A 144,179-nucleotide genomic window follows, 5' to 3' on the forward strand; every position below is an offset into this window, starting at 1 on the left:
AAAAGTATCTGTGATTTTTAAAGATGGGCAAAAAGTGGGTTGTTTGGCTCTGCTAAATATCCAACCACTTGAGAATTTAACTTTTTGTACTCCCCCTAATTTTTGGGCCACTAGGCTAATTGCATCCTCAACATGCTTGTGGCATGCACACCCCCACCACACTTAAAGCATGTTGGGATCAGTTAGAAGTCTCTTTCCTATAAAATTCCACCAAGCTATTATTAGGGGGTTGTACGTGTGGAATTTCCCAAACATGGATTTTGGGGTTCATTTTTTGGTGCGTGAAATAATTTTCTATTTATTATATAGTTTTCAAAATCGTTTTGCACACATGAACTCTAAAATTTTCGTTTTGTTGTGATCTTATATCTTTTTTGTTTACGAGGAAAAATGGGAGAGCGGAAACTCAAGTTTGGATCTGAAGAAAGAAAAAATTTTGAACATCCAAAATGGGAATGCACAAATGCTGAGAGAGATGATTCCAAAAAGTATCTGTGATTTTTAAGGACGGGCAAAAAGTGGGTTGTTTGGCTCTGGTAAATAAATATCCAACCACTTGAGAATTTAACTTTTTCTACTCCCCCAAATTTTTGGGCCACTAGGCCACTTGCATCCTCAACATGCTGCACACCCCCACCACACTTAAAGCATGTTGGGATCAGTTAGAAGTCTCTTTCCTATAAAATTCCACCAAGCTATTATTAGGGGGTTGTACTTGTGGAATTTCCCAAACATGGATTTTGGGGTTCATTTTTTGGTGCGTGAAATAATTTTCTATTTATTATATAGTTTTCAAATTCCTTTTGCACACATGAACTCTAAAATTATCGTTTTGTTGCGATCTTATATCTTTTTTGTTTACGAGGAAAAGTGGGAGAGTGGAAACTCAAGTTTGGATGTGAAGAAAAAAAAAAAATTGAACATCCAAAATGGGAATACACAAATGCTGAGAGAGATAATTCCAAAGAGTATCTGTGATTTTTAAGGATAGGCAAAAAGTGGGTTGTTTTGCTTTGGTAAATATCCAACCACTTGAGAACTTAACTTTTTCTACTCCCCCTAATTTTTGGGCCACTAGGCCAATTGCATGCTCAACATGCTTGTGGCATGCACACCCCCACCACACTTAAAGCATGTTGGGATCAGTTAGAAGTCTCTTTCCTATAAAATTCCACCAAGCTATTATTAGGGGGTTGTACATGTGGAATTTCCCAAACACGGATTTTGGGGTTCATTTTTTGGTGCGTGAAATAATTTTCTATTTATTATATAGTTTTCAAATTCTTTTTGCACACATGAACTCTAAAATTTTCGTTTTCTTGCGATCTTATATCTTTTTTGTTTACGAGGAAAAAAGGGAGAGTGGAAACTCAAGTTTGGATCTGAAGCAAAAAAAAATTTGAACATCCAAAATGACTTCGCACAAATGCTGAGAGAGATAATTCCAAAAAGTATCTTTGATTTTTAAGGATAGGCGAAAAGTGGGTTGTTTGGCTCTGGTAAATATCCAACCACTTGAGAATTTAACTTTTTCTACTCCCCCTAATTTTTGGGCCACTAGGCCACTTGCATCCTCAACATGCTTGTGGCATGCACACCCCCACCACACTTAAAGCATGTTGGGATCAGTTAGAAGTCTCTTTCCTATAAAATTCCACCAAGCTATTATTAGGAGGTTGTACATGTGGAATTTCCCAAACATGAATTTTGGGGTTCATTTTTTGGTGCGTGAAATAATTTTCTATTTATTATATAGTTTTCAAATTCTTTTTGCACACATGAACTCTAAAATTTTCGTTTTCTTGCGATCTTATATCTTTTTTGTTTACGAGGAAAAAAGGGTGAGTGGAAACTCAAGTTTGGATCTGAAGAAAAAAAAAATTTGAACATCCAAAATGGATTCGCACAAATGCTGAGAGAGATAATTCCAATGTATCTGTGATTTTTAAGGATAGGCGAAAAGTGGGTTGTTTTGCTCTGGTAAATATCCAACCACTTGAGAAATTAACTTTTTCTACTCCCCCTAACTTTTGGGCCACTAGGCCACTTGCATCCTCAACATGCTTGTTGCATTCACACCCCCACCACACTTAAAGCATGTTGGGATCAGTTAGAAGTCTCTTTCCTATAAAATTCCACCAAGCTATTATTAGGGGGTTGTATATGTGGAATTTCCAAAACATGGATTTCGGGGGTCATTTTTTGGTGCGTGAAATAATTTTCTATTTATTATATAGTTTTCAAATTCTTTTTGCACACATGAACTCTAAAATTTTCGTTTTGTTGCGATCTTATATCTTTTTTGTTTACGAGGAAAAATGGGAGAGTGGAAACTCAAGTTTGGATCTGAAGAAAAAAAAAATTTGAACACCCAAAATGGGAATGCACAAATCCTGAGAGAGATAATTCCAAAAAGTATCTGTGATTTTTAAGGATAGGCAAAAAGTGGGTTGTTTGGCTCTGGTAAATATCTAACCACTAGAGAATTTAACTTTTTCTACTCCCCCTAATTTTTGGGCCACTAGGCCACTTGCATCCTCAACATGCTTGTGGGATGCACACCCCCACCACACTTAAAGCATGTTGGGATCAGTTAGAAGTCTCTTTCTTATAAAATTCCACCAAGCTATTATTAGGGGGTTGTACATGTGGAATTTCCCAAACATGGATTTTGGGGGGTTCATTTTCTGGTGCGTGAAATAATTTTCTATTTATTATATAGTTTTCAAATTCTTTTTGCACACATGAACTCTAAAATTTTCGTTTTCTTGCGATCTTATATCGTTTTTGTTTACGAGGAAAAGTGGGAGAGTGGAAACTCAAGTTCGGATGTGAAGAAAAAAAAAATTTTGAACACCCAAAATGGGAATGCACAAATGCTGAGAGAGATAATTCCAAAAAGTATCTGTGATTTTTAAGGATAGGCAAAAAGTGGGTTGTTTTGCTTTGGTAAATATCCAACCACTTGAGAATTTAACTTTTTCTACTCCCCCTAATTTTTGGGCCACTAGGCCACTTGCATCCTCAACATGCTTGTGGCATGCACACCCCCACCACACTTAAAGCATGTTGGGATCAGTTAGAAGTCTCTTTCCTATAAAATTCCACCAAGCTATTATTAGGGGGTTGTACGTGTGGAATTTCCCAAACATGGATTTTGGGGTTCATTTTTTGGTGCGTGAAATAATTTTCTATTCATTATATAGTTTTCAAAATCCTTTTGCACACATGAACTCTAAAATTTTTGCTTTGTTGTGATCTTATATCTTTTTTGTTTACGAGGAAAAATGGGAGAGTGGAAACTCAAGTTTGGATCTGAAGAAAAAAAAAATTGAACATAAAAAATGGGAATGCACAAATGCTGAGAGAGATAATTCCAAAAAGTATCTGTGATTTTTAAAGATGGGCAAAAAGTGGGTTGTTTGGCTCTGCTAAATATCCAACCACTTGAGAATTTAACTTTTTGTACTCCCCCTAATTTTTGGGCCACTAGGCTAATTGCATCCTCAACATGCTTGTGGCATGCACACCCCCACCACACTTAAAGCATGTTGGGATCAGTTAGAAGTCTCTTTCCTATAAAATTCCACCAAGCTATTATTAGGGGGTTGTACGTGTGGAATTTCCCAAACATGGATTTTGGGGTTCATTTTTTGGTGCGTGAAATAATTTTCTATTTATTATATAGTTTTCAAAATCGTTTTGCACACATGAACTCTAAAATTTTCGTTTTGTTGTGATCTTATATCTTTTTTGTTTACGAGGAAAAATGGGAGAGCGGAAACTCAAGTTTGGATCTGAAGAAAGAAAAAATTTTGAACATCCAAAATGGGAATGCACAAATGCTGAGAGAGATGATTCCAAAAAGTATCTGTGATTTTTAAGGACGGGCAAAAAGTGGGTTGTTTGGCTCTGGTAAATAAATATCCAACCACTTGAGAATTTAACTTTTTCTACTCCCCCAAATTTTTGGGCCACTAGGCCACTTGCATCCTCAACATGCTGCACACCCCCACCACACTTAAAGCATGTTGGGATCAGTTAGAAGTCTCTTTCCTATAAAATTCCACCAAGCTATTATTAGGGGGTTGTACTTGTGGAATTTCCCAAACATGGATTTTGGGGTTCATTTTTTGGTGCGTGAAATAATTTTCTATTTATTATATAGTTTTCAAATTCCTTTTGCACACATGAACTCTAAAATTATCGTTTTGTTGCGATCTTATATCTTTTTTGTTTACGAGGAAAAGTGGGAGAGTGGAAACTCAAGTTTGGATGTGAAGAAAAAAAAAAAATTGAACATCCAAAATGGGAATACACAAATGCTGAGAGAGATAATTCCAAAGAGTATCTGTGATTTTTAAGGATAGGCAAAAAGTGGGTTGTTTTGCTTTGGTAAATATCCAACCACTTGAGAACTTAACTTTTTCTACTCCCCCTAATTTTTGGGCCACTAGGCCAATTGCATGCTCAACATGCTTGTGGCATGCACACCCCCACCACACTTAAAGCATGTTGGGATCAGTTAGAAGTCTCTTTCCTATAAAATTCCACCAAGCTATTATTAGGGGGTTGTACATGTGGAATTTCCCAAACACGGATTTTGGGGTTCATTTTTTGGTGCGTGAAATAATTTTCTATTTATTATATAGTTTTCAAATTCTTTTTGCACACATGAACTCTAAAATTTTCGTTTTCTTGCGATCTTATATCTTTTTTGTTTACGAGGAAAAAAGGGAGAGTGGAAACTCAAGTTTGGATCTGAAGCAAAAAAAAATTTGAACATCCAAAATGACTTCGCACAAATGCTGAGAGAGATAATTCCAAAAAGTATCTTTGATTTTTAAGGATAGGCGAAAAGTGGGTTGTTTGGCTCTGGTAAATATCCAACCACTTGAGAATTTAACTTTTTCTACTCCCCCTAATTTTTGGGCCACTAGGCCACTTGCATCCTCAACATGCTTGTGGCATGCACACCCCCACCACACTTAAAGCATGTTGGGATCAGTTAGAAGTCTCTTTCCTATAAAATTCCACCAAGCTATTATTAGGAGGTTGTACATGTGGAATTTCCCAAACATGAATTTTGGGGTTCATTTTTTGGTGCGTGAAATAATTTTCTATTTATTATATAGTTTTCAAATTCTTTTTGCACACATGAACTCTAAAATTTTCGTTTTCTTGCGATCTTATATCTTTTTTGTTTACGAGGAAAAAAGGGTGAGTGGAAACTCAAGTTTGGATCTGAAGAAAAAAAAAATTTGAACATCCAAAATGGATTCGCACAAATGCTGAGAGAGATAATTCCAATGTATCTGTGATTTTTAAGGATAGGCGAAAAGTGGGTTGTTTTGCTCTGGTAAATATCCAACCACTTGAGAAATTAACTTTTTCTACTCCCCCTAACTTTTGGGCCACTAGGCCACTTGCATCCTCAACATGCTTGTTGCATTCACACCCCCACCACACTTAAAGCATGTTGGGATCAGTTAGAAGTCTCTTTCCTATAAAATTCCACCAAGCTATTATTAGGGGGTTGTATATGTGGAATTTCCAAAACATGGATTTCGGGGGTCATTTTTTGGTGCGTGAAATAATTTTCTATTTATTATATAGTTTTCAAATTCTTTTTGCACACATGAACTCTAAAATTTTCGTTTTCTTGCGATCTTATATCTTTTTTGTTTACGAGGAAAAATGGGAGAGTGGAAACTCAAGTTTGGATCTGAAGAAAAAAAAAATTTGAACACCCAAAATGGGAATGCACAAATCCTGAGAGAGATAATTCCAAAAAGTATCTGTGATTTTTAAGGATAGGCAAAAAGTGGGTTGTTTGGCTCTGGTAAATATCTAACCACTAGAGAATTTAACTTTTCTACTCCCCCTAATTTTTGGGCCACTAGGCCACTTGCATCCTCAACATGCTTGTGGGATGCACACCCCCACCACACTTAAAGCATGTTGGGATCAGTTAGAAGTCTCTTTCTTATAAAATTCCACCAAGCTATTATTAGGGGGTTGTACATGTGGAATTTCCCAAACATGGATTTTGGGGGGTTCATTTTCTGGTGCGTGAAATAATTTTCTATTTATTATATAGTTTTCAAATTCTTTTTGCACACATGAACTCTAAAATTTTCGTTTTCTTGCGATCTTATATCGTTTTTGTTTACGAGGAAAAGTGGGAGAGTGGAAACTCAAGTTCGGATGTGAAGAAAAAAAAAATTTTGAACACCCAAAATGGGAATGCACAAATGCTGAGAGAGATAATTCCAAAAAGTATCTGTGATTTTTAAGGATAGGCAAAAAGTGGGTTGTTTTGCTTTGGTAAATATCCAACCACTTGAGAATTTAACTTTTTCTACTCCCCCTAATTTTTGGGCCACTAGGCCACTTGCATCCTCAACATGCTTGTGGCATGCACACCCCCACCACACTTAAAGCATGTTGGGATCAGTTAGAAGTCTCTTTCCTATAAAATTCCACCAAGCTATTATTAGGGGGTTGTACGTGTGGAATTTCCCAAACATGGATTTTGGGGTTCATTTTTTGGTGCGTGAAATAATTTTCTATTCATTATATAGTTTTCAAAATCCTTTTGCACACATGAACTCTAAAATTTTCGTTTTGTTGTGATCTTATATCTTTTTTGTTTACGAGGAAAAATGGGAGAGTGGAAACTCAAGTTTGGATCTGAAGAAAAAAAAAAATTGAACATAAAAAATGGGAATGCACAAATGCTGAGAGAGATAATTCCAAAAAGTATCTGTGATTTTTAAAGATGGGCAAAAAGTGGGTTGTTTGGCTCTGCTAAATATCCAACCACTTGAGAATTTAACTTTTTGTACTCCCCCTAATTTTTGGGCCACTAGGCTAATTGCATCCTCAACATGCTTGTGGCATGCACACCCCCACCACACTTAAAGCATGTTGGGATCAGTTAGAAGTCTCTTTCCTATAAAATTCCACCAAGCTATTATTAGGGGGTTGTACGTGTGGAATTTCCCAAACATGGATTTTGGGGTTCATTTTTTGGTGCGTGAAATAATTTTCTATTTATTATATAGTTTTCAAAATCGTTTTGCACACATGAACTCTAAAATTTTCGTTTTGTTGTGATCTTATATCTTTTTTGTTTACGAGGAAAAATGGGAGAGCGGAAACTCAAGTTTGGATCTGAAGAAAGAAAAAATTTTGAACATCCAAAATGGGAATGCACAAATGCTGAGAGAGATGATTCCAAAAAGTATCTGTGATTTTTAAGGACGGGCAAAAAGTGGGTTGTTTGGCTCTGGTAAATAAATATCCAACCACTTGAGAATTTAACTTTTTCTACTCCCCCAAATTTTTGGGCCACTAGGCCACTTGCATCCTCAACATGCTGCACACCCCCACCACACTTAAAGCATGTTGGGATCAGTTAGAAGTCTCTTTCCTATAAAATTCCACCAAGCTATTATTAGGGGGTTGTACTTGTGGAATTTCCCAAACATGGATTTTGGGGTTCATTTTTTGGTGCGTGAAATAATTTTCTATTTATTATATAGTTTTCAAATTCCTTTTGCACACATGAACTCTAAAATTATCGTTTTGTTGCGATCTTATATCTTTTTTGTTTACGAGGAAAAGTGGGAGAGTGGAAACTCAAGTTTGGATGTGAAGAAAAAAAAAAAATTGAACATCCAAAATGGGAATACACAAATGCTGAGAGAGATAATTCCAAAGAGTATCTGTGATTTTTAAGGATAGGCAAAAAGTGGGTTGTTTTGCTTTGGTAAATATCCAACCACTTGAGAACTTAACTTTTTCTACTCCCCCTAATTTTTGGGCCACTAGGCCAATTGCATGCTCAACATGCTTGTGGCATGCACACCCCCACCACACTTAAAGCATGTTGGGATCAGTTAGAAGTCTCTTTCCTATAAAATTCCACCAAGCTATTATTAGGGGGTTGTACATCTGGAATTTCCCAAACACGGATTTTGGGGTTCATTTTTTGGTGCGTGAAATAATTTTCTATTTATTATATAGTTTTCAAATTCTTTTTGCACACATGAACTCTAAAATTTTCGTTTTCTTGCGATCTTATATCTTTTTTGTTTACGAGGAAAAAAGGGAGAGTGGAAACTCAAGTTTGGATCTGAAGAAAAAAAAAATTTGAACATCCAAAATGACTTCGCACAAATGCTGAGAGAGATAATTCCAAAAAGTATCTTTGATTTTTAAGGATAGGCGAAAAGTGGGTTGTTTGGCTCTGGTAAATATCCAACCACTTGAGAATTTAACTTTTTCTACTCCCCCTAATTTTTGGGCCACTAGGCCACTTGCATCCTCAACATGCTTGTGGCATGCACACCCCCACCACACTTAAAGCATGTTGGGATCAGTTAGAAGTCTCTTTCCTATAAAATTCCACCAAGCTATTATTAGGAGGTTGTACATGTGGAATTTCCCAAACATGAATTTTGGGGTTCATTTTTTGGTGCGTGAAATAATTTTCTATTTATTATATAGTTTTCAAATTCTTTTTGCACACATGAACTCTAAAATTTTCGTTTTCTTGCGATCTTATATCTTTTTTGTTTACGAGGAAAAAAGGGTGAGTGGAAACTCAAGTTTGGATCTGAAGAAAAAAAAAATTTGAACATCCAAAATGGATTCGCACAAATGCTGAGAGAGATAATTCCAATGTATCTGTGATTTTTAAGGATAGGCGAAAAGTGGGTTGTTTTGCTCTGGTAAATATCCAACCACTTGAGAAATTAACTTTTTCTACTCCCCCTAACTTTTGGGCCACTAGGCCACTTGCATCCTCAACATGCTTGTTGCATTCACACCCCCACCACACTTAAAGCATGTTGGGATCAGTTAGAAGTCTCTTTCCTATAAAATTCCACCAAGCTATTATTAGGGGGTTGTATATGTGGAATTTCCAAAACATGGATTTCGGGGGTCATTTTTTGGTGCGTGAAATAATTTTCTATTTATTATATAGTTTTCAAATTCTTTTTGCACACATGAACTCTAAAATTTTCGTTTTGTTGCGATCTTATATCTTTTTTGTTTACGAGGAAAAATGGGAGAGTGGAAACTCAAGTTTGGATCTGAAGAAAAAAAAAATTTGAACACCCAAAATGGGAATGCACAAATCCTGAGAGAGATAATTCCAAAAAGTATCTGTGATTTTTAAGGATAGGCAAAAAGTGGGTTGTTTGGCTCTGGTAAATATCTAACCACTAGAGAATTTAACTTTTTCTACTCCCCCTAATTTTTGGGCCACTAGGCCACTTGCATCCTCAACATGCTTGTGGGATGCACACCCCCACCACACTTAAAGCATGTTGGGATCAGTTAGAAGTCTCTTTCTTATAAAATTCCACCAAGCTATTATTAGGGGGTTGTACATGTGGAATTTCCCAAACATGGATTTTGGGGGGTTCATTTTTTGGTGCGTGAAATAATTTTCTATTTATTATATAGTTTTCAAATTCTTTTTGCACACATGAACTCTAAAATTTTCGTTTTCTTGCGATCTTATATCGTTTTTGTTTACGAGGAAAAGTGGGAGAGTGGAAACTCAAGTTCGGATGTGAAGAAAAAAAAAATTTTGAACACCCAAAATGGGAATGCACAAATGCTGAGAGAGATAATTCCAAAAAGTATCTGTGATTTTTAAGGATAGGCAAAAAGTGGGTTGTTTTGCTTTGGTAAATATCCAACCACTTGAGAATTTAACTTTTTCTACTCCCCCTAATTTTTGGGCCACTAGGCCACTTGCATCCTCAACATGCTTGTGGCATGCACACCCCCACCACACTTAAAGCATGTTGGGATCAGTTAGAAGTCTCTTTCCTATAAAATTCCACCAAGCTATTATTAGGGGGTTGTACGTGTGGAATTTCCCAAACATGGATTTTGGGGTTCATTTTTTGGTGCGTGAAATAATTTTCTATTCATTATATAGTTTTCAAAATCCTTTTGCACACATGAACTCTAAAATTTTTGCTTTGTTGTGATCTTATATCTTTTTTGTTTACGAGGAAAAATGGGAGAGTGGAAACTCAAGTTTGGATCTGAAGAAAAAAAAAATTGAACATAAAAAATGGGAATGCACAAATGCTGAGAGAGATAATTCCAAAAAGTATCTGTGATTTTTAAAGATGGGCAAAAAGTGGGTTGTTTGGCTCTGCTAAATATCCAACCACTTGAGAATTTAACTTTTTGTACTCCCCCTAATTTTTGGGCCACTAGGCTAATTGCATCCTCAACATGCTTGTGGCATGCACACCCCCACCACACTTAAAGCATGTTGGGATCAGTTAGAAGTCTCTTTCCTATAAAATTCCACCAAGCTATTATTAGGGGGTTGTACGTGTGGAATTTCCCAAACATGGATTTTGGGGTTCATTTTTTGGTGCGTGAAATAATTTTCTATTTATTATATAGTTTTCAAAATCGTTTTGCACACATGAACTCTAAAATTTTCGTTTTGTTGTGATCTTATATCTTTTTTGTTTACGAGGAAAAATGGGAGAGCGGAAACTCAAGTTTGGATCTGAAGAAAGAAAAAATTTTGAACATCCAAAATGGGAATGCACAAATGCTGAGAGAGATGATTCCAAAAAGTATCTGTGATTTTTAAGGACGGGCAAAAAGTGGGTTGTTTGGCTCTGGTAAATAAATATCCAACCACTTGAGAATTTAACTTTTTCTACTCCCCCAAATTTTTGGGCCACTAGGCCACTTGCATCCTCAACATGCTGCACACCCCCACCACACTTAAAGCATGTTGGGATCAGTTAGAAGTCTCTTTCCTATAAAATTCCACCAAGCTATTATTAGGGGGTTGTACTTGTGGAATTTCCCAAACATGGATTTTGGGGTTCATTTTTTGGTGCGTGAAATAATTTTCTATTTATTATATAGTTTTCAAATTCCTTTTGCACACATGAACTCTAAAATTATCGTTTTGTTGCGATCTTATATCTTTTTTGTTTACGAGGAAAAGTGGGAGAGTGGAAACTCAAGTTTGGATGTGAAGAAAAAAAAAAAATTGAACATCCAAAATGGGAATACACAAATGCTGAGAGAGATAATTCCAAAGAGTATCTGTGATTTTTAAGGATAGGCAAAAAGTGGGTTGTTTTGCTTTGGTAAATATCCAACCACTTGAGAACTTAACTTTTTCTACTCCCCCTAATTTTTGGGCCACTAGGCCAATTGCATGCTCAACATGCTTGTGGCATGCACACCCCCACCACACTTAAAGCATGTTGGGATCAGTTAGAAGTCTCTTTCCTATAAAATTCCACCAAGCTATTATTAGGGGGTTGTACATGTGGAATTTCCCAAACACGGATTTTGGGGTTCATTTTTTGGTGCGTGAAATAATTTTCTATTTATTATATAGTTTTCAAATTCTTTTTGCACACATGAACTCTAAAATTTTCGTTTTCTTGCGATCTTATATCTTTTTTGTTTACGAGGAAAAAAGGGAGAGTGGAAACTCAAGTTTGGATCTGAAGCAAAAAAAAATTTGAACATCCAAAATGACTTCGCACAAATGCTGAGAGAGATAATTCCAAAAAGTATCTTTGATTTTTAAGGATAGGCGAAAAGTGGGTTGTTTGGCTCTGGTAAATATCCAACCACTTGAGAATTTAACTTTTTCTACTCCCCCTAATTTTTGGGCCACTAGGCCACTTGCATCCTCAACATGCTTGTGGCATGCACACCCCCACCACACTTAAAGCATGTTGGGATCAGTTAGAAGTCTCTTTCCTATAAAATTCCACCAAGCTATTATTAGGAGGTTGTACATGTGGAATTTCCCAAACATGAATTTTGGGGTTCATTTTTTGGTGCGTGAAATAATTTTCTATTTATTATATAGTTTTCAAATTCTTTTTGCACACATGAACTCTAAAATTTTCGTTTTCTTGCGATCTTATATCTTTTTTGTTTACGAGGAAAAAAGGGTGAGTGGAAACTCAAGTTTGGATCTGAAGAAAAAAAAAATTTGAACATCCAAAATGGATTCGCACAAATGCTGAGAGAGATAATTCCAATGTATCTGTGATTTTTAAGGATAGGCGAAAAGTGGGTTGTTTTGCTCTGGTAAATATCCAACCACTTGAGAAATTAACTTTTTCTACTCCCCCTAACTTTTGGGCCACTAGGCCACTTGCATCCTCAACATGCTTGTTGCATTCACACCCCCACCACACTTAAAGCATGTTGGGATCAGTTAGAAGTCTCTTTCCTATAAAATTCCACCAAGCTATTATTAGGGGGTTGTATATGTGGAATTTCCAAAACATGGATTTCGGGGGTCATTTTTTGGTGCGTGAAATAATTTTCTATTTATTATATAGTTTTCAAATTCTTTTTGCACACATGAACTCTAAAATTTTCGTTTTCTTGCGATCTTATATCTTTTTTGTTTACGAGGAAAAATGGGAGAGTGGAAACTCAAGTTTGGATCTGAAGAAAAAAAAAATTTGAACACCCAAAATGGGAATGCACAAATCCTGAGAGAGATAATTCCAAAAAGTATCTGTGATTTTTAAGGATAGGCAAAAAGTGGGTTGTTTGGCTCTGGTAAATATCTAACCACTAGAGAATTTAACTTTTCTACTCCCCCTAATTTTTGGGCCACTAGGCCACTTGCATCCTCAACATGCTTGTGGGATGCACACCCCCACCACACTTAAAGCATGTTGGGATCAGTTAGAAGTCTCTTTCTTATAAAATTCCACCAAGCTATTATTAGGGGGTTGTACATGTGGAATTTCCCAAACATGGATTTTGGGGGGTTCATTTTCTGGTGCGTGAAATAATTTTCTATTTATTATATAGTTTTCAAATTCTTTTTGCACACATGAACTCTAAAATTTTCGTTTTCTTGCGATCTTATATCGTTTTTGTTTACGAGGAAAAGTGGGAGAGTGGAAACTCAAGTTCGGATGTGAAGAAAAAAAAAATTTTGAACACCCAAAATGGGAATGCACAAATGCTGAGAGAGATAATTCCAAAAAGTATCTGTGATTTTTAAGGATAGGCAAAAAGTGGGTTGTTTTGCTTTGGTAAATATCCAACCACTTGAGAATTTAACTTTTTCTACTCCCCCTAATTTTTGGGCCACTAGGCCACTTGCATCCTCAACATGCTTGTGGCATGCACACCCCCACCACACTTAAAGCATGTTGGGATCAGTTAGAAGTCTCTTTCCTATAAAATTCCACCAAGCTATTATTAGGGGGTTGTACGTGTGGAATTTCCCAAACATGGATTTTGGGGTTCATTTTTTGGTGCGTGAAATAATTTTCTATTCATTATATAGTTTTCAAAATCCTTTTGCACACATGAACTCTAAAATTTTCGTTTTGTTGTGATCTTATATCTTTTTTGTTTACGAGGAAAAATGGGAGAGTGGAAACTCAAGTTTGGATCTGAAGAAAAAAAAAAATTGAACATAAAAAATGGGAATGCACAAATGCTGAGAGAGATAATTCCAAAAAGTATCTGTGATTTTTAAAGATGGGCAAAAAGTGGGTTGTTTGGCTCTGCTAAATATCCAACCACTTGAGAATTTAACTTTTTGTACTCCCCCTAATTTTTGGGCCACTAGGCTAATTGCATCCTCAACATGCTTGTGGCATGCACACCCCCACCACACTTAAAGCATGTTGGGATCAGTTAGAAGTCTCTTTCCTATAAAATTCCACCAAGCTATTATTAGGGGGTTGTACGTGTGGAATTTCCCAAACATGGATTTTGGGGTTCATTTTTTGGTGCGTGAAATAATTTTCTATTTATTATATAGTTTTCAAAATCGTTTTGCACACATGAACTCTAAAATTTTCGTTTTGTTGTGATCTTATATCTTTTTTGTTTACGAGGAAAAATGGGAGAGCGGAAACTCAAGTTTGGATCTGAAGAAAGAAAAAATTTTGAACATCCAAAATGGGAATGCACAAATGCTGAGAGAGATGATTCCAAAAAGTATCTGTGATTTTTAAGGACGGGCAAAAAGTGGGTTGTTTGGCTCTGGTAAATAAATATCCAACCACTTGAGAATTTAACTTTTTCTACTCCCCCAAATTTTTGGGCCACTAGGCCACTTGCATCCTCAACATGCTGCACACCCCCACCACACTTAAAGCATGTTGGGATCAGTTAGAAGTCTCTTTCCTATAAAATTCCACCAAGCTATTATTAGGGGGTTGTACTTGTGGAATTTCCCAAACATGGATTTTGGGGTTCATTTTTTGGTGCGTGAAATAATTTTCTATTTATTATATAGTTTTCAAATTCCTTTTGCACACATGAACTCTAAAATTATCGTTTTGTTGCGATCTTATATCTTTTTTGTTTACGAGGAAAAGTGGGAGAGTGGAAACTCAAGTTTGGATGTGAAGAAAAAAAAAAAATTGAACATCCAAAATGGGAATACACAAATGCTGAGAGAGATAATTCCAAAGAGTATCTGTGATTTTTAAGGATAGGCAAAAAGTGGGTTGTTTTGCTTTGGTAAATATCCAACCACTTGAGAACTTAACTTTTTCTACTCCCCCTAATTTTTGGGCCACTAGGCCAATTGCATGCTCAACATGCTTGTGGCATGCACACCCCCACCACACTTAAAGCATGTTGGGATCAGTTAGAAGTCTCTTTCCTATAAAATTCCACCAAGCTATTATTAGGGGGTTGTACATCTGGAATTTCCCAAACACGGATTTTGGGGTTCATTTTTTGGTGCGTGAAATAATTTTCTATTTATTATATAGTTTTCAAATTCTTTTTGCACACATGAACTCTAAAATTTTCGTTTTCTTGCGATCTTATATCTTTTTTGTTTACGAGGAAAAAAGGGAGAGTGGAAACTCAAGTTTGGATCTGAAGAAAAAAAAAATTTGAACATCCAAAATGACTTCGCACAAATGCTGAGAGAGATAATTCCAAAAAGTATCTTTGATTTTTAAGGATAGGCGAAAAGTGGGTTGTTTGGCTCTGGTAAATATCCAACCACTTGAGAATTTAACTTTTTCTACTCCCCCTAATTTTTGGGCCACTAGGCCACTTGCATCCTCAACATGCTTGTGGCATGCACACCCCCACCACACTTAAAGCATGTTGGGATCAGTTAGAAGTCTCTTTCCTATAAAATTCCACCAAGCTATTATTAGGAGGTTGTACATGTGGAATTTCCCAAACATGAATTTTGGGGTTCATTTTTTGGTGCGTGAAATAATTTTCTATTTATTATATAGTTTTCAAATTCTTTTTGCACACATGAACTCTAAAATTTTCGTTTTCTTGCGATCTTATATCTTTTTTGTTTACGAGGAAAAAAAGGGAGAGTGGAAACTCAAGTTTGGATCTGAAGAAAAAAAAAATTTGAACATCCAAAATGGATTCGCACAAATGCTGAGAGAGATAATTCCAATGTATCTGTGATTTTTAAGGATAGGCGAAAAGTGGGTTGTTTTGCTCTGGTAAATATCCAACCACTTGAGAAATTAACTTTTTCTACTCCCCCTAACTTTTGGGCCACTAGGCCACTTGCTCCTCAACATGCTTGTTGCATTCACTCCCCCACCACACTTAAAGCATGTTGGGATCAGTTAGAAGTCTCTTTCCTATAAAATTCCACCAAGCTATTATTAGGGGTTTGTATATGTGGAATTTCCAAAACATGGATTTCGGGGGTCATTTTTTGGTGCGTGAAATAATTTTCTATTTATTATATAGTTTTCAAATTCTTTTTGCACACATGAACTCTAAAATTTTCGTTTTGTTGCGATCTTATATCTTTTTTTGTTTACGAGGAAAAATGGGAGAGTGGAAACTCAAGTTTGGATCTGAAGAAAAAAAAAATTTGAACACCCAAAATGGGAATGCACAAATGCTGAGAGAGATAATTCCAAAAAGTATCTGTGATTTTTAAGGATAGGCAAAAAGTGGGTTGTTTGGCTCTGGTAAATATCTAACCACTTGAGAATTTAACTTTTTCTACTCCCCCTAATTTTTGGGCCACTAGGCCACTTGCATCCTCAACATGCTTGTGGGATGCACACCCCCACCACTCTTAAAGCATGTTGGGATCAGTTAGAAGTCTCTTTCTTATAAAATTCCACCAAGCTATTATTAGGGGGTTGTACATGTGGAATTTCCCAAACATGGATTTTGGGGGGTTCATTTTTTGGTGCGTGAAATAATTTTCTATTTATTATATAGTTTTCAAATTCTTTTTGCACACATGAACTCTAAAATTTTCGTTTTCTTGCGATCTTATATCGTTTTTGTTTACGAGGAAAAGTGGGAGAGTGGAAACTCAAGTTCGGATGTGAAGAAAAAAAAAATTTTGAACACCCAAAATGGGAATGCACAAATGCTGAGAGAGATAATTCCAAAAAGTATCTGTGATTTTTAAGGATAGGCGAAAAGTGGGTTGTTTTGCTTTGGTAAATATCCAACCACTTGAGAATTTAACTTTTTCTACTCCCCTAATTTTTGGGCCACTAGGCCACTTGCATCCTCAACATGCTTGTGGCATGCACACCCCCACCACACTTAAAGCATGTTGGGATCAGTTAGAAGTCTCTTTCCTATAAAATTCCACCAAGCTATTATTAGGGGGTTGTACGTGTGGAATTTCCCAAACATGGATTTTGGGGTTCATTTTTTGGTGCGTGAAATAATTTTCTATTCATTATATAGTTTTCAAAATCCTTTTGCACACATGAACTCTAAAATTTTCGTTTTGTTGTGATCTTATATCTTTTTTGTTTACGAGGAAAAATGGGAGAGTGGAAACTCAAGTATGGATCTGAAGAAAAAAAAAAATTGAACATAAAAAATGGGAATGCACAAATGCTGAGAGAGATAATTCCAAAAAGTATCTGTGATTTTTAAAGATGGGCAAAAAGTGGGTTGTTTGGCTCTGCTAAATATCCAACCACTTGAGAATTTAACTTTTTGTACTCCCCCTAATTTTTGGGCCACTAGGCTAATTGCATCCTCAACATGCTTGTGGCATGCACACCCCCACCACACTTAAAGCATGTTGGGATCAGTTAGAAGTCTCTTTCCTATAAAATTCCACCAAGCTATTATTAGGGGGTTGTACGTGTGGAATTTCCCAAACATGGATTTTGGGGTTCATTTTTTGGTGCGTGAAATAATTTTCTATTTATTATATAGTTTTCAAAATCGTTTTGCACACATGAACTCTAAAATTTTCGTTTTGTTGTGATCTTATATCTTTTTTGTTTACGAGGAAAAATGGGAGAGCGGAAACTCAAGTTTGGATCTGAAGAAAGAAAAAATTTTGAACATCCAAAATGGGAATGCACAAATGCTGAGAGAGATGATTCCAAAAAGTATCTGTGATTTTTAAGGACGGGCAAAAAGTGGGTTGTTTGGCTCTGGTAAATAAATATCCAACCACTTGAGAATTTAACTTTTTCTACTCCCCCAAATTTTTGGGCCACTAGGCCACTTGCATCCTCAACATGCTGCACACCCCCACCACACTTAAAGCATGTTGGGATCAGTTAGAAGTCTCTTTCGTATAAAATTCCACCCAGCTATTATTAGGGGGTTGTACTTGTGGAATTTCCCAAACATGGATTTTGGGGTTCATTTTTTGGTGCGTGAAATAATTTTCTATTTATTATATAGTTTTCAAATTCCTTTTGCACACGTGAACTCTAAAAATATCGTTTTGTTGCGATCTTATATCTTTTTTGTTTACGAGGAAAAGTGGGAGAGTGGAAACTCAAGTTTGGATGTGAAGAAAAAAAAAAAATTGAACATCCAAAATGGGAATACACAAATGCTGAGAGAGATAATTCCAAAGAGTATCTGTGATTTTTAAGGATAGGCAAAAAGTGGGTTGTTTTGCTTTGGTAAATATCCAACCACTTGAGAACTTAACTTTTTCTACTCCCCCTAATTTTTGGGCCACTAGGCCAATTGCATGCTCAACATGCTTGTGGCATGCACACCCCCACCACACTTAAAGCATGTTGGGATCAGTTAGAAGTCTCTTTCCTATAAAATTCCACCAAGCTATTATTAGGGGGTTGTACATGTGGAATTTCCCAAACACGGATTTTGGGGTTCATTTTTTGGTGCGTGAAATAATTTTCTATTTATTATATAGTTTTCAAATTCTTTTTGCACACATGAACTCTAAAATTTTCGTTTTCTTGCGATCTTATATCTTTTTTGTTTACGAGGAAAAAAGGGAGAGTGGAAACTCAAGTTTGGATCTGAAGAAAAAAAAAATTTGAACATCCAAAATGGATTGGCACAAATGCTGAGAGAGATAATTCCAATGTATCTGTGATTTTTAAGGATAGGCGAAAAGTGGGTTGTTTTGCTCTGGTAAATATCCAACCACTTGAGAAATTAACTTTTTCTACTCCCCCTAACTTTTGGGCCACTAGGCCACTTGCATCCTCAACATGCTTGTTGCATTCACACCCCCACCACACTTAAAGCATGTTGGGATCAGTTAGAAGTCTCTTTCCTATAAAATTCCACCAAGCTATTATTAGGGGGTTGTATATGTGGAATTTCCAAAACATGGATTTCGGGGGTCATTTTTTGGTGCGTGAAATAATTTTCTATTTATTATATAGTTTTCAAATTCTTTTTGCACACATGAACTCTAAAATTTTCGTTTTGTTGCGATCTTATATCTTTTTTGTTTACGAGGAAAAATGGGAGAGTGGAAACTCAAGTTTGGATCTGAAGAAAAAAAAAATTTGAACATCCAAAATGGGAATGCACAAATCCTGAGAGAGATAATTCCAAAAAGTATCTGTGATTTTTAAGGATAGGCAAAAAGTGGGTTGTTTGGCTCTGGTAAATATCTAACCACTAGAGAATTTAACTTTTTCTACTCCCCCTAATTTTTGGGCCACTAGGCCACTTGCATCCTCAACATGCTTGTGGGATGCACACCCCCACCACACTTAAAGCATGTTGGGATCAGTTAGAAGTCTCTTTCTTATAAAATTCCACCAAGCTATTATTAGGGGGTTGTACATGTGGAATTTCCCAAACATGGATTTTGGGGGGTTCATTTTTTGGTGCGTGAAATAATTTTCTATTTATTATATAGTTTTCAAATTCTTTTTGCACACATGAACTCTAAAATTTTCGTTTTCTTGCGATCTTATATCGTTTTTGTTTACGAGGAAAAGTGGGAGAGTGGAAACTCAAGTTCGGATGTGAAGAAAAAAAAAATTTTGAACACCCAAAATGGGAATGCACAAATGCTGAGAGAGATAATTCCAAAAAGTATCTGTGATTTTTAAGGATAGGCAAAAAGTGGGTTGTTTTGCTTTGGTAAATATCCAAGCACTTGAGAATTTAACTTTTTCTACTCCCCCTAATTTTTGGGCCACTAGGCCACTTGCATCCTCAACATGCTTGTGGCATGGACACCCCCACCACACTTAAAGCATGTTGGGATCAGTTAGAAGTCTCTTTCCTATAAAATTCCACCAAGCTATTATTAGGGGGTTGTACGTGTGGAATTTCCCAAACATGGATTTTGGGGTTCATTTTTTGGTGCGTGAAATAATTTTCTATTCATTATATAGTTTTCAAAATCCTTTTGCACACATGAACTCTAAAATTTTCGTTTTGTTGTGATCTTATATCTTTTTTGTTTACGAGGAAAAATGGGAGAGTGGAAACTCAAGTTTGGATCTGAAGAAAAAAAAAAATTGAACATAAAAAATGGGAATGCACAAATGCTGAGAGAGATAATTCCAAAAAGTATCTGTGATTTTTAAAGATGGGCAAAAAGTGGGTTGTTTGGCTCTGCTAAATATCCAACCACTTGAGAATTTAACTTTTTGTACTCCCCCTAATTTTTGGGCCACTAGGCTAATTGCATCCTCAACATGCTTGTGGCATGCACACCCCCACCACACTTAAAGCATGTTGGGATCAGTTAGAAGTCTCTTTCCTATAAAATTCCACCAAGCTATTATTAGGGGGTTGTACGTGTGGAATTTCCCAAACATGGATTTTGGGGTTCATTTTTTGGTGCGTGAAATAATTTTCTATTTATTATATAGTTTTCAAAATCGTTTTGCACACATGAACTCTAAAATTTTCGTTTTGTTGTGATCTTATATCTTTTTTGTTTACGAGGAAAAATGGGAGAGCGGAAACTCAAGTTTGGATCTGAAGAAAGAAAAAATTTTGAACATCCAAAATGGGAATGCACAAATGCTGAGAGAGATGACTCCAAAAAGTATCTGTGATTTTTAAGGACGGGCAAAAAGTGGGTTGTTTGGCTCTGGTAAATAAATATCCAACCACTTGAGAATTTAACTTTTTCTACTCCCCCAAATTTTTGGGCCACTAGGCCACTTGCATCCTCAACATGCTGCACACCCCCACCACACTTAAAGCATGTTGGGATCAGTTAGAAGTCTCTTTCGTATAAAATTCCACCAAGCTATTATTAGGGGGTTGTACTTGTGGAATTTCCCAAACATGGATTTTGGGGTTCATTTTTTGGTGCGTGAAATAATTTTCTATTTATTATATAGTTTTCAAATTTCTTTTGCACACATGAACTCTAAAATTATCGTTTTGTTGCGATCTTATATCTTTTTTGTTTACGAGGAAAAGTGGGAGAGTGGAAACTCAAGTTTGGATGTGAAGAAAAAAAAAAAATTGAACATCCAAAATGGGAATACACAAATGCTGAGAGAGATAATTCCAAAGAGTATCTGTGATTTTTAAGGATAGGCAAAAAGTGGGTTGTTTTGCTTTGGTAAATATCCAACCACTTGAGAACTTAACTTTTTCTACTCCCCCTAATTTTTGGGCCACTAGGCCAATTGCATGCTCAACATGCTTGTGGCATGCACACCCCCACCACACTTAAAGCATGTTGGGATCAGTTAGAAGTCTCTTTCCTATAAAATTCCACCAAGCTATTATTAGGGGGTTGTACATGTGGAATTTCCCAAACACGGATTTTGGGGTTCATTTTTTGGTGCGTGAAATAATTTTCTATTTATTATATAGTTTTCAAATTCTTTTTGCACACATGAACTCTAAAATTTTCGTTTTCTTGCGATCTTATATCTTTTTTGTTTACGAGGAAAAAAGGGAGAGTGGAAACTCAAGTTTGGATCTGAAGAAAAAAAAAATTTGAACATCCAAAATGGATTGGCACAAATGCTGAGAGAGATAATTCCAATGTATCTGTGATTTTTAAGGATAGGCGAAAAGTGGGTTGTTTTGCTCTGGTAAATATCCAACCACTTGAGAAATTAACTTTTTCTACTCCCCCTAACTTTTGGGCCACTAGGCCACTTGCATCCTCAACATGCTTGTTGCATTCACACCCCCACCACACTTAAAGCATGTTGGGATCAGTTAGAAGTCTCTTTCCTATAAAATTCCACCAAGCTATTATTAGGGGGTTGTATATGTGGAATTTCCAAAACATGGATTTCGGGGGTCATTTTTTGGTGCGTGAAATAATTTTCTATTTATTATATAGTTTTCAAATTCTTTTTGCACACATGAACTCTAAAATTTTCGTTTTGTTGCGATCTTATATCTTTTTTGTTTACGAGGAAAAATGGGAGAGTGGAAACTCAAGTTTGGATCTGAAGAAAAAAAAAATTTGAACATCCAAAATGGGAATGCACAAATCCTGAGAGAGATAATTCCAAAAAGTATCTGTGATTTTTAAGGATAGGCAAAAAGTGGGTTGTTTGGCTCTGGTAAATATCTAACCACTAGAGAATTTAACTTTTTCTACTCCCCCTAATTTTTGGGCCACTAGGCCACTTGCATCCTCAACATGCTTGTGGGATGCACACCCCCACCACACTTAAAGCATGTTGGGATCAGTTAGAAGTCTCTTTCTTATAAAATTCCACCAAGCTATTATTAGGGGGTTGTACATGTGGAATTTCCCAAACATGGATTTTGGGGGGTTCATTTTTTGGTGCGTGAAATAATTTTCTATTTATTATATAGTTTTCAAATTCTTTTTGCACACATGAACTCTAAAATTTTCGTTTTCTTGCGATCTTATATCGTTTTTGTTTACGAGGAAAAGTGGGAGAGTGGAAACTCAAGTTCGGATGTGAAGAAAAAAAAAATTTTGAACACCCAAAATGGGAATGCACAAATGCTGAGAGAGATAATTCCAAAAAGTATCTGTGATTTTTAAGGATAGGCAAAAAGTGGGTTGTTTTGCTTTGGTAAATATCCAAGCACTTGAGAATTTAACTTTTTCTACTCCCCCTAATTTTTGGGCCACTAGGCCACTTGCATCCTCAACATGCTTGTGGCATGGACACCCCCACCACACTTAAAGCATGTTGGGATCAGTTAGAAGTCTCTTTCCTATAAAATTCCACCAAGCTATTATTAGGGGGTTGTACGTGTGGAATTTCCCAAACATGGATTTTGGGGTTCATTTTTTGGTGCGTGAAATAATTTTCTATTCATTATATAGTTTTCAAAATCCTTTTGCACACATGAACTCTAAAATTTTCGTTTTGTTGTGATCTTATATCTTTTTTGTTTACGAGGAAAAATGGGAGAGTGGAAACTCAAGTTTGGATCTGAAGAAAAAAAAAAATTGAACATAAAAAATGGGAATGCACAAATGCTGAGAGAGATAATTCCAAAAAGTATCTGTGATTTTTAAAGATGGGCAAAAAGTGGGTTGTTTGGCTCTGCTAAATATCCAACCACTTGAGAATTTAACTTTTTGTACTCCCCCTAATTTTTGGGCCACTAGGCTAATTGCATCCTCAACATGCTTGTGGCATGCACACCCCCACCACACTTAAAGCATGTTGGGATCAGTTAGAAGTCTCTTTCCTATAAAATTCCACCAAGCTATTATTAGGGGGTTGTACGTGTGGAATTTCCCAAACATGGATTTTGGGGTTCATTTTTTGGTGCGTGAAATAATTTTCTATTTATTATATAGTTTTCAAAATCGTTTTGCACACATGAACTCTAAAATTTTCGTTTTGTTGTGATCTTATATCTTTTTTGTTTACGAGGAAAAATGGGAGAGCGGAAACTCAAGTTTGGATCTGAAGAAAGAAAAAATTTTGAACATCCAAAATGGGAATGCACAAATGCTGAGAGAGATGACTCCAAAAAGTATCTGTGATTTTTAAGGACGGGCAAAAAGTGGGTTGTTTGGCTCTGGTAAATAAATATCCAACCACTTGAGAATTTAACTTTTTCTACTCCCCCAAATTTTTGGGCCACTAGGCCACTTGCATCCTCAACATGCTGCACACCCCCACCACACTTAAAGCATGTTGGGATCAGTTAGAAGTCTCTTTCGTATAAAATTCCACCAAGCTATTATTAGGGGGTTGTACTTGTGGAATTTCCCAAACATGGATTTTGGGGTTCATTTTTTGGTGCGTGAAATAATTTTCTATTTATTATATAGTTTTCAAATTTCTTTTGCACACATGAACTCTAAAATTATCGTTTTGTTGCGATCTTATATCTTTTTTGTTTACGAGGAAAAGTGGGAGAGTGGAAACTCAAGTTTGGATGTGAAGAAAAAAAAAAAATTGAACATCCAAAATGGGAATACACAAATGCTGAGAGAGATAATTCCAAAGAGTATCTGTGATTTTTAAGGATAGGCAAAAAGTGGGTTGTTTTGCTTTGGTAAATATCCAACCACTTGAGAACTTAACTTTTTCTACTCCCCCTAATTTTTGGGCCACTAGGCCAATTGCATGCTCAACATGCTTGTGGCATGCACACCCCCACCACACTTAAAGCATGTTGGGATCAGTTAGAAGTCTCTTTCCTATAAAATTCCACCAAGCTATTATTAGGGGGTTGTACATGTGGAATTTCCCAAACACGGATTTTGGGGTTCATTTTTTGGTGCGTGAAATAATTTTCTATTTATTATATAGTTTTCAAATTCTTTTTGCACACATGAACTCTAAAATTTTCGTTTTCTTGCGATCTTATATCTTTTTTGTTTACGAGGAAAAAAGGGAGAGTGGAAACTCAAGTTTGGATCTGAAGAAAAAAAAAATTTGAACATCCAAAATAACTTCGCACAAATGCTGAGAGAGATAATTCCAAAAAGTATCTTTGATTTTTAAGGATAGGCGAAAAGTGGGTTGTTTGGCTCTGGTAAATATCCAACCACTTGAGAATTTAACTTTTTCTACTCCCCCTAATTTTTGGGCCACTAGGCCACTTGCATCCTCAACATGCTTGTGGCATGCACACCCCCACCACACTTAAAGCATGTTGGGATCAGTTAGAAGTCTTTTTCCTATAAAATTCCACCAAGCTATTATTAGGAGGTTGTACATGTGGAATTTCCCAAACATGAATTTTGGGGTTCATTTTTTGGTGCGTGAAATAATTTTCTATTTATTATATAGTTTTCAAATTCTTTTTGCACACATGAACTATAAAATTTTCGTTTTCTTGCGATCTAGTATCTTTTTTGTTTACGAGGAAAAAAGGGAGAGTGGAAACTCAAGTTTGGATCTGAAGAAAAAAAAAATTTGAACATCCAAAATGGATTCGCACAAATGCTGAGAGAGATAATTCCAATGTATCTGTGATTTTTAAGGATAGGCGAAAAGTGGGTTGTTTTGCTCTGGTAAATATCCAACCACTTGAGAAATTAACTTTTTCTACTCCCCCTAACTTTTGGGCCACTAGGCCACTTGCATCCTCAACATGCTTGTTGCATTCACACCCCCACCACACTTAAAGCATGTTGGGATCAGTTAGAAGTCTCTTTCCTATAAAATTCCACCAAGCTATTATTAGGGGGTTGTATATGTGGAATTTCCAAAACATGGATTTCGGGGGTCATTTTTTGGTGCGTGAAATAATTTTCTATTTATTATATAGTTTTCAAATTCTTTTTGCACACATGAACTCTAAAATTTTCGTTTTGTTGCGATCTTATATCTTTTTTGTTTACGAGGAAAAATGGGAGAGTGGAAACTCAAGTTTGGATCTGAAGAAAAAAAAAATTTGAACATCCAAAATGGGAATGCACAAATCCTGAGAGAGATAATTCCAAAAAGTATCTGTGATTTTTAAGGATAGGCAAAAAGTGGGTTGTTTGGCTCTGGTAAATATCTAACCACTAGAGAATTTAACTTTTTCTACTCCCCCTAATTTTTGGGCCACTAGGCCACTTGCATCCTCAACATGCTTGTGGGATGCACACCCCCACCACACTTAAAGCATGTTGGGATCAGTTAGAAGTCTCTTTCTTATAAAATTCCACCAAGCTATTATTAGGGGGTTGTACATGTGGAATTTCCCAAACATGGATTTTGGGGGGTTCATTTTTTGGTGCGTGAAATAATTTTCTATTTATTATATAGTTTTCAAATTCTTTTTGCACACATGAACTCTAAAATTTTCGTTTTCTTGCGATCTTATATCGTTTTTGTTTACGAGGAAAAGTGGGAGAGTGGAAACTCAAGTTCGGATGTGAAGAAAAAAAAAATTTTGAACACCCAAAATGGGAATGCACAAATGCTGAGAGAGATAATTCCAAAAAGTATCTGTGATTTTTAAGGATAGGCAAAAAGTGGGTTGTTTTGCTTTGGTAAATATCCAACCACTTGAGAATTTAACTTTTTCTACTCCCCCTAATTTTTGGGCCACTAGGCCACTTGCATCCTCAACATGCTTGTGGCATGCACACCCCCACCACACTTAAAGCATGTTGGGATCAGTTAGAAGTCTCTTTCCTATAAAATTCCACCAAGCTATTATTAGGGGGTTGTACGTGTGGAATTTCCCAAACATGGATTTTGGGGTTCATTTTTTGGTGCGTGAAATAATTTTCTATTCATTATATAGTTTTCAAAATCCTTTTGCACACATGAACTCTAAAATTTTCGTTTTGTTGTGATCTTATATCTTTTTTGTTTACGAGGAAAAATGGGAGAGTGGAAACTCAAGTTTGGATCTGAAGAAAAAAAAAAATTGAACATAAAAAATGGGAATGCACAAATGCTGAGAGAGATAATTCCAAAAAGTATCTGTGATTTTTAAAGATGGGCAAAAAGTGGGTTGTTTGGCTCTGCTAAATATCCAACCACTTGAGAATTTAACTTTTTGTACTCCCCCTAATTTTTGGGCCACTAGGCTAATTGCATCCTCAACATGCTTGTGGCATGCACACCCCCACCACACTTAAAGCATGTTGGGATCAGTTAGAAGTCTCTTTCCTATAAAATTCCACCAAGCTATTATTAGGGGGTTGTACGTGTGGAATTTCCCAAACATGGATTTTGGGGTTCATTTTTTGGTGCGTGAAATAATTTTCTATTTATTATATAGTTTTCAAAATCGTTTTGCACACATGAACTCTAAAATTTTCGTTTTGTTGTGATCTTATATCTTTTTTGTTTACGAGGAAAAATGGGAGAGCGGAAACTCAAGTTTGGATCTGAAGAAAGAAAAAATTTTGAACATCCAAAATGGGAATGCACAAATGCTGAGAGAGATGATTCCAAAAAGTATCTGTGATTTTTAAGGACGGGCAAAAAGTGGGTTGTTTGGCTCTGGTAAATAAATATCCAACCACTTGAGAATTTAACTTTTTCTACTCCCCCAAATTTTTGGGCCACTAGGCCACTTGCATCCTCAACATGCTGCACACCCCCACCACACTTAAAGCATGTTGGGATCAGTTAGAAGTCTCTTTCGTATAAAATTCCACCAAGCTATTATTAGGGGGTTGTACTTGTGGAATTTCCCAAACATGGATTTTGGGGTTCATTTTTTGGTGCGTGAAATAATTTTCTATTTATTATATAGTTTTCAAATTCCTTTTGCACACATGAACTCTAAAATTATCGTTTTGTTGCGATCTTATATCTTTTTTGTTTACGAGGAAAAGTGGGAGAGTGGAAACTCAAGTTTGGATGTGAAGAAAAAAAAAAAATTGAACATCCAAAATGGGAATACACAAATGCTGAGAGAGATAATTCCAAAGAGTATCTGTGATTTTTAAGGATAGGCAAAAAGTGGGTTGTTTTGCTTTGGTAAATATCCAACCACTTGAGAACTTAACTTTTTCTACTCCCCCTAATTTTTGGGCCACTAGGCCAATTGCATGCTCAACATGCTTGTGGCATGCACACCCCCACCACACTTAAAGCATGTTGGGATCAGTTAGAAGTCTCTTTCCTATAAAATTCCACCAAGCTATTATTAGGGGGTTGTACATGTGGAATTTCCCAAACACGGATTTTGGGGTTCATTTTTTGGTGCGTGAAATAATTTTCTATTTATTATATAGTTTTCAAATTCTTTTTGCACACATGAACTCTAAAATTTTCGTTTTCTTGCGATCTTATATCTTTTTTGTTTACGAGGAAAAAAGGGAGAGTGGAAACTCAAGTTTGGATCTGAAGAAAAAAAAAATTTGAACATCCAAAATGACTTCGCACAAATGCTGAGAGAGATAATTCCAAAAAGTATCTTTGATTTTTAAGGATAGGCGAAAAGTGGGTTGTTTGGCTCTGGTAAATATCCAACCACTTGAGAATTTAACTTTTTCTACTCCCCCTAATTTTTGGGCCACTAGGCCACTTGCATCCTCAACATGCTTGTGGCATGCACACCCCCACCACACTTAAAGCATGTTGGGATCAGTTAGAAGTCTTTTTCCTATAAAATTCCACCAAGCTATTATTAGGAGGTTGTACATGTGGAATTTCCCAAACATGAATTTTGGGGTTCATTTTTTGGTGCGTGAAATAATTTTCTATTTATTATATAGTTTTCAAATTCTTTTTGCACACATGAACTATAAAATTTTCGTTTTCTTGCGATCTAGTATCTTTTTTGTTTACGAGGAAAAAAGGGAGAGTGGAAACTCAAGTTTGGATCTGAAGAAAAAAAAAATTTGAACATCCAAAATGGATTCGCACAAATGCTGAGAGAGATAATTCCAATGTATCTGTGATTTTTAAGGATAGGCGAAAAGTGGGTTGTTTTGCTCTGGTAAATATCCAACCACTTGAGAAATTAACTTTTTCTACTCCCCCTAACTTTTGGGCCACTAGGCCACTTGCATCCTCAACATGCTTGTTGCATTCACACCCCCACCACACTTAAAGCATGTTGGGATCAGTTAGAAGTCTCTTTCCTATAAAATTCCACCAAGCTATTATTAGGGGGTTGTATATGTGGAATTTCCAAAACATGGATTTCGGGGGTCATTTTTTGGTGCGTGAAATAATTTTCTATTTATTATATAGTTTTCAAATTCTTTTTGCACACATGAACTCTAAAATTTTCGTTTTGTTGCGATCTTATATCTTTTTTGTTTACGAGGAAAAATGGGAGAGTGGAAACTCAAGTTTGGATCTGAAGAAAAAAAAAATTTGAACATCCAAAATGGGAATGCACAAATCCTGAGAGAGATAATTCCAAAAAGTATCTGTGATTTTTAAGGATAGGCAAAAAGTGGGTTGTTTGGCTCTGGTAAATATCTAACCACTAGAGAATTTAACTTTTTCTACTCCCCCTAATTTTTGGGCCACTAGGCCACTTGCATCCTCAACATGCTTGTGGGATGCACACCCCCACCACACTTAAAGCATGTTGGGATCAGTTAGAAGTCTCTTTCTTATAAAATTCCACCAAGCTATTATTAGGGGGTTGTACATGTGGAATTTCCCAAACATGGATTTTGGGGGGTTCATTTTTTGGTGCGTGAAATAATTTTCTATTTATTATATAGTTTTCAAATTCTTTTTGCACACATGAACTCTAAAATTTTCGTTTTCTTGCGATCTTATATCGTTTTTGTTTACGAGGAAAAGTGGGAGAGTGGAAACTCAAGTTCGGATGTGAAGAAAAAAAAAATTTTGAACACCCAAAATGGGAATGCACAAATGCTGAGAGAGATAATTCCAAAAAGTATCTGTGATTTTTAAGGATAGGCAAAAAGTGGGTTGTTTTGCTTTGGTAAATATCCAACCACTTGAGAATTTAACTTTTTCTACTCCCCCTAATTTTTGGGCCACTAGGCCACTTGCATCCTCAACATGCTTGTGGCATGCACACCCCCACCACACTTAAAGCATGTTGGGATCAGTTAGAAGTCTCTCTCCTATAAAATTCCACCAAGCTATTATTAGGGGGTTGTACGTGTGGAATTTCCCAAACATGGATTTTGGGGTTCATTTTTTGGTGCGTGAAATAATTTTCTATTTATTATATAGTTTTCAAAATCGTTTTGCACACATGAACTCTAAAATTTTCGTTTTGTTGTGATCTTATATCTTTTTTGTTTACGAGGAAAAATGGGAGAGCGGAAACTCAAGTTTGGATCTGAAGAAAGAAAAAATTTTGAACATCCAAAATGGGAATGCACAAATGCTGAGAGAGATGATTCCAAAAAGTATCTGTGATTTTTAAGGACGGGCAAAAAGTGGGTTGTTTGGCTCTGGTAAATAAATATCCAACCACTTGAGAATTTAACTTTTTCTACTCCCCCAAATTTTTGGGCCACTAGGCCACTTGCATCCTCAACATGCTTGTGGCATGCACACCCCCACCACACTTAAAGCATGTTGGGATCAGTTAGAAGTCTCTTTCCTATAAAATTCCACCAAGCTATTATTAGGGGGTTGTACGTGTGGAATTTCCCAAACATGGATTTTGGGGTTCATTTTTTGGTGCGTGAAATAATTTTCTATTCATTATATAGTTTTCAAAATCCTTTTGCACACATGAACTCTAAAATTTTCGTTTTGTTGTGATCTTATATCTTTTTTGTTTACGAGGAAAAATGGGAGAGTGGAAACTCAAGTTTGGATCTGAAGAAAAAAAAAAATTGAACATAAAAAATGGGAATGCACAAATGCTGAGAGAGATAATTCCAAAAAGTATCTGTGATTTTTAAAGATGGGCAAAAAGTGGGTTGTTTGGCTCTGCTAAATATCCAACCACTTGAGAATTTAACTTTTTGTACTCCCCCTAATTTTTGGGCCACTAGGCTAATTGCATCCTCAACATGCTTGTGGCATGCACACCCCCACCACACTTAAAGCATGTTGGGATCAGTTAGAAGTCTCTTTCCTATAAAATTCCACCAAGCTATTATTAGGGGGTTGTACGTGTGGAATTTCCCAAACATGGATTTTGGGGTTCATTTTTTGGTGCGTGAAATAATTTTCTATTTATTATATAGTTTTCAAAATCGTTTTGCACACATGAACTCTAAAATTTTCGTTTTGTTGTGATCTTATATCTTTTTTGTTTACGAGGAAAAATGGGAGAGCGGAAACTCAAGTTTGGATCTGAAGAAAGAAAAAATTTTGAACATCCAAAATGGGAATGCACAAATGCTGAGAGAGATGATTCCAAAAAGTATCTGTGATTTTTAAGGACGGGCAAAAAGTGGGTTGTTTGGCTCTGGTAAATAAATATCCAACCACTTGAGAATTTAACTTTTTCTACTCCCCCAAATTTTTGGGCCACTAGGCCACTTGCATCCTCAACATGCTGCACACCCCCACCACACTTAAAGCATGTTGGGATCAGTTAGAAGTCTCTTTCCTATAAAATTCCACCAAGCTATTATTAGGGGGTTGTACTTGTGGAATTTCCCAAACATGGATTTTGGGGTTCATTTTTTGGTGCGTGAAATAATTTTCTATTTATTATGTAGTTTTCAAATTCCTTTTGCACACATGAACTCTAAAATTATCGTTTTGTTGCGATCTTATATCTTTTTTGTTTACGAGGAAAAGTGGGAGAGTGGAAACTCAAGTTTGGATGTGAAGAAAAAAAAAAAATTGAACATCCAAAATGGGAATACACAAATGCTGAGAGAGATAATTCCAAAGAGTATCTGTGATTTTTAAGGATAGGCAAAAAGTGGGTTGTTTTGCTTTGGTAAATATCCAACCACTTGAGAATTTAACTTTTTCTACTCCCCCTAATTTTTGGGCCACTAGGCCAATTGCATGCTCAACATGCTTGTGGCATGCACACCCCCACCACACTTAAAGCATGTTGGGATCAGTTAGAAGTCTCTTTCCTATAAAATTCCACCAAGCTATTATTAGGGGGTTGTACATGTGGAATTTCCCAAACACGGATTTTGGGGTTCATTTTTTGGTGCGTGAAATAATTTTCTATTTATTATATAGTTTTCAAATTCTTTTTGCACACATGAACTCTAAAATTTTCGTTTTCTTGCGATCTTATATCTTTTTTGTTTACGAGGAAAAAAGGGAGAGTGGAAACTCAAGTTTGGATCTGAAGAAAAAAAAAATTTGAACATCCAAAATGACTTCGCACAAATGCTGAGAGAGATAATTCCAAAAAGTATCTTTGATTTTTAAGGATAGGCGAAAAGTGGGTTGTTTGGCTCTGGTAAATATCCAACCACTTGAGAATTTAACTTTTTCTACTCCCCCTAATTTTTGGGCCACTAGGCCACTTGCATCCTCAACATGCTTGTGGCATGCACACTCCCACCACACTTAAAGCATGTTGGGATCAGTTAGAAGTCTCTTTCCTATAAAATTACACCAAGCTATTATTAGGAGGTTGTACATGTGGAATTTCCCAAACATGAATTTTGGGGTTCATTTTTTGGTGCGTGAAATAATTTTCTATTTATTATATAGTTTTCAAATTCTTTTTGCACACATGAACTCTAAAATTTTCGTTTTCTTGCGATCTTATATCTTTTTTGTTTACGAGGAAAAAAGGGAGAGTGGAAACTCAAGTTTGGATCTGAAGAAAAAAAAAATTTGAACATCCAAAATGGATTCGCACAAATGCTGAGAGAGATAATTCCAATGTATCTGTGATTTTTAAGGATAGGCGAAAAGTGGGTTGTTTTGCTCTGGTAAATATCCAACCACTTGAGAAATTAACTTTTTCTACTCCCCCTAACTTTTGGGCCACTAGGCCACTTGCATCCTCAACATGCTTGTTGCATTCACACCCCCACCACACTTAAAGCATGTTGGGATCAGTTAGAAGTCTCTTTCCTATAAAATTCCACCAAGCTATTATTAGGGGGTTGTATATGTGGAATTTCCAAAACATGGATTTCGGGGGTCATTTTTTGGTGCGTGAAATAATTCTCTATTTATGATATAGTTTTCAAATTCTTTTTGCACACATGAACTCTAAAATTTTCGTTTTGTTGCGATCTTATATCTTTTTTGTTTACGAGGAAAAATGGGAGAGTGGAAACTCAAGTTTGGATCTGAAGAAAAAAAAAATTTGAACATCCAAAATGGGAATGCACAAATCCTGAGAGAGATAATTCCAAAAAGTATCTGTGATTTTTAAGGATAGGCAAAAAGTGGGTTGTTTGGCTCTGGTAAATATCTAACCACTAGAGAATTTAACTTTTTCTACTCCCCCTAATTTTTGGGCCACTAGGCCACTTGCATCCTCAACATGCTTGTGGGATGCACACCCCCACCACACTTAAAGCATGTTGGGATCAGTTAGAAGTCTCTTTCTTATAAAATTCCACCAAGCTATTATTAGGGGGTTGTACATGTGGAATTTCCAAAACATGGATTTTGGGGGGTTCATTTTTTGGTGCGTGAAATAATTTTCTATTTATTATATAGTTTTCAAATTCTTTTTGCACACATGAACTCTAAAATTTTCGTTTTCTTGCGATCTTATATCGTTTTTGTTTACGAGGAAAAGTGGGAGAGTGGAAACTCAAGTTCGGATGTGAAGAAAAAAAAAATTTTGAACACCCAAAATGGGAATGCACAAATGCTGAGAGAGATAATTCCAAAAAGTATCTGTGATTTTTAAGGATAGGCAAAAAGTGGGTTGTTTTGCTTTGGTAAATATCCAACCACTTGAGAATTTAACTTTTTCTACTCCCCCTAATTTTTGGGCCACTAGGCTACTTGCATCCTCAACATGCTTGTGGCATGCACACCCCCACCACACTTAAAGCATGTTGGGATCAGTTAGAAGTCTCTTTCCTATAAAATTCCACCAAGCTATTATTAGGGGGTTGTACGTGTGGAATTTCCCAAACATGGATTTTGGGGTTCATTTTTTGGTGCGTGAAATAATTTTCTATTCATTATATAGTTTTCAAAATCCTTTTGCACACATGAACTCTAAAATTTTCGTTTTGTTGTGATCTTATATCTTTTTTGTTTACGAGGAAAAATGGGAGAGTGGAAACTCAAGTTTGGATCTGAAGAAAAAAAAAAATTGAACATAAAAAATGGGAATGCACAAATGCTGAGAGAGATAATTCCAAAAAGTATCTGTGATTTTTAAAGATGGGAAAAAAGTGGGTTGTTTGGCTCTGCTAAATATCCAACCACTTGAGAATTTAACTTTTTGTACTCCCCCTAATTTTTGGGCCACTAGGCTAATTGCATCCTCAACATGCTTGTGGCATGCACACCCCCACCACACTTAAAGCATGTTGGGATCAGTTAGAAGTCTCTTTCCTATAAAATTCCACCAAGCTATTATTAGGGGGTTGTACGTGTGGAATTTCCCAAACATGGATTTTGGGGTTCATTTTTTGGTGCGTGAAATAATTTTCTATTTATTATACAGTTTTCAAAATCGTTTTGCACACATGAACTCTAAAATTTTCGTTTTGTTGTGATCTTATATCTTTTTTGTTTACGAGGAAAAATGGGAGAGCGGAAACTCAAGTTTGGATCTGAAGAAAGAAAAAATTTTGAACATCCAAAATGGGAATGCACAAATGCTGAGAGAGATGATTCCAAAAAGTATCTGTGATTTTTAAGGACGGGCAAAAAGTGGGTTGTTTGGCTCTGGTAAATAAATATCCAACCACTTGAGAATTTAACTTTTTCTACTCCCCCAAATTTTTGGGCCACTAGGCCACTTGCATCCTCAACATGCTGCACACCCCCACCACACTTAAAGCATGTTGGGATCAGTTAGAAGTCTCTTTCCTATAAAATTCCACCAAGCTATTATTAGGGGGTTGTACTTGTGGAATTTCCCAAACATGGATTTTGGGGTTCATTTTTTGGTGCGTGAAATAATTTTCTATTTATTATGTAGTTTTCAAATTCCTTTTGCACACATGAACTCTAAAATTATCGTTTTGTTGCGATCTTATATCTTTTTTGTTTACGAGGAAAAGTGGGAGAGTGGAAACTCAAGTTTGGATGTGAAGAAAAAAAAAAAATTGAACATCCAAAATGGGAATACACAAATGCTGAGAGAGATAATTCCAAAGAGTATCTGTGATTTTTAAGGATAGGCAAAAAGTGGGTTGTTTTGCTTTGGTAAATATCCAACCACTTGAGAATTTAACTTTTTCTACTCCCCCTAATTTTTGGGCCACTAGGCCAATTGCATGCTCAACATGCTTGTGGCATGCACACCCCCACCACACTTAAAGCATGTTGGGATCAGTTAGAAGTCTCTTTCCTATAAAATTCCACCAAGCTATTATTAGGGGGTTGTACATGTGGAATTTCCCAAACACGGATTTTGGGGTTCATTTTTTGGTGCGTGAAATAATTTTCTATTTATTATATAGTTTTCAAATTCTTTTTGCACACATGAACTCTAAAATTTTCGTTTTCTTGCGATCTTATATCTTTTTTGTTTACGAGAAAAAAAGGGAGAGTGGAAACTCAAGTTTGGATCTGAAGAAAAAAAAAATTTGAACATCCAAAATGACTTCGCACAAATGCTGAGAGAGATAATTCCAAAAAGTATCTTTGATTTTTAAGGATAGGCGAAAAGTGGGTTGTTTGGCTCTGGTAAATATCCAACCACTTGAGAATTTAACTTTTTCTACTCCCCCTAATTTTTGGGCCACTAGGCCACTTGCATCCTCAACATGCTTGTGGCATGCACACCCCCACCACACTTAAAGCATGTTGGGATCAGTTAGAAGTCTCTTTCCTATAAAATTACACCAAGCTATTATTAGGAGGTTGTACATGTGGAATTTCCCAAACATGAATTTTGGGGTTCATTTTTTGGTGCGTGAAATAATTTTCTATTTATTATATAGTTTTCAAATTCTTTTTGCACACATGAACTCTAAAATTTTCGTTTTCTTGCGATCTTATATCTTTTTTGTTTACGAGGAAAAAAGGGAGAGTGGAAACTCAAGTTTGGATCTGAAGAAAAAAAAAATTTGAACATCCAAAATGGATTCGCACAAATGCTGAGAGAGATAATTCCAACGTATCTGTGATTTTTAAGGATAGGCGAAAAGTGGGTTGTTTTGCTCTGGTAAATATCCAACCACTTGAGAAATTAACTTTTTCTACTCCCCCTAACTTTTGGGCCACTAGGCCACTTGCATCCTCAACATGCTTGTTGCATTCACACCCCCACCACACTTAAAGCATGTTGGGATCAGTTAGAAGTCTGTTTCCTATAAAATTCCACCAAGCTATTATTAGGGGGTTGTATATGTGGAATTTCCAAAACATGGATTTCGGGGGTCATTTTTTGGTGCGTGAAATAATTTTCTATTTATTATATAGTTTTCAAATTCTTTTTGCACACATGAACTCTAAAATTTTCGTTTTGTTGCGATCTTATATCTTTTTTGTTTACGAGGAAAAATGGGAGAGTGGAAACTCAAGTTTGGATCTGAAGAAAAAAAAAATTTGAACATCCAAAATGGGAATGCACAAATCCTGAGAGAGATAATTCCAAAAAGTATCTGTGATTTTTAAGGATAGGCAAAAAGTGGGTTGTTTGGCTCTGGTAAATATCTAACCACTAGAGAATTTAACTTTTTCTACTCCCCCTAATTTTTGGGCCACTAGGGCACTTGCATCCTCAACATGCTTGTGGGATGCACACCCCCACCACACTTAAAGCATGTTGGGATCAGTTAGAAGTCTCTTTCTTATAAAATTCCACCAAGCTATTATTAGGGGGTTGTACATGTGGAATTTCCCAAACATGGATTTTGGGGGGTTCATTTTTTGGTGCGTGAAATAATTTTCTATTTATTATATAGTTTTCAAATTCTTTTTGCACACATGAACTCTAAAATTTTCGTTTTCTTGCGATCTTATATCGTTTTTGTTTACGAGGAAAAGTGGGCGAGTGGAAACTCAAGTTCGGATGTGAAGAAAAAAAAAATTTTGAACACCCAAAATGGGAATGCACAAATGCTGAGAGAGATAATTCCAAAAAGTATCTGTGATTTTTAAGGATAGGCAAAAAGTGGGTTGTTTTGCTTTGGTAAATATCCAACCACTTGAGAATTTAACTTTTTCTACTCCCCCTAATTTTTGGGCCACTAGGCCACTTGCATCCTCAACATGCTTGTGGCATGCACACCCCCACCACACTTAAAGCATGTTGGGATCAGTTAGAAGTCTCTTTCCTATAAAATTCCACCAAGCTATTATTAGGGGGTTGTACGTGTGGAATTTCCCAAACATGGATTTTGGGGTTCATTTTTTGGTGCGTGAAATAATTTTCTATTCATTATATAGTTTTCAAAATCCTTTTGCACACATGAACTCTAAAATTTTCGTTTTCTTGTGATCTTATATCTTTTTTGTTTACGAGGAAAAATGGGAGAGTGGAAACTCAAGTTTGGATCTGAAGAAAAAAAAAAATTGAACATAAAAAATGGGAATGCACAAATGCTGAGAGAGATAATTCCAAAAAGTATCTGTGATTTTTAAAGATGGGCAAAAAGTGGGTTGTTTGGCTCTGCTAAATATCCAACCACTTGAGAATTTAACTTTTTGTACTCCCCCTAATTTTTGGGCCACTAGGCTAATTGCATCCTCAACATGCTTGTGGCATGCACACCCCCACCACACTTAAAGCATGTTGGGATCAGTTAGAAGTCTCTTTCCTCTAAAATTCCACCAAGCTATTATTAGGGGGTTGTACGTGTGGAATTTCCCAAACATGGATTTTGGGGTTCATTTTTTGGTGCGTGAAATAATTTTCTATTTATTATATAGTTTTCAAAATCGTTTTGCACACATGAACTCTAAAATTTTCGTTTTGTTGTGATCTTATATCTTTTTTGTTTACGAGGAAAAATGGGAGAGCGGAAACTCAAGTTTGGATCTGAAGAAAGAAAAAATTTTGAACATCCAAAATGGGAATGCACAAATGCTGAGAGAGATGATTCCAAAAAGTATCTGTGATTTTTAAGGACGGGCAAAAAGTGGGTTGTTTGGCTCTGGTAAATAAATATCCAACCACTTGAGAATTTAACTTTTTCTACTCCCCCAAATTTTTGGGCCACTAGGCCACTTGCATCCTCAACATGCTGCACACCCCCACCACACTTAAAGCATGTTGGGATCAGTTAGAAGTCTCTTTCCTATAAAATTCCACCAAGCTATTATTAGGGGGTTGTACTTGTGGAATTTCCCAAACATGGATTTTGGGGTTCATTTTTTGGTGCGTGAAATAATTTTCTATTTATTATGTAGTTTTCAAATTCCTTTTGCACACATGAACTCTAAAATTATCGTTTTGTTGCGATCTTATATCTTTTTTGTTTACGAGGAAAAGTGGGAGAGTGGAAACTCAAGATTGGATGTGAAGAAAAAAAAAAAATTGAACATCCAAAATGGGAATACACAAATGCTGAGAGAGATAATTCCAAAGAGTATCTGTGATTTTTAAGGATAGGCAAAAAGTGGGTTGTTTTGCTTTGGTAAATATCCAACCACTTGAGAATTTAACTTTTTCTACTCCCCCTAATTTTTGGGCCACTAGGCCACTTGCATCCTCAACATGCTTGTGGCATGCACACCCCCACCACACTTAAAGCATGTTGGGATCAGTTAGAAGTCTCTTTCCTATAAAATTCCCCCAAGCTATTATTAGGGGGTTGTACGTGTGGAATTTCCCAAACATGGATTTCGGGGGTCATTTTTTGGTGCGTCAAATAATTTTCTATTTATTATATAGTTTTCAAAATCTTTTTGCACACATGAACTCTAAAATTTTCGTTTTGTTGCGATCTTATATCTTTTTTGTTTACGAGGAAAAATGGGAGAGTGGAAACTCAAGTTTGGATCTGAAGAAAAAAAAAATTTGAACATCCAAAATGGGAATGCACAAATCCTGAGAGAGATAATTCCAAAAAGTATCTGTGATTTTTAAAGATGGGCAAAAAGTGGGTTGTTTGGCTCTGGTAAATATCCAACCACTTGAGAATTTAACTTTTTCTACTCCCCCTAATTTTTGGGCCACTAGGCCACTTGCATCCTCAACATGCTTGTGGGATGCACACCCCACCACACTTAAAGCATGTTGGGATCAGTTAGAAGTCTCATTCTTATAAAATTCCACCAAGCTATTATTAGGGGGTTGTACGTGTGGAATTTCCCAAACATGGATTTTGGGGTTCATTTTTTGGTGCGTGAAATAATTTTCTATTTATTATATAGTTTTCAAAATCCTTTTGCATACATGAACTCTAAAATTTTCGTTTTGTTGTGATCTTATATCTTTTTTGTTTACGAGGAAAAATGGGAGAGCGGAAACTCAAGTTTGGATCTGAAGAAAGAAAAAATTTTGAACATCCAAAATGGGAATGCACAAATGCTGAGAGAGATGATTCCAAAAAGTATCTGTGATTTTTAAGGACGGGCAAAAAGTGGGTTGTTTGGCTCTGGTAAATAAATATCCAACCACTTGAGAATTTAACTTTTTCTACTCCCCCAAATTTTTGGGCCACTAGGCCACTTGCATCCTCAACATGCTGCACACCCCCACCACACTTAAAGCACGTTGGGATCAGTTAGAAGTCTCTTTCCTATAAAATTCCACCAAGCTATTATTAGGGGGTTGTACTTGTGGAATTTCCCAAACATGGATTTTGGGGTTCATTTTTTGGTGCGTGAAATAATTTTCTATTTATTATATAGTTTTCAAATTCCTTTTGCACACATGAACTCTAAAATTATCGTTTTGTTGCGATCTTATATCTTTTTTGTTTACGAGGAAAAGTGGGAGAGTGGAAACTCAAGTTTGGATGTGAAGAAAAAAAAAAATTGAACATCCAAAATGGGAATACACAAATGCAGAGAGAGATAATTCCAAAGAGTATCTGTGATTTTTAAGGATAGGCAAAAAGTGGGTTGTTTTGCTTTGGTAAATATCCAACCACTTGAGAATTTAACTTTTTCTACTCCCCCTAATTTTTGGGCCACTAGGCCAATTGCATGCTCAACATGCTTGTGGCATGCACACCCCCACCACACTTAAAGCATGTTGGGATCAGTTAGAAGTCTCTTTCCTATAAAATTCCACCAAGCTATTATTAGGGGGTTGTACATGTGGAATTTCCCAAACATGGATTTTGGGGTTCATTTTTTGGTGCGTGAAATAATTTTCTATTTATTATATAGTTTTCAAATTCTTTTTGCACACATGAACTCTAAAATTTTCGTTTTCTTGCGATCTTTTATCTTTTTTGTTTACGAGGAAAAAAGGGAGAGTGGAAACTCAAGTTTGGATCTGAAGAAAAAAAAAATTTGAACATCCAAAATGACTTCGCACAAATGCTGAGAGAGATAATTCCAAAAAGTATCTTTGATTTTTAAGGATAGGCGAAAAGTGGGTTGTTTGGCTCTGGTAAATATCCAACCACTTGAGAATTTAACTTTTTCTACTCCCCCTAATTTTTGGGCCACTAGGCCACTTGCATCCTCAACATGCTTGTGGCATGCACACCCCCACCACACTTAAAGCATGTTGGGATCAGTTAGAAGTCTCTTTCCTATAAAATTCCACCAAGCTATTATTAGGAGGTTGTACATGTGGAATTTCCCAAACATGAATTTTGGGGTTCATTTTTTGGTGCGTGAAATAATTTTCTATTTATTATATAGTTTTCAAATTCTTTTTGCACACATGAACTCTAAAATTTTCGTTTTCTTGCGATCTTATATCTTTTTTGTTTACGAGGAAAAAAGGGAGAGTGGAAACTCAAGTTTGGATCTGAAGAAAAAAAAAATTTGAACATCCAAAATGGATTCGCACAAATGCTGAGAGAGATAATTCCAATGTATCTGTGATTTTTAAGGATAGGCGAAAAGTGGGTTGTTTTGCTCTGGTAAATATCCAACCACTTGAGAAATTAACTTTTTCTACTCCCCCTAACTTTTGGGCCACTAGGCCACTTGCATCCTCAACATGCTTGTTGCATTCACACCCCCACCACACTTAAAGCATGTTGGGATCAGTTAGAAGTCTCTTTCCTATAAAATTCCACCAAGCTATTATTAGGGGGTTGTATACGTGGAATTTCCAAAACATGGATTTCGGGGGTCATTTTTTGGTGCGTGAAATAATTTTCTATTTATTATATAGTTTTCAAAATCTTTTTGCACACATGAACTCTAAAATTTTCGTTTTGTTGCGATCTTATATCTTTTTTGTTTACGAGGAAAAATGGGAGAGTTGAAACTCAAGTTTGGATCTGAAGAAAAAAAAAATTTGAACATCCAAAATGGGAATGCACAAATCCTGAGAGAGATAATTCCAAAAAGTATCTGTGATTTTTAAGGATAGGCAAAAAGTGGGTTGTTTGGCTCTGGTAAATATCTAACCACTAGAGAATTTAACTTTTTCTACTCCCCCTAATTTTTGGGCCACTAGGCCACTTGCATCCTCAACATGCTTGTGGGATGCACACCCCCACCACACTTAAAGCATGTTGGGATCAGTTAGAAGTCTCTTTCTTATAAAATTCCACCAAGCTATTATTAGGGGGTTGTACATGTGGAATTTCCCAAACATGGATTTTGGGGGGTTCATTTTTTGGTGCGTGAAATAATTTTCTATTTATTATATAGTTTTCAAATTCTTTTTGCACACATGAACTCTAAAATTTTCGTTTTCTTGCGATCTTATATCGTTTTTGTTTACGAGGAAAAGTGGGCGAGTGGAAACTCAAGTTCGGATGTGAAGAAAAAAAAAATTTTGAACACCCAAAATGGGAATGCACAAATGCTGAGAGAGATAATTCCAAAAAGTATCTGTGATTTTTAAGGATAGGAAAAAAGTGGGTTGTTTTGCTTTGGTAAATATCCAACCACTTGAGAATTTAACTTTTTCTACTCCCCGTAATTTTTGGGCCGCTAGGCCAATTGCATGCTCAACATGCTTGTGGCATGCACACCCCCACCACACTTAAAGCATGTTGGGATCAGTTAGAAGTCTCTTTCCTATAAAATTCCACCAAGCTATTATTAGGGGGTTGTACATGTGGAATTTCCCAAACACGGATTTTGGGGTTCATTTTTTGGTGCGTGAAATAATTTTCTATTTATTATATAGTTTTCAAATTCTTTTTGCACACATGAACTCTAAAATTTTCGTTTTCTTGCGATCTTATATCTTTTTTGTTTACGAGGAAAAAAGGGAGAGTGGAAACTCAAGTTTGGATCTGAAGAAAAAAAAAATTTGAACATCCAAAATGACTTCGCACAAATGCTGAGAGAGATAATTCCAAAAAGTATCTTTGATTTTTAAGGATAGGCGAAAAGTGGGTTGTTTGGCTCTGGTAAATATCCAACCACTTGAGAATTTAACTTTTTCTACTCCCCCTAATTTTTGGGCCACTAGGCCACTTGCATCCTCAACATGCTTGTGGCATGCACACCCCCACCACACTTAAAGCATGTTGGGATCAGTTAGAAGTCTCTTTCCTATAAAATTCCACCAAGCTATTATTAGGAGGTTGTACATGTGGAATTTCCCAAACATGAATTTTGGGGTTCATTTTTTGGTGCGTGAAAAAATTTTCTATTTATTATATAGTTTTCAAATTCTTTTTGCACACATGAACTCTAAAATTTTCGTTTTCTTGCGATCTTATATCTTTTTTGTTTACGAGGAAAAAAGGGAGAGTGGAAACTCAAGTTTGGATCTGAAGAAAAAAAAAATTTGAACATCCAAAATGGATTCGCACAAATGCTGAGAGAGATAATTCCAATGTATCTGTGATTTTTAAGGATAGGCGAAAAGTGGGTTGTTTTGCTCTGGTAAATATCCAACCACTTGAGAAATTAACTTTTTCTACTCCCCCTAACTTTTGGGCCACTAGGCCACTTGCATCCTCAACATGCTTGTTGCATTCACACCCCCACCACACTTAAAGCATGTTGGGATCAGTTAGAAGTCTCTTTCCTATAAAATTCCACCAAGCTATTATTAGGGGGTTGTATATGTGGAATTTCCAAAACATGGATTTCGGGGGTCATTTTTTGGTGCGTGAAATAATTTTCTATTTATTATATAGTTTTCAAATTCTTTTTGCACACATGAACTCTAAAATTTTCGTTTCGTTGCGATCTTATATCTTTTTTGTTTACGAGGAAAAATGGGAGAGTGGAAACTCAAGTTTGGATCTGAAGAAAAAAAAAATTTGAACATCCAAAATGGGAATGCACAAATCCTGAGAGAGATAATTCCAAAAAGTATCTGTGATTTTTAAGGATAGGCAAAAAGTGGGTTGTTTGGCTCTGGTAAATATCTAACCACTAGAGAATTTAACTTTTTCTACTCCCCCTAATTTTTGGGCCACTAGGCCACTTGCATCCTCAACATGCTTGTGGGATGCACACCCCCACCACACTTAAAGCATGTTGGGATCAGTTAGAAGTCTCTTTCTTATAAAATTCCACCAAGCTATTATTAGGGGGTTGTACATGTGGAATTTCCCAAACATGGATTTTGGGGGGTTCATTTTTTGGTGCGTGAAATAATTTTCTATTTATTATATAGTTTTCAAATTCTTTTTGCACACATGAACTCTAAAATTTTCGTTTTCTTGCGATCTTATATCGTTTTTGTTTACGAGGAAAAGTGGGAGAGTGGAAACTCAAGTTCGGATGTGAAGAAAAAAAAAATTTTGAACACCCAAAATGGGAATGCACAAATGCTGAGAGAGATAATTCTAAAAAGTATCCGTGATTTTTAAGGATAGGCAAAAAGTGGGTTGTTTTGCTTTGGTAAATATCCAACCACTTGAGAATTTAACTTTTTCTACTCCCCCTAATTTTTGGGCCACTAGGCCACTTGCATCCTCAACATGCTTGTGGCATGCACACCCCCACCACACTTAAAGCATGTTGGGATCAGTTAGAAGTCTCTTTCCTATAAAATTCCACCAAGCTATTATTAGGGGGTTGTACGTGTGGAATTTCCCAAACATGGATTTTGGGGTTCATTTTTTGGTGCGTGAAATAATTTTCTATTCATTATATAGTTTTCAAAAACCTTTTGCACACATGAACTCTAAAATTTTCGTTTTGTTGTGATCTTATATCTTTTTTGTTTACGAGGAAAAATGGGAGAGTGGAAACTCAAGTTTGGATCTGAAGAAAAAAAAAAATTGAACATAAAAAATGGGAATGCACAAATGCTGAGAGAGATAATTCCAAAAAGTATCTGTGATTTTTAAAGATGGGCAAAAAGTGGGTTGTTTGGCTCTGCTAAATATCCAACCACTTGAGAATTTAACTTTTTGTACTCCCCCTAATTTTTGGGCCACTAGGCTAATTGCATCCTCAACATGCTTGTGGCATGCACACCCCCACCACACTTAAAGCATGTTGGGATCAGTTAGAAGTCTCTTTCCTATAAAATTCCACCAAGCTATTATTAGGGAGTTGTACGTGTGGAATTTCCCAAACATGGATTTTGGGGTTCATTTTTTGGTGCGTGAAATAATTTTCTATTTATTATATAGTTTTCAAAATCGTTTTGCACACATGAACTCTAAAATTTTCGTTTTGTTGTGATCTTATATCTTTTTTGTTTACGAGGAAAAATGGGAGAGCGGAAACTCAAGTTTGGATCTGAAGAAAGAAAAAATTTTGAACATCCAAAATGGGAATGCACAAATGCTGAGAGAGATGATTCCAAAAAGTATCTGTGATTTTTAAGGACGGGCAAAAAGTGGGTTGTTTGGCTCTGGTAAATAAATATCCAACCACTTGAGAATTTAACTTTTTCTACTCCCCCAAATTTTTGGGCCACTAGGCCACTTGCATCCTCAACATGCTGCACACCCCCACCACACTTAAAGCATGTTGGGATCAGTTAGAAGTCTCTTTCCTATAAAATTCCACCAAGCTATTATTAGGGGGTTGTACTTGTGGAATTTCCCAAACATGGATTTTGGGGTTCATTTTTTGGTGCGTGAAATAATTTTCTATTTATTATATAGTTTTCAAATTCCTTTTGCACACATGAACTCTAAAATTATCGTTTTGTTGCGATCTTATATCTTTTTTGTTTACGAGGAAAAGTGGGAGAGTGGAAACTCAAGTTTGGATGTGAAGAAAAAAAAAAAATTGAACATCCAAAATGGGAATACACAAATGCTGAGAGAGATAATTCCAAAGAGTATCTGTGATTTTTAAGGATAGGCAAAAAGTGGGTTGTTTTGCTTTGGTAAATATCCAACCACTTGAGAATTTAACTTTTTCTACTCCCCCTAATTTTTGGGCCACTAGGCCAATTGCATGCTCAACATGCTTGTGGCATGCACACCCCCACCACACTTAAAGCATGTTGGGATCAGTTAGAAGTCTCTTTCCTATAAAATTCCACCAAGCTATTATTAGGGGGTTGTACATGTGGAATTTCCCAAACACGGATTTTGGGGTTCATTTTTTGGTGCGTGAAATAATTTTCTATTTATTATATAGTTTTCAAATTCTTTTTGCACACATGAACTCTAAAATTTTCGTTTTCTTGCGATCTTATATCTTTTTTGTTTACGAGGAAAAAAGGGAGAGTGGAAACTCAAGTTTGGATCTGAAGAAAAAAAAAATTTGAACATCCAAAATGACTTCGCACAAATGCTGAGAGAGATAATTCCAAAAAGTATCTTTGATTTTTAAGGATAGGCGAAAAGTGGGTTGTTTGGCTCTGGTAAATATCCAACCACTTGAGAATTTAACTTTTTCTACTCCCCCTAATTTTTGGGCCACTAGGCCACTTGCATCCTCAACATGCTTGTGGCATGCACACCCCCACCACACTTAAAGCATGTTGGGATCAGTTAGAAGTCTCTTTCCTATAAAATTCCACCAAGCTATTATTAGGAGGTTGTACATGTGGAATTTCCCAAACATGAATTTTGGGGTTCATTTTTTGGTGCGTGAAATAATTTTCTATTTATTATATAGTTTTCAAATTCTTTTTGCACACATGAACTCTAAAATTTTCGTTTTCTTGCGATCTTATATCTTTTTTGTTTACGAGGAAAAAAGGGAGAGTGGAAACTCAAGTTTGGATCTGAAGAAAAAAAAAATTTGAACATCCAAAATGGATTCGCACAAATGCTGAGAGAGATAATTCCAATGTATCTGTGATTTTTAAGGATAGGCGAAAAGTGGGTTGTTTTGCTCTGGTAAATATCCAACCACTTGAGAAATTAACTTTTTCTACTCCCCCTAACTTTTGGGCCACTAGGCCACTTGCATCCTCAACATGCTTGTTGCATTCACACCCCCACCACACTTAAAGCATGTTGGGATCAGTTAGAAGTCTCTTTCCTATAAAATTCCACCAAGCTATTATTAGGGGGTTGTATATGTGGAATTTCCAAAACATGGATTTCGGGGGTCATTTTTTGGTGCGTGAAATAATTTTCTATTTATTATATAGTTTTCAAATTCTTTTTGCACACATGAACTCTAAAATTTTCGTTTCGTTGCGATCTTATATCTTTTTTGTTTACGAGGAAAAATGGGAGAGTGGAAACTCAAGTTTGGATCTGAAGAAAAAAAAAATTTGAACATCCAAAATGGGAATGCACAAATCCTGAGAGAGATAATTCCAAAAAGTATCTGTGATTTTTAAGGATAGGCAAAAAGTGGGTTGTTTGGCTCTGGTAAATATCTAACCACTAGAGAATTTAACTTTTTCTACTCCCCCTAATTTTTGGGCCACTAGGCCACTTGCATCCTCAACATGCTTGTGGGATGCACACCCCCACCACACTTAAAGCATGTTGGGATCAGTTAGAAGTCTCTTTCTTATAAAATTCCACCAAGCTATTATTAGGGGGTTGTACATGTGGAATTTCCCAAACATGGATTTTGGGGGGTTCATTTTTTGGTGCGTGAAATAATTTTCTATTTATTATATAGTTTTCAAATTCTTTTTGCACACATGAACTCTAAAATTTTCGTTTTCTTGCGATCTTATATCGTTTTTGTTTACGAGGAAAAGTGGGAGAGTGGAAACTCAAGTTCGGATGTGAAGAAAAAAAAAATTTTGAACACCCAAAATGGGAATGCACAAATGCTGAGAGAGATAATTCTAAAAAGTATCCGTGATTTTTAAGGATAGGCAAAAAGTGGGTTGTTTTGCTTTGGTAAATATCCAACAACTTGAGAATTTAACTTTTTCTACTCCCCCTAATTTTTGGGCCACTAGGCCACTTGCATCCTCAACATGCTTGTGGCATGCACACCCCCACCACACTTAAAGCATGTTGGGATCAGTTAGAAGTCTCTTTCCTATAAAATTCCACCAAGCTATTATTAGGGGGTTGTACGTGTGGAATTTCCCAAACATGGATTTTGGGGTTCATTTTTTGGTGCGTGAAATAATTTTCTATTCATTATATAGTTTTCAAAAACCTTTTGCACACATGAACTCTAAAATTTTCGTTTTGTTGTGATCTTATATCTTTTTTGTTTACGAGGAAAAATGGGAGAGTGGAAACTCAAGTTTGGATCTGAAGAAAAAAAAAAATTGAACATAAAAAATGGGAATGCACAAATGCTGAGAGAGATAATTCCAAAAAGTATCTGTGATTTTTAAAGATGGGCAAAAAGTGGGTTGTTTGGCTCTGCTAAATATCCAACCACTTGAGAATTTAACTTTTTGTACTCCCCCTAATTTTTGGGCCACTAGGCTAATTGCATCCTCAACATGCTTGTGGCATGCACACCCCCACCACACTTAAAGCATGTTGGGATCAGTTAGAAGTCTCTTTCCTATAAAATTCCACCAAGCTATTATTAGGGAGTTGTACGTGTGGAATTTCCCAAACATGGATTTTGGGGTTCATTTTTTGGTGCGTGAAATAATTTTCTATTTATTATATAGTTTTCAAAATCGTTTTGCACACATGAACTCTAAAATTTTCGTTTTGTTGTGATCTTATATCTTTTTTGTTTACGAGGAAAAATGGGAGAGCGGAAACTCAAGTTTGGATCTGAAGAAAGAAAAAATTTTGAACATCCAAAATGGGAATGCACAAATGCTGAGAGAGATGATTCCAAAAAGTATCTGTGATTTTTAAGGACGGGCAAAAAGTGGGTTGTTTGGCTCTGGTAAATAAATATCCAACCACTTGAGAATTTAACTTTTTCTACTCCCCCAAATTTTTGGGCCACTAGGCCACTTGCATCCTCAACATGCTGCACACCCCCACCACACTTAAAGCATGTTGGGATCAGTTAGAAGTCTCTTTCCTATAAAATTCCACCAAGCTATTATTAGGGGGTTGTACTTGTGGAATTTCCCAAACATGGATTTTGGGGTTCATTTTTTGGTGCGTGAAATAATTTTCTATTTATTATATAGTTTTCAAATTCCTTTTGCACACATGAACTCTAAAATTATCGTTTTGTTGCGATCTTATATCTTTTTTGTTTACGAGGAAAAGTGGGAGAGTGGAAACTCAAGTTTGGATGTGAAGAAAAAAAAAAAATTGAACATCCAAAATGGGAATACACAAATGCTGAGAGAGATAATTCCAAAGAGTATCTGTGATTTTTAAGGATAGGCAAAAAGTGGGTTGTTTTGCTTTGGTAAATATCCAACCACTAGAGAATTTAACTTTTTCTACTCCCCCTAATTTTTGGGCCACTAGGCCAATTGCATGCTCAACATGCTTGTGGCATGCACACCCCCACCACACTTAAAGCATGTTGGGATCAGTTAGAAGTCTCTTTCCTATAAAATTCCACCAAGCTATTATTAGGGGGTTGTACATGTGGAATTTCCCAAACACGGATTTTGGGGTTCATTTTTTGGTGCGTGAAATAATTTTCTATTTATTATATAGTTTTCAAAATCTTTTTGCACACATGAACTCTAAAATTTTCGTTTTCTTGCGATCTTATATCTTTTTTGTTTACGAGGAAAAAAGGGAGAGTGGAAACTCAAGTTTGGATCTGAAGAAAAAAAAAATTTGAACATCCAAAATGACTTCGCACAAATGCTGAGAGAGATAATTCCAAAAAGTATCTTTGATTTTTAAGGATAGGCGAAAAGTGGGTTGTTTGGCTCTGGTAAAGATCCAACCACTTGAGAATTTAACTTTTTCTACTCCCCCTAATTTTTGGGCCACTAGGCCACTTGCATCCTCAACATGCTTGTGGCATGCACACCCCCACCACACTTAAAGCATGTTGGGATCAGTTAGAAGTCTCTTTCCTATAAAATTCCACCAAGCTATTATTAGGAGGTTGTACATGTGGAATTTCCCAAACATGAATTTTGGGGTTCATTTTTTGGTGCGTGAAATAATTTTCTATTTATTATATAGTTTTCAAATTCTTTTTGCACACATGAACTCTAAAATTTTCGTTTTCTTGCGATCTTATATCTTTTTTGTTTACGAGGAAAAAAGGGAGAGTGGAAACTCAAGTTTGGATCTGAAGAAAAAAAAAATTTGAACATCCAAAATGGATTCGCACAAATGCTGAGAGAGATAATTCCAATGTATCTGTGATTTTTAAGGATAGGCGAAAAGTGGGTTGTTTTGCTCTGGTAAATATCCAACCACTTGAGAAATTAACTTTTTCTACTCCCCCTAACTTTTGGGCCACTAGGCCACTTGCATCCTCAACATGCTTGTTGCATTCACACCCCCACCACACTTAAAGCATGTTGGGATCAGTTAGAAGTCTCTTTCCTATAAAATTCCACCAAGCTATTATTAGGGGGTTGTATATGTGGAATTTCCAAAACATGGATTTCGGGGGTCATTTTTTGGTGCGTGAAATAATTTTCTATTTATTATATAGTTTTCAAATTCTTTTTGCACACATGAACTCTAAAATTTTCGTTTTCTTGCGATCTTATATCTTTTTTGTTTACGAGGAAAAATGGGAGAGTGGAAACTCAAGTTTGGATCTGAAGAAAAAAAAAATTTGAACATCCAAAATGGGAATGCACAAATCCTGAGAGAGATAATTCCAAAAAGTATCTGTGATTTTTAAGGATAGGCAAAAAGTGGGTTGTTTGGCTCTGGTAAATATCTAACCACTAGAGAATTTAACTTTTTCTACTCCCCCTAATTTTTGGGCCACTAGGCCACTTGCATCCTCAACATGCTTGTGGGATGCACACCCCCACCACACTTAAAGCATGTTGGGATCAGTTAGAAGTCTCTTTCTTATAAAATTCCACCAAGCTATTATTAGGGGGTTGTACATGTGGAATTTCCCAAACATGGATTTTGGGGGGTTCATTTTTTGGTGCGTGAAATAATTTTCTATTTATTATATAGTTTTCAAATTCTTTTTGCACACATGAACTCTAAAATTTTCGTTTTCTTGCGATCTTATATCGTTTTTGTTTACGAGGAAAAGTGGGAGAGTGGAAACTCAAGTTCGGATGTGAAGAAAAAAAAAATTTTGAACACCCAAAATGGGAATGCACAAATGCTGAGAGAGATAATTCCAAAAAGTATCTGTGATTTTTAAGGATAGGCAAAAAGTGGGTTGTTTTGCTTTGGTAAATATCCAACCACTTGAGAATTTAACTTTTTCTACTCCCCCTAATTTTTGGGCCACTAGGCCACTTGCATCCTCAACATGCTTGTGGCATGCACACCCCCACCACACTTAAAGCATGTTGGGATCAGTTAGAAGTCTCTTTCCTATAAAATTCCACCAAGCTATTATTAGGGGGTTGTACGTGTGGAATTTCCCAAACATGGATTTTGGGGTTCATTTTTTGGTGCGTGAAATAATTTTCTATTCATTATATAGTTTTCAAAATCCTTTTGCACACATGAACTCTAAAATTTTCGTTTTGTTGTGATCTTATATCTTTTTTGTTTACGAGGAAAAATGGGAGAGTGGAAACTCAAGTTTGGATCTGAAGAAAAAAAAAAATTGAACATAAAAAATGGGAATGCACAAATGCTGAGAGAGATAATTCCAAAAAGTATCTGTGATTTTTAAAGATGGGCAAAAAGTGGGTTGTTTGGCTCTGGTAAATATCCAACCACTTGAGAATTTAACTTTTTCTACTCCCCCTAATTTTTGGGCCACTAGGCCACTTGCATGCTCAACATGCTTGTGGCATTCACACCCGCACCACACTTAAAGCATGTTGGTATCAGTTAGAAGTCTCTTTCCTTTAAAATTCCACCAAGCTATTATTAGGGGGTTGTACATGTGGAATTTCCCAAACATGGATTTTGGGATTCATTTTTTGGTGCGTGAAATAATTTTCTATTTATTATATAGTTTTCAAATTCTTTTTGCACCCATGAACTCTCAAATTTTCGTTTTCTTGCGATCTGATATCTTTTTTGTTTACGAGGAAAAATGGGAGAGTGGAAACTCAAGTTTGGATCTGAAGAAAAAAAAAAATTTGAACATCCATAATGGGAATGCACAAATGCTGAGAGAGATAATTCCAAAAAGTATCTGTGATTTTTAAGGATAGGCGAAAAGTGGCTTGTTTGGCTCTGGTAAATATCCAACCACTTGAGAATTTAACTTTTTCTACTCCCGCTAATATTTGGGCCACTAGGCCACTTGCATCCTCAACATGCTTGTGGCATGCACACCCCCACCACTCTTAAAGCATGTTGGGATCAGTTAGAAGTCTCTTTCCAGTAAAATTCCACCAAGCTATTAATAGGGGGTTTTATATGTGGAATTTCCAAAACATGGATTTTGGGGTTCATTTTTTGGTGGGTGAAATAATTTTCTATTTATTATATAGTTTTCAAATTCTTTTGCGACACATGAACTCTAAAATTTTCGTTTAGTTGCGATCTTATATCTTTTTTTGTTTACGAGGAAAAATGGCAGAGTGGAAACTCAGGTTTGGATCTGAAGAAAAAAAATAAATTTGAACATCCAAAAAGGGAATGCACAAATGCTGAGAGAGATAATTCCAAAAAGTATCTGTGATTTTTAAGGTTAGGCAAAAAGCTGTCTGTTTGGCTCTGGTAAATATCCAACCACTTGAGAATTTAACTTTTTCTACTCCCGCTAATATTTGGGCCACTAGGCCACTTGCATCCTCAACATGCTTGTGGCATGCACACCCCCACCACACTTAAAGCATGTTGGGATCAGTTAGAAGTCTCTTTCCAGTAAAATTCCACCAAGCTATTAATAGGGGGTTTTATATGTGGAATTTCCAAAACATGGATTTTGGGGGTCATTTTTTGGTGAAATAATTTTCTATTTATTATATAGTTTTCAAATTCTTTTTGTACACATGAACTCTAAAATTTTCGTTTTGTTGCGATCTTATATCTTTTTTGTTTACGAGGAAAAATGGGAGAGTGGAAACTCAAGTTTATCTCTGAAGAAAAAAAAAATTTTGAACATCCAAAATGGGAATGCACAAATGCTGAGAGAGATAATTCCAAAAAGTATCTGTGATTTTTAAGGATAGGCAAAAAGTGGGTTGTTTGGCTCTGGTAAATATCCAACCACTTGAGAATTTAAATTTTTCTACTCCCCCTAATTTTTGGGCCACTAGGCCACTTGCATCCTCAACATGTTTGTGGCATGCACACCCCCACCACACTTAAAGCATGTTGGGATCAGTTAGAAGTCTCTTTCCTATAAAATTCCACCAAGCTATTATTAGGGGGTTGTACATGTGGAATTTCCCAAACATGGATTTTGGGGTTCATTTTTTGGTGCGTGAAATAATTTTCTATTTATTATAAAGTTTTCAAATTCTTTTTGCACACATGAACTCTAAAATTTTCGTTTTGTTGCGATCTTATATCTTTTTTGTTTACGAGGAAAAATGGGAGAGTGGAAACTCAAGTTCGGATCAGAAGAAAAAAAAATTTGAACATCCAAAATGGGAATGCACAAATGTTGAGAGAGAATTCCAAAAAGTATCTGTGACTTTTAAGGATAGGCAAAAAGTGGGTTGTTTTGCTCTTGTAAATATCCAACCACTTGAGAATTTAACTTGTTCTACTCCCCTAATTTTTGGGCCACTAGGCCACTTGCATCCTCAACATGCTTGTGGCATGCACACCCCCACCACTCTTAAAGCATGTTGGTATCAGTTAGAAGTCTCTTTCCTATAAAATTCCACCAAGCTATTATTAGGGGGTTGTACATGTGGAATTTCCCAAACATGGATTTTGGGGTTCATTTTTTGGTGCGTGAAATAATTTTCTATTTATTATAAAGTTTTCAAATTCTTTTTGCACACATGAACTCTAAAATTTTCGTTTTGTTGCGATCTTATATCTTTTTTGTTTACGAGGAAAAATGGGAGAGTGGAAACTCAAGTTCGGATCAGAGGAAAAAAAAAATTTGAACATCCAAAATGGGAATGCACAAATGTTGAGAGAGAATTCCAAAAAGTATCTGTGACTTTGAAGGATAGGCAAAAAGTGGGTTGTTTTGCTCTAGTAAATATCCAACCACTTGAGAATTTAACTTGTTCTACTCCCCCTAATTTTTGGGCCACTAGGCCACTTGCATCCTCAACATGCTTGTGGCATGCACACCCCCACCACTCTTAAAGCATGTTGGTATCAGTTAGAAGTCTCTTTCCTATAAAATTCCACCAAGCTATTATTAGGGGGTTGTACATGTGGAATTTCCCAAACATGGATTTTGGGGTTCATTTTTTGGTGGGTGAAATAATTTTCTATTTATTATATAGTTTTCAAATTCTTTTGCGACACATGAACTCTAAAATTTTCGTTTAGTTGCGATCTTATATCTTTTTTTGTTTACGAGGAAAAATGGCAGAGAGGAAACTCAGGTTTGGATCTGAAGAAAAAAAATAAATTTGAACATCCAAAAAGGGAATGCACAAATGCTGAGAGAGATAATTCCAAAAAGTATCTGTGATTTTTAAGGTTAGGCAAAAAGCTGTCTGTTTGGCTCTGGTAAATATCCAACCACTTGAGAATTTAACTTTTTCTACCCCCGCTAATATTTGGGCCACTAGGCCACTTGCATCCTCAACATGCTTGTGGCATGCACACCCCCACCACACTTAAAGCATGTTGGTATCAGTTAGAAGTCTCTTTCCAGTAAAATTCCACCAAGCTATTAATAGGGGGTTTTATATGTGGAATTTCCAAAACATGGATTTTGGGGGTCATTTTTTGGTGCGTGAAATAATTTTCTATTTATTATATAGTTTTCGAATTCTTTTTGTACACATGAACTCTAAAATTTTCGTTTTGTTGCGATCTTATATCTTTTTTGTTTACGAGGAAAAATGGGAGAGTGGAAACTCAAGTTTATCTCTGAAGAAAAAAAAAAAATTTGAACATCCAAAATGGGAATGCACAAATGCTGAGAGAGATATTTCCAAAAAGTATCTGTGATTTTTAAGGATAGGCAAAAAGTGGGTTGTTTGGCTCTGGTAAATATCAAACACTTGAGAATTTAATTTTTTCTACTCCCCCTAATTTTTGGGCCACTAGGCCACTTGCATCCTCAACATGTTTGTGGCATGCACACCCCCACCACACTTAAAGCATGTTGGGATCAGTTAGAAGTCTCTTTCCTATAAAATTCCACCAAGCTATTATTAAGGGGTTGTACATGTGGAATTTCCCAAACATGGATTTTGGGGTTCATTTTTTGGTGCGTGAAATAATTTTCTATTTATTATAAAGTTTTCAAAGTCTTTTTGCACACATGAACTCTAAAATTTTCGTTTTGTTGCGATCTTATATCTTTTTTGTTTACGAGGAAAAATGGGAGAGTGGAAACTCAAGTTCGGATCCGAAGAAAAAAAAAATTTGAACATCCAAAATGGGAATGCACAAATGTTGAGAGAGAATTCCAAAAAGTATCTGTGACTTTTAAGGATAGGCAAAAAGTGGGTTGTTTTGCTCTGGTAAATATCCAACCACTTGAGAATTTAACTTGTTCTACTCCCCCTAATTTTTGGGCCACTAGGCCACTTGCATCCTCAACATGCTTGTGGCATGCACACCCCCACCACTCTTAAAGCATGTTGGTATCAGTTAGAAGTCTCTTTCCTATAAAATTCCACCAAGCTATTATTAGGGGGTTGTACATGTGGAATTTCCCAAACATGGATTTTGGGATTCATTTTTTGGTGCGTGAAATAATTTTCTATTTATTATATAGTTTTCAAATTCTTTTTGCACCCATGAACTCTCAAATTTTCGTTTTCTTGCGATCTGATATCTTTTTTGTTTACGAGGAAAAATGGGAGAGTGGAAACTCAAGTTTGGATCTGAAGAAAAAAAAAAATTTGAACATCCATAATGGGAATGCACAAATGCTGAGAGAGATAATTCCAAAAAGTATCTGTGATTTTTAAGGATAGGCGAAAAGTGGCTTGTTTGGCTCTGGTAAATATCCAACCACTTGAGAATTTAACTTTTTCTACTCCCGCTAATATTTGGGCCACTAGGCCACTTGCATCCTCAACATGCTTGTGGCATGCACACCCCCACCACTCTTAAAGCATGTTGGGATCAGTTAGAAGTCTCTTTCCAGTAAAATTCCACCAAGCTATTAATAGGGGGTTTTATATGTGGAATTTCCAAAACATGGATTTTGGGGGTCATTTTTTGGTGCGTGAAATAATTTTCTATTTATTATATAGTTTTCGAATTCTTTTTGTATACATGAACTCTAAAATTTTCGTTTTGTTGCGATGTTATATCTTTTTTGTTTACGAGGAAAAATGGGAGAGTGGAAACTCAAGTTTGGATCTGAAGAAAAAAAAAAATTTGAACATCCAAAATGGGAATGCACAAATGCTGAGAGAGATAATTCCAAAAAGTATCTGTGATTTTTAAGGATAGGCAAAAAGTGGGTTGTTTGGCTCTGGTAAATATCCAACCACTTGAGAATTTAAATTTTTCTACTCTCCCTAATTTTTGGGCCACTAGGCCACTTGCATCCTCAACATGTTTGTGGCATGCACACCCCCACCACACTTAAAGCATGTTGGGATCAGTTAGAAGTCTTTTTCCTATAAAATTCCACCAAGCTATTATTAGGGGGTTGTACATGTGGAATTTCCCAAACATGGATTTTGGGGTTCATTTTTTGGTGCGTGAAATAATTTTCTATTTATTATAAAGTTTTCAAATTCTTTTTGCACACATGAACTCTAAAATTTTCGTTTTGTTGCGATCTTATATCTTTTTTGTTTACGAGGAAAAATGGGAGAGTGGAAACTCAAGTTCGGATCAGAAGAAAAAAAAAATTTGAACATCCAAAATGGGAATGCACAAATGTTGAGAGAGAATTCCAAAAAGTATCTGTGACTTTTAAGGATAGGCAAAAAGTGGGTTGTTTTGCTCTGGTAAATATCCAACCACTTGAGAATTTAAATTTTTCTACTCCCCCTAATTTTTGGGCCACTAGGCCACTTGCATCCTCAACATGTTTGTGGCATGCACACCCCCACCACACTTAAAGCATGTTGGGATCAGTTAGAAGTCTCTTTCCTATAAAATTCCACCAAACTATTATTAGGGGGTTGTACATGTGGAATTTCCCAAACATGGATTTTGGGGTTCATTTTTTGGTGCGTGAAATAATTTTCTATTTATTATAAAGTTTTCAAATTCTTTTAGCACACATGAACTCTAAAATTTTCGTTTTGTTGCGATCTTATATCTTTTTTGTTTACGAGGAAAAATGGGAGAGTGGAAACTCAAGTTCGGATCAGAAGAAAAAAAAAATTTGAACATCCAAAATGGGAATGCACAAATGTTGAGAGAGAATTCCAAAAAGTATCTGTGACTTTTAAGGATAGGCAAAAAGTGGGTTGTTTTGCTCTGGTAAATATCCAACCACTTGAGAATTTAACTTGTTCTACTCCCCTAATTTTTGGGCCACTAGGCCACTTGCATCCTCAACATGCTTGTGGCATGCACACCCCCACCACTCTTAAAGCATGTTGGTATCAGTTAGAAGTCTCTTTCCTATAAAATTCCACCAAGCTATTATTAGGGGGTTGTACATGTGGAATTTCCCAAACATGGATTTTGGGGTTCATTTTTTGGTGCGTGAAATAATTTTCTATTTATTATATAGTTTTCAAATTCTTTTTGCACACATGAACTCTAAAATTTTCGTTTTGTTGCGATCTTATATCTTTTTTGTTTACGAGGAAAAATGGGAGAGTGGAAACTCAAGTTCGGATCAGAAGAAAAAAAAAATTTGAACATCCAAAATGGGAATGCACAAATGTTGAGAGAGAATTCCAAAAAGTATCTGTGACTTTTAAGGATAGGCAAAAAGTGGGTTGTTTTGCTCTGGTAAATATCCAACCACTTGAGAATTTAACTTGTTCTACTCCCCCTAATTTTTGGGCCACTAGGCCACTTGCATCCTCAACATGCTTGTGGCATGCACACCCCCACCACTCTTAAAGCATGTTGGTATCAGTTAGAAGTCTCTTTCCTATAAAAATCCACCAAGCTATTATTAGGGGGTTGTACATGTGGAATTTCCCAAACATGGATTTTGGGGTTCATTTTTTGGTGGGTGAAATAATTTTCTATTTATTATATAGTTTTCAAATTCTTTTGCGACACATGAACTCTAAAATTTTCGTTTAGTTGCGATCTTATATCTTTTTTTGTTTACGAGGAAAAATGGCAGAGAGGAAACTCAGGTTTGGATCTGAAGAAAAAAAATAAATTTGAACATCCAAAAAGGGAATGCACAAATGCTGAGAGAGATAATTCCAAAAAGTATCTGTGATTTTTAAGGTTAGGCAAAAAGCTGTCTGTTTGGCTCTGGTAAATATCCAACCACTTGAGAATTTAACTTTTTCTACTCCCGCTAATATTTGGGCCACTAGGCCACTTGCATCCTCAACATGCTTGTGGCATGCACACCCCCACCACACTTAAAGCATGTTGGGATCAGTTAGAAGTCTCTTTCCAGTAAAATTCCACCAAGCTATTAATAGGGGGTTTTATATGTGGAATTTCCAAAACATGGATTTTGGGGGTCATTTTTTGGTGAAATAATTTTCTATTTATTATATAGTTTTCAAATTCTTTTTGTACACATGAACTCTAAAATTTTCGTTTTGTTGCGATCTTATATCTTTTTTGTTTACGAGGAAAAATGGGAGAGTGGAAACTCAAGTTTATCTCTGAAGAAAAAAAAAATTTTGAACATCCAAAATGGGAATGCACAAATGCTGACAGAGATAATTCCAAAAAGTATCTGTGATTTTTAAGGATAGGCAAAAAGTGGGTTGTTTGGCTCTGGTAAATATCCAACCACTTGAGAATTTAAATTTTTCTACTCCCCCTAATTTTTGGGCCACTAGGCCACTTGCATCCTCAACATGTTTGTGGCATGCACACCCCCACCACACTTAAAGCATGTTGGGATCAGTTAGAAGTCTCTTTCCTATAAAATTCCACCAAGCTATTATTAGGGGGTTGTACATGTGGAATTTCCCAAACATGGATTTTGGGGTTCATTTTTTGGTGCGTGAAATAATTTTCTATTTATTATAAAGTTTTCAAATTCTTTTTGCACACATGAACTCTAAAATTTTCGTTTTGTTGCGATCTTATATCTTTTTTGTTTACGAGGAAAAATGGGAGAGTGGAAACTCAAGTTCGGATCAGAAGAAAAAAAAATTTGAACATCCAAAATGGGAATGCACAAATGTTGAGAGAGAATTCCAAAAAGTATCTGTGACTTTTAAGGATAGGCAAAAAGTGGGTTGTTTTGCTCTTGTAAATATCCAACCACTTGAGAATTTAACTTGTTCTACTCCCCTAATTTTTGGGCCACTAGGCCACTTGCATCCTCAACATGCTTGTGGCATGCACACCCCCACCACTCTTAAAGCATGTTGGTATCAGTTAGAAGTCTCTTTCCTATAAAATTCCACCAAGCTATTATTAGGGGGTTGTACATGTGGAATTTCCCAAACATGGATTTTGGGGTTCATTTTTTGGTGCGTGAAATAATTTTCTATTTATTATAAAGTTTTCAAATTCTTTTTGCACACATGAACTATAAAATTTTCGTTTTGTTGCGATCTTATATCTTTTTTGTTTACGAGGAAAAATGGGAGAGTGGAAACTCAAGTTCGGATCAGAGGAAAAAAAAAATTTGAACATCCAAAATGGGAATGCACAAATGTTGAGAGAGAATTCCAAAAAGTATCTGTGACTTTGAAGGATAGGCAAAAAGTGGGTTGTTTTGCTCTAGTAAATATCCAACCACTTGAGAATTTAACTTGTTCTACTCCCCCTAATTTTTGGGCCACTAGGCCACTTGCATCCTCAACATGCTTGTGGCATGCACACCCCCACCACTCTTAAAGCATGTTGGTATCAGTTAGAAGTCTCTTTCCTATAAAATTCCACCAAGCTATTATTAGGGGGTTGTACATGTGGAATTTCCCAAACATGGATTTTGGGGTTCATTTTTTGGTGGGTGAAATAATTTTCTATTTATTATATAGTTTTCAAATTCTTTTGCGACACATGAACTCTAAAATTTTCGTTTAGTTGCGATCTTATATCTTTTTTTGTTTACGAGGAAAAATGGCAGAGAGGAAACTCAGGTTTGGATCTGAAGAAAAAAAATAAATTTGAACATCCAAAAAGGGAATGCACAAATGCTGAGAGAGATAATTCCAAAAAGTATCTGTGATTTTTAAGGTTAGGCAAAAAGCTGTCTGTTTGGCTCTGGTAAATATCCAACCACTTGAGAATTTAACTTTTTCTACCCCCGCTAATATTTGGGCCACTAGGCCACTTGCATCCTCAACATGCTTGTGGCATGCACACCCCCACCACACTTAAAGCATGTTGGTATCAGTTAGAAGTCTCTTTCCAGTAAAATTCCACCAAGCTATTAATAGGGGGTTTTATATGTGGAATTTCCAAAACATGGATTTTGGGGGTCATTTTTTGGTGCGTGAAATAATTTTCTATTTATTATATAGTTTTCGAATTCTTTTTGTACACATGAACTCTAAAATTTTCGTTTTGTTGCGATCTTATATCTTTTTTGTTTACGAGGAAAAATGGGAGAGTGGAAACTCAAGTTTATCTCTGAAGAAAAAAAAAAAATTTGAACATCCAAAATGGGAATGCACAAATGCTGAGAGAGATATTTCCAAAAAGTATCTGTGATTTTTAAGGATAGGCAAAAAGTGGGTTGTTTGGCTCTGGTAAATATCAAACACTTGAGAATTTAATTTTTTCTACTCCCCCTAATTTTTGGGCCACTAGGCCACTTGCATCCTCAACATGTTTGTGGCATGCACACCCCCACCACACTTAAAGCATGTTGGGATCAGTTAGAAGTCTCTTTCCTATAAAATTCCACCAAGCTATTATTAAGGGGTTGTACATGTGGAATTTCCCAAACATGGATTTTGGGGTTCATTTTTTGGTGCGTGAAATAATTTTCTATTTATTATAAAGTTTTCAAAGTCTTTTTGCACACATGAACTCTAAAATTTTCGTTTTGTTGCGATCTTATATCTTTTTTGTTTACGAGGAAAAATGGGAGAGTGGAAACTCAAGTTCGGATCCGAAGAAAAAAAAAATTTGAACATCCAAAATGGGAATGCACAAATGTTGAGAGAGAATTCCAAAAAGTATCTGTGACTTTTAAGGATAGGCAAAAAGTGGGTTGTTTTGCTCTGGTAAATATCCAACCACTTGAGAATTTAACTTGTTCTACTCCCCCTAATTTTTGGGCCACTAGGCCACTTGCATCCTCAACATGCTTGTGGCATGCACACCCCCACCACTCTTAAAGCATGTTGGTATCAGTTAGAAGTCTCTTTCCTATAAAATTCCACCAAGCTATTATTAGGGGGTTGTACATGTGGAATTTCCCAAACATGGATTTTGGGGTTCATTTTTTGGTGCGTGAAATAATTTTTTATTTATTATAAAGTTTTCAAATTCTTTTTGCACACATGAACTCTAAAATTTTCGTTTTGTTGCGATCTTATATCTTTTTTGTTTACGAGGAAAAATGGGAGAGTGGAAACTCAAGTTCGGATCAGAAGAAAAAAAAAATTTGAACATCCAAAATGGGAATGCACAAATGTTGAGAGAGAATTCCAAAAAGTATCTGTGACTTTTAAGGATAGGCAAAAAGTGGGTTGTTTTGCTCTGGTAAATATCCAACCACTTGAGAATTTAACTTGTTCTACTCCCCCTAATTTTTGGGCCACTAGGCCACTTGCATCCTCAACATGCTTGTGGCATGCACACCCCCACAACTCTTAAAGCATGTTGGTATCAGTTAGAAGTCTCTTTCCTATAAAATTCCACCAAGCTATTATTAGGGGGTTGTACATGTGGAATTTCCCAAACATGGATTTTGGGGTTCATTTTTTGGTGGGTGAAATAATTTTCTATTTATTATATAGTTTTCAAATTCCTTTGAACACATGAACTCTAAAATTTTCGTTTAGTTGCGATCTTATATCTTTTTTTGTTTACGAGGAAAAATGGCAGAGAGGAAACTCAGGTTTGGATCTGAAGAAAAAAAATAAATTTGAACATCCAAAAAGGGAATGCACAAATGCTGAGAGAGATAATTCCAAAAAGTATCTGTGATTTTTAAGGTTAGGCAAAAAGTTGTCTGTTTGGCTCTGGTAAATATCCAACCACTTGAGAATTTAACTTTTTCTACTCCCCCTAATTTTTGGGCCACTAGGCCACTTGCATGCTCAACATGCTTGTGGCATGCACACCCGCACCACACTTAAAGCATGTTGGTATCAGTTAGAAGTCTCTTTCCTATAAAATTCCACCAAGCTATTATTAGGGGGTTGTACATGTGGAATTTCCCAAACATGGATTTTGGGATTCATTTTTTGGTGCGTGAAATAATTTCCTATTTATTATATAGTTTCCAAATTCTTTTTGCACCCATGAACTCTCAAATTTTCGTTTTCTTGCGATCTGATATCTTTTTTGTTTACGAGGAAAAATGGGAGAGTGGATACTCAAGTTTGGATCTGAAGAAAAAAAAAAATTTGAACATCCAAAATGGGAATGCACAAATGCTGAGAGAGATAATTCCAAAAAGTATCTGTGATTTTTAAGGATAGGCGAAAAGTGGCTTGTTTGGCTCTGGTAAATATCCAACCACTTGAGAATTTAACTTTTTCCACTCCCGCTAATATTTGGGCCACTAGGCCACTTGCATCCTCAACATGCTTGTGGCATGCACACCCCCACCACACTTAAAGCATGTTGGGATCAGTTAGAAGTCTCTTTCCAGTAAAATTCCACCAAGCTATTGATAGGAGGTTTTATATGTGGAATTTCCAAAACATGGATTTTGGGGGTCATTTTTTGGTGCGTGAAATAATTTTCTATTTATTATATAGTTTTCGAATTCTTTTTGTACACATGAACTCTAAAATTTTCGTTTTGTTGCGATCTTATATCTTTTTTGTTTACGAGGAAAAATGGGAGAGTGGAAACTCAAGTTTGGATCTGAAGAAAAAAAAAAAATTTGAACATCCAAAATGGGAATGCACAAATGCTGAGAGAGATAATTCCAAAAAGTATCTGTGATTTTTAAGGATAGGCAAAAAGTGGGTTGTTTGGCTCTGGTAAATATCCAACCACTTGAGAATTCAAATTTTTCTACTCCCCCTAATTTTTGGGCCACTAGGCCACTTGCATCCTCAACATGTTTGTGGCATGCACACCCCCACCACACTTAAAGCATGTTGGGATCAGTTAGAAGTCTCTTTCCTATAAAATTCCACCAAGCTATTATTAGGGGGTTGTACATGTGGAATTTCCCAAACATGGATTTTGGGGTTCATTTTTTGGTGCGTGAAATAATTTTCTATTTATTATAAAGTTTTCAAATTCTTTTTGCACACATGAACTCTAAAATTTTCGTTTTGTTGCGATCTTATATCTTTTTTGTTTACGAGGAAAAATGGGAGAGTGGAAACTCAAGTTCGGATCAGAAGAAAAAAAAAATTTGAACATCCAAAATGGGAATGCACAAATGTTGAGAGGGAATTCCAAAAAGTATCTGTGACTTTTAAGGATAGGCAAAAAGTGGGTTGTTTTGCTCTGGTAAATATCCAACCACTTGAGAATTTAACTTGTTCTACTCCCCCTAATTTTTGGGCCACTAGGCCACTTGCATCCTCAACATGCTTGTGGCATGCACACCCCCACCACTCTTAAAGCATGTTGGTATCAGTTAGAAGTCTCTTTCCTATAAAATTCCACCAAGCTATTATTAGGGGGTTGTACATGTGGAATTTCCCAAACATTGATTTTGGGGTTCATTTTTTGGTGGGTGAAATAATTTTCTATTTATTATATAGTTTTCAAATTCTTTTGCGACACATGAACTCTAAAATTTTCGTTTAGTTGCGATCTTATATCTTTTTTTGTTTATGAGGAAAAATGGCAGAGAGGAAACTCAGGTTTGGATCTGAAGAAAAAAAATAAATTTGAACATCCAAAAAGGGAATGCACAAATGCTGAGAGAGATAATTCCAAAAAGTATCTGTGATTTTTAAGGTTAGGCAAAAAGCTGTCTGTTTGGCTCTGGTAAATATCCAACCACTTGAGAATTTAACTTTTTCTACTCCCCCTAATTTTTGGGCCACTAGGCCACTTGCATGCTCAACATGCTTGTGGCATGCACACCCGCACCACACTTAAAGCATGTTGGTATCAGTTAGAAGTCTCTTTCCTATAAAATTCCACCAAGCTATTATTAGGGGGTTGTACATGTGGAATTTCCCAAACATGGATTTTGGGATTCATTTTTTGGTGCGTGAAATAATTTTCTATTTATTATATAGTTTTCAAATTCTTTTTGCACCCATGAACTCTCAAATTTTCGTTTTCTTGCGATCTGATATCTTTTTTGTTTACGAGGAAAAATGGGAGAGTGGAAACTCAAGTTTGGATCTGAAGAAAAAAAAAAATTTGAACATCCAAAATGGGAATGCACAAATGCTGAGAGAGATAATTCCAAAAAGTATCTGTGATTTTTAAGGATAGGCGAAAAGTGGCTTGTTTGGCTCTGGTAAATATCCAACCACTTGAGAATTTAACTTTTTCTACTCCCGCTAATATTTGGGCCACTAGGCCACTTGCATCCTCAACATGCTTGTGGCATGCACACCCCCACCACACTTAAAGCATGTTGGGATCAGTTAGAAGTCTCTTTCCTATAAAATTCCACCAAGCTATTAATAGGGGGTTTTATATGTGGAATTTCCAAAACATGGATTTTGGGGGTCATTTTTTGGTGCGTGAAATAATTTTCTATTTATTATATAGTTTTCGAATTCTTTTTGTACACATGAACTCTAAAATTTTCGTTTTGTTGCGATCTTATATCTTTTTTGTTTACGAGGAAAAATGGGAGAGTGGAAACTCAAGTTAGGATCTGAAGAAAAAAAAAAAAATTTGAACATCCAAAATGGGAATGCACAAATGCTGAGAGAGATAATTCCAAAAAGTATCTGTGATTTTTTAGGATAGGCAAAAAGTGGGTTGTTTGGCTCTGGTAAATATCCAACCACTTGAGAATTCAAATTTTTCTACTCCCCCTAATTTTTGGGCCACTAGGCCACTTGCATCCTCAACATGTTTGTGGCATGCACACCCCCACCACACTTAAAGCATGTTGGGATCAGTTAGAAGTCCCTTTCCTATAAAATTCCACCAAGCTATTATTAGGGGGTTGTACATGTGGAATTTCCCAAACATGGATTTTGGGGTTCATTTTTTGGTGCGTGAAATAATTTTCTATTTATTATAAAGTTTTCAAATTCTTTTTGCACACATGAACTCTAAAATTTTCGTTTTGTTGCGATCTTATATCTTTTTTGTTTACGAGGAAAAATGGGAGAGTGGAAACTCAAGTTCGGATCAGAAGAAAAAAAAAATTTGAACATCCAAAATGGGAATGCACAAATGTTGAGAGAGAATTCCAAAAAGTATCTGTGACTTTTAAGGATAGGCAAAAAGTGGGTTGTTTTGCTCTGGTAAATATCCAACCACTTGAGAATTTAACTTGTTCTACTCCCCCTAATTTTTGGGCCACTAGGCCACTTGCATTCTCAACATGCTTGTGGCATGCACACCCCCACCACTCTTAAAGCATGTTGGTATCAGTTAGAAGTCTCTTTCCTATAAAATTCCACCAAGCTATTATTAGGGGGTTGTACATGTGGAATTTCCCAAACATGGATTTAGGGGTTCATTTTTTGGTGGGTGAAATAATTTTCTATTTATTATATAGTTTTCAAATTCTTTTGAGACACATGAACTCTAAAATTTTCGTTTAGTTGCGATCTTATATCTTTTTTTGTTTACGAGGAAAAATGGCAGAGAGGAAACTCAGGTTTGGATCTGAAGAAAAAAAATAAATTTGAACATCCAAAAAGGGAATGCACAAATGCTGAGAGAGATAATTCCAAAAAGTATCTGTGATTTTTAAGGTTAGGCAAAAAGCTGTCTGTTTGGCTCTGGTAAATATCCAACCACTTGAGAATTTAACTTTTTCTACTCCCCCTAATTTTTGGGCCACTAGGCCACTTGCATGCTCAACATGCTTGTGGCATGCACACCCACACCACACTTAAAGCATGTTGGTATCAGTTAGAAGTCTCTTTCCTATAAAATTCAACGAAGCTATTATTAGGGGGTTGTACATGTGGAATTTCCCAAACATGGATTTTGGGATTCATTTTTTGGTGCGTGAAATAATTTTCTATTTATTATATAGTTTTCAAATTCTTTTTGCACCCATGAATTCTCAAATTTTCGTTTTCTTGCGATCTGATATCTTTTTTGTTTACGAGGAAAAATGGGAGAGTGGATACTCAAGTTTGGATCTGAAGAAAAAAAAAAATTTGAACATCCAAAATGGGAATGCACAAATGCTGAGAGAGATAATTCCAAAAAGTATCTGTGATTTTTAAGGATAGGCGAAAAGTGGCTTGTTTGGCTCTGGTAAATATCCAACCACTTGAGAATTTAACTTTTTCTACTCCCGCTAATATTTGGGCCACTAGGCCACTTGCATCCTCAACATGCTTGTGGCATGCACACCCCCACCACACTTAAAGCATGTTGGGATCAGTTAGAAGTCTCTTTCCAGTAAAATTCCACCAAGCTATTGATAGGGGGTTTTATATGTGGAATTTCCAAAACATGGATTTTGGGGGTCATTTTTTGGTGCGTGAAATAATTTTCTATTTATTATATAGTTTTCGAATTCTTTTTGTACACATGAACTCTAAAATTTTCGTTTTGTTGCGATCTTATATCTTTTTTGTTTACGAGGAAAAATGGGAGAATGGAAACTCAAGTTTGGATCTGAAGAAAAAAAAAAATTTGAACATCCAAAATGGGAATGCACAAATGCTGAGAGAGATAATTCCAAAAAGTATCTGTGATTTTGTTGTTTGGCTCTGGTAAATATCCAACCACTTGAGAATTCAAATTTTTCTACTCCCCCTAATTTTTGGGCCACTAGGCCACTTGCATCCTCAACATGTTTGTGGCATGCACACCCCCACCACACTTAAAGCATGTTGGGATCAGTTAGAAGTCTCTTTCCTATAAAATTCCACCAAGCTATTATTAGGGGGTTGTACATGTGGAATTTCCCAAACATGGATTTTGGGGTTCATTTTTTGGTGCGTGAAATAATTTTCTATTTATTATAAAGTTTTCAAATTCTTTTTGCACACATGAACTCTAAAATTTTCGTTTTGTTGCGATCTTATATCTTTTTTGTTTACGAGGAAAAATGGGAGAGTGGAAACTCAAGTTCGGATCAGAAGAAAAAAAAAATTTGAACATCCAAAATGGGAATGCACAAATGTTGAGAGAGAATTCCAAAAAGTATCTGTGACTTTTAAGGATAGGCAAAAAGTGGGTTGTTTTGCTCTGGTAAATATCCAACCACTTGAGAATTTAACTTGTTCTACTCCCCCTAATTTTTGGGCCACTAGGCCACTTGCATCCTCAACATGCTTGTGGCATGCACACCCCCACCACTCTTAAAGCATGTTGGTATCAGTTAGAAGTCTCTTTCCTATAAAATTCCACCAAGCTATTATTAGGGGGTTGTACATGTGGAATTTCCCAAACATGGATTTTGGGGTTCATTTTTTGGTGGGTGAAATAATTTTCTATTTATTATATAGTTTTCAAATTCTTTTGCGACACATGAACTCTAAAATTTTCGTTTAGTTGCGATCTTATATCTTTTTTTGTTTACGAGGAAAAATGGCAGAGAGGAAACTCAGGTTTGGATCTGAAGAAAAAAAATAAATTTGAACATCCATAAAGGGAATGCACAAATGCTGAGAGAGATAATTCCAAAAAGTATCTGTGATTTTTAAGGTTAGGCAAAAAGCTGTCTATTTGGCTCTGGTAAATATCCAACCACTTGAGAATTTAACTTTTTCTACTCCCCCTAATTTTTGGGCCACTAGGCCACTTGCATGCTCAACATGCTTGTGGCATGCACACCCGCACCACACTTAAAGCATGTTGGTATAAGTTAGAAGTCTCTTTCCCATAAAATTCCACCAAGCTATTATTAGGGGGTTGTACATGTAGAATTTCCCAAACATGGATTTTGGGATTCATTTTTTGGTGCGTGAAATAATTTTCTATTTATTATATAGTTTTCGAATTCTTTTTGTACACATGAACTCTAAAATTTTCGTTTTGTTGCGATCTTATATCTTTTTTGTTTATGAGGAAAAATGGGAGAGTGGAAACTCAAGTTTGGATCTGAAGAAAAAAAAAAAATTTGAACATCCAAAATGGGAATGCACAAATGCTGAGAGAGATAATTCCAAAAAGTATCTGTGATTTTTAAGGATAGGCGAAAAGTGGGTTGTTTGGCTCTGGTAAATATCCAACCACTTGAGAATTTAAATTTTTCTACTCCCGCTAATATTTGGGCCACTAGGCCACTTGCATCCTCAACATGTTTGTGGCATGCACACCCCCACCACACTTAAAGCATGTTGGGATCAGTTAGAAGTCTCTTTCCTATAAAATTCCACCAAGCTATTATTAGGGGGTTGTACATGTGGAATTTCCCAAACATGGATTTTGGGGTTCATTTTTTGGTGCGTGAAATAATTTTCTATTTATTATAAAGTTTTCAAATTCTTTTTGCACACATGAACTCTAAAATTTTCGTTTTGTTGCGATCTTATATCTTTTTTGTTTACGAGGAAAAATGGGAGAGTGGAAACTCAAGTTCGGATCAGAAGAAAGAAAAAAATTTGAACATCCAAAATAGGAATGCACAAATGTTGAGAGAGAATTCCAAAAAGTATCTGTGACTTTTAAGGATAGGCAAAAAGTGGGTTGTTTTGCTCTGGTAAATATCCAACCACTTGAGAATTTAACTTTTTCGACTCCCCCTAATTTTTGGGCCACTAGGCCACTTGCATCCTCAACATGCTTGTGGCATGCACACCCCCACCACTCTTAAAGCATGTTGGTATCAGTTAGAAGTCTCTTTCCTATAAAATTCTACCAAGCTATTATTAGGGGGTTGTACATGTGGAATTTCCCAAACATGGATTTTGGGGTTCATTTTTTGGTGGGTGAAATAATTTTCTATTTATTATATAGTTTTCAAATTCTTTTGCGACACATGAACTCTAAAATTTTCGTTCAGTTGCGATCTTATATCTTTTTTTGTTTACGAGGAAAAATGGCAGAGAGGAAACTCAGGTTTGGATCTGAAGAAAAAAAATAAATTTGAACATCCAAAAAGGGAATGCACAAATGCTGAGAGAGATAATTCCAAAAAGTATCTGTGATTTTTAAGGTTAGGCAAAAAGCTGTCTGTTTGGCTCTGGTAAATATCCAACCACTTGAGAATTTAACTTTTTCTACTCCCCCTAATTTTTGGGCCACTAGGCCACTTGCATGCTCAACATGCTTGTGGCATGCACACCCGCACCACACGTAAAGCATGTTGGTATCAGTTAGAAGTCTCTTTCCTATAAAATTCCACCAAGCTATTATTAGGGGGTTGTACATGTGGAATTTCCCAAACATGGATTTTGGGATTCATTTTTTGGTGCGTGAAATAATTTTCTAATTATTATATAGTTTTCAAATTCTTTTTGCACCCATGAACTCTCAAATTTTCGTTTTCTTGCGATCTGATATCTTTTTTGTTTACGAGGAAAAATGGGAGAGTGGAAACTCAAGTTTGGATCTGAAGAAAAAAAAAATATTTGAACATCCAAAATGGGAATGCACAAATGCTGAGAGAGATAATTCCAAAAAGTATCTGTGATTTTTAAGGATAGGCGAAAAGTGGCTTGTTTGGCTCTGGTAAATATCCAACCACTTGAGAATTTAACTTTTTCTACTCCCGCTAATATTTGGGCCACTAGGCCACTTGCATCCTCAACATGCTTGTGGCATGCACACCCCCACCACACTTAAAGCATGTTGGGATCAGTTAGAAGTCTCTTTCCAGTAAAATTCCACCAAGCTATTAATAGGGGGTTTTATATGTGGAATTTCCAAAACATGGATTTTGGGGGTCATTTTTTGGTGCGTGAAATAATTTTCTATTTATTATATAGTTTTCGAATTCTTTTTGTACACATGAACTCTAAAATTTTCGTTTTGTTGCGATCTTATATCTTTTTTGTTTACGAGGAAAAATGGGAGAGTGGAAACTCAAGTTTTGGATCTGAAGAAAAAAAAAAAATTTGAACATCCAAAATGGGAATGCACAAATGCTGAGAGAGATAATTCCAAAAAGTATCTGTGATTTTTAAGGATAGGCAAAAAGTGGGTTGTTTGGCTCTGGTAAATATCCAACCACTTGAGAATTTAAATTTTTCTACTCCCCCTAATTTTTGGGCCACTAGGCCACTTGCATCCTCAACATGTTTGTGGCATGCACACCCCCACCACACTTAAAGCATGTTGGGATCAGTTAGAAGTCTCTTTCCTATAAAATTCCACCAAGCTATTATTAGGGGGTTGTACATGTGGAATTTCCCAAACATGGATTTTGGGGTTCATTTTTTGGTGCGTGAAATAATTTTCTATTTATTATAAAGTTTTCAAATTCTTTTTGCACACATGAACTCTAAAATTTTCGTTTTGTTGCGATCTTATATCTTTTTTGTTTACGAGGAAAACAGGGAGAGTGGAAACTCAAGTTCGGATCAGAAGAAAAAAAAAATTTGAACATCCAAAATGGGAATGCACAAATGTTGAGAGAGAATTCCAAAAAGTATCTGTGACTTTTAAGGATAGGCGAAAAGTGGGTTGTTTTGCTCTGGTAAATATCCAACCACTTGAGAATTTAACTTTTTCTACTCTTCCTAATTTTTGGGCCACTAGGCCACATGCATCGTCAACATGCTTGTGGCATGCACACCCCCACCACTCGTAAATCATGTTGGGATCAGTTAGAAGTCTCTTTCCTATAAAATTCCACCAAGCTATTATTAGGGGGTTGTACATGTGGAATTTCCCAAACATGGATTTTGGGGTTCATTTTTTGGTGGGTGAAATAATTTTCTATTTATTATATAGTTTTCAAATTCTTTTGCGACACATGAACTCTAAAATTTTCGTTCTGTTGCGATCTTATATCTTTTTTTGTTTACGAGGAAAAATGGCAGAGAGGAAACTCAGGTTTGGATCTGAAGAAAAAAAATAAATTTGAACATCCAAAAAGGGAATGCACAAATGCTGAGAGAGATAATTCCAAAAAGTATCTGTGATTTTTAAGGTTAGGCAAAAAGCTGTCTGTTTGGCTCTGGTAAATATCCAACCACTTGAGAATTTAACTTTTTCTACTCCCCCTAATTTTTGGGCCACTAGGCCACTTGCATGCTCAACATGCTTGTGGCATGCACACCCGCACCACACGTAAAGCATGTTGGTATCAGTTAGAAGTCTCTTTCCTATAAAATTCCACCAAGCTATTATTAGGGGGTTGTACATGTGGAATTTCCCAAACATGGATTTTGGGATTCATTTTTTGGTGCGTGAAAAATTTTCTATTTATTATATAGTTTTCAAATTCTTTTTGCACCCATGAACTCTCAAATTTTCGTTTTCTTGCGATCTGATATCTTTTTTGTTTACGAGGAAAAATGGGAGAGTGGAAACTCAAGTTTGGATCTGAAGAAAAAAAAAAATTTGAACATCCAAAATGGGAATGCACAAATGCTGAGAGAGATAATTCCAAAAAGTATCTGTGATTTTTAAGGATAGGCGAAAAGTGGCTTGTTTGGCTCTGGTAAATATCCAACCACTTGAGAATTTAACTTTTTCTACTCCCGCTAATATTTGGGCCACTAGGCCACTTGCATCCTCAACATGCTTGTGGCATGCACACCCCCACCACACTTAAAGCATGTTGGGATCAGTTAGAAGTCTCTTTCCAGTAAAATTCCACCAAGCTATTAATAGGGGGTTTTATATGTGGAATTTCCAAAACATGGATTTTGGGGGTCATTTTTTGGTGCGTGAAATAATTTTCTATTTATTATATAGTTTTCGAATTCTTTTTGTACACATGAACTCTAAAATTTTCGTTTTGTTGCGATCTTATATCTTTTTTGTTTACGAGGAAAAATGGGAGAGTGGAAACTCAAGTTTGGATCTGAAGAAAAAAAAAATTTTGAACATCCAAAATGGGAATGCACAAATGCTGAGAGAGATAATTCCAAAAAGTATCTGTGATTTTTAAGGATAGGCAAAAAGTGGGTTGTTTGGCTCTGGTAAATATCCAACCACTTGAGAATTTAAATTTTTCTACTCCCCCTAATTTTTGGGCCACTAGGCCACTTGCATCCTCAACATGTTTGTGGCATGCACACCCCCACCACACTTAAAGCATGTTGGGATCAGTTAGAAGTCTCTTTCCTATAAAATTCCACCAAGCTATTATTAGGGGGTTGTACATGTGGAATTTCCCAAACATGGATTTTGGGGTTCATTTTTTGGTGCGTGAAATAATTTTCTATTTATTATAAAGTTTTCAAATTCTTTTTGCACACATGAACTCTAAAATTTTCGTTTTGTTGCGATCTTATATCTTTTTTGTTTACGAGGAAAAATGGGAGAGTGGAAACTCAAGTTCGGATCAGAAGAAAAAAAAAATTTGAACATCCAAAATGGGAATACACAAATGTTGAGAGAGAATTCCAAAAAGTATCTGTGACTTTTAAGGATAGGCGAAAAGTGGGTTGTTTTGCTCTGGTAAATATCCAACCACTTGAGAATTTAACTTTTTCTACTCTTCCTAATTTTTGGGCCACTAGGCCACATGCATCGTCAACATGCTTGTGGCATGCACACCCCCACCACTCTTAAATCATGTTGGGATCAGTTAGAAGTCTCTTTCCTATAAAATTCCACCAAGCTATTATTAGGGGGTTGTACATGTGGAATTTCCCAAACATGGATTTTGGGGTTCATTTTTTGGTGGGTGAAATAATTTTCTATTTATTATATAGTTTTCAAATTCTTTTGCGACACATGAACTCTAAAATTTTCGTTCTGTTGCGATCTTATATCTTTTTTTGTTTACGAGGAAAAATGGCAGAGAGGAAACTCAGGTTTGGATCTGAAGAAAAAAAATAAATTTGAACATCCAAAAAGGGAATGCACAAATGCTGAGAGAGATAATTCCAAAAAGTATCTGTGATTTTTAAGGTTAGGCAAAAAGCTGTCTGTTTGGCTCTGGTAAATATCCAACCACTTGAGAATTTAACTTTTTCTACTCCCCCTAATTTTTGGGCCACTAGGCCACTTGCATGCTCAACATGCTTGTGGCATGCACACCCGCACCACACGTAAAGCATGTTGGTATCAGTTAGAAGTCTCTTTCCTATAAAATTCCACCAAGCTATTATTAGGGGGTTGTACATGTGGAATTTCCCAAACATGGATTTTGGGATTCATTTTTTGGTGCGTGAAAAATTTTCTATTTATTATATAGTTTTCAAATTCTTTTTGCACCCATGAACTCTCAAATTTTCGTTTTCTTGCGATCTGATATCTTTTTTGTTTACGAGGAAAAATGGGAGAGTGGAAACTCAAGTTTGGATCTGAAGAAAAAAAAAAATTTGAACATCCAAAATGGGAATGCACAAATGCTGAGAGAGATAATTCCAAAAAGTATCTGTGATTTTTAAGGATAGGCGAAAAGTGGCTTGTTTGGCTCTGGTAAATATCCAACCACTTGAGAATTTAACTTTTTCTACTCCCGCTAATATTTGGGCCACTAGGCCACTTGCATCCTCAACATGCTTGTGGCATGCACACCCCCACCACACTTAAAGCATGTTGGGATCAGTTAGAAGTCTCTTTCCAGTAAAATTCCACCAAGCTATTAATAGGGGGTTTTATATGTGGAATTTCCAAAACATGGATTTTGGGGGTCATTTTTTGGTGCGTGAAATAATTTTCTATTTATTATATAGTTTTCGAATTCTTTTTGTACACATGAACTCTAAAATTTTCGTTTTGTTGCGATCTTATATCTTTCTTGTTTACGAGGAAAAATGGGAGAGTGGAAACTCAAGTTTGGATCTGAAGAAAAAAAAAATTTTGAACATCCAAAATGGGAATGCACAAATGCTGAGAGAGATAATTCCAAAAAGTATCTGTGATTTTTAAGGATAGGCAAAAAGTGGGTTGTTTGGCTCTGGTAAATATCCAACCACTTGAGAATTTAAATTTTTCTACTCCCCCTAATTTTTGGGCCACTAGGCCACTTGCATCCTCAACATGTTTGTGGCATGCACACCCCCACCACACTTAAAGCATGTTGGGATCAGTTAGAAGTCTCTTTCCTATAAAATTCCACCAAGCTATTATTAGGGGGTTGTACATGTGGAATTTCCCAAACATGGATTTTGGGGTTCATTTTTTGGTGCGTGAAATAATTTTCTATTTATTATAAAGTTTTCAAATTCTTTTTGCACACATGAACTCTAAAATTTTCGTTTTGTTGCGATCTTATATCTTTTTTGTTTACGAGGAAAAATGGGAGAGTGGAAACTCAAGTTCGGATCAGAAGAAAAAAAAAATTTGAACATCCAAAATGGGAATACACAAATGTTGAGAGAGAATTCCAAAAAGTATCTGTGACTTTTAAGGATAGGCGAAAAGTGGGTTGTTTTGCTCTGGTAAATATCCAACCACTTGAGAATTTAACTTTTTCTACTCTTCCTAATTTTTGGGCCACTAGGCCACATGCATCGTCAACATGCTTGTGGCATGCACACCCCCACCACTCTTAAATCATGTTGGGATCAGTTAGAAGTCTCTTTCCTATAAAATTCCACCAAGCTATTATTAGGGGGTTGTACATGTGGAATTTCCCAAACATGGATTTTGGGGTTCATTTTTTGGTGGGTGAAATAATTTTCTATTTATTATATAGTTTTCAAATTCTTTTGCGACACATGAACTCTAAAATTTTCGTTCTGTTGCGATCTTATATCTTTTTTTGTTTACGAGGAAAAATGGCAGAGAGGAAACTCAGGTTTGGATCTGAAGAAAAAAAATAAATTTGAACATCCAAAAAGGGAATGCACAAATGCTGAGAGAGATAATTCCAAAAAGTATCTGTGATTTTTAAGGTTAGGCAAAAAGCTGTCTGTTTGGCTCTGGTAAATATCCAACCACTTGAGAATTTAACTTTTTCTACTCCCCCTAATTTTTGGGCCACTAGGCCACTTGCATGCTCAACATGCTTGTGGCATGCACACCCGCACCACACGTAAAGCATGTTGGTATCAGTTAGAAGTCTCTTTCCTATAAAATTCCACCAAGCTATTATTAGGGGGTTGTACATGTGGAATTTCCCAAACATGGATTTTGGGATTCATTTTTTGGTGCGTGAAAAATTTTCTATTTATTATATAGTTTTCAAATTCTTTTTGCACCCATGAACTCTCAAATTTTCGTTTTCTTGCGATCTGATATCTTTTTTGTTTACGAGGAAAAATGGGAGAGTGGAAACTCAAGTTTGGATCTGAAGAAAAAAAAAAATTTGAACATCCAAAATGGGAATGCACAAATGCTGAGAGAGATAATTCCAAAAAGTATCTGTGATTTTTAAGGATAGGCGAAAAGTGGCTTGTTTGGCTCTGGTAAATATCCAACCACTTGAGAATTTAACTTTTTCTACTCCCGCTAATATTTGGGCCACTAGGCCACTTGCATCCTCAACATGCTTGTGGCATGCACACCCCCACCACACTTAAAGCATGTTGGGATCAGTTAGAAGTCTCTTTCCAGTAAAATTCCACCAAGCTATTAATAGGGGGTTTTATATGTGGAATTTCCAAAACATGGATTTTGGGGGTCATTTTTTGGTGCGTGAAATAATTTTCTATTTATTATATAGTTTTCGAATTCTTTTTGTACACATGAACTCTAAAATTTTCGTTTTGTTGCGATCTTATATCTTTTTTGTTTACGAGGAAAAATGGGAGAGTGGAAACTCAAGTTTGGATCTGAAGAAAAAAAAAATTTTGAACATCCAAAATGGGAATGCACAAATGCTGAGAGAGATAATTCCAAAAAGTATCTGTGATTTTTAAGGATAGGCAAAAAGTGGGTTGTTTGGCTCTGGTAAATATCCAACCACTTGAGAATTTAAATTTTTCTACTCCCCCTAATTTTTGGGCCACTAGGACACTTGCATCCTCAACATGTTTGTGGCATGCACACCCCCACCACACTTAAAGCATGTTGGGATCAGTTAGAAGTCTCTTTCCTATAAAATTCCACCAAGCTATTATTAGGGGGTTGTACATGTGGAATTTCCCAAACATGGATTTTGGGGTTCATTTTTTGGTGCGTGAAATAATTTTCTATTTATTATAAAGTTTTCAAATTCTTTTTGCACACATGAACTCTAAAATTTTCGTTTTGTTGCGATCTTATATCTTTTTTGTTTACGAGGAAAAATGGGAGAGTGGAAACTCAAGTTCGGATCAGAAGAAAAAAAAAATTTGAACATCCAAAATGGGAATACACAAATGTTGAGAGAGAATTCCAAAAAGTATCTGTGACTTTTAAGGATAGGCGAAAAGTGGGTTGTTTTGCTCTGGTAAATATCCAACCACTTGAGAATTTAACTTTTTCTACTCTTCCTAATTTTTGGGCCACTAGGCCACATGCATCGTCAACATGCTTGTGGCATGCACACCCCCACCACTCTTAAATCATGTTGGGATCAGTTAGAAGTCTCTTTCCTATAAAATTCCACCAAGCTATTATTAGGGGGTTGTACATGTGGAATTTCCCAAACATGGATTTTGGGGTTCATTTTTTGGTGGGTGAAATAATTTTCTATTTATTATATAGTTTTCAAATTCTTTTGCGACACATGAACTCTAAAATTTTCGTTCAGTTGCGATCTTATATCTTTTTTTGTTTACGAGGAAAAATGGCAGAGAGGAAACTCAGGTTTGGATCTGAAGAAAAAAAATAAATTTGAACATCCAAAAAGGGAATGCACAAATGCTGAGAGAGATAATTCCAAAAAGTATCTGTGATTTTTAAGGTTAGGCAAAAAGCTGTCTGTTTGGCTCTGGTAAATATCCAACCACTTGAGAATTTAACTTTTTCTACTCCCCCTAATTTTTGGGCCACTAGGCCACTTGCATGCTCAACATGCTTGTGGCATGCACACCCGCACCACACGTAAAGCATGTTGGTATCAGTTAGAAGTCTCTTTCCTATAAAATTCCACCAAGCTATTATTAGGGGGTTGTACATGTGGAATTTCCCAAACATGGATTTTGGGATTCATTTTTTGGTGCGTGAAATAATTTTCTATTTATTATATAGTTTTCAAATTATTTTTGCACCCATGAACTCTCAAATTTTCGTTTTCTTGCGATCTGATATCTTTTTTGTTTACGAGGAAAAATGGGAGAGTGGAAACTCAAGTTTGGATCTGAAGAAAAAAAAAAATTTGAACATCCAAAATGGGAATGCACAAATGCTGAGAGAGATAATTCCAAAAAGTATCTGTGATTTTTAAGGATAGGCGAAAAGTGGCTTGTTTGGCTCTGGTAAATATCCAACCACTTGAGAATTTAACTTTTTCTACTCCCGCTAATATTTGGGCCACTAGGCCACTTGCATCCTCAACATGCTTGTGGCATGCACACCCCCACCACACTTAAAGCATGTTGGGATCAGTTAGAAGTCTCTTTCCAGTAAAATTCCACCAAGCTATTAATAGGGGGTTTTATATGTGGAATTTCCAAAACATGGATTTTGGGGGTCATTTTTTGGTGCGTGAAATAATTTTCTATTTATTATATAGTTTTCGAATTCTTTTTGTACACATGAACACTAAAATTTTCGTTTTGTTGCGATCTTATATCTTTTTTGTTTACGAGGAAAAATGGGAGAGTGGAAACTCAAGTTTGGATCTGAAGAAAAAAAAAATTTTGAACATCCAAAATGGGAATGCACAAATGCTGAGAGAGATAATTCCAAAAAGTATCTGTGATTTTTAAGGATAGGCAAAAAGTGGGTTGTTTGGCTCTGGCAAATATCCAACCACTTGAGAATTTAAATTTTTCTACTCCCCCTAATTTTTGGGCCACTAGGACACTTGCATCCTCAACATGTTTGTGGCATGCACACCCCCACCACACTTAAAGCATGTTGGGATCAGTTAGAAGTCTCTTTCCTATAAAATTCCACCAAGCTATTATTAGGGGGTTGTACATGTGGAATTTCCCAAACATGGATTTTGGGGTTCATTTTTTGGTGCGTGAAATAATTTTCTATTTATTATAAAGTTTTCAAATTCTTTTTGCACACATGAACTCTAAAATTTTCGTTTTGTTGCGATCTTATATCTTTTTTGTTTACGAGGAAAAATGGGAGAGTGGAAACTCAAGTTCGGATCAGAAGAAAAAAAAAATTTGAACATCCAAAATGGGAATACACAAATGTTGAGAGAGAATTCCAAAAAGTATCTGTGACTTTTAAGGATAGGCGAAAAGTGGGTTGTTTTGCTCTGGTAAATATCCAACCACTTGAGAATTTAACTTTTTCTACTCTTCCTAATTTTTGGGCCACTAGGCCACATGCATCGTCAACATGCTTGTGGCATGCACACCCCCACCACTCTTAAATCATGTTGGGATCAGTTAGAAGTCTCTTTCCTATAAAATTCCACCAAGCTATTATTAGGGGGTTGTACATGTGGAATTTCCCAAACATGGATTTTGGGGTTCATTTTTTGGTGGGTGAAATAATTTTCTATTTATTATATAGTTTTCAAATTCTTTTGCGACACATGAACTCTAAAATTTTCGTTCAGTTGCGATCTTATATCTTTTTTTGTTTACGAGGAAAAATGGCAGAGAGGAAACTCAGGTTTGGATCTGAAGAAAAAAAATAAATTTGAACATCCAAAAAGGGAATGCACAAATGCTGAGAGAGATAATTCCAAAAAGTATCTGTGATTTTTAAGGTTAGGCAAAAAGCTGTCTGTTTGGCTCTGGTAAATATCCAACCACTTGAGAATTTAACTTTTTCTACTCCCCCTAATTTTTGGGCCACTAGGCCACTTGCATGCTCAACATGCTTGTGGCATGCACACCCGCACCACACGTAAAGCATGTTGGTATCAGTTAGAAGTCTCTTTCCTATAAAATTCCACCAAGCTATTATTAGGGGGTTGTACATGTGGAATTTCCCAAACATGGATTTTGGGATTCATTTTTTGGTGCGTGAAATAATTTTCTATTTATTATATAGTTTTCAAATTATTTTTGCACCCATGAACTCTCAAATTTTCGTTTTCTTGCGATCTGATATCTTTTTTGTTTACGAGGAAAAATGGGAGAGTGGAAACTCAAGTTTGGATCTGAAGAAAAAAAAAAATTTGAACATCCAAAATGGGAATGCACAAATGCTGAGAGAGATAATTCCAAAAAGTATCTGTGATTTTTAAGGATAGGCGAAAAGTGGCTTGTTTGGCTCTGGTAAATATCCAACCACTTGAGAATTTAACTTTTTCTACTCCCGCTAATATTTGGGCCACTAGGCCACTTGCATCCTCAACATGCTTGTGGCATGCACACCCCCACCACACTTAAAGCATGTTGGGATCAGTTAGAAGTCTCTTTCCAGTAAAATTCCACCAAGCTATTAATAGGGGGTTTTATATGTGGAATTTCCAAAACATGGATTTTGGGGGTCATTTTTTGGTGCGTGAAATAATTTTCTATTTATTATATAGTTTTCGAATTCTTTTTGTACACATGAACACTAAAATTTTCGTTTTGTTGCGATCTTATATCTTTTTTGTTTACGAGGAAAAATGGGAGAGTGGAAACTCAAGTTTGGATCTGAAGAAAAAAAAAATTTTGAACATCCAAAATGGGAATGCACAAATGCTGAGAGAGATAATTCCAAAAAGTATCTGTGATTTTTAAGGATAGGCAAAAAGTGGGTTGTTTGGCTCTGGCAAATATCCAACCACTTGAGAATTTAAATTTTTCTACTCCCCCTAATTTTTGGGCCACTAGGACACTTGCATCCTCAACATGTTTGTGGCATGCACACCCCCACCACACTTAAAGCATGTTGGGATCAGTTAGAAGTCTCTTTCCTATAAAATTCCACCAAGCTATTATTAGGGGGTTGTACATGTGGAATTTCCCAAACATGGATTTTGGGGTTCATTTTTTGGTGCGTGAAATAATTTTCTATTTATTATAAAGTTTTCAAATTCTTTTTGCACACATGAACTCTAAAATTTTCGTTTTGTTGCGATCTTATATCTTTTTTGTTTACGAGGAAAAATGGGAGAGTGGAAACTCAAGTTCGGATCAGAAGAAAAAAAAAATTTGAACATCCAAAATGGGAATACACAAATGTTGAGAGAGAATTCCAAAAAGTATCTGTGACTTTTAAGGATAGGCGAAAAGTGGGTTGTTTTGCTCTGGTAAATATCCAACCACTTGAGAATTTAACTTTTTCTACTCTTCCTAATTTTTGGGCCACTAGGCCACATGCATCGTCAACATGCTTGTGGCATGCACACCCCCACCACTCTTAAATCATGTTGGGATCAGTTAGAAGTCTCTTTCCTATAAAATTCCACCAAGCTATTATTAGGGGGTTGTACATGTGGAATTTCCCAAACATGGATTTTGGGGTTCATTTTTTGGTGGGTGAAATAATTTTCTATTTATTATATAGTTTTCAAATTCTTTTGTGACACATGAACTCTAAAATTTTCGTTCAGTTGCGATCTTATATCTTTTTTTGTTTACGAGGAAAAATGGCAGAGAGGAAACTCAGGTTTGGATCTGAAGAAAAAAAATAAATTTGAACATCCAAAAAGGGAATGCACAAATGCTGAGAGAGATAATTCCAAAAAGTATCTGTGATTTTTAAGGTTAGGCAAAAAGCTGTCTGTTTGGCTCTGGTAAATATCCAACCACTTGAGAATTTAACTTTTTCTACTCCCCCTAATTTTTGGGCCACTAGGCCACTTGCATGCTCAACATGCTTGTGGCATGCACACCCGCACCACACGTAAAGCATGTTGGCATCAGTTAGAAGTCTCTTTCCTATAAAATTCCACCAAGCTATTATTAGGGGGTTGTACATGTGGAATTTCCCAAACATGGATTTTGGGATTCATTTTTTGGTGCGTGAAATAATTTTCTATTTATTATATAGTTTTCAAATTCTTTTTGCACCCATGAACTCTCAAATTTTCGTTTTCTTGCGATCTGATATCTTTTTTGTTTACGAGGAAAAATGGGAGAGTGGAAACTCAAGTTTGGATCTGAAGAAAAAAAAAAATTTGAACATCCAAAATGGGAATGCACAAATGCTGAGAGAGATAATTCCAAAAAGTATCTGTGATTTTTAAGGATAGGCGAAAAGTGGCTTGTTTGGCTCTGGTAAATATCCAACCACTTGAGAATTTAACTTTTTCTACTCCCGCTAATATTTGGGCCACTAGGCCACTTGCATCCTCAACATGCTTGTGGCATGCACACCCCCACCACACTTAAAGCATGTTGGGATCAGTTAGAAGTCTCTTTCCAGTAAAATTCCACCAAGCTATTAATAGGGGGTTTTATATGTGGAATTTCCAGAACATGGATTTTGGGGGTCATTTTTTGGTGCGTGAAATAATTTTCTATTTATTATATAGTTTTCGAATTCTTTTTGTACACATGAACTCTAAAATTTTCGTTTTGTTGCGATCTTATATCTTTTTTGTTTACGAGGAAAAATGGGAGAGTGGAAACTCAAGTTTGGATCTGAAGAAAAAAAAAATTTTGAACATCCAAAATGGGAATGCACAAATGCTGAGAGAGATAATTCCAAAAAGTATCTGTGATTTTTAAGGATAGGCAAAAAGTGGGTTGTTTGGCTCTGGTAAATATCCAACCACTTGAGAATTTAAATTTTTCTACTCCCCCTAATTTTTGGGCCACTAGGACACTTGCATCCTCAACATGTTTGTGGCATGCACACCCCCACCACACTTAAAGCATGTTGTGATCAGTTAGAAGTCTCTTTCCTATAAAATTCCACCAAGCTATTATTAGGGGGTTGTACATGTGGAATTTCCCAAACATGGATTTTGGGGTTCATTTTTTGGTGCGTGAAATAATTTTCTATTTATTATAAAGTTTTCAAATTCTTTTTGCACACATGAACTCTAAAATTTTCGTTTTGTTGCGATCTTATATCTTTTTTGTTTACGAGGAAAAATGGAAGAGTGGAAACTCAAGTTCGGATCAGAAGAAAAAAAAAATTTGAACATCCAAAATGGGAATACACAAATGTTGAGAGAGAATTCCAAAAAGTATCTGTGACTTTTAAGGATAGGCGAAAAGTGGGTTGTTTTGCTCTGGTAAATATCCAACCACTTGAGAATTTAACTTTTTCTACTCTTCCTAATTTTTGGGCCACTAGGCCACATGCATCGTCAACATGCTTGTGGCATGCACACCCCCACCACTCTTAAATCATGTTGGGATCAGTTAGAAGTCTCTTTCCTATAAAATTCCACCAAGCTATTATTAGGGGGTTGTACATGTGGAATTTCCCAAACATGGATTTTGGGGTTCATTTTTTGGTGGGTGAAATAATTTTCTATTTATTATATAGTTTTCAAATTCTTTTAAGACACATGAACTCTAAAATTTTCGTTTAGTTGCGATCTTATATCTTTTTTTGTTTACGAGGAAAAATGGCAGAGAGGAAACTCAGGTTTGGATCTGAAGAAAATAAATAAATTTGAACATCCAAAAAGGGAATGCACAAATGCTGAGAGAGATAATTTCAAAAAGTATCTGTGATTTTTAAGGATAGGCAAAAAGTGGGTTGTTTGGATCTGGTAAATATCCAACCACTTGAGAATTTAACTTTTTCTACTCCCCCTAATTTTTGGCCTACAAGGCCACTTGCATGCTCAACATGCTTGTGGCATGCACACCCCCACCACACTTAAAGCATGTTGGTATCAGTTAAAAGTCTCTTTCCTATAAAATTCCACCAAACTATTGTTAGGGGGTTGTACATGTGGAATTTCCCAAACATGGATTTTGGGTTTCATTTTTTGGTGCTTGAAATAATTTTTTATTTATTATATAGTTTTCAAATTCTTTTGCCACACATGCACTCTAAAATTTTCGTTTTGTCGCGATCTTATATCTTTTTTGTTTACGGGGAAAAAATGGGAGAGTGGAAACTCATGTTTGGATCTGAAGAAAAAAAAAAATTTGACATCCAAGATGGGAATGCGCAAATGTTGAGAGAGAAAATTCCAAAAAGTATCTGTGATTTTTAAGGATAGGCAAAAAGTGGGTTTTTTGGCCCTGGTAAATATCCAACCACTTGAGAATTTAACTTTTTCTACTCCCTCTAATTTTTGAGCCACTAGGCCACTTGCATCCTCAACATGCTTGTGGCATGCACACCCCCACTACACTTAAAGCATGTTGGGATCAGTTAGAAGTCTCTTTCCTATAAAATTCCACCAAGCTATTATTAGGGGGTTGTACATGTGGAATTTCCCACACATGGATTTTGGGGTTCATTTTATGGTGCATGAAATAATTTTCTATTTATTATATAGTTTTCAAATTCTTTTTGCACACTTGAACTCTAAAATTTTCGTTTTGTTGCGATCTTATATCTTTTTTGTTTACGAGGAAAGATGGGAAAGTGGAAACTCAAGTTTGGATCTGAAGAAAAAAAAAATTTGAACATCCAAAATGGGAATGCAAAAATGCTGAGAGAGAAAATTCCAAAAAGTATCTGTGATTTTTAAGGACAGGCGAAATGTGGGTTGTTTGGCTCTGGTAAATATCCAACCACTTGAGAATTTAACTTTTTCTACTCCCGCTAATTTTTGGGCCACTAGGCCAGTTGCATCCTCAACATGCTTGTGGCATGCACACCCCCACCACACTTAAAGCATGTTGGGATCAGTTAGAAGTCTCTTTCCAGTAAAATTCCACCAAGCTATTAATAGGGGGTTTTATATGTGGAATTTCCAAAACATGGATTTTGGGGGTCATTTTTTGGTGCGTGAAATAATTTTCTATTTATTATATAGTTTTCGAATTCTTTTTGTACACATGAACTCTAAAATTTTCGTTTTGTTGCGATCTTATATCTTTTTTGTTTACGAGGAAAAATGGGAGAGTGGAAACTCAAGTTTCGATCTGAAGAAAAAAAAAATTTGAAAATCCAAAATGGGAATGCACAAATGCTGAGAGAGATAATTCCAAAAAGTATCTGTGATTTTTAAGGATAGGCAAAAAGTGGGTTGTTTTGCTCTGGTAAATATCCAACAACTAGAGAATTTAACTTTTTCTACTCCCCCTAATTTTTGGGCCACTAGGCCACTTGCATCCTCAACATGCTTGTGGCATGCACATCCCCACCACACTTAAAGCATGTTGGGATTAGTTTGAAGTCTCTTTCCTATAAAATTCCACCAAGCTCTTATTAGGGGGTTGTACATGTGGAATTTCCCAAACATGGATTTTGGGGGATTCATTTTTTGGTGCGTAAAATAATTTTCTATTTATTATATAGTTTTCAAATTCTTTTTGAACACATGAACTCTAAAATTTTCGTTTTGTTGCGATCTTATATCTTTTTTGTTTACGAGGAAAAAATGGGAGAGTGGAAACTCAAGTTTGGATCTGAAGAAAAAAAAAATTTGACATCCAAAATGGGAATGCACAAATGCTGAGAGAGAAAATTCCAAAAAGTATCTGTGATTTTTAAGGATAGGCAAAAAGTGGGTTGTTTGGCCCTGGTAAATATCCAACCACTTGAGAATTTAACTTTTTCTACTCCCCCTAATTTTTGGGCCACTAGGCCACTTGCATCCTCAACATGCTTGTGGCATGCACACCCTCACCACACTTAAAGCATGTTGGGATCAGTTAGAAGTATCTTTCCTATAAAATTCCACCAAACTATTATTAGGGGGTTGTACATGTGGAATTTCCCAAACATGGATTTTGGGGTTCATTTTATGGTGCGTGAAATAATTTTCTATTTATTATATAGTTTTCAAATTCTTTTTGCACACTTGAACTCTAAAATTTTCATTTTGTTGCGATCTTATATCTTTTTTGTTTACGAGGAAAGATGGGAGAGTGGAAACTCAAGTTTGGATCTGAAGAAAAAAAAAATTTTGAACTTCCAAAATGGGAATGCACAAATGCTGAGAGAGATAATTCCAAAAAGTATCTGTGATTTTTAAGGATAGGCAAAAAGTGGGTTGTTTGGCTCTGGTAAATATCCAACCACTTGAGAATTTAACTTTTTCTACTCCACCTAATTTTTGGGCCACTAGGCCACTTGCATCCTCAACATGCTTGTGGCATGCACACCCCCACCACACTTAAAGCATGTTGGGATCAGTTAGAAGTCTCTTTCCTATAAAATTCCACCAAGCTATTATTAGGGGGTTGTACATGTGGAATTTCCCAAACATGGATTTTGGGGTTCATTTTTTGGTGCGTGAAATAATTTTTTATTTATTATATAGTTTTGAAATTCTTTTTGCACACATGAACTCCAAAATTTTCGTTTTGTTGCGATCTTATATCTTTTTTGTTTACGAGGAAAAATGGGAGAGTGGAAACTCAAGTTCGGATCTGAAGAAAAAAAAAATTTGAACATCCAAAATGGTAATTCACAAATGCTGAGAGAGATAATTCCAAAAAGTATCTGTGATTTTTAATGATAGGCAAAAAGTGGGTTGTTTTGCTCTGGTTACTTGAGAATTTATCTTTTTCTACTCCCTAATTTTTGGGCCACTAGGCCACTTGCATCCTCAACATGCTTGTGGCATGCACACCCCACCACACTTAAAGCATGTTGGGATCAGTTAGAAGTCTCTTTCCTATAAAATTCCACCAAGCTATTATTAGGGGGTTGTACATGTGGAATTTCCCAAACATGGATTTTGGGGGGTTCATTTTTTGGTGCGTGAAATAATTTTCTATTTATTATATAGTTTTCAAATTCTTTTTGCACACATGAACTCTAAAATTTTTGTTTTGTTGCGATCTTATATCTTTTTTGTTTACGAGGAAAAATTGGGAGAGTGGAAACTGAAGTTTGGATCTGAAGAAAAAAAAAAAATTTCAACATCCAAAATGGGAATGCAAAAATGCTGAGAGAGATAATTCCAAAAAGTATCTGTGATTTTTAAGGATAGGCGAAAAGTGGATTGTTTGGCTCTGGTAAATATCCAACCACTTGAGAATTTAACTTTTTCCACTCCCGCTAATTTTTGGGCAACTAGGCCAGTTGCATCCTCAACATGCTTGTGGCATGCACACCCCCACCACACTTAAAGCATATTGGGATCAGTTAGAAGTCTCTTTCCAGTAAAATTCCACCAAGCTATTAATAGGGGGTTTTATATGTTGAATTTCCTAAACATGGATTTTGGGGGTCATTTTTTGGTGCGTGAAATAATTTTCTTTTTATTATATAGTTTTCAATTTTTTCTTGCACACATGTACTCTAAAATTTTCGTTTTGTTGCGATATTAAATCTTTTTTGTTTCCGAGGAAAAATAGGAGTGTGGAAACTCAAGTTTGGATCTGAAGAAAAAAAAAATTCGAAGATCCAAAATGGGAATGCACAAATGCTGAGAGAGATAATTCCAAAAAGTATCTGTAATTTTTAAGGATAGGCAAAAAGTGGGTTGTTTGGCTCTGGTAAATATCCAACCACTTGAGAATTTAACTTTTTCTACTCCCCCTAATTTTTGGGCCACTAGGCTACTTGCATCCTCAAAATGCTTGTGGCATGCACACCACCACCACACTTAAAGCATGTTGGGATCATTTAGAAGTCTCTTTCCTATAAAATTCCACCAAGCTATTATTAGGGGGTTGTACATGTGGAATTTCCCAAACATGGATTTTGGGGGGTTCATTTTTTGGTGCGTAAAATAATTTTCTATTTATTATATAGTTTTCAAATTCTTTTTGCACACATGAACTCTAAAATTTTCGTTTTGTTGCGATCTTATTTCTTTTTTGTTTACGAGGAAAAAATGGGAGAGTGGAAACTCAAGTTTGGATCTGAAGAAAAAAAAAATTTGGACATCCAAAATGGGAATGCACAAATGCTAAGAGAGAAAATTCCAAAAAGTACCTGTGATTTTTAAGGATAGGCAAAAAGTGGGCTGTTTAGCCCTGGTAAATATCCAACCACTTGAGAATTTAACTTTTTGTACTCCCCCTAATTTTTGGGCCACTAGGCCACTTGCATCCTCAACATGCTTGTGGCATGCACACCCCCACCACACTTAAAGCATGTTGGGATCAGTTAGAAGTCTCTTTCCTATAAAATTCCACCAAGCTATTATTAGGGGGTTGTACATGTGGAATTTCCCACACATGGATTTTGGGGTTCATTTTTTGGTGCGTGAAATAATTTTCTATTTATTATATAGTTTTCAAATTCTTTTTGCACACTTGAACTCTAAAATTTTCATTTTGTTGCGATCTTATATCTTTTTTGTTTACGAGGAAAGATGGGAGAGTCGAAACTCAAGTTTGGATCTGAAGAAAAAAAATATTTTGAACATCCAAAATGGGAATGCACAAATGCTGAGAGTGATAATTTCAAAAAGTATCTGTGATTTTTAAGGATAGGCAAAAAGTGGGTTGTTTGGCTCTGGTAAATATCTAACCACTTGAGAATTTAACTTTTTCTACTCCACCTAATTTTTGGGCCACTAGGCCACTTGCATCCTCAACATGCTTGTGGCATGCACACCCCCACCACACTTAAATCATGTTGGGATCACTTAGAAGTCTCTTTCCTATAAAATTCCACCAAGCTATTATTAGGGGGTTGTACATGTGGAATTTCCCAAACTTGGATTTTGGGGTTCATTTTTTGGTGCGTGAAATAATTTTCTATTTATTATATAGTTTTCAAATTCTTTTTGCACACATGAACTCTAAAATTTTCGTTTTGTTTCGATCTGATATCTTTTTTGTTTACGAGGAAAAATGGGAGAGTGGAAACTCAAGTTTGGATCTGAAGAAAAAACAAATTTGAACATCCAAAATGGGAATGCACAAATGCTGAGAGAGATAATTCCAAAAAGTATCTGTGATTTTTAATGATAGGCAAAAAGTGGGTTGTTTTGCTCTGGTAAATATCCAACCACTTGAGATTTAACTTTTTCTACTCCCTAATTTTTGGGCCACTAGGCCACTTGCATCCTTAACATGCTTGTGGCCTGCACACCCCACCACACTTAAAGCATGTTGGGATCAGTTTGAAGTCTCTTTCCTACAAAATTCCACAAAGCTATTATTAGGGGGTTGTACATGTGGAATTTCCCAAACATGGATTTGGGGGGTTCATTTTTTGGTTCGTGAAATAATTTTCTTTTTATTATATAGTTTTCAAATTTTTTTTGCACACATGTACTCTAAAATTTTCGTTCTGTTGCGATCTTCAATCTTTTGTGTTTACGAGGAAAAATAGGAGAGTGGAAACTCAAGTTTGGATCTGAAGAAAAAAAAAATTCGAAGATCCAAAATGGGAATGCACAAATGCTGAGAGAGATAATTCCAAAAAGTATCTGTAATTTTTAAGGATAGGCAAAAAGTGGGTTGTTTGGCCCTGGTAAATATCCAACCACTTGAGAATTTAACTCTTTCTACTGCCCCTAATTTTTGGGCCACTAGGCTACTTGCATCCTCAACATGCTTGTGGCATGCACACCCCCACCACACTTAAAGCATATTGGGATCAGTTAGAAGTCTCTTTCCTATAAAATTCCACCAAGCTATTATTAAGGGGTTGTACATGTGGAATTTCCCAAACATGGATTTTGGGGGGTTCATTTTTTGGTGCGTAAAATAATTTTCTATTTATTATATAGTTTTCAAATTCTTTTTGCACACATGAACTCTAAAATTTTCGTTTTGTTGCGATCTTATATCTTTTTTGTTTACGAGGAAAAAATGGGAGAGTGGAAACTCAAGTTTGGATCTGAAGAAAAAAAAAAAGTTAGACATCCAAAATGGGAATGCACAAATGCTGAGAGTGAAAATTCCAAAAAGTATCTGTGATTTTTAAGGATAGGCAAAAAGTGGGTTGTTTGGCCCTGGTAAATATCCAACCACTTGAGAATTTAACTTTTTCTACTCCCCCTAATTTTTTGGCCACTAGGCCACTTGCATCCTCAACATGCTTATGGCATGCACACCCCCACCACACTTAAAGCATGTTGGGATCAGTTAGAAGTCTCTTTCCTATAAAATTCCACCAAGCTATTATTAGGGGGTTGTACATGTGGAATTTCCCACACATGGATTTTGGGGTTCATTTTTTGGTGCGTGAAATAATTTTCTATTTATTACATAGTTTTCAAATTCTTTTTGCACACTTGAACTCTAAAATTTTCGTTTTGTTGCGATCTTATAACTTTTTTGTTTACGAAGAAAGATGGGAGAGTGGAAACTCAAGTTTGGATCTGAATAAAAAAAAAATTTTGAACATCCAAAATGGGAATGCACAAATGCTGAGAGAGATAATTCCAAAAAGTATCTGTGATTTTTAAGGATAGGCAAAAAGTGGGTTGTTTGGCTCTGGTAAATATCCAACCACTTGAGAATTTAACTTTTTCTACTCCACCTAATTTTTGGGCCACTAGGCCACTTGCATCCTCAACATGCTTGTGGCATGCACACCCCCACCACACTTAAAGCATGTCGGGATCACTTAGAAGTCTCTTTCCTATAAAATTCCACCAAGCTATTATTAGGGGGTTGTACATGTGGAATTTCCCAAACATGGATTTTGGGGTTCATTTTTTGGTGCGTGAAATAATTTTCTATTTATTATATAGTTTTCAAATTCTTTTTGCACACATGAACTCTAAAATTTTCGTTTTGTTGCGATCATATATCTTTTTTGTTTACGAGGAAAAATGGGAGAGTGGAAACTCAAGTTTGGATCTGAAGAAAAAAAAAAATTTGAACATCCAAAATGGGAATGCACAAATGCTGAGAGAGATAATTCCAAAAAGTATTTGTGATTTTTAAGGATAGGCAAAAAGTGGGTTGTTTGGCTCTGGTAAATATCCAACCACTTGAGAATTTAACTTTTTCTACTCTTCCTAATTTTTGGGCCACTAGGCCACATGCATCGTCAACATGCTTGTGGCATGCACACCCCCACCACTCTTAAATCATGTTGGGATCAGTTAGAAGTCTCTTTCCTATAAAATTCCACCAAGCTATTATTAGGGGGTTGTACATGTGGAATTTCCCAAACATGGATTTTGGGGTTCATTTTTTGGTACGTGAAATAATTTTCTATTTATTTTATAGTTTTCAAATTCTTTTTGCACACATGAACTCTAAAATTTTCGTTTTGTTGCGATCTTATATCTTTTTTGTTTACGAGGAAAAATGGGAGAGTGGAAACTCATGTTTGGATCTGAAGAAAAAAAAAAATTGAACATCCAAAATGGGAATGCACAAATGCTGAGAGAGATAATTCCAAAAAGTGTCTGTGATTTTTAAGGATAGGCAAAAAGTGGGTTGTTTTGCTCTGGTAAATATCCAACCACTTGAGAATTTAACTTTTTCAACTCCCCCTAATTTTTGGGCCACTAGGCCACTTGCTTGCTCAACATGCTTGTGGTATGCACACCCCCACCACACTTAAAGCATGTTGGGATCAGTTAGAAGTCTCTTTCCTATAAAATTCCACCAAGCTATTATTAGGGGGTTGTAGATGTGGAATTTCCCAAACATGGATTTTGGGGGGTTCATTTTTTGGTGCGTGAAATAATTTTCAATTTATTATATAGTTTTCAAATTCTTTTTGCACACATGAACTCTAATATTTTTTTTTGTTGCGATCTTATATCTTTTTTGGTTACTTGGAAAAGTGGGAGAGTGGAAACTCAAGTTTGGATCTGAAGAAAAAAAAAGTTTGAACATCCAAAATGGGAATGCACAAATACTGAGAGAGATAATTCCAAAAAGTATATGTGATTTTTGAGGATAGGCAAAAAGTGGGTTGTTTGGCTCTGGTAAATATCCAACCACTTGAGAATTTATCTTTTTCTACTCCCCCTAATTTTTGGGCCACTTGGCCACTTGCATCCTCAACATACTTGTGGCATGCACTCCCCCACCACACTTAAAGCATGTTGGGATCAGTTAGAAGTCTCTTTCCTATAAAATTCCACCATGCTATTATTAGGGGGTTGTACATGTGGAATTTCCCAAACATGGATTTTGGGGTTCATTTTTTGGTGCGTGAAATAATTTTCTATTTATTATATAGTTTTCAAATTCTTTTTGCACACATGAACTCTAAAATTTTCGTTTTGTTGCGATCTTATATCATTTTTGTTACGAGGAAAAAATGGGAGAGTGGAAACTCAAGTTTGGATCTGAAGAAAAAAAAAAAATTTGAACATACCAAATGGGAATGCACAAATGCTGAGAGAGAAAATTCCAAAAAGTATCTGTGATTTTTAAGGATAGGCAAAAAGTGGGTTGTTTGGCTCTGGTAAATATCCAACCAATTGAGAATTTAAAATTTTCTACTCCCCCTAATTTTTGGGCCACTAGGCCACTTGCATCCTCAACAAGCTTGTGGCGTGCACACCCCCACCACACCTAAAGCATGTTGGGATCAGTTAGAAATCTCTTTCCTATAAAATTCCACCAAGCTATTATTAGGGGGTTGTACATGTGGAATTTCCCAAACATGGATTTTGGGGTTCATTTTTTGGTGCGTGATATAATTTTCTATTTATTATATAGTTTTCAAATTCTTTTTGCACACATGAACTCTAAAATTTTTGTTTTGTTGCGATCTTATATCTTTTTTGTTTACGAGGAAAAATGGGAGAGTGGAAACTCTAGTTTGGATCTGTAGAAAAGAAAAAAAATTTTAACATCCAAAATGGGAATGCACAAATGCTGAGAGAGATAATTCCAAAAAGTATCTGTGATTTTTAAGGATAGGCAAAAAGTGGGTTGTTTGGCTCTGGAAAATATCCAACCACTTGATAATTTGACTTATTCTACTCCCCCTAATTTTTGGGCCACTAGGCCACTTGCATCCTCAACATGCTTGTGGCATGCACACCCCCACCACACGTAAAGCATGCTGGGATCTGTTAGAACTCTCTTTCCTATAAAATTCCACCAAGCTATTATTAGGGGGTTGTACATGTGGAATTTCCCAAACATTCATTTTGGGGTTGATATTTTGGTGCATGAAATAATTTTCTATTTATTATATAGTTTTCAAATTCTTTTTGCACACATGAACTCTAAAATTTTTCGTTTTGTTGCGATCTTATATCTTTTTTGTTTACGACGAAAAATGGGAGAGTGGAAACTCAAGTTTGGATCTGAAGAAAAAAAAAAAAGTTTGAACATCCAAAATGGTAATGCACAAATGCTGAGAGAGATAATTCCAAAAAGTATCTGTGATTTTTAAGGATAGGCAAAACGTGGGTTGTTTGGCTCTGGAAAATATCCAACCACTTGAGAATTTGAGTTTTTCTACTCCCCCTAATTTTTGGGCCACTAGGCCACTTGCATCCTCAACATGTTGGTGGCATGCACACCCCCACCACACTTAAAGCATGTTGGGATCAGTTAGAAGTCTCTTTCCTATAAAATTCCACCATGCTATTATTAGGGGGTTGTACATGTGGAATTTCCCAAACACTGATTTTGGGGTTCATTTTTTGGTGCGTGAAATAATTTTCTATTTATTATATAGTTTTCAAATTCTTTTTGCACACATGAACTCTAAAATTTTAGTTTTGTAGCGATCCTATATCTTTTTTGTTTACGAGGAAATATGGGAGAGTGGAAACTCATGTTTGGATCTTAAGAAAAAAAAAAATTTGAACATCCAAAATGGTAATGCACAAATGCTGAGAGAGATAATTCCAAAAAGTATCTGTGACTTTTAAGGGTAGGCAAAAAGTGGGTTGTTTGGCTCTTGTACAACCACTTGAGAATTTAACTTTCTCTACTCCCCTAATTTTTGGGCCACTAGGCCACTTGCATCCTCAACATGCTTGTGGCATGCATACCCGCACCACACTTAAAGAATGTTGGGATCAATTAGAAGTCTCTTTCCTATAAAATTCCACAAAGCAATTATTAGGGGGTTGTACATGTGGAATTTCCCAAACTTGGATTTTGGGGTGATCATTTTTTGGTGCGTGAAATAATTTTCTATTTATTATATAGTTTTCAAATTCTTTTTGCACACATGAACTCTAATATTTTTTTTTGTTGCGATCTTATATCTTTTTTGTTTACGAAGAAAAATGGGAGAGTGGAAACTCAAGTTTGGATCTGAAGAAAAAAAAAATTTGAACATCCAAAATGGGAATGCACAATTTCTGAGAGAGATAATTCCAAAAAGTATATGTGATTTTTATGGATAGGCAAAAAGTGGGTTGTTTGGCTCTGGTAAATATCCAACCACTTGAGAATTTAACTTTTTCTACACCCCCTAATTTTTGGGCCACTAGGCCACTTGCATACTCAACATGCTTGTGGCATGCACACCCCCACCACACTTAAAGCATGTTGGGATCAGTTAGAAGTCTCTTTCCTATAAAATTCCACCAAGCTATTATTAGGGGGTTGTACATGTGGAATTTCCCAAACATGGATTTTGGGGGTTAATTTTTTGGTGCGTGAAATAATTTTCTATTTATTTTATAGTTTTCAAATTCTTTTTGCACACTCGAACACTAAAATTTTCGTTTTGTTGCGATCTTATATCTTTTTTGTTTACGAGCAAAGATGGGAGAGTGGAAACTCAAGTTTGGATCTGAAGAAAAAAAAAAAATTTGAACATCCAAAATGGGAATGCACAAATGCTGAGAGAGAAAATTCCAAAAAGTATCTGTGATTTTTAAGGATAGGCAAAAAGTGGGTTGTTTGGCTCTGGTAAATATCCAACCACTTGAGAATTTAAATTCTTCTACTCCCCCTAATTTTTGGTCCACTAGGCCACTTGCATCCTCAACATGCTTGTGGCATGCACACCCCCACCACACTTAAAGCATGTTGGGATCAGTTAGAAGTCTCTTTCCTATAAAATTCCACCAACCTATTATTAGGGGGTTGTACATGTGGAATTTCCCAAACATGGATTTTGGGGTTCATTTTTTGGTGCGTGAAATAATTTTCTATTTATTATAAAGTTTTCGAATTCTTTTTGCACACATGAACTCTAAAATTTTCGTTTTGTTGCGATCTTATATCTTTTTTGTTTACGAGGAAAAATGGGAGAGTGGAAACTCAAGTTCGGATCAGAAGAAAAAAAAAATTTGAACATCCAAAATGGGAATGCACAAATGTTGAGAGAGAATTCCAAAAAGTATCTGTGACTTTTAAGGATAGGCAAAAAGTGGGTTGTTTTGCTCTGGTAAATATCCAACCAGTTGAGAATTTAACTTTTTCTTCTCCCCCTAGTTTTTTGGCCACTAGGCCACTTGCATCCTCAACATGCTTGTGGCGCTCACACCCCCACTACACTTAAAGCATGTTGGGATCAGTTAGAAGTCTCATTTCTATAAAATTCCACCAAGCTATTATTAGGGGGTTGTACATGTGCAATTTCCCAAACATGGATTTTGGGGGGTGAATTTTTTGGTGCGTGAAATAATTTTCTATTTATTTTATAATTTTCAAATTCTTTTTGCACACATGAACTCTAATTTTTTTTTTGTTGCGATCTTATATCTTTTTTGTTTACGAAGAAAAATGGGAGAGTGGAAACTCAAGTTTGGATCTGAAGAAAAAAAAAATTGAACATCCAAAATGGGAATGCACAATTGCTGAGAGAGATAATTCCAAAAAGTATCGGTGATTTTTAATGATAGGCAAAAAGTCGGTTGTTTGGCTCTGGTAAATATCCAACCACTTGAGAATTTAACTTTTTCGACTCCCCCTAATTTTAGGGCCACTAGGCCACTTGCATCCTCAACATGCATGTGGCATGCACACCCTCACCACACTTAAAGCATGTTGGGATCAGTTAGAAGTCTCTTTCCTATAAAATTCCACCAAGCTATTATTAGGGGGGCTGTACATGTGGAATTTCCCAAACATGGATTTTGGGGTTCATTTTATGTGCGTGAAATATTTTTCTATATATTATATTGTTTTCAAATACTTTTTTCACACATGAACTCTAAAATTTTCGTTTTGTCGCGATCTTACATCTTTTTTGTCAACGAGGAAAAATGGGAGAGTGGAAACTCAAGTTTGGATCTGAAGAAAAAAAAAAATTGAACATCCAAAATGGGAATGCACAAATGCTGAGACAGATAATTCCAAAAAGTATCTGTGATTTTTAAGGATAGGCAAAAAGTGGGTTGTTTGGCTCTGGTAAATATCCAACCACTTGAGAATTTAAATTCTTCTACTCCCCCTAATTTTTGGGCCACTAGGCCACTTGCATCCTCAACATGCTTGTGGCATGCACACCCCCACCACACTTAAAGCATGTTGGGATCAGTTAGAAGTCTCTTTCCTATAAAATTCCACCAAGCTATTATTAGGGGGTTGTACATGTGGAATTTCCCAAACATGGATTTTGGGGTTCATTTTTTGGTGCGTGAAATAATTTTCTATTTATTATAAAGTTTTCAAATTCTTTTTGCTCACATGAACTCTAAAATTTTCGTTTTGTTGCGATCTTATATCTTTTTTGTTTACGAGGAAAAATGGGAGAGTGGAAACTCAAGTTCGGATCAGAAGAAAAAAAAAATTTGAACATCCAAAATGGGAATGCACAAATGTTGAGAGAGAATTCCAAAAAGTATCTGTGACTTTTAAGGATAGGCAAAAAGTGGGTTGTTTTGCTCTGGTAAATATCCAACCACTTGAGAATTTAACTTTTTCTACTCCCCCTAATTTTTGGGCCACTAGGCCACTTGCATCCTCAACATGCTTGTGGCATGCACACCTCCACCACTCTTAAAGCATGTTGGTATCAGTTAGAAGTCTCTTTCCTATAAAATTCCACCAAGCTATTATTAGGGGGTTGTACATGTGGAATTTCCCAAACATGGATTTTGGGGTTCATTTTTTGGTGGGTGAAATAATTTTCTATTTATTATATAGTTTTCAAATTCTTTTGCGACACATGAAGTCTAAAATTTTCGTTTAGCTGCGATCTTATATCTTTTTTTGTTTACGAGGAAAAATGGCAGAGAGGAAACTCAGGTTTGGATCTGAAGAAAAAAAATAAATTTGAACATCCAAAAAGGGAATGCACAAATGCTGAGAGAGATAATTCCAAAAAGTATCTTTGATTTTTAAGGTTAGGCAAAAAGCTGTCTGTTTGGCTCTGGTAAATATCCAACCACTTGAGAATTTAACTTTTTCTACTCCCCCGAATTTTTGGGCCACAAGGCCACTTGCATGCTCAACATGCTTGTGGCATGCACACCCGCACCACACTTAAAGCATGTTGGTATCAGTTAGAAGTCTCTTTCCTATAAAATTCCACCAAGCTATTATTAGGGGGTTGTACATGTGGAATTTCCCAAACATGGATTTTGGGATTCATTTTTTGGTGCGTGAAATAATTTTCTATTTATTATATAGTTTTCAAATTCTTTTTGCACCAATGAACTCTCAAATTTTCGTTTTCTTGCGATCTGATATCTTTTTTGTTTACGAGGAAAAATGGGAGAGTGGAAACTCAAGTTTGGATCTGAAGAAAAAAAAAATTTGAACATCCAAAATGGGAATGCACAAATGCTGAGAGAGATAATTCCAAAAAGTATCTGTGATTTTTAAGGATAGGCGAAAAGTGGCTTGTTTGGCTCTGGTAAATATCCAACCACTTGAGAATTTAACTTTTTCTACTCCCGCTAATATTTGGGCCACTAGGCCACTTGCATCCTCAACATGCTTGTGGCATGCACACCCCCACCACACTTAAAGCATGTTAGGATCAGTTAGAAGTCTCTTTCCAGTAAAATTCCACCAAGCTATTATTAGGGGGTTGTACATGCGGAATTTCCCAAACATGGATTTTGGGATTCATTTTTTGGTGCGTGAAATAATTTTCTATTTATTATATAGTTTTCGAATTCTTTTTGTACACATGAACTCTATAATTTTCGTTTTGTTGCGATCTTATATCTTTTTTGTTTACGAGGAAAAATGGGAGAGTGGAAACTAAAGTTTGGATCTGAAGAAAAAAAAAAATTTGAACATCCAAAATGGGAATGCACAAATGCTGAGAGAGAATTCCAAAAAGTATCTGTGACTTTTAAGGATAGGCAAAAAGTGGGTTATTTTGCTCTGGTAAATATCCAACCACTTGAGAATTTAACTTTTTCTACTCCCCCTAATTTTTGTGGCCACTAGGCCACTTGCATCCTCAACATGCTTGTGGCATGCACACCTCCACCACTCTTAAAGCATGTTGGTATCAGTTAGAAGTCTCTTTCCTATAAAATTCCACCAAGCTATTATTAGGGGGTTGTACATGTGGAATTTCCCAAACATGGATTTTGGGGTTCATTTTTTGGTGGGTGAAATAATTTTCTATTTATTATATAGTTTTCAAATTCATTTGCGACACATGAACTCTAAAATTTTCGTTTAGCTGCGATCTTATATCTTTTTTTGTTTACGAGGAAAAATGGCAGAGAGGAAACTCAGGTTTGGATCTGAAGAAAAAAAATAAATTTGAACATCAAAAAAGGGAATGCACAAATGCTGAGAGAGATAATTCCAAAAAGTATCTGTGATTTTTAAGGTTAGGCAAAAAGTTGTCTGTTTGGCTCTGGTAAATATCCAACCACTTGAGAATTTAACTTTTTCTACTCCCCCTAATTTTTGGGCCACTAGGCCACTTGCATGCTCAACATGCTTGTGGCATGCACACCCGCACCACACTTAAAGCATGTTGGTATCAGTTAGAAGTCTCTTTCCTATAAAATTCCACCAAGCTATTATTAGGGGGTTGTACATGTGGAATCTCCCAAACATGGATTTTGGGATTCATTTTTTGGTGCGTGAAATAATTTTCTATTTATTATATAGTTTTCAAATTCTTTTTGCACCCATGAACTCTCAAATTTTCGTTTTCTTGCGATCTGATATCTTTTTTGTTTACGAGGAAAAATGGGAGAGTGGAAACTCAAGTTTGGATCTGAAGAAAAAAAAAATTTGAACATCCAAAATGGGAATGCACAAATGCTGAGAGAGATAATTCCAAAAAGTAACTGTGATTTTTAAGGATAAGCGAAAAGTGGCTTGTTTGGCTCTGGTAAATATCCAACCACTTGAGAATTTAACTTTTTCTACTCCCGCTAATATTTGGGCCACTAGGCCACTTGCATCCTCAACATGCTTGTGGCATGCACACCCCCACCACACTTAAAGCATGTTGGGATCAGTTAGAAGTCTCTTTCCAGTAAAATTCCACCAAGCTATTATTAGGGGGTTGTACATGTGGAATTTCCCAAACATGGATTTTGGGATTCATTTTTTGCTGCGTGAAATAATTTTCTATTTATTATATAGTTTTCGAATTCTTTTTGTACACATGAACTCTAAAATTTTCGTTTTGTTGCGATCTTATATCTTTTTTGTTTACGAGGAAAAATGGGAGAGTGGAAACTCAAGTTTGGATCTGAATAAAAAAAAAAAAATTGAACATCCAAAATGGGAATGCACAAATGCTGAGAGAGATAATTCCAAAAAGTATCTGTGATTTTTAAGGATAGGCAAAAAGTGGGTTGTTTGGCTCTGGTAAATATCCAACCACTTGAGAATTTAAATTTTTCTACTCCCCCTAATTTTTGGGCCACTAGGCCACTTGCATCCTCAACATGCTTGTGGCATGCACACCCCCACCACACTTAAAGCATGTTGGGATCAGTTAGAAGTCTCTTTCCTATAAAATTCCACCAAGCTATTATTAGGGGGTTGTACATGTGGAATTTCCCAAACATGGATTTTGGGGTTCATTTTTTGGTGCGTGAAATAATTTTCTATTTATTATAAAGTTTTCAAATTCTTTTTGCACACATGAACTCTAAAATTTTCGTTTTGTTGCGATCTTATATCTTTTTAGTTTACGAGGAAAAATGGGAGAGAGGAAACTCAAGTTTGGATCGGAAGAAAAAAAAAAAAATTTGAACATCTAAAATGGTAATGCACAAATGCTGAGAGAGATAATTCCAAAAAGTATCTGTGATTTTTAAGGATAGGCAAAAAGTGGGTTGTTTGGCTCTGGTAAATATCCAACCAGTTGAGAATTTAACTTTTTCTTCTCCCCCTAGTTTTTTGGCCACTAGGCCACTTGCATCCTCAACATGCTTGTGGCGCTCACACCCCCACTACACTTAAAGCATGTTGGGATCAGTTACAAGTCTCATTTCTATAAAATTCCACCAAGCTATTATTAGGGGGTTGTACATGTGCAATTTCCCAAACATGGATTTTGGGGGGTGAATTTTTTGGTGCGTGAAATAATTTTCTATTTATTTTATAAGTTTCAAATTCTTTTTGCACACATGAACTCTAATATTTTTTTTTGTTGCGATCTTATATCTTTTTTGTTTACGAAGAAAAATGGGAGAGTGGAAACTCAAGTTTGGATCTGAAGAAAAAAAAAATTGAACATCCAAAATGGGAATGCACAATTGCTGAGAGAGATAATTCCAAAAAGTATCTGTGATTTTTAATGATAGGCAAAAAGTCGGTTGTTTGGCTCTGGTAAATATCCAACCACTTGAGAATTTAACTTTTTCTACTCCCCCTAATTTTTGGGCCACTAGGCCACTTGCATCCTCAACATGCATGTGGCATGCACACCCTCACCACACTTAAAGCATGTTGGGATCAGTTAGAAGTCTCTTTCCTATAAAATTCCACCAAGCTATTATTAGGGGGGCTGTACATGTGGAATTTCCCAAACATGGATTTTGGGGTTCATTTTATGTGCGTGAAATATCTTTTCTATTTATTATATTGTTTTCAAATACTTTTTTCACACATGAACCCTAAAATTTTCGTTTTGTCGCGATCTTACATCTTTTTTGTCAACGAGGAAAAATGGGAGAGTGGAAACTCAAGTTTGGATCTGAAGAAAAAAAAAATTGAACATCCAAAATGGGAATGCACAAATGCTGAGACAGATAATTCCAAAAAGTATCTGTGATTTTTAAGGATAGGCAAAAAGTGGGTTGTTTGGCTCTGGTAAATATCCAACCACTTGAGAATTTAAATTCTTCTACTCCCCCTAATTTTTGGGCCACTAGGCCACTTGCATCCTCAACATGCTTGTGGCATGCACACCCCCACCACACTTAAAGCATGTTGGGATCAGTTAGAAGTCTCTTTCCTATAAAATTCCACCAAGCTATTATTAGGGGGTTGTACATGTGGAATTTCCCAAACATGGATTTTGGGGTTCATTTTTTGGTGCGTGAAATAATTTTCTATTTATTATAAAGTTTTCAAATTCTTTTTGCACACATGAACTCTAAAATTTTCGTTTTGTTGCGATCTTACATCTTTTTTGTTTACGAGGAAAAATGGGAGAGTGGAAACTCAAGTTCGGATCAGAAGAAAAAAAAAATTTGAACATCCAAAATGGGAATGCACAAATGTTGAGAGAGAATTCCAAAAAGTACCTGTGACTTTTAAGGATAGGCAAAAAGTGGGTTGTTTTGCTCTGGTAAATATCCAACCACTTGAGAATTTAACTTTTTCTACTCCCCCTAATTTTTTGGGCCACTAGGCCACTTGCATCCTCAACATGCTTGTGGCATGCACACCCCCACCACTCATAAAGCATGTTGGTATCAGTTAGAAGTCTCTTTCCTATAAAATTCCACCAAGCTATTATTAGGGGGTTGTACATGTGGAATTTCCCAAACATGGATTTTGGGGTTCATTTTTTGGTGGGTGAAATAATTTTCTATTTATTATATAGTTTTCAAATTCTTTTGCGACACATGAAGTCTAAAATTTTCGTTTAGCTGCGATCTTATATCTTTTTTTGTTTACGAGGAAAAATGGCAGAGAGGAAACTCAGGTTTGGATCTGAAGAAAAAAAATAAATTTGAACATCCAAAAAGGGAATGCACAAATGCTGAGAGAGATAATTCCAAAAAGTATCTTTGATTTTTAAGGTTAGGCAAAAAGCTGTCTGTTTGGCTCTGGTAAATATCCAACCACTTGAGAATTTAACTTTTTCTACTCCCCCTAATTTTTGGGCCACTAGGCCACTTGCATGCTCAACATGCTTGTGGCATGCACACCCGCACCACACTTAAAGCATGTTGGTATCAGTTAGAAGTCTCTTTCCTATAAAATTCCACCAAGCTATTATTAGGGGGTTGTACATGTGGAATTTCCCTAACATGGATTTTGGGATTCATTTTTTGGTGCGTGAAATAATTTTCTATTTATTATATAGTTTTCAAATTCTTTTTGCACCCATGAACTCTCAAATTTTCGTTTTCTTGCGATCTGATATCTTTTTTGTTTACGAGGAAAAATGGGAGAGTGGAAACTCAAGTTTGGATCTGAAGAAAAAAAAAATTTGAACATCCAAAATGGGAATGCACAAATGCTGAGAGAGATAATTCCAAAAAGTATCTGTGATTTTTAAGGATAGGCGAAAAGTGGCTTGTTTGGCTCTGGTAAATATCCAACCACTTGAGAATTTAACTTTTTCTACTCCCGCTAATATTTGGGCCACTAGGCCACTTGCATCCTCAACATGCTTGTGGCATGCACACCCCCACCACACTTAAAGCATGTTGGGATCAGTTAGAAGTCTCTTTCCAGTAAAATTCCACCAAGCTATTTTTAGGGGGTTGTACATGCGGAATTTCCCAAACATGGATTTTGGGATTCATTTTTTGGTGCGTGAAATAATTTTCTATTTATTATATAGTTTTCGAATTCTTTTTGTACACATGAACTCTAAAATTTTCGTTTTGTTGCGATCTTATATCTTTTTTGTTTACGAGGAAAAATGGGAGAGTGGAAACACAAGTTTGGATCTGAAGAAAAAAAAAAAAAATTGAACATCCAAAATGGGAATGCACAAATGCTGAGAGAGATAATTCCAAAACGTATCTGTGATTTTTAAGGATAGGCAAAAAGTGGGTTGTTTGGCTCTGGTAAATATCCAACCACTTGAGAATTTAAATTTTTCTACTCCCCCTAATTTTTGGGCCACTAGGCCACTTGCATCCTCAACATGCTTGTGGCATGCACACCCCCGCCACACTTAAAGCATGTTGGGATCAGTTAGAAGTCTCTTTCCTATAAAATTCCACCAAGCTATTATTAGGGGGTTGTACATGTGGAATTTCCCAAACATGGATTTTGGGGTTCATTTTTTGGTGCGTGAAATAATTTTCTATTTATTATAAAGTTTTCAAATTCTTTTTGCACACATGAACTCTAAAATTTTCGTTTTGTTGCGATCTTATATCTTTTTTGTTTACGAGGAAAAATGGGAGAGTGGAAACTCAAGTTCGGATCAGAAGAAAAAAAAAATTTGAACATCCAAAATGGGAATGCACAAATGTTGAGAGAGAATTCCAAAAAGTATCTGTGACTTTTAAGGATAGGCAAAAAGTGGGTTGTTTTGCTCTGGTAAATATCCAACCACTTGAGAATTTAACTTTTTCTACTCCCCCTAATTTTTGGGCCACTAGGCCACTTGCATCCTCAACATGCTTGTAGCATGCACACCCCCACCACTCTTAAAGCATGTTGGTATCATTTAGAAGTCTCTTTCCTATAAAATTCCACCAAGCTATTATTAGGGGGTTGTACATGTGGAATTTCCCAAACATGGATTTTGGGGTTCATTTTTTGGTGGGTGAAATAATTTTCTATTTATTATATAGTTTTCAAATTCTTTTGCGACACATGAACTCTAAAATTTTTGTTTAGTTGCGATCTTATATCTTTTTTTGTTTACGAGGAAAAATGGCAGAGAGGAAACTCAGGTTTGGATCTGAAGAAAAAAAATAAATTTGAACATCCAAAAAGGGAATGCACAAATGCTGACAGAGATAATTCCAAAAAGTATCTGTGATTTTTAAGGTTAGGCAAAAAGCTGTCTGTTTGGCTCTGGTAAATATCCGACCACTTGAGAATTTAACTTTTTCTACTCCCCCTAATTTTTGGGCCACTAGGCCACTTGCATGCTCAACATGCTTGTGGCATGCACACCCGCACCACACTTAAAGCATGTTGGTATCAGTTAGAAGTCTCTTTCCTATAAAATTCCACCAAGCTATTATTAGGGGGTTGTACATGTGGAATTTCCCAAACATGGATTTTGGGATTCATTTTTTGGTGCGTGAAATAATTTTCTATTTATTATATAGTTTTCAAATTCTTTTTGCACCCATGAACTCTCAAATTTTCGTTTTCTTGCGATCTGATATCTTTTTTGTTTACGAGAAAAAATGGGAGAGTGGAAACTCAAGTTTGGATCTGAAGAAAAAAAAAATTTGAACATCCAAAATGGGAATGCACAAATGCTGAGAGAGATAATTCGAAAAAGTATTTGTGATTTTTAAGGATAGGCGAAAAGTGGCTTGTTTGGCTCTGGTAAATATCCAACCACTTGAGAATTTAACTTTTTCTACTCCCGCTAATATTTGGGCCACTAGGCCACTTGCATCCTCAACATGCTTGTGGCATGCACACCCCCACCACACTTAAAGCATGTTGGGATCAGTTAGAAGTCTCTTTCCAGTAAAATTCCACCAAGCTATTAATAGGGGGTTTTATATGTGGAATTTCCAAAATATGGATTTTGGGGGTCATTTTTTGGTGCGTGAAATAATTTTCTATTTATTATATAGTTTTCGAATTCTTTTTGTACACATGAACTCTAAAATTTTCGTTTTGTTGCGATCTTATATCTTTTTTGTTTACGAGGAAAAATGGGAGAGTGGAAACTCAAGTTCGGAGCTGAAGAAAAAAAAAAAATTTGAACATCCAAAATGGGAATGCACAAATGCTGAGAGAGATAATTCCAAAAAGTATCTGTGTTTTTAAGGATAGGCAAAAAGTGGGATGTTTGGCTCTGGTAATTATCCAACCACTTGAGAATTTAACTTTTTCTACTCCCCCTAATTTTTGGGCCACTAGGCCACTTGCATGCTCAACATGCTTGTGGCATGCACACCCCCACCACACTTAAAGCATGTTGGGATCAGTTAGAAGTCTCTTTCCTCTAAAATTCCACCAAGCTATTATTAGGGGGTTGTACATGTGGAATTTCCCAAACATGGATTTTGGGGTTCATTTTTTGGTGCATGAAATAATTTTTTATTTATTATAATTTTTTATTTATTATATAGTTTTCAAATTCTTTTGCCACACATGCACTCTAAAATTTTCGTTTTGTCGCGATCTTATATCTTTTTTGTTTACGAGGAAAAATGGGAGAGAGGAAACTCAGGTTTGGATCTGAAGAAAAAAAAAAATTTTGAACATCCAAAATGCGAATGCACAATTGCTGAGAGAGATAATTTCAAAAAGTATCTGTGATTTTTAAGGATAGGCAAAAAGTGGGTTGTTTGGCTCTGGTAAATATCCAACCACTTGAGAATTTAACTTTTTCTACTCCCCCTAATTTTTGGCCTACTAGGCCACTTGCATGCTCAACATGCTTGTGGCATGCACACCCCCACCACACTTAAAGCATGTTGGTATCAGTTAAAAGTCTCTTTCCTATAAAATTCCACCAAACTATTGTTAGGGGGTTGTACATGTGGAATTTCCCAAACATGGATTTTGGGGTTCATTTTTTGGTGCATGAAATAATTTTTTATTTATTATATAGTTTTCAAATTCTTTTGCCACACATGCACTCTAAAATTTTCGTTTTGTCGCGATCTTATATCTTTTTTGTTTACGAGGAAAAAATGGGAGAGTGGAAACTCATGTTTGGATCTGAAGAAAAAAAAAAATTTCACATCCAAAATGGGAATGCACAAATGCTGAGAGAGAAAATTCCAAAAAGTATCTGTGATTTTTAAGGATAGGCAAAAAGTGGGTTTTTTGGCCCTGGTAAATATCCAACCACTTGAGAATTTAAGTTTTTCTACTCCCCCTAATTTTTGAGCCACTAGGCCACTTGCATCCTCAACATGCTTGTGGCATGCACACCCCCACTACACTTAAAGCATGTTGGGATCAGTTAGAAGTCTCTTTCCTATAAAATTCCACCAAGCTATTATTAGGGGGTTGTACATGTGGAATTTCGCACACATGGATTTTGGGGTTCATTTTATGGTGCATGAAATAATTTTCTATTTATTATATAGTTTTCAAATTCTTTTTGCACACTTGAACTCTAAAATTTTCGTTTTGTTGCGATCTTATATCTTTTTTGTTTACGAGGAAAGATGGGAAAGTGGAAACTCAAGTTTGGATCTGAAGAAAAAAAAAATTTGAACATCCAAAATGGGAATGCAAAAATGCTGAGAGGGAAAATTCCAAAAAGTATCTGTGATTTTTAAGGATAGGCGAAATGTGGGTTGTTTGGCTCTGGTAAATATCCAACCACTTGAGAATTTAACTTTTTCTACTCCCGCTAATTTTTGGGCCACTAGGCCAGTTGCATCCTCAACATGCTTGTGGCATGCACACCCCCACCGCACTTAAAGCATGTTGGGATCAGTTAGAAGTCTCTTTCCAGTAAAATTCCACCAAGCTATTAATAGGGGGTTTTATATGTGGAATTTCCAAAATATGGATTTTGGGGGTCATTTTTTGGTGCGTGAAATAATTTTCTATTTATTATATTGTTTTCAAATTCTTTTTGCACACTTGAACTCTAAAATTTTCGTTTTCTTGCGATCTTATATCTTTTTTGTTTACGAGGAAAGATGGGAGAGTGGAAACTCAAGTTTGGATCTGAAGAAAAAAAAAATTTTGAACTTCCAAAATGGGAATGCACAAATGCTGAGAGAGATAATTCCAAAAAGTATCTGTGATTTTTAAGGATAGGCAAAAAGTGGGTTGTTTGGCCCTGGTAAATATCCAACCACTTGAGAATTTAACTTTTTCTACTCCACCTAATTTTTGGGCCACTAGGCCACTTGCATCCTCAACATGCTTGTGGCATGCACACCCCCACCACACTTAAAGCATGTTGGGATCAGTTAGAAGTCTCTTTCCTATGAAATTCCACCAAGCTATTATTAGGGGGTCGTACATGTGGAATTTCCCAGACATGGATTTTGGGGTTCATTTTTTGGTGCGTGAAATAATTTTTTATTTATTATATAGTTTTCAAATTCTTTTTACACACATGAACTCCAAAATTTTCGTTTTGTTGCGATCTTATATCTTTTTTGTTTACGAGGAAAAATGGGAGAGTGGAAACTCAAGTTTGGATCTGAAGAAAAAAAAAATTTGAACATCCAAAATGGTAATTCACAAATGCTGAGAGAGATAATTCCAAAAAGTATCTGTGATTTTTAATGATAGGCTAAAAGTGGGTTGTTTTGCTCTGGTTACTTGAGAATTTATCTTTATCTACTCCCTAATTTTTGGGCCACTAGGCCACTTGCATCCTCAACATGCTTGTGGCATGCACACCCCACCACACTTAAAGCATGTTGGGATCAGTTAGAAGTCTCTTTCCTATAAAATTCCACCAAGCTATTATTAGGGGGTTGTACATGTGGAATTTCCCAAACATGGATTTTGGGGGGTTCATTTTTTGGTGCGTGAAATAATTTTCTATTTATTATATAGTTTTCAAATTCTTTTTGCACACATGAACTCTAAAATTTTTGTTTTGTTGCGATCTTATATCTTTTTTGTTTACGAGGAAAAATTAGGAGAGTGGAAACTCAAGTTTGGATCTGAAGAAAAAAAAAAATTTCAACATCCAAAATGGGAATGCAAAAATGCTGAGAGAGATAATTCCAAAAAGTATCTGTGATTTTTAAGGATAGGCGAAAAGTGGGTTGTTTGGCTCTGGTAAATATCCAACCACTTGAGAATTTAACTTTTTCCACTCCCGCTAATTTTTGGGCAACTAGGCCAGTTGCATCCTCAACATGCTTGTGGCATGCACACCCCCACCACACTTAAAGCATATTGGGATCAGTTAGAAGTCTCTTTCCAGTAAAATTCCACCAAGCTATTAATAGGGGGTTTTATATGTGGAATTTCCAAAACATGGATTTTGGGGGTCATTTTTTGGTGCGTGAAATGATTTTCTATTTACTATATAGTTTTTGAATTCTTTTTGCACACTTGAACTCTAAAATTTTCGTTTTGTTGCGATCTTATATCTTTTTTGTTTACGAGGAAAGATGGGAGAGTGGAAACTCAAGTTTGGATCTGAAGAAAAAAAAATTTTGAACATCCAAAATGGGAATGCACAAATTCTGAGAGAGATAATTCCAAAAAGTATCTGTGATTTTTATGGATAGGCAAAAAGTGGGTTATTTGGCTCTGGTAAATATCCAACCACTTGAGAATTTAGCTTTTTCTACTCCACCTAATTTTTGGGCCACTAGGCCAGTTGCATCCTCAACATGCTTGTGGCATGCACACCCCCACCACACTTAAAGCATGTTGGGATCACTTAGAAGTCTCTTTCCTATAAAATTCCACCAAGCTATTATTAGGGGGTTGTACATGTGGAATTTCCCAAACATGGATTTTGGGGTTCATTTTTTGGTGCGTGAAATAATTTTCTATTTATTATATAGTTTTCAAATTCTTTTTGCACACATGAACTCTAAAATTTTCATTTTGTTGCGATCTTATTTCTTTTTTTTTTACGAGGAAAAATGGGAGAGTGGAAACTCAAGTTGGGATCTGAAGAAAAAAAAAAATTTGAACATCCAAAATGGGAATGCACAAATGCTGAGAGTGATAATTCCAAAAAGTATCTGTGATTTTTAATGATAGGCAAAAAGTGGGTTGTTTTGCTCTGGTAAATATCCAACCACTTGAGAATTTAACCTTTTCTACTCCCTAATTTTTGGGCCACTAGGCCACTTGCATCCTTAACATGCTTGTGGCATGCACACCCCACCACACTTAAAGCATGTTGGGATCAGTTTGAAGTCTCTTTCCTACAAAATTCCACAAAGCTATTATTAGGGGGTTGTACATGTGGAATTTCCCAAACAAGGATTTGGGGGGTTCATTTTTTGGTGCGTGAAATAATTTTCTTTTTATTATATAGTTTTCAATTTTTTTTTGCACAGATGTACTCTAAAATTTTCGTTTTGTTGCGATCTTAAATCTTTTTTGTTTCCGAGGAAAAATAGGAGAGTGGAAACTCAAGTTTGGATCTGAAGAAAAAAACAATTCGAAGATCCAAAATGGGAATGCACAAATGCTGAGAGAGATAATTCCAAAAAGTATCTGTAATTTTTAAGGATAGGCAAAAAGTGGGTTGTTTGGCTCTGGTAAATATCCAACCACTTGAGAATTTAACTTTTTCTACTCCCCCTAATTTTTGGGCCACTAGGCTACTTGCATCCTCAAAATGCTTGTGGCATGCACACCACCACCACACTTAAAGCATGTTGGGATCATTTAGAAGTCTCTTTCCTATAAAATTCCACCAAGCTATTATTAGCGGGTTGTACATGTGGAATTTCCCAAACATGGATTTTGGGGGGTTCATTTTTTGGTGCGTAAAATAATTTTCTATTTATTATATAGTTTTCAAATTCTTTTTGCACACATGAACTCTAAAATTTTCGTTTTGTTGCGATCTTATTTCTTTTTTGTTTACGAGGAAAAAATGGGAGAGTGGAAACTCAAGTTTGGATCTGAAGAAAAAAAAAATTTGGACATCCAAAATGGGAATGCACAAATGCTGAGAGAGAAAATTCCAAAAAGTACCTGTGATTTTTAAGGATAGGCAAAAAGTGGGTTGTTTAGCCCTGGTAAATATCCAACCACTTGAGAATTTAACTTTTTGTACTCCCCCTAATTTTTGGGCCACTAGGCCACTTGCATCCTCAACATGCTTGTGGCATGCACACCCCCACCACACTTAAAGCATGTTGGGATCAGTTAGAAGTCTCTTTCCTATAAAATTCCACCAAGCTATTATTAGGGGGTTGTACATGTGGAATTTCCCACACATGGATTTTGGGGTTCATTTTTTGGTGCGTGAAATAATTTTCTATTTATTATATAGTTTTCAAATTCTTTTTGCACACTTGAACTCTAAAATTTTCATTTTCTTGCGATCTTATATCTTTTTTGTTTACGAGGAAAGATGGGAGAGTCGAAACTCAAGTTTGGATCTGAAGAAAAAAAATATTTTGAACATCCAAAATGGGAATGCACAAATGCTGAGAGAGATAATTTCAAAAAATATCTGTGATTTTTAAGGATAGGCAAAAAGTGGGTTGTTTGGCTCTGGTAAATATCCAACTACTTGAGAATTTAACTTTTTCTACTCCCCCTAATTTTTTGGGCCACTAGGCCACTTGCATCCTCAACATGCTTGTGGCATGCACACCCCCACCACACTTAAATCATGTTGGGATCACTTACAAGTCTCTTTCCTATAAAATTCCACCAAGCTATTATTAGGGGGTTGTACATGTGGAATTTCCCAAACATGGATTTTGGGGTTCATTTTTTGGTGCGTGAAATAATTTTCTATTTATTATATAGTTTTCAAATTCTTTTTGCACACATGAACTCTAAAATTTTCGTTTTGTGACGTTCTTATATCTTTTTTGTTTACGAGGAAAAATGGGAGAGTGGAAACTCAAGTTCGGATCTGAAGAAAAAAAAAAATTTTGAACATCCAAAATGGGAATGCACAAATGCTGAGAGAGATAATTCCAAAAAGTATCTGTGATTTTTAAGGATAGGCAAAAAGTAGGTTGTTTGGCTCTGGTAAATATCCAACCACTTGAGAATTTAACTTTTTCTGCTCCCCCTAATTTTTGGGCCACTAGGCCAATTGCATGCTCAACATGCTTGTGGCATGCACACCCCCACCACACTTAAAGAATGTTGGGATTAGTTACAAGTCTATTTCCTATAAAATTCCACCAAGCTATTATTAGGGGGTTGTACATGTGGAATTTCCCAAACATGGATTTTGGGGTTCATTTTTTGGTGCGTGAAATAATTTTCTACTTATTATATAGTTTTCAAATACTTTTTGCACACATGAACCCTAAAATTTTCTTTTTGTCGCGATCTTATATCTTTTTTGTTTACAAGGAAAAATGGTAGAGTGGAAACTCAAGTTTTGATCTGAAGAAAAAAAAATTTTGAACATCCAAAATGGGAATTCACAAATGCTGAGAGAGATAATTCCAAAAAGTATCTGTGATTTTTAATGATAGGCAAAAAGTCGGTTGTTTGGCTCTGGTAAATATCCAACCACTTGAGAATTTAACTTTTTCTACATCCCCTAATTTTTGGGCCACTAGGCCACTTGCATCCTCAACATGCATGTGGCATGCACACCCTCACCACACTTAAAGCATGTTGGGATCAGTTAGAAGTCTCTTTCCTATAAAATTCCACCAAGCTATTATTAGGGGGTTGTACATGTGGAATTTCCCAAACAAGGATTTTGGTGTTCATTTTTTGGTGCGTGAAACAATTTTCTATTTATTATACATTTTCAAATTCTTTTTGCACACATGAACTCCAAAATTTTCGTTTTGTTGCGATCTTATATCTTTTTTGTTTACGAGGAAAAATGGGAGAGTGGAAACTCAAGTTTGGATTTGAAGAAAAAACAAAAAATTTGAACATCCAAATTGGGAGTGCACAAATGCTGAGAGAGATAATTCCAAAAAGTATCTGTGATTTTTAAGGATAGGCAAAAAGTGGGTTGTTTGGCTCTGGTAAATATCCAACCACTTGAGAATTTAACTTTTTCTACTCCCCCTAATTTTTTGGCCACTAGGCCACTTGCATCCTCAACATACTTGTGGCATGCACACCCCCACCACACTTAAAGAATGTTGGGATTAGTTAGAAGTCTCTTTCCTATAAAATTCCACCGACTATTATTAGGGGGTTGTACATGTGGAATTTCCCAAACATGGATTTTGGGGTTCATTTTTTGGTGCATGAAATAATTTTCTATTTATTATATAGTTTTCAAATTCTTTTTGCACACATGAACTCTAAAATTTTCTTTTTGTCGCGATCTGATATCTTTTTTGTTTACGAGGAAAAATGGGAGAGTGGAAACTCAAGTTTGGATCTGAAGAAAAAAACAAAAATTGAACATCCAAAATGGGAATGCACAAATGCTGAGAGAGATAATTCCAAAAAGTATCTTTGATTTTTAAGGATAGGCAAAAAGTCGGTTGTTTGGCTCTGGTAAATATCCAACCAGTTGAGAATTTAACTTTTTCTACTCCCCCAAATTTTTGGGCCACTAGGCCACTTGCATCCTCAACATGCTTGTGGCATGCACACCCCCACCACACTTAAAGCATGTTGGGATCAGTTAGAAGTCTCTTTCCTATAAAATTCCACCAAGCTATTATTTGGGGGTTGTACATGTGGAATTTCCCAAACATGGATTTTGGGGTTCATTTTTTGGTGCGTGAAATATTTTTCTATTTATTATATAGTTTTCAAATTCTTTTTGCACACATGAACTCTAAAATTTTCGTTTTGTTCTGATCTTATATGTTTTTTGTTTACGAGGAAAAATGGGAGAGTGGAAACTCAAGTTTGGATCTGAAGAAAAAAAAAAAAATTTGTACATCCAAAATGGGAATGCACAAATGCTGAGAGAGATAATTCCAAAAAGTACCTGTGATTTTTAAGGAAAGGCAAAAAGTGGGTTGTTTGGCTGTGGTAAATATCCAACCACTTGAGAATTTAACTTTTTCTACTCCCCCTAATTTTTGGGCCACTAGGCCACTTGCATCCTCAACATGCTTGTGGCATGCACACCCCCACAACACTTAAAGCATGTTGGGATTAGTTAGAAGTCTCTTTCCTATAAAATTCCAACAAGCTATTATTAGGGGGTTGTACATGTGGAATTTCCCAAACATGGATTTTGAGGGGTTCATTTTTTGGTGCGTGAAATAATTTTCAATTTATTATGTAGTTTTCAAATTCTTTTTGCACACATGAACTCTAAAATTTTCGTTTTGTTGCGATCCTATATCTTTTTTGTTTACGAGGAAAAATGGGAGAGTGGAAACTCAAATTTGGATCTGAAGAAAAAAAAAAAATTTGAACATCCAAAATGGGAATGCACAAATGCTAAGAGAGATAATTCCAAAAAGTATCTGTGATTTTTAAGGATAGGCAAAAAGTTGGTTGTTTGGCTCTGGTAAATATCCAACCACTTGAGAATTTAACTTTTTCTACTCCCCCTAATTTTTGTGCCACTAGGCCACTTGCATCCTCAACATGCTTGTGGCATGCACACCCCCACCACACTTAAAGCTTGTTGGGATCAGTTAGAAGTCTCCTTCCTATAAAATTCCACCAACCTATTATTAGGGGGTTGTACAAGTGGAATTTCCCAAACATGGATTTTGGGGTTTATTTTTTGGTGCGTGAAATAATTTTCTATTTATTATATAGTTTTCAAATTCTTTTTGCACACACGAACTCTAAAATTTTCGTTTTGTGACGTTCTTATATCTTTTTTGTTTACGAGGAAAAATGGGAGAGTGGAAACTCAAGTTTGGATCTGAAGAAAAAAAAAAATTTTGAACATCCAAAATGGGAATGCACAAATGCTGAGAGAGATAATTCCAAAAAGTATCTGTGATTTTTTAGGATAGGCAAAAAGTGGGTTGTTTGGCTCTGGTAAATATCCAACCAGTTGAGAATTTAACTTTTTCTTCTCCCCCTAGTTTTTGGGCCACTAGGCCACTTGCATCCTCAACATGCTTGTGGCATGCACACCCCCACCACACTTAAAGCATGTTGGGATCAGTTAGAAGTCTCATTTCTATAAAATTCCACCAAGCTATTATTAGGGGGTTGTACATGTGCAATTTCCCAAACATGGATTTTGGGGGGTGAATTTTTTGGTGCGTGAAATAATTTTCTATTTATTTTATAATTTTCGAATTCTTTTTGCACACATGAACTCTTATATTTTTTTTTGTTGCGATCTTATATCTTTTTTGGTTAGGAGGAAAAATGGGAGAGTGGAAACTCAAGTTTGGATCTGAAGAAAAAAAAAATTGAACATCCAAAATGGGAATGCACAAATGCTGAGAGAGATAATTCCAAAAAGTATATGTGATTTTTAAGGATAGGTAAAAAGTGGGTTGTTTGGCTCTGGTAAATATCCAACCACTTGAGAATTTAACTTTTTCTACTCCCCCTAATTTTTGGGCCACTAGGCCACTTGCATCCTCAACATACTGGTGGCATGCACACCCGCACCACACTTAAAGCTTGTTAGGTTCAGTTAGAAGTCTCTTTTCTATAAAATTCCACCATGCTATTATTAGGGGGTTGTACATGTTGAATTTCCCAAACAAGGATTTTGGGTTTCATTTTTTGGTGCGTGAAATAATTTTCTATTTATTATATAGTTTTCAAATTCTTTTTGCACACATGAACTCTAAAATTTTCGTTTTGTTCCGATCTTATATGTTTTTTGTTTACGAGGAAAAAATGGCAGAGTGGAAACTCAAGTTTGGATCTGAAGAAAAAAAAAATTTGAACATCCAAAATGGGAATGCACAAATGCTGAGAGAGAAAATTCCAAAAAGTATCAGTGATTTTTAAGGATAGGCAAAAAGTGGGTTGTTTGGCTCTGGTAAATATCCAACCACTTGATAATTTAACTTTTTCTACTCCCCCTAATTTTTGGGCCACTAGGCCACTTGCATCCTCAACATGCTTGTGGCATTCACACCCCCACCACACTTAAAGCATGTTGGGATCAGTTAGAAGTCTCTTTCCTATAAAATTCCACCATGCTATTATTTGGGGGTTGAACATGTGGAATTTCCCAAACATGGATTTTGGGGTTCATTTTTTGGTGCGTGAAATAATTTTCTATTTATTATATAGTTTTCAAATTCTTTTTGCACACATGAACTCTAAAATTTTCGTTTTGTCACGATCTTATATCTTTTTTGTTTACGAGGAAAAATGGGAGAGTGGAAACTCAAGTTTGGATCTGAAGAAAAAACAAAAAATTTGAACATCCAAAATGAGAATGCACAAATGCTGGGAGAGATAATTCCAAAAAGTATCTGTGATTTTTAAGGATAGGCAAAAAGAGGGTTGTTTGGCTCTGGTAAATATCCAACCACTTGAGCATTTAACTTTTTCTACTCCCCCTAATTTTTGGGCCACTAGGCCACTTGCATCCTCAACATACTTGTGGCATGCACACCCCCACCACACTTAAAGAATGTTGGGATCAGTTAGAAGTCTCTTTCCTATAAAATTCCACCGACTATTATTAGGGGGTTGTACATGTGGAATTTCCCAAACATGGATTTTGGGGTTCATTTTTTGGTGCATGAAATAATTTTCTATTTATTATATAGTTTTCAAATTCTTTTTGCACATATGAACTCTAAAATTTTCTTTTTGTCGCGATTTGATATCTTTTTTGTTTACGAGGAAAAATGGGAGAGTGGAAACTCAAGTTTGGATCTGAAGAAAAAAAAAAAATTGAACATCCAAAATGGGAATGCACAAATGCTGAGAGAGATAATTCCAAAAAGTATCTTTGATTTTTAAGGATAGGCAAAAAGTCGGTTGTTTGGCTCTGGTAAATATCCAACCAGTTGAGAATTTAACTTTTTCTACTCCCCCTAATTTTTGGGCCACTAGGCCACTTGCATCCTCAACATGCATGTGGCATGCACACCCTCACCACACTTAAAGCATGTTGGCATCAGTTAGAAGTCTCTTTCCTATAAAATTCCACCAAGCTATTATTAGGGGGGCTGTACATGTGGAATTTCCCAAACATGGATTTTGGGGTTCATTTTATGTGCGTGAAATATTTTTCTATTTATTATATTGTTTTCAAATTCTTTTTTCACACATGAACTCTAAAATTTTCGTTTTGTCGCGATCTTATATCTTTTTTGTTAACGAGGAAAAATGGGAGAGTGGAAACTCAAGTTTGGATCTGAAGAAAAAAAAAAATTGAACATCCAAAATGGGAATGCACAAATGCTGAGACAGATAATTCCAAAAAGTATCTGTGATTTTTAAGGATAGGCAAAAAGTGGGTTGTTTGGCTCTGGTAAATATCCAACCACTTGAGAATTTAACTTTTTCTACTCCCCCTAATTTTTGGGCCACTAGGCCACTTGCATCCTCAACATGCTTGTGGCATGCACACCCCCACCACACTTAAAGCATGTTGGGATCAGTTAGAAGTCTCTTTCCTATAAAATTCCACCAAGCTATTATTAGGGGGTTGTACATGTGGAATTTCCCAAACAAGGATTTTGGTGTTCATTTTTTGGTGCATGAAATAATTTTCTATTTATTATACATTTTCAAATTCTTTTTGCACACATGAACTCCAAAATTTTCGTTTTGTTGCGATCTTATTTCTTTTTTGTTTACGAGGAAAAATGGGAGAGTGGAAACTCAAGTTTGGATTTGAAGAAAAAACAAAAAATTTGAACATCCAATTTGGGAGTGCACAAATGCTGAGAGAGATAATTCCAAAAAGTATCTGTGATTTTTAAGGATAGGCAAAAAGTGGGTTGTTTGGCTCTGGTAAATATCCAACCACTTGAGAATTTAACTTTTTCTACTCCCCCTAATTTTTGTGCCACTAGGCCACTTGCATCCTCAACATGCTTGTGGCATGCACACCCCCACCACACTTAAAGCATGTTGGGATAAGTTAGAAGTCTCTTTCCTATAAAATTCCACCAAGCTATTATTAGGGGGTTGTACATGTGGAATTTCCCAAACATGGATTTTGGGGTTCATTTTTTGGTGCGTGAAATAATTTTCTATTTATTATATAGTTTTCAAATTCTTTTTACACACATCAACTCTAAAATTTTCGTTTTGTTGCGATCATATATCTTTTTTGTTTACGAGGAAAAATGGGAGAGTGGAAACTCAAGTTTGGATCAGAAAGAAAAAAAAAATTTGAACATCCTAAATGGGAATGCACAAATGCTGAGAGAGATAATTCCAAAAAGTACCTGTGATTTTTAAGGATAGGCAAAAAGTGGGTTGTTTGCCTCTGGTAAATATCCAACCACTTGAGAATTTAACTTTTTCTACTCCCCTAATTTTTGGGCCACTAGGCCACTTGCATCCTCAACATGCTTGTGGCATGCACACCCCCACCATACTTAAACCATGTTGGGATCAGTTAGAAGTCTCTTTCCTATAAAATTCCACCTAGCTATTATTAGGGGGTTGTACATGTGGAATTTCCCAAACATGGATTTTGGGGGGTTCATTTTTTGGTGCGTGAAATAATTTCAATTTATTATATAGTTTTCAAATTCTTTTTGCACACATGAACTCTAAAATTTTCGTTTTGTTGCGATCTTATATCTTTTTTGTTTACGAGGAAAAATGGGAGAGTGGAAACTCAAGTTTGGATTTGAAGAAAAAAAAAAAATTTGAACATCCAAAATGGGAATGCACAAATGCTGAGAGAGATAATATCAAAAAGTATTTGTGATTTTTAAGGATAGGCAAAAAGAGGATTGTTTGGCTCTGGTAAATATCCAACCACTTGGGCATTTAACTTTTTCTACTCCCCCTAATTTTTGGGCCACTAGGCCACTTGCATACTCAACATGCTTGTGGCATGCACACCCCCACCACACTTAAAGCATGTTGGGATCAGTTAGAAGTCTCTTTCCTATAAAATTCCACCAAGCTATTATTAGGGGGTTGTACATGTGGAATTTCCCAAACATGGATTTTGGGGTTCATTTTTTGGTGCGTGAAATAATTTTCTATTTATTATATTGTTTTCAAATTCTTTTTGCACACATGAACTCTAAAATTTTCGTTTTGTTGCGATCTTATATCTTTTTTGTTTACGAGGAAAAATGGGAGAGTGGAAACTCAAGTTTGGATTTGAAGAAAAAAAAAAAATTTGAACATCCAAAATGGGAATGCACAAATGCTGAGAGAGATAATTCCAAAAAGTATCTGTGATTTTTAAGGATAGGCAAAAAGAGGGTTGTTTGGCTCTGGTAAATATCCAACCACTTGGGCATTTAACTTTTTCTACTCCCCCTAATTTTTGGGCCAGTAGGCCACTTGCATACTCAACATGCTTGTGGCATGCACACCCCCACCACACTTAAAGCATGTTGGGATCAGTTAGAAGTCTCTTTCCTATAAAATTCCACCAAGCTATTATTAGGGGGTTGTACATGTGGAATTTCCCAAACATGGATTTTGGGGTTCATTTTTTGGTGCGTGACATAATTTTCTATTTATTATATTGTTTTCAAATTCTTTTTGCACACATGAACTCTAAAATTTTCGTTTTGTTGCGATCTTATATCTTTTTTGTTTACGAGGAAAAATGGGAGAGTGGAAACTGAAGTTTGGATTTGAAGAAAAAAAAAAATTTGAACATCCAAAATGGGAATGCACAAATGCTGAGAGAGATAATTCCAAAAAGTATCTGTGATTTTTAAGGATAGGCAAAAAGAGGGTTGTTTGGCTCTGGTAAATATCCAACCACTTGGGCATTTAACTTTTTCTACTCCCCCTAATTTTTGGGCCACTAGGCCACTTGCATACTCAACATGCTTGTGGCATGCACACCCCCACCACACTTAAAGCATCTTGGGATTAGTTAGAAGTCTCATTCCTACAAAATTCCACCACGCTATTATTAGGGGGTTGTACATGTGGAATTTCCCAAACATGGATTTTGGGGGTTCATTTTTTGGTGCGTGAAATAATTTTCTATTTATTTTATAGTTTTCAAATTCTTTTTGCACACTCGAACACTAAAAGTTTCGTTTTGTTGCGATCTTATATCTTTTTTGTTTACGAGGAAAGATGGGAGAGTGGAAACTCAATTTTGGATCTAAAGAAAAAAAAAAAATTTGAACATCCAAAATGGGAATGCACAAATGCTGAGAGAGAAAATTCCAAAAAGTATCTGTGATTTTTAAGGATAGGCAAAAAGTGAGTTGTTTGGCTCAGGTAAATATCCAACCACTTGAGAATTTAACTTTTTCTACTCCCCCTAATTTTTGGGCCACTAGGCCACTTGCATCCTCAACATGCTTGTGGCATGCACACCCCCACCACACTTAAAGCATGTTGGGATCAGTTACAAGTCTCTTTCCTATAAAATTCCACCAAGCTATTATTAGGGGGTTGTACATATGGAATTTCCCAAACATGGATTTTGGGGTTCATTTTTTGGTGCGTGAAATAATTTTCTATTTATTATATAGTTTTCAAATTCTTTTTGCACACATGAACTCTAAAATTTTCATTTTGTTGCGATCTTATATCTTTTTTGTTTACGAGGAAAAATGGGAGAGAGGAAACTCAAGTTTGGATCTGAAGAAAAAAAAAAATTTGAACATCTAAAATGGGAATGCACAAATGCTGAGAGAGATAATTCCAAAAAGTATCTGTGATTTTTAAGGATAGGCAAAAAGTGGGTTGTTTGGCTCTGGTAAATATCCAACCAGTTGAGAATTTAACTTTTTCTTCTCCCCCTAGTTTTTGGGCCACTAGGCCACTTGCATCCTCAACATGCTTGTGGCATGCACACCCCCACCACACTTAAAGCATGTTGGGATCAGTTAGAAGTCTCTTTCCTATAAAATTCCACCAAGCTCTTATTAGGGGGTTGTACTTGTGGAATTTCTCAAACATGGATTTTGGGGGCTTCATTTTTTGGTGCGTGAAATAATTTTCTATTTATTATATAGTTTTCAAATTCTTTTTGCACAGATGAACTGTAATATTTTTTTTTGTTGCGATCTTATATCTTTTTTGGTTAGGAGGAAAAATGGGAGAGAGGAAAGTCAAGTTTGGATCTGAAGAAAAAAAAATTTGAACATCCAAAATGGGAATGCACAAATGCTGAGAGAGATAATTCCAAAAAGTATATGTGATTTTTAAGGATAGGTAAAAAGTGGGTTGTTTGGCTCTGGTAAATATCCAACCACTTGAGAATTTAACTTTTTCTTCTCCCCCTAATTTTTGGGCCACTAGGCCACTTGCATCCTCAACATACTTGTGGCATGCACACCCCTACCACACTTAAAGCATGTTAGGTTCAGTTAGAAGTCTCTTTTCTATAAAATTCCACCATGCTATTATTAGGGGGTTGTACATGTGGAAATTCCCAAACATGGATTTTGTGGTTCATTTTTTGGTGCGTGAAATAATTTTCTATTTATTATATAGTTTTCAAATTCTTTTTGCACACATGAACTCTAAAATTTTCGTTTTGTTCCGATCTTATATGTTTTTTGTTTACGAGGAAAAAATGGGAGAGTGGAAACTCAAGTTTGGATCTGAAGAAAAAAAAAATTTGAACATCCAAAATGGGAATGCACAAATGCTGAGAGAGAAAATTCCAAAAAGTATCTGTGATTTTTAAGGATAGGCAAAAAGAGGGTTGTTTGGCTCTGGTAAATATCCAACCACTTGAGAATTTAACTTTTTCTACTCCCCCTAATTTTTGGGCCACTAGGACACTTGCATCTCAACATGCTTGTGGCATGCACACCCCCACCACACTTAAAGCATGTTGGGATCAGTTAGAAGTCTCTTTCCTATAAAATTCCACCAAGCTATTATTTGGGGGTTATACATGTGGAATTTCCCAAACATGGATTTTGAGGTTCATTTTTTGGTGCGTGAAATAATTTTCTATTTATTATATAGTTTTCAAATTCTTTTTGCACACATGAACTCTAAAATTTTCGTTTTGTCGCGATCTTTTATCTTTTTTATTTACGAGGAAAAATGGGAGAGTGGAAACTCAAGTTTGGATCTGAAGAAAAAACAAAAAATTTGAACATCCAAAATGGGAATGCACAAATGCTGAGAGAGATAATTCCAAAAAGTATCTGTGATGTTTAAGGATAGGCAAAAAGAGGGTTGTTTGGCTCTGGTAAATATCCAACCACTTGAGCATTTAACTTTTTCTACTCCCCCTAATTTTTGGGCCACTAGGCCACTTGCATCCTCAACATACTTGTGGCATGCACACCCCCACCACACTTAAAGAATGTTGGGATCAGTTAGAAGTCTCTTTCCTATAAAATTCCACCGACTATTATTAGGGGGTTGTACATGTGGAATTTCCCAAACATGGATTTTGGGGTTCATTTTTTGGTGCATGAAATAATTTTCTATTTATTATATAGTTTTCAAATTCTTTTTGCACACATGAACTCTAAAATTTTCTTTTTGTCGCGATCTGATATCTTTTTTGTTTACGAGGAAAAATGGGAGAGTGGAAACTCAAGTTTGGATCTGAAGTAAAAAAAAAAAATTGAACATCCAAAATGGGAATGCACAAATGCTGAGAGAGATAATTCCAAAAAGTATCTTTGATTTTTAAGGATAGGCAAAAAGTCGGTTGTTTGGCTCTGGTAAATATCCAACCAGTTGAGAATTTAACTTTTTCTACTCCCCCAAATTTTTGGGCCACTAGGCCACTTGCATCCTCAACATGCTTGTGGCATGCACACCCCCACCACACTTAAAGCATGTTGGCATCAGTTAGAAGTCTCTTTCCTATAAAATTCCACCAAGCTATTATTTGGGGGTTGTACATGTGGAATTTCCCAAACATGGATTTTGGGGTTCATTTTTTGGTGCGTGAAATATTTTTCTATTTATTATATAGTTTTCAAATTCTTTTTGCACACATGAACTCTAAAATTTTCGTTTTGTTCCGATCTTATATGTTTTTTGTTTACGAGGAAAAATGGGAGAGTGGAAACTCAAGTTTGGATCTGAAGAAAAAAAAAAAATTGAACATCCAAAATTGGAATGCTCAAATGCTGAGAGGGATAATTCCAAAAAGTATCTGTGATTTTTAAGGATAGGCAAAAAGTGGGTTGTTTGGCTCTGGTAAATATCCAACCACTTGTGCATTTAACTTTTTCTACTCCCCCTAATTTTTGGGCCACTAGGCCACTTGCATCCTCAACATACTTGTGGCATGCACACCCCCACCACACTTCAAGAATGTTGGGATCAGTTAGAAGTCTCTTTCCTATAAAATTCCACCGACTATTATTAGGGGGTTGTACATGTTGAATTTCCCAAACATGGATTTTGGGGTTCATTTTTTGGTGCGTGAAATATTTTTCTAATTATTATATAGTTTTCAAATTCTTTTTGCACACATGAACTCTAAAATTTTCGTTTTGTCATGATCTTATATCTTTTTTGTTTACAAGGAAAAATGGGAGAGTGGAAACTTAAGTTTCGATCTGAAGAAAAAAAACAAATTTGAACATCCAAAATGGGAATGCACAAATGCTGAGAGAGATAATTCCAAAAAGTACCTGTGATTTTTAAGGATAGGCAAAAAGTGGGTTGTTTGGCTCTGGTAAATATCCAACCAGTTGAGAATTTAATTTTTTCTACTCCCCCTAATTTTTGGGCCACTAGGCCACTTGCATCCTCAACATGCTTGTGGCATGCACACCCCCACCTCACTTAAAGCATGTTGGGATCAGTTAGAAGTCTCTTTCCTATAAAATTCCAACAAGCTATTATTAGGGGGTTGTACATGTGGAATTTCCCAAACATGGATTTTGGGGGGTTCATTTTTTGGTGCGTGAAATAATTTTCAATTTATTATATAGTTTTCAGATTCTTTTTGCGCACATGAACTCTAAAATTTTCGTTTTGTTGCAATCCTATATCTTTTTTGTTTACGAGGAAAAATGGGAGAGTGGAAACTCAAGTTTGGATCAGAAGAAAAAAAAAAAAATTTGAACATCCAAAATGGGAATGCATAAATGCTGAGAGAGATAATTCCAAAAAGTATCTGTGATTTTTAAGGATAGGCAAAAAGTGGGTTGTTTGGCTCTGGTAAATATCCAACCACTTGAGAATTTAACTTTTTCTACTCCCCCAAATTTTTGTGCCACTAGGCCACTTGCATCCTCAACATGCTTGTGGCATGCACACCCCCACCACACTTAAAGCTTGCTGGGATCAGTTAGAAGTCTCTTTCCTATAAAATTCCACCAACCTATTATTAGGGGGTTGTACAAGTGGAATTTCCCAAACATGGATTTTGGGGTTCATTTTTTGGTGCGTGAAATAATTTTCTACTTATTATATAGTTTTCAAATTCTTTTTGCACACATGAACTCTAAAATTTTCGTTTTGTGACGTTCTTATATCTTTTTTGTTTACGAGGAAAAATGGGAGAGTGGAAACTCAAGTTTGGATCTGAAGAAAAAAAAAAAATTTGAACATCCAAAATGGGAATGCACAAATGCTGAGAGAGATAATTCCAAAAAGTATCTGTGATTTTTAAGGATAGGCAAAAAGTAGGTTGTTTGGCTCTGGTAAATATCCAACCACTTGAGAATTTAACTTTTTCTACTCCCCCTAATTTTTGGGCCACTAGGCCAATTGCATGCTCAACATGCTTGTGGCATGCACACCCCCACCACACTTAAAGAATGTTGGGATTAGTTAGAAGTCTATTTCCTATAAAATTCCACCAAGCTATTATTAGGGGGTTGTACATGTGGAATTTCCCAAACATGGATTTTGGGGTTCATTTTTTGGTGCATGAAATAATTTTCTATTTATTATATAGTTTTCAAATACTTTTTGCACACATGAACCCTAAAATTTTCTTTTTGTCGCGATCTTATATTTTTTTTGTTTACGAGGAAAAATGGTAGAGTGGAAACTCAAGTTTTGATCTGAAGAAAAAAAAATTTTGAACATCCAAAATGGGAATTCACAAATGCTGAGAGAGATAATTCCAAAAAGTATCTGTGATTTTTAATGATAGGCAAAAAGTCGGTTGTTTGGCTGTGGTAAATATCCAACCACTTGAGAATTTAACTTTTTCTACATCCCCTAATTTTTGGGCCACTAGGCCACTTGCATCCTCAACATGCATGTGGCATGCACACCCTCACCACACTTAAAGCATGTTGGGATCAGTTAGAAGTCTCTTTCCTATAAAATTCCACCAAGCTATTATTAGGGGGGTTGTACCTGTGGAATTTCCCAAACATGGATTTTGGGGTTCATTTTATGTGCGTGAAATATTTTTCTATTTATTATATTGTTTTCAAATTCTTTTTTCACACATGAACTCTAAAATTTTCGTTTTGTCGCGATCTTATATCTTTTTTGTTAACGAGGAAAAATGGGAGAGTGGAAACTCAAGTTTGGATCTGAAGAAAAAAAAAAATTGAACATCCAAAATGGGAATGCACAAATGCTAAGACAGATAATTCCAAAAAGTATCTGTGATTTTTAAGGATAGGCAAAAAGTGGGTTGTTTGGCTCTGGTAAATATCCAACCACTTGAGAATTTAACTTTTTCTACTCCCCCTAATTTTTGGGCCACTAGGCCACTTGCATCCTCAACATGCTTGTGGCATGCACACCCCCACCACACTTAAAGCATGTTGGGATCAGTTAGAAGTCTCTTTCCTATAAAATACCACCAATCAATATTAGGGGGTTGTACATGTGGAATTTCCCAAACAAGGATTTTGGTGTTCATTTTTTGGTGCGTGAAATAATTTTCTATTTATTATACATTTTCAAATTCTTTTTGCACACATGAACTCCAAAATTTTCGTTTTGTTGCGATCTTATATCTTTTTTGTTTACGAGGAAAAATGGGAGAGTGGAAAGTCAAGTTTGGATTTGAAGAAAAAACAAAAAATTTGAACATCCAAATTGGGAGTGCACAAATGCTCAGAGAGATAATTCCAAAAAGTATCTGTGATTTTTAAGGATAGGCAAAAAGTGGGTTGTTTGGCTCTGGTAAATATCCAACCACTTGAGAATTTAACTTTTTCTACTCCCCCTAATTTTTTGGCCACTAGGCCACTTGCATCCTCAACATGCTTGTGGCATGCACACCCCCACCACACTTAAAGCATGTTGGGATCAGTTAGTAGTCTCTTTCCTATAAAATTCCACCAAGCTATTATTAGGGGGTTGTACTTGTGGAATTTCTCAAACATGGATTTTGGGGGGTTCATTTTTTGGTGCGTGAAATAATTTTCTATTTATTATATAGTTTTCAAATTCTTTTTGCACAGATGAACTGTAATATTTTTTTTTGTTGCGATCTTATATCTTTTTTGGTTGGGAGGAAAAATGGGAGAGTGGAAACTCAAGTTTGGATCTGAAGAAAAAAAAATTTGAACATCCAAAATGGGAATGCACAAATGCTGAGAGAGATAATTCCAAAAAGTATATGTGATTTTTAAGGATAGGTAAAAAGTGGGTTGTTTGGCTCTGGTAAATATCCAACCACTTGAGAATTTAACTTTTTCTACTCCCCCTAATTTTTGGGCCACTAGGCCACTTGCATCCTCAACATACTTGTGGCATGCACACCCCCACCACACTTAAAGCATGTTAGGTTCAGTTAGAAGTCTCTTTTCTATAAAATTCCACCATGCTATTATTAGGGGGTTGTACATGTGGAATTTCCCAAACATGGATTTTGGGGTTCATTTTTTGGTGCGTGAAATAATTTTCTATTTATTATATAGTTTTCAAATTCTTTTTGCACACATGAACTCTAAAATTTTCGTTTTGTCGCGATCTTTTATCTTTTTTATTTACGAGGAAAAATGGGAGAGTGGAAACTCAAGTTTGGATCTGAAGAAAAAACAAAAAATTTGAACATCCAAAATGGGAATGCACAAATGCTGAGAGAGATAATTCCAAAAAGTATCTGTGATGTTTAAGGATAGGCAAAAAGAGGGTTGTTTGGCTCTGGTAAATATCCAACCACTTGAGCATTTAACTTTTTCTACTCCCCCTAATTTTTGGGCCACTAGGCCACTTGCATCCTCAACATACTTGTGGCATGCACACCCCCACCACATTTAAAGAATGTTGGGATCAGTTAGAAGTCTCTTTCCTATAAAATTCCACCGACTATTATTAGGGGGTTGTACATGTGGAATTTCCCAAACATGGATTTTGGGGTTCATTTTTTGGTGCATGAAATAATTTTCTATTTATTATATAGTTTTCAAATTCTTTTTGCACACATGAACTCTAAAATTTTCTTTTTGTCGCGATCTGATATCTTTTTTGTTTACGAGGAAAAATGGGAGAGTGAAAACTCAAGTTTGGATCTGAAGAAAAAAAAAAAAATTGAACATCCAAAATGGGAATGCACAAATGCTGAGAGAGATAATTCCAAAAAGTATCTTTGATTTTTAAGGATAGGCAAAAAGTCGGTTGTTTGGCTCTGGTAAATATCCAACCAGTTGAGAATTTAACTTTTTCTACTCCCCCAAATTTTTGGGCCACTAGGCCACTTGCATCCTCAACATGCTTGTGGCATGCACACCCCCACCACACTTAAAGCATGTTGGGATCAGTTAGAAGTCTCTTTCCTATAAAATTCCACCAAGCTATTATTTGGGGGTTGTACATGTGGAATTTCCCAAACATGGATTTTGGGGTTCATTTTTTGGTGCGTGAAATATTTTTCTATTTATTATATAGTTTTCAAATTCTTTTTGCACACATGAACTCTAAAATTTTCGTTTTGTTCCGATCTTATATGTTTTTTGTTTACGAGGAAAAATGGGAGAGTGGAAACTCAAGTTTGGATCTGAAGAAAAAAAAAAAATTGAACATCCAAAATTGGAATGCTCAAATGCTGAGAGGGATAATTCCAAAAAGTATCTGTGATTTTTAAGGATAGGCAAAAAGTGGGTTGTTTGGCTCTGGTAAATATCCAACCACTTGAGCATTTAACTTTTTCTACTCCCCCTAATTTTTGGGCCACTAGGCCACTTGCATCCTCAACATACTTGTGGCATGCACACCCCCACCACACTTAAAGAATGTTGGGATCAGTTAGAAGTCTCTTTCCTATAAAATTCCACCGACTATTATTAGGGGGTTGTACATGTTGAATTTCCCAAACATGGATTTTGGGGTTCATTTTTTGGTGCGTGAAATATTTTTCTAATTATTATATAGTTTTCAAATTATTTTTGCACACATGAACTCTAAAATTTTCGTTTTGTCATGATCTTATATCTTTTTTGTTTACAAGGAAAAATGGGAGAGTGGAAACTTAAGTTTCGATCTGAAGAAAAAAAACAAATTTGAACATCCAAAATGGGAATGCACAAATGCTGAGAGAGATAATTCCAAAAAGTACCTGTGATTTTTAAGGATAGGCAAAAAGTGGGTTGTTTGGCTCTGGTAAATATCCAACCAGTTGAGAATTTAATTTTTTCTACTCCCCCTAATTTTTGGGCCACTAGGCCACTTGCATCCTCAACATACTTGTGGCATGCACACCCCCACCACACTTAAAGCATGTTAGGTTCAGTTAGAAGTCTCTTTTCTATAAAATTCCACCATGCTATTATTAGGGGGTTGTACATGTGGAATTTCCCAAACATGGATTTTGGGGTTCATTTTTTGGTGCGTGAAATAATTTTCTATTTATTATATAGTTTTCAAATTCTTTTTGCGCACATGAACTCTAAAATTTTCGTTTTGTTCCGATCTTATATGTTTTTTGTTTACGAGGAAAAATGGGAGAGTGGAAACTCAAGTTTGGATCTGAAGAAAAAACAAAAAATTTGAACATCCAAAATGGGAATGCACAAATGCTGAGAGAGATAATTCCAAAAAGTATCTGTGATTTTTAAGGATAGGCAAAAAGAGGGTTGTTTGGCTCTGGTAAATATCCAACCACTTGAGCATTTAACTTTTTCTACTCCCCCTAATTTTTGGGCCACTAGGCCACTTGCATCCTCAACATACTTGTGGCATGCACACCCCCACCACACTTAAAGAATGTTGGGATCAGTTAGAAGTCTCTTTCCTATATAATTCCACCGACTATTATTAGGGGGTTGTACATGTGGAATTTCCCAAACATGGATTTTGGGGTTCATTTTTTGGTGCATGAAATAATTTTCTATTTATTATATAGTTTTCAAATTCTTTTTGCACACATGAACTCTAAAATTTTCTTTTTGTCGCGATCTGATATCTTTTTTGTTTACGAGGAAAAATGGGAGAGTGGAAACTCAAGTTTGGATCTGAAGAAAAAAACAAAAATTGAACATCCAAAATGGGAATGCACAAATGCTAAGAGAGATAATTCCAAAAAGTATCTTTGATTTTTAAGGATAGGCAAAAAGTCGGTTGTTTGGCTCTGGTAAATATCCAACCAGTTGAGAATTTAACTTTTTCTACTCCCCCAAATTTTTGGGCCACTAGGCCACTTGCATCCTCAACATGCTTGTGGCATGCACACCCCCACCACACTTAAAGCATGTTGGGATCAGTTAGAAGTCTCTTTCCTATAAAATTCCACCAAGCTATTATTTGGGGGTTGTACATGTGGAATTTCCCAAACATGGATTTTGGGGTTCATTTTTTGGTGCGTGAAATATTTTTCTATTTATTATATAGTTTTCAAATTCTTTTTGCACACATGAACTCTAAAATTTTCGTTTTGTTCTGATCTTATATGTTTTTTGTTTACGAGGAAAAATGGGAGAGTGGAAACTCAAGTTTGGATCTGAAGAAAAAAAAAAAAACTGAACATCCAAAATGGGAATGCTCAAATGCTGAGAGGGATAATTCCAAAAAGTATCCGTGATTTTTAAGGATAGGCAAAAAGTGGGTTGTTTGGCTCTGGTAAATATCCAACCACTTGAGCATTTAACTTTTTCTACTCCCCCTAATTTTTGGGCCACTAGGCCACTTGCATCCTCAACATACTTGTGGCATGCACACCCCCACCACACTTAAAGAATGTTGGGATCAGTTAGAAGTCTCTTTCCTATAAAATTCCACCGACTATTATTAGGGGGTTGTACATGTGGAATTTCCCAAACATGGATTTTGGGGTTCATTTTTTGGTGCGTGAAATATTTTTCTAATTATTATATAGTTTTCAAATTCTTTTTGCACACATGAACTCTAAAATTTTCGTTTTGTCATGATCTTATATCTTTTTTGTTTACAAGGAAAAATGGGAGAGTGGAAACTCAAGTTTGGATCTGAAGAAAAAAAAAAAAATTTGTACATCCAAAATGGGAATGCACAAATGCTGAGAGAGATAATTCCAAAAAGTACCTGTGATTTTTAAGGAAAGGGAAAAAGTGGGTTGTTTGGCTCTGGTAAATATCCAACCACTTGAGAATTTAACTTTTTCTACTCCCCCTAATTTTTGGGCCACTAGGCCACTTGCATCCTCAACATGCTTGTGGCATGCACACCCCCACAACACTTAAAGCATGTTGGGATCAGTTAGAAGTCTCTTTCCTATAAAATTCCAACAAGCTATTATTAGGGGGTTGTACATGTGGAATTTCCCAAACATGGATTTTGGGGGGTTCATTTTTTGGTGCGTGAAATAATTTTCAATTTATTATATAGTTTTCAAATTCTTTTTGCACACATGAACTCTAAAATTTTCGTTTTGTTGCGATCCTATATCTTTTTTGTTTACGAGGAAAAATGGGAGAGTGGAAACTCAAGTTTGGATCTGAAGAAAAAAAAAAAATTTGAACATCCAAAACGGGAATGCACAAATGCTGAGAGAGATAATTCCAAAAAGTATCTGTGATTTTTAAGGATAGGCAAAAAGTTGGTTGTTTGGCTCTGGTAAATATCCAACCACTTGAGAATTTAACTTTTTCTACTCCCCCTAATTTTTGTGCCACTAGGCCACTTGCATCCTCAACATGCTTGTGGCATGCACACCCCCACCACACTTAAAGCTTGTTGGGATCAGTTAGAAGTCTCTTTCCTATAAAATTCCACCAACCTATTATTAGGGGGTTGTACAAGTGGAATTTCCCAAACATGGATTTTGGGGTTTATTTTTTGGTGCGTGAAATAATTTTCTATTTATTATATAGTTTTCAAATTCTTTTTGCACACACGAACTCTAAAATTTTCGTTTTGTGACGTTCTTATATCTTTTTTGTTTACGAGGAAAAATGGGAGAGTGGAAACTCAAGTTTGGATCTGAAGAAAAAAAAAAATTTTGAACATCCAAAATGGGAATGCACAAATGCTGAGAGAGATAATTCCAAAAAGTATCTGTGATTTTTTAGGATAGGCAAAAAGTGGGTTGTTTGGCTCTGGTAAATATCCAACCAGTTGAGAATTTAACTTTTTCTTCTCCCCCTAGTTTTTGGGCCACTAGGCCACTTGCATCCTCAACATGCTTGTGGCATGCATACCCCCACCACACTTAAAGCATGTTGGGATCAATTAGAAGTCTCATTTCTATAAAATTCCACCAAGCTATTATTAGGGGGTTGTACATGTGCAATTTCCCAAACATGGATTTTGGGGGGTGAATTTTTTGGTGCGTGAAATAATTTTCTATTTATTTTATAATTTTCAAATTCTTTTTGCACACATGAACTCTTATATTTTTTTTTGTTGCGATCTTATATCTTTTTTGTTTACGAGGAAAAATGGGGGAGTGGAAACTCAAGTTTGGATCTGAAGAAAAAAAAAATTTGAACATCCAAAATGGGAATGCACAAATGCTGCGAGAGATAATTCCAAAAAGTATATGTGATTTTTAAGGATAGGCAAAAAGTGGGTTGTTTGGCTCTGGTAAATATCCAACCACTTGAGAATTTAACTTTTTCTACTCCCCCTAATTTTTGGGCCACTAGGCCACTTGCATCCTCAACATACTTGTGGCATGCACACCCCCACCACACTTAAAGCATGTTGGGATCATTTAGAAGTCTCTTTCCTATAAAATTCCACCAAGCTATTATTAGGGGGTTGTACATGTGGAATTTCCCAAACATGGATTTTGTGGTTCATTTTTTGGTGCGTGAAATAATTTTCTATTTATTATATAGTTTTCAAATTCTTTTTGCACACATGAACTCTAAAATTTTCGTTTTGTTGCGATCTTATTTCTTTTTTTTTTACGCGGAAAAATGGGAGAGTGGAAACTCAAGTTTGGATCTGAAGAAAAAAAAAAAATTTGACCATCCAAAATGGGAATGCACAAATGCTGAGAGAGATAATTCCAAAAAGTATCTGTGATTTTTTAGGATAGGCAAAAAGTGGGTTGTTTGGCTCTGGTAAATGTCCAACCACTTGAGAATTTAACATTTTCTACTCCCCCTAATTTTTGGGCCACTAGGCCACTTGCATCCTCAACATGTTTGTGGCATGCACACCCCCACCACACTTAAAGCATGTTGGGATCAGTTAGAAGTCTCTTTCCTATAAAATTCCACCAAGCTCTTATTAGGGGGTTGTACTTGTGGAATTTCTCAAACATGGATTTTGGGGGGTTCATTTTTTGGTGCGTGAAATAATTTTCTATTTGTTATATAGTTTTCAAATTCTTTTTGCTCACATGAACTGTAATATTTTTTTTTGTTGCGATCTTATATCTTTTTTGGTTAGGAGGAAAAATGGGAGAGTGGAAACTCAAGTTTGGATCTGAAGAAAAAAAACATTGAACATCCAAAATGGGAATGCACAAATGCTGAGAGAGATAATTCCAAAAAGTATATGTGATTTTTAAGGATAGGTAAAAAGTGGGTTGTTTGGCTCTGGTAAATATCCAACCACTTGAGAATTTAACTTTTTCTACTCCCCCTAATTTTTGGGCCACTAGGCCACTTGCATCCTCAACATACTGGTGGCATGCACACCCCCACCACACTTAAAGCTTGTTAGGTTCAGTTAGAAGTCACTTTTCTATAAAATTCCAGCATGCTATTATTAGGGGGTTGTACATGTTGAATTTCCCAAACATGGATTTTGGGGTTCATTTTTTGGTGCGTGAAATAATTTTCTATTTATTATATAGTTTTCAAATTCTTTTTGCACACATGAACTCTAAAATTTTCGTTTTGTTCCGATCTTATATGTTTTTTGTTTACGAGGAAAAAATGGGAGAGTGGAAACTCAAGTTTGGATCTGAAGAAAAAAAAAATTTGAACATCCAAAATGGGAATGCACAAATGCTGAGAGAGAAAATTCCAAAAAGTATCTGTGATTTTTAAGGATAGGCAAAAAGTGGGTTGTTTGGCTCTGGTAAATATCCAACCACTTGAGAATTTAACTTTTTCTACTCCCCCTAATTTTTGGGCCACAAGGCCACTTGCATCCTCAACATGCTTGTGGCATGCACACCCCCACCACACTTAAAGCATATTGGGATCAGTTAGAAGTCTCTTTCCTATAAAATTCCACCATGCTATTATTTGGGGTATGAACATGTGGAATTTCCCAAACATGGATTTTGGGGTTCATTTTTTGGTGCGTGAAATAATTTTCTATTTATTATATAGTTTTCAAATTCTTTTTGCACACATGAACTCTAAAATTTTCGTTTTGTCACGATCTTATATCTTTTTTGTTTACGAGGAAAAATGGGAGAGTGGAAACTCAAGTTTGGATCTGAAGAAAAAACAAAAAATTTGAACATCCAAAATGAGAATGCACAAATGCTGGGAGAGATAATTCCAAAAAGTATCTGTGATTTTTAAGGATAGGCAAAAAGAGGGTTGTTTGGCTCTGGTAAATATCCAACCACTTGAGCATTTAACTTTTTCTACTCCCCCTAATTTTTGGGCCACTAGGCCACTTGCATCCTCAACATACTTGTGGCATGCACACCCCCACCACACTTAAAGAATGTTGGGATCAGTTAGAAGTCTCTTTCCTATAAAATTCCACCGACTATTATTAGGGGGTTGTACATGTGGAATTTCCCAAACATGGATTTTGGGGTTCATTTTTTGGTGCATGAAATAATTTTCTATTTATTATATAGTTTTCAAATTCTTTTTGCACATATGAACTCTAAAATTTTCTTTTTGTCGCGATCTGATATCTTTTTTGTTTACGAGGAAAAATGGGAGAGTGGAAACTCAAGTTTGGATCTGAAGAAAAAAAAAAAATTGAACATCCAAAATGGGAATGCACAAATGCTGAGAGAGATAATTCCAAAAAGTATCTTTGATTTTTAAGGATAGGCAAAAAGTCGGTTGTTTGGCTCTGGTAAATATCCAACCAGTTGAGAATTTAACTTTTTCTACTCCCCCTAATTTTTGGGCCACTAGGCCACTTGCATCCTCAAGATGCATGTGGCATGCACACCCTCACCACACTTAAAGCATGTTGGCATCAGTTAGAAGTCTCTTTCCTATAAAATTCCACCAAGCTATTATTAGGGGGGCTGTACATGTGGAATTTCCCAAACATGGATTTTGGGGTTCATTTTATGTGCGTGAAATATTTTTCTATTTATTATATTGTTTTCAAATTCTTTTTTCACACATGAACTCTAAAATTTTCGTTTTGTCGCGATCTTATATCTTTTTTGTTAACGAGGAAAAATGGGAGAGTGGAAACTCAAGTTTGGATCTGAAGAAAAAAAAAAATTGAACATCCAAAATGGGAATGCACAAATGCTAAGACAGATAATTCCAAAAAGTATCTGTGATTTTTAAGGATAGGCAAAAAGTGGGTTGTTTGGCTCTGGTAAATATCCAACCAATTGAGAATTTAACTTTTTCTACTCCCCCTAATTTTTGGGCCACTAGGCCACTTGCATCCTCAACATGCTTGTGGCATGCACACCCCCACCACACTTAAAGCATGTTGGGATCAGTTAGAAGTCTCTTTCCTATAAAATTCCACCAAGCTATTATTAGGGGGTTGTACATGTGGAATTTCCCAAACAAGGATTTTGGTGTTCATTTTTTGGTGCGTGAAATAATTTTCTATTTATTATACATTTTCAAATTCTTTTTGCACACATGAACTCCAAAATTTTCGTTTTGTTGCGATCTTATTTCTTTTTTGTTTACGAGGAAAAATGGGAGAGTGGAAACTCAAGTTTGGATTTGAAGAAAAAACAAAAAATTTGAACATCCAATTTGGGAGTGCACAAATGCTGAGAGAGATAATTCCAAAAAGTATCTGTGATTTTTAAGGATAGGCAAAAAGTGGGTTGTTTGGCTCTGGTAAATATCCAACCACTTGAGAATTTAACTTTTTCTACTCCCCCTAATTTTTGTGCCACTAGGCCACTTGCATCCTCAACATGCTTGTGGCATGCACACCCCCACCACACTTAAAGCATGTTGGGATCAGTTAGAAGTCTCTTTCCTATAAAATTCCACCAAGCTATTATTAGGGGGTTGTACATGTGGAATTTCCCAAACATGGATTTTGGGGTTCATTTTTTGGTGCGTGAAATAATTTTCTATTTATTATATAGTTTTCAAATTCTTTTTACACACATGAACTCTAAAATTTTCGTTTTGTTGCGATCATATATCTTTTTTGTTTACGAGGAAAATTGGGAGAGTGGAAACTCAAGTTTGGATCAGAAAGAAAAAAAAAATTTGAACATCCAAAATGGGAATGCACAAATGCTGAGAGAGATAATTCAAAAAAGTACCTGTGATTTTTAAGGATAGGCAAAAAGTGGGTTGTTTGCCTCTGGTAAATATCCAACCACTTGAGAATTTAACTTTTTCTACTCCCCTAATTTTTGGGCCACTAGGCCACTTGCATCCTCAACATGCTTGTGGCATGCACACCCCCACCATACTTAAACCATGTTGGGATCAGTTAGAAGTCTCTTTCCTATAAAATTCCACCTAGCTATTATTAGGGGGTTGTACATGTGGAATTTCCCAAACATGGATTTTGGGGGGTTCATTTTTTGGTGCGTGAAATAATTTCAATTTATTATATAGTTTTCAAATTCTTTTTTCACACAAGAACTCTAAAATTTTCGTTTTGTTGCGATCTTATAACTTTTTTGTTTACGAGGAAAAATGGGAGAGTGGAAACTCAAGTTTGGATTTGAAGAAAAAAAAAAAATTTGAACATCCAAAATGGGTATGCACAAATGCTGAGAGAGATAATTCCAAAAAGTATCTGTGATTTTTAAGGATAGGCAAAAAGAGGATTGTTTGGCTCTGGTAAATATCCAACCACTTGGGCATTTAACTTTTTCTACTCCCCCTAATTTTTGGGCCACTAGGCCACTTGCATACTCAACATGCTTGTGGCATGCACACCCCCACCACACTTAAAGCAAGTTGGGATCTGTTAGAAGTCTCTTTCCTATAAAATTCCACCAAGCTATTATTAGGGGGTTGTACATGTGGAATTTCCCAAACATGGATTTTGGGGTTCATTTTTTGGTGCGTGAAATAATTTTCTATTTATTATATTGTTTTCAAATTCTTTTTGCACACATGAACTCTAAAATTTTCGTTTTGTTGCGATCTTATATCTTTTTTGTTTACGAGGAAAAATGGGAGAGTGGAAACTCAAGTTTGTATTTGAAGAAAAAAAAAAAATTTGAACATCCAAAATGGGAATGCACAAATGCTGAGAGAGATAATTCCAAAAAGTATCTGTGATTTTTAAGGATAGGCAAAAAGTGGGTTGTTTGGCTCTGGTAAATATCCAACCACTTGGGCATTTAACTTTTTCTACTCCCCCTAATTTTTGGGCCACTAGGCCACTTGCATACTCAACATGCTTGTGGCATGCACACCCCCACCACACTTAAAGCATGTTGGGATCAGTTAGAAGTCTCTTTCCTATAAAATTCCACCAAGCTATTATTAGGGGGTTGTACATGTGGAATTTCCCAAACATGGATTTTGGGGTTCATTTTTTGGTGCGTGAAATAATTTTCTATTTATTATATTGTTTTCAAATTCTTTTTGCACACATGAACTCTAAAATTTTCGTTTTGTTGCGATCTTATATCTTTTTTGTTTACGAGGAAAAATGGGAGAGTGGAAACTCAAGTTTGGATTTGAAGAAAAAAAAAAAATTTGAACATCCAAAATGGGAATGCACAAATGCTGAGAGAGATAATTCCAAAAAGTATCTGTGATTTTTAAGGATAGGCAAAAAGAGGGTTGTTTGGCTCTGGTAAATATCCAACCACTTGGGCATTTAACTTTTTCTACTCCCCCTAATTTTTGGGCCACTAGGCCACTTGCATACTCAACATGCTTGTGGCATGCACACCCCCACCACACTTAAAGCATCTTGGGATTAGTTAGAAGTCTCATTCCTACAAAATTCCACCACGCTATTATTAGGGGGTTGTACATGTAGAATTTCCCAAACATGGATTTTGGGGGTTCATTTTTTGGTGCGTGAAATAATTTTCTATTTATTTTATAGTTTTCAAATTCTTTTTGCACACCCGAACACTAAAAGTTTCATTTTGTTGCGATCTTATATCTTTTTTGTTTACGAGGAAAGATGGGAGAGTGGAAACTCAATTTTGGATCTAAAGAAAAAAAAAAAATTTGAACATCCAAAATGGGAATGCACAAATGCTGAGAGAGAAAATTCCAAAAAGTATCTGTGATTTTTAAGGATAGGCAAAAAGTGGGTTGTTTGGCGTTGGTAAATATCCAACCACTTGAGAATTTAACTTTTTCTACTCCCCCTAATTTTTGGGCCACTAGGCCACTTGCATCTCAACATGCTTGTGGCATGCACACCCCCACCACACTTAAAGCATGTTGGGATCAGTTAGAAGTCTCTTTCCTATAAAATTCCACCAAGCTATTATTTGAGGGTTGTACATGTGGAATTTCCCAAACATGGATTTTGAGGTTCATTTTTTGGTGCGTGAAATAATTTTCTATTTATTATATAGTTTTCAAATTCTTTTTGCACACATGAACTCTAAAATTTTCGTTTTGTCGCGATCTTTTATCTTTTTTATTTACGAGGAAAAATGGGAGAGTGGAAACTCAAGTTTGGATCTGAAGAAAAAACAAAAAATTTGAACATCCAAAACGGGAATGCACAAATGCTGAGAGAGATAATTCCAAAAAGTATCTGTGATGTTTAAGGATAGGCAAAAAGAGGGTTGTTTGGCTCTGGTAAATATCCAACCACTTGAGCATTTAACTTTTTCTACTCCCCCTAATTTTTGGGCCACTAGGCCACTTGCATCCTCAACATACTTGTGGCATGCACACCCCCACCACACTTAAAGAATGTTGGGATCAGTTAGAAGTCTCTTTCCTATAAAATTCCACCGACTATTATTAGGGGGTTGTACATGTGGAATTTCCCAAACATGGATTTTGGGGTTCATTTTTTGGTGCATGAAATAATTTTCTATTTATTATATAGTTTTCAAATTCTTTTTGCACACATGAACTCTAAAATTTTCTTTTTGTCGCGATCTGATATCTTTTTTGTTTACGAGGAAAAATGGGAGAGTGGAAACTCAAGTTTGGATCTGAAGAAAAAAAAAAAATTGAACATCCAAAATGGGAATGCACAAATGCTGAGAGAGATAATTCCAAAAAGTATCTTTGATTTTTAAGGATAGGCAAAAAGTCGGTTGTTTGGCTCTGGTAAATATCCAACCAGTTGAGAATTTAACTTTTTCTACTCCCCCAAATTTTTGGGCCACTAGGCCACTTGCATCCTCAACATGCTTGTGGCATGCACACCCCCACCACACTTAAAGCATGTTGGGATCAGTTAGAAGTCTCATTCCTATAAAATTCCACCAAGCTATTATTTGGGGGTTGTACATGTGGAATTTCCCAAACATGGATTTTGGGGTTCATTTTTTGGTGCGTGAAATATTTTTCTATTTATTATATAGTTTTCAAATTCTTTTTGCACACATGAACTCTAAAATTTTCGTTTTGTTCCGATCTTATATGTTTTTTGTTTACGAGGAAAAATGGGAGAGTGGAAACTCAAGTTTGGATCTGAAGAAAAAAAAAAATTGAACATCCAAAATTGGAATGCTCAAATGCTGAGAGGGATAATTCCAAAAAGTATCTGTGATTTTTAAGGATAGGCAAAAAGTGGGTTGTTTGGCTCTGGTAAATATCCAACCACTTGAGCATTTAACTTTTTCTACTCCCCCTAATTTTTGGGCCACTAGGCCACTTGCATCCTCAACATACTTGTGGCATGCACACCCCCACCACACTTAAAGAATGTCGGGATCAGTTAGAAGTCTCTTTCCTATAAAATTCCACCGACTATTATTAGGGGGTTGTACATGTTGAATTTCCCAAACATGGATTTTGGGGTTCATTTTTTGGTGCGTGAAATATTTTTCTAATTATTATATAGTTTTCAAATTCTTTTTGCACACATGAACTCTAAAATTTTCGTTTTGTCATGATCTTATATCTTTTTTGTTTACAAGGAAAAATGGGAGAGTGGAAACTTAAGTTTCGATCTGAAGAAAAAAAACAAATTTGAACATCCAAAATGGGAATGCACAAATGCTGAGAGAGATAATTCCAAAAAGTACCTGTGATTTTTAAGGATAGGCAAAAAGTGGGTTGTTTGGCTCTGGTAAATATCCAACCAGTTGAGAATTTAATTTTTTCTACTCCCCCTAATTTTTGGGCCACTAGGCCACTTGCATCCTCAACATGCTTGTGGCATGCACACCCCCACCTCACTTAAAGCATGTTGGGATCAGTTAGAAGTCTCTTTCCTATAAAATTCCAACAAGCTATTATTAGGGGGTTGTACATGTGGAATTTCCCAAACATGGATTTTGGGGGGTTCATTTTTTGGTGCGTGAAATAATTTTCAATTTATTATATAGTTTTCAAATTCTTTTTGCGCACATGAACTCTAAAATTTTCGTTTTGTTGCGATCCTATATCTTTTTTGTTTACGAGGAAAAAATGGGAGAGTGGAAACTCAAGTTTGGATCTGAAGAAAAAAAAAAAAATTTGAACATCCAAAATGGGAATGCATAAATGCTGAGAGAGATAATTCCAAAAAGTATCTGTGATTTTTAAGGATAGGCAAAAAGTGGGTTGTTTGGCTCTGGTAAATATCCAACCACTTGAGAATTTAACTTTTTCTACTCCCCCTAATTTTTGTGCCACTAGGCCACTTGCATCCTCAACATGCTTGTGGCATGCACACCCCCACCACACTTAAAGCTTGCTGGGATCAGTTAGAAGTCTCTTTCCTATAAAATTCCACCAACCTATTATTAGGGGGTTGTACAAGTGGAATTTCCCAAACATGGATTTTGGGGTTCATTTTTTGGTGCGTGAAATAATTTTCTATTTATTATATAGTTTTCAAATTCTTTTTGCACACATGAACTCTAAAATTTTCGTTTTGTGACGTTCTTATATCTTTTTTGTTTACGAGGAAAAATGGGAGAGTGGAAACTCAAGTTTGGATCTGAAGAAAAAAAAAAAATTTGAACATCCAAAATGGGAATGCACAAATGCTGAGAGAGATAATTCCAAAAAGTATCTGTGATTTTTAAGGATAGGCAAAAAGTAGGTTGTTTGGCTCTGGTAAATATCCAACCACTTGAGAATTTAACTTTTTCTACTCCCCCTAATTTTTGGGCCACTAGGCCAATTGCACGCTCAACATGCTTGTGGCATGCACACCCCTACCACACTTAAAGAATGTTGGGATTAGTTAGAAGTGTGTTTCCTATAAAATTCCACCAAGCTATTATTAGGGGGTTGTACATGTGGAATTTCCCAAACATGGATTTTGGGGTTCATTTTTTGGTGCATGAAATAATTTTCTATTTATTATATAGTTTTCAAATACTTTTTGCACACATGAACCCTAAAATTTTCTTTTTGTCGCGATCTTATATTTTTTTTGTTTACGAGGAAAAAGGGTAGAGTGGAAACTCAAGTTTTGATCTGAAGAAAAAAAAATTTTGAACATCCAAACTGGGAATTCACAAATGGTGAGAGAGATAATTCCAAAAAGTATCTATGATTTTTAATGATAGGCAAAAAGTCGGTTGTTTGGCTGTGGTAAATATCCAACCACTTGAGAATTTAACTTTTTCTACATCCCCTAATTTTTGGGCCACTAGGCCACATGCATCCTCAACATGCATGTGGCATGCACACCCTCACCACACTTAAAGCATGTTGGGATCAGTTAGAAGTCTCTTTCCTATAAAATTCCACCAAGCTATTATTAGGGGGGCTGTACCTGTGGAATTTCCCAAACATGGATTTTGGGGTTCATTTTATGTGCGTGAAATATTTTTCTATTTATTATATTGTTTTCAAATTCTTTTTTCACACATGAACTCTAAAATTTTCGTTTTGTCGCGATCTTATATCTTTTTTGTTAACGAGGAAAAATGGGAGAGTGGAAACTCAAGTTTGGATCTGAAGAAAAAAAAAAATTGAACATCCAAAATGGGAATGCACAAATGCTAAGACAGATAATTCCAAAAAGTATCTGTGATTTTTAAGGATAGGCAAAAAGTGGGTTGTTTGGCTCTGGTAAATATCCAACCACTTGAGAATTTAACTTTTTCTACTCCCCCTAATTTTTGGGCCACTAGGCCACTTGCATCCTCAACATGCTTGTGGCATGCACACCCCCACCACACTTAAAGCATGTTGGGATCAGTTAGAAGTCTCTTTCCTATAAAATTCCACCAAGCAATATTAGGGGGTTGTACATGTGGAATTTCCCAAACAAGGATTTTGGTGTTCATTTTTTGGTGCGTGAAATAATTTTCTATTTATTATACATTTTCAAATTCTTTTTGCACACATGAACTCCAAAATTTTCGTTTTGTTGCGATCTTATATCTTTTTTGTTTACGAGGAAAAATGGGAGAGTGGAAACTCAAGTTTGGATTTGAAGAAAAAACAAAAAATTTGAACATCCAAATTGGGAGTGCACAAATGCTAAGAGAGATAATTCCAAAAAGTATCTGTGATTTTTAAGGATAGGCAAAAAGTGGGTTGTTTGGCTCTGGTAAATATCCAACCACTTGAGAATTTAACTTTTTCTACTCCCCCTAATTTTTTGGCCACTAGGCCACTTGCATCCTCAACATGCTTGTGGCATGCACACCCCCACCACACTTAAAGCATGTTGGGATCAGTTAGAAGTCTCTTTCCTATAAAATTCCACCAAGCTATTATTAGGGGGTTGTACATGTGGAATTTCCCAAACATGGATTTTGGGGTTCATTTTTTGGTGCGTGAAATAATTTTCTATTTATTATATAGTTTTCAAATTCTTTTTACACACATTAACTCTAAAATTTTCGTTTTGTTGCGATCATATATCTTTTTTGTTTACGAGGAAAAATGGGAGAGTGGAAACTCAAGTTTGGATCAGAAAGAAAAAAAAAATTTGAATATCCAAAATGGGAATGCACAAATGCTGAGAGACATAATTCCAAAAAGTACCTGTGATTTTTAAGGATAGGCAAAAAGTGGGTTGTTTGGCTCTGGTAAATATCCAACCACTTGAGAATTTAACTTTTTCTACTCCCCTAATTTTTGGGCCACTAGGCCACTTGCATCCTCAACATGCTTGTGGCATGCACACCCCCACCACACTTAAACCATGTTGGGATCAGTTAGAAGTCTCTTTCCTATAAAATTCCACCTAGCTATTATTAGGGGGTTGTACATGTGGAATTTCCCAAACATGGATTTTGGGGGGTTCATTTTTTGGTGCGTGAAATAATTTTCAATTTATTATATAGTTTTCAAATTCTTTTTGCACACATGAACTCTAAAATTTTCGTTTTGTTGCGATCTTATATCTTTTTTGTTTACGAGGAAAAATGGGAGAGTGGAAACTCAAGTTTGGATTTGAAGAAAAAAAAAAAATTTGAACATCCAAAATGGGAATGCACAAATGCTGAGAGAGATAATTCCAAAAAGTATCTGTGATTTTTAAGGATAGGCAAAAAGAGGGTTGTTTGGCTCTGGTAAATATCCAACCACTTGGGCATTTAACTTTTTCTACTCCCCCTAATTTTTGGGCCACTAGGCCACTTGCATACTCAACATGCTTGTGGCATGCACACCCCCACCACACTTAAAGCATGTTGGGATCAGTTAGAAGTCTCTTTCCTATAAAATTCCACCAAGCTATTATTAGGGGGTTGTACATGTGGAATTTCCCAAACATGGATTTTGGGGTTCATTTTTTGGTGCGTGAAATAATTTTCTATTTATTATATTGTTTTCAAATTCTTTTTGCACACATGAACTCTAAAATTTTCGTTTTGTTGCGATCTTATATCTTTTTTGTTTACGAGCAAAAATGGGAGAGTGGAAACTCAAGTTAGGATCTGAAGAAAAAAAAAAAATTTGAACATCCAAAATGGGAATGCACAAATGCTGAGAGAGAAAATTCCAAAAAGTATCTATGATTTTTAAGGATAGGCAAAAAGTGGGTTGTTTGGCTGTGGTAAATATCCAACCACTTGAGAATTTAACTTTTTCTACTCCCCCTAATTTTTGGGCCACTAGGCCACTTGCATCCTCAACATGCTTGTGGCATGCACACCCCCACCACATTTAAAGCATGTTGGGATCAGTTAGAAGTCTCTTTCCCATAAAATTCCACCAAGCTATTATTAGGGGGTTGTACATATGGAATTTCCCAAACATGGATTTTGGGGTTCATTTTTTGGTGCGTGAAATAATTTTCTATTTATTATATAGTTTTCAAATTCTTTTTGCACACATGAACTCTAAAATTTTCGTTTTGTTGCGATCTTATATCTTTTTTGTTTACGAGGAAAAATGGGAGAGAGGAAACTCAAGTTTGAATCTGAAGAAAAAAAAAAATTTGAACATCTAAAATGGGAATGCACAAATGCTGAGAGAGATAATTCCAAAAAGTATCTGTGATTTTTAAGGATAGGCAAAAAGTGGGTTGTTTGGCTCTGGTAAATATCCAACCAGTTGAGAATTTAACTTTTTCTTCTCCCCCTAGTTTTTGGGCCACTAGGCCACTTGCATCCTCAACATGCTTGTGGCATGCACACCCCCACCACACTTAAAGCATGTTGGGATCAGTTAGAAGTCTCTTTCCTATAAAATTCCACCAAGCTCTTATTAGGGGGTTGTACTTGTGGAATTTCTCAAACATGGATTTTGGGGGGTTCATTTTTTGGTGCGTGAAATAATTTTCTATTTATTATATAGTTTTCAAATTCTTTTTGAACAGATGAACTGTAATATTTTTTTTTGTTGCGATCTTATATCTTTTTTGGTTAGGAGGAAAAATGGGAGAGTGGAAACTCAAGTTTGGATCTGAAGAAAAAAAAATTTGAACATCCAAAATGGGAATGCACAAATGCTGAGAGAGATAATTCCAAAAAGTATATGTGATTTTTAAGGATAGGTAAAAAGTGGGTTGTTTGGCTCTGGTAAATATCCAACCACTTGAGAATTTAACTTTTTCTACTCCCCCTAATTTTTGGGCCACTAGGCCACTTGCATCCTCAACATACTTGTGGCATGCACACCCCCACCACACTTAAAGCATGTTAGGTTCAGTTAGAAGTCTCTTTTCTATAAAATTCCACCATGCTATTATTAGGGGGTTGTACATGTGGAATTTCCCAAACATGGATTTTGTGGTTCATTTTTTGGTGCGTGAAATAATTTTCTATTTATTATATAGTTTTCAAATTCTTTTTGCACACATGAACTCTAAAATTTTCGTTTTGTTCCGATCTTATATGTTTTTTGTTTACGAGGAAAAAATGGGAGAGTGGAAACTCAAGTTTGGATCTGAAGAAAAAAAAAATTTGAACATCCAAAATGGGAATGCACAAATGCTGAGAGAGAAAATTCCAAAAAGTATCTGTGATTTTTAAGGATAGGCAAAAAGTGGGTTGTTTGGCTCTGGTAAATATCCAACCACTTGAGAATTTAACTTTTTCTACGCCCCCTAATTTTTGGGCCACTAGGCCACTTGCATCTCAACATGCTTGTGGCATGCACACCCCCACCACACTTAAAGCATGTTGGGATCAGTTAGAAGTCTCTTTCCTATAAAATTCCACCAAGCTATTATTTGGGGGTTGTACGTGTGGAATTTCCCAAACATGGATTTTGAGGTTCATTTTTTGGTGCGTGAAATAATTTTCTATTTATTATATAGTTTTCAAATTCTTTTTGCACACATGAACTCTAAAATTTTCGTTTTGTCGCGATCTTTTATTTTTTTTATTTACGAGGAAAAATGGGAGAGTGGAAACTCAAGTTTGGATCTGAAGAAAAAACAAAAAATTTGAACATCCAAAATGGGAATGCACAAATGCTGAGAGAGATAATTCCAAAAAGTATCTGTGATGTTTAAGGATAGGCAAAAAGAGGGTTGTTTGGCTCTGGTAAATATCCAACCACTTGAGCATTTAACTTTTTCTACTCCCCCTAATTTTTGGGCCACTAGGCCACTCCCATCCTCAACATACTTGTGGCATGCACACCCCCACCACACTTAAAGAATGTTGGGATCAGTTAGAAGTCTCTTTCCTATAAAATTCCACCGACTATTATTAGGGGGTTGTACATGTGGAATTTCCCAAACATGGATTTTGGGGTTCATTTTTTGGTGCGTGAAATATTTTTCTAATTATTATATAGTTTTCAAATTCTTTTTGCACACATGAACTCTAAAATTTTCGTTTTGTCATGATCTTATATCTTTTTTGTTTACAAGGAAAAATGGGAGAGTGGAAACTTAAGTTTCGATCTGAAGAAAAAAAACAAATTTGAACATCCAAAATGGGAATGCACAAATGCTGAGAGAGATAATTCCAAAAAGTACCTGTGATTTTTAAGGATAGGCAAAAAGTGGGTTGTTTGGCTCTGGTAAATATCCAACCAGTTGAGAATTTAATTTTTTCTACTCCCCCTAATTTTTGGGCCACTAGGCCACTTGCATCCTCAACATGCTTGTGGCATGCACACCCCCACCTCACTTAAAGCATGTTGGGATCAGTTAGAAGTCTCTTTCCTATAAAATTCCAACAAGCTATTATTAGGGGGTTGTAGATGTGGAATTTCCCAAACATGGATTTTGGGGGGTTCATTTTTTGGTGCGTGAAATAATTTTCAATTTATTATATAGTTTTCAAATTCTTTTTGCGCACATGAACTCTAAAATTTTCGTTTTGTTGCGATCCTATATCTTTTTTGTTTACGAGGAAAAAATGGGAGAGTGGAAACTCAAGTTTGGATCTGAAGAAAAAAAAAAAAATTTGAACATCCAAAATGGGAATGCATAAATGCTGAGAGAGATAATTCCAAAAAGTATCTGTGATTTTTAAGGATAGGCAAAAAGTGGGTTGTTTGGCTCTGGTAAATATCCAACCACTTGAGAATTTAACTTTTTCTACTCCCCCTAATTTTTGTGCCACTAGGCCACTTGCATCCTCAACATGCTTGTGGCATGCACACCCCCACCACACTTAAAGCTTGCTGGGATCAGTTAGAAGTCTCTTTCCTATAAAATTCCACCAACCTATTATTAGGGGGTTGTACATGTGGAATTTCCCAAACATGGATTTTGGGGTTCCTTTTTTGGTGCGTGAAATAATTTTCTATTTATTATATAGATTTCAAATTCTTTTTGCACACATGAACTCTAAAATTTTCGTTTTGTGACGTTCTTATATCTTTTTTGTTTACGAGGAAAAATGGGAGAGTGGAAACTCAAGTTTGGATCTGAAGAAAAAAAAAAAATTTGAACATCCAAAATGGGAATGCACAAATGCTGAGAGAGATAATTCCAAAAAGTATCTGTGATTTTTAAGGATAGGCAAAAAGTAGGTTGTTTGGCTCTGGTAAATATCCAACCACTTGAGAATTTAACTTTTTCTACTCCCCCTAATTTTTGGGCCACTAGGCCAATTGCATGCTCAACATGCTTGTGGCATGCACACCCCTACCACACTTAAAGAATGTTGGGATTAGTTAGAAGTCTATTTCCTATAAAATTCCACCAAGCTATTATTAGGGGGTTGTACATGTGGAATTTCCCAAACATGGATTTTGGGGTTCATTTTTTGGTGCATGAAATAATTTTCTATTTATTATATAGTTTTCAAATACTTTTTGCACACATGAACCCTAAAATTTTCTTTTTGTCGCGATCTTATATTTTTTTTGTTTACGAGGAAAAATGGTAGAGTGGAAACTCAAGTTTTGATCTGAAGAAAAAAAAATTTTGAACATCCAAAATGGGAATTCACAAATGCTGAGAGAGATAATTCCAAAAAGTATCTATGATTTTTAATGGTAGGCAAAAAGTCGGTTGTTTGGCTGTGGTAAATATCCAACCACTTGAGAATTTAACTTTTTCTACATCCCCTAATTTTT

The sequence above is a fragment of the Aristolochia californica genome, unplaced genomic scaffold (assembly GCF_029961685.1).
Source record: "Aristolochia californica isolate CCGP_79_NKW_82.1479 unplaced genomic scaffold, dmAriCali1.0.hap1 SCAF_2, whole genome shotgun sequence".
In the NCBI taxonomy this organism is placed as follows: domain Eukaryota; kingdom Viridiplantae; phylum Streptophyta; class Magnoliopsida; order Piperales; family Aristolochiaceae; genus Aristolochia; species Aristolochia californica.